Source organism: Topomyia yanbarensis, chromosome 3 (genome assembly GCF_030247195.1).
Source record: "Topomyia yanbarensis strain Yona2022 chromosome 3, ASM3024719v1, whole genome shotgun sequence".
NCBI lineage: Eukaryota > Metazoa > Arthropoda > Insecta > Diptera > Culicidae > Topomyia > Topomyia yanbarensis.
Window position 1 is genome coordinate 175521059 of NC_080672.1, and position 107423 is coordinate 175628481.

Consider the following 107423-nt stretch of genomic DNA (forward strand, 5'->3'; position numbering starts at 1 on the left):
GAAAATAGATTCCTGAAGTGAAATGACTCGAAAAAGCGTTCCTCGAAGGTTTTCTCCCCCGTAGTAGCATCGTCAGGAGGGAAGACAAGCGGACGAACGAATACACCTCTGGGCCCGCCGCTCCGCTTTTCTGTACGAACGCTGTTGCTGCGGACGAGAGTGTGAGAAGAACGAAGCTATTGCAAAAGTGAGACGGACGAAGCCATTGAAAACAGCGTATACACACTACACGGAGAGCTTTGCTTGGTCATCGATGGTATGTTTTTCTGACGGTTTGCCCTGTATACAAAATGGGTAATCGGAAAATCAATAGAGCTAGCACCTACCCAAATCCTGGAATCAAGTTATTTGCAGGTATGAATATAAATACATGCAAACATCTTTTTTCTGTAAACCACTGCCGCACAGTGGCAGATGGGATAGGTTTTACACACACATAATGGTGAAATCTTTCTATATGAGATGCAAAAAGTAAGTAATATGATGGTACAAGCATATGAGAAATTCCTATGTGACAATACTAACCAACCTGTATCTCCGGAACTCAAAGTCAGATCGGGGTGAATTCTAATATCATCCAACTGAAGCATTGCATCAATCAGTTCAAATTTGAAAGATGGAAGAAATCGATTAAGAATCTTCTGAGGAATAGATGTGAAATTAACTCTGAACCTTGGCAAGTGCTGCGGGACATCTAGACCATCCTAGGTGGCCAATGTGATCAAAGCGGCTACGGGCTCGCAAATCTAAGTAAATTAACACTCTTTCTAATAAGTTTTGCATCATCTAGATATCATGGGGTACTAGTTTATATGAGGATTTACTGTATGAGCATTGAACACACTTCTCAACCAGTAACTTCGGAACCGGATGTCGGATCAGAGTTGAATTCAATGGCAACCTGTGCCTTTCATTTGAGACTAAATCTGAGAAAATCGCGACAGACATTTCAAAGAAGCAGAATTCAATTCGGGAACTTTGCCACTTTCCCCAAGCTTCCGCTTCTGCCAAAGCTGTCCAAAATGATTAGTATTGGTTTGATTGGAGTGAGCTGAAACCATAAATCCAAGCAATTTAGAACATATTTTATGAAGTTTAGCATCTCTTAGATAACATGCTGATTCCAATTTATACGGGAATGTCACGCCCGACCACTCTCTTCAACCTGTAACTCCAGAACCGGAAGTCGAAATTAAATGAAATTCAATAGCAGCCTATGCGAACGTTGTACCTTTCATTTGAGGCTAAGTTTGATAAAATCGGTTCAGCCATCTCCGAGTAACAGATGCGTATTTGTTGGTCACATACATACACACACATACGCATAGGGGCAACAGGGACTGGAGGACAGTTCAGGGGCCTAACGACCCCCTCCTCCGACCTACTGTGAGATGGGGAGTCTTGCTAGGATATGGTGAGGCAAGGCAATGTTGACTCTGCTAAACCTCTAGAAATAGCCATATAAATCCGAAAGCAGCTCGGATGAAGCGAGTAGGTGCCGCTTTCGCACAGGTTTTATCCAAGACTTTAGCATAAAGTTCCCTCACCCAACTGGAGTGTCGACCAGCCCATTAGGATCGATACCAGTAAGATCCTAATTACGGCATTCTGGTGGCAGAACACGGATGTGAATAAGGATTTCATCGAAATTTAACCAAGGACCGACAGCCACGTCATTCCACTACTCTAGTAAGGACTGGTGACACTTCCCCGAAACAGCGAGTGGGTTGATGGTACTGCATACCCACGTCGGAATTCCGATGTCGAATATCTGACGTCGGAACTCCGATGCTGGAAATCCGACTTCGGAATTCCGATGCTGGAATTCCGACGTCAGATATTCGACATCGGAATCCCGCCGTCGGATTTCCAGCATCGGAGTTTCGACGTCGGATTCCGACATCGGAATTCCGACGTTCCGACGGATTTCCAGCATCGGAATTCCGAAGCCGGATTTCCGATATCGGAATACCGACGTCGGATTTCTGACATCGGTATTCCGACGTCGGATTTCCAGCATCCCACGTCGGAGTTCTGATGTCGGAAATCTGATGCTGGAAATCCGACGTCGGAGTTCCGACTTCGGAATTCCTACGTCAGATTTCCAACATCGATATTCCGACGTCGGATTTCCAGCAACGGAATTCAAACGTCTGATTTCCAGCATAAGAATTCCGACGTTGGATTTCCAGCATCGGAGTTTCGACGTCGGATATCCGACATCGGAATTCCGACGTTCTGACGGATTTCCGACATCGGAATTCCGACGTCGGATTTCCGACATCGGAATTCCAACGATATCGGAAATTCGACGTGGGATTTTCAACTCGCAATTCCGACATCGGGTGTTACGTCGGATGTCCGACATCGGGTTTTCGATGTCAGGTTTTCGAGATCGGAATTCCGAGCTAGTAATTACTTTTTAGTATTAAGTTTAGAGTAAAAATTTAAATATGTTGCTCGGAGAGAATACATTTGAACACTTGCTACAAATAGATTTCGCAATGAAAACGTTCGTTAAATATACGAATTTTTCGTACATATGATGAATCATTCGTAGTTCCAGGAAAGGGTTGTTATTTTTATTCACGGTGTCTGTCGAACAACTTTATTCATAAAAAAATCGACATCTGTAAAACTTCGGGATATGAAAGAATGGACTTTTCCCTTTTATTTGAACGTCAAATTAAAATATTCTGTCGGGAGGTCTAGAACAACTTTTTATTTTACAGTTTTTTGATTGGAAACTTAAGTATTTAAATGAAATTAATTCGCATTTTTGCTACTAATTGGTACTAGAGACATTAAAAAAAATACTAAAAGTTAGAATCTGATGAACAATCTCATTGTCTACAACTTCGTAGAATGCTATAAATCGATGTAAAATCACCCGAGAAGGTTATGGAAATTTTATCAGTTTTTAAGGGCCTACACACTAACCCAGCCCAAACTTGTTCAGTAATTTCTTTTGACGGCTTGCTCAGTAAAGTGTTATTTTTAAGGAGCGGTCAGCAAATTGTTTAAAAATTCGCGGAATAGTTTTCATTTATTAGCGATTTTCAGTAAGTTTTCGAATAATTTACTGACTCCCGCAATATTTTTCACTGAATTTACCAGCTCTTCTGTTTTTTCGGTACATAAACATTATCCAGTAAAATACTGACTGATTGTTCGGCAAAATTGTACCAACGTTACAGAACCTCGTCAAAAACTTACAAAACAGGTACAGCAAATCATCTGACAAGTCACCATTTTCCGAGGAAACTGCTGACTAACCCAGTGTTTTTTACGTTTGGATAGAACGGATTGCGGAGAGTTCGGTACCAAATTGTTTTACTGAATTGATTACCGAACGGTTTGCTGTTCAAAACCCCAGCAAAATTTTACTGTACCCAGTAATTTGAATTAAGTGTGATTCTTCCAAGAGTCACCCTTTAGCTCTTAAAAATAAATATATGTCTAATTTTTATCCAGATTTTTACGTGCCATAATGTCGGTCTAAATTGTTCATTTTGTAATACGTTTAATGGCCCTTTTTGGCAATAATCGTTTACGTCGACCGCCCAGTGAGATTAAGTCATCCTACGTTAGTCCAATGCGTTGGATGTTTATTCAATGAACGCACGACATTTTCAAGCTGGCGTAAACGATTGTTGTCAAAAAGGGCAATGAAACGTATTACGTACTGACAAATTTAGACCGCCATCATGGCACGTAAAAAGCTGGATAGGAAATTTGTCAAGGAAATAAAGTCTAGAAGACCGCGAAACGATCTGATGCTTGTGGGAAAAGTTATCAAGTAAAAACCGATTGATGTCCTGAAGATTGATGAAAATTTCGCTTATCATTTTATGGTCGAATTATATACAAAATTGTTAACTTTCTCTTATTATGTACAAAAAAGCCTCAATTTATCTCTCAAAACTGTGGCCAAACAGTATAGTTAAATGATTTAGACACATTAAGAGAAAATTAAAACAAACTGCGTATAATCGGACAACCAAAAGAAGTGGTGCTGGAAAAAATGAATATTTTATCAATCGTCAGAACATCAATCTGTTTCTTCTTAATAACTTTTTTCTCAAGCGTCAGATCGTTTCGTGGTTTTCGAGACTTTGTTTCTTTGTTAAATTTTCATATAAAAGCCACAGAACGATATATTTTTAGTAAGTAATGGGCGACTCCTGGAGGAATTATTTTATGAAAGTAATTTTTCCATACAAAATCGCATGTAAACTTTAAACAGTGGGCGCAAAAATATAGTTTCATGGATGGAACTAAGAATTTGCACAGTTATTCTAGGACCCATATGGAACCTAAAAAGTTACTCGGAGCTGAAATCTATTTTTTGTCCCACCCTAGTGGACACGTCCATAAAAATCTTTGAAAAAGGAAAAAAACAAAGACTCACGTCCAAACAAGGAATATACGTTTGTACCGTGTAAGTCCCCGACACTTGCTTACGGATCATCTCTATATCAGGGAAATACAACGCGAACGATAACAATTAAAACAAACTATATTTATCGAACACATTAAAAACACGGTACAACTTTATACAGGACGTAAACAAACTGAAACTGACAACCACAAAAACATTTCATTGATGCGCTTATCAGGCATCATACATTGACAGCTATGCTGCCGAGTTAGAGCCTAGCGGTGCTGCCGTGCCAGAAGATTGATTTGGTAGATTCCAGGCACCCAACAGGATGCCGAGCAGTAACGAATGCTGACGAGAGGTGGCTTGATTGGCAGGTTGCTTTGGTATCGAGTCAACAGCTAGGCGACTCCGGAGTTGGTTGATATTGGAACGCAGCATTCGGCGATCATCGACCCATACGTTATACATCACGTTTCCTATTTTTTCGATGATTGTTCCAGGAGCCCACTTCCAACCGTTACGGCCATAAAGCTTAGCGTAAACGGAATCGTTCCGGCTGAAGAACCTCGGTTTTGTGTGGTCGTCTGACGGTGCAACTGGAGTTCGTACCGTTGGGGGACGTAGAAGCTCGAGACAGGTGCGTATTTTGCGACCAAACATGACCTCGGACGGCGATTTTTGGTCTGGTAGTGCCCGATTGGGTGTAGTTCGGTACGTTAACAGGAATATGTCTAACGCTTCCCGTATCGATCCTCTCCCCTCTCGAATTTTTGTAACAGCCCTTTTGAACGTGTCAAAAAATCGTTCAGCTTGGCCATTTGATTGTGGATGAAACAGGATGAAACGGAGCAGTTGTGAGGTGTTCGATGCCGTTTGAGGCGCAGAAATCTGCGAATTCAGCGTTCGTGAATTGGGTTCCGTTGTCGCTGACTAGTGTAGCAGGCATACCCAACCGAGCAAACAACCCACAGAAAATGCTGATAGTTGCCGCTAAGGTTATACGGGACGTTTGGATGATTTCTGGCCACTTGGAAATGGAGTCGACGGCGATCAGGTAATATTCGCCTTCGATTGGACCGGCATAATCCTCGTGAACGCGCTGCCACGGAGCGGTCTGCTTGGGCCACGGCACCGGTGAAGAGTGAGGAGGTGACCTGGCTACGGCCGCACAGTGTTGGCATGCCTTGACGAAGTTGACAATGTCAGCATCCAAACTGGACCAATACACGTAGCTTCGGGCGAGGGTCTTCATACGCTTCATATCAGGATGGCCACAATGGAGCTGCTCGAGGAATCGCTTGCGATGGAGCGACGGGATGACGAGCCGTTCGGCAAACATGATTCACCCATCTACCACGGAGTGATTCCTGTCTGGCTTGGAATCGCGGGATGTCGGATTCTGAATGTTCAGATTGCGGCCAACCGTGCTGAATGTGATGGTAGACTTTTCGGAGCAGTGGGTCTGCTTGGGTGCATTGCGCGACGGCTCTGAAATTGAGAGGCAAAACTTTAACTGTATGAAATACTACCGACCTAAGGTCTTCTTCCAGGTTGATGCTGGCGATGATATAGTCCTCATCGGGTTTGACGTGCTGGTTGATCAACCTCGAGAGTAAGTCTGCGTCGCCGAACTTGTGGGTGGGCACGTACTCGATGTCAAAACCTTCGAGCAGTAGATTGAGCGCAAATCGTTGGAGGCGTTTGGCTGTGTAGAACGGTATTCCCTTTTTAGAACCACAGAAAGTGCCGTCCGAAGAGCATTTTGTGAAACTTCGTGACGGCGAAAACGATAGCTAAACCTTCACGATCCGGTTGGCTGTAGCCTTGTTCAGCTTTTGTGAGTGGTCTGGAAGCATGTTGGACGACTTTGATTGTGCCGTCGGGGAACTTGTGGCTAATCGTTGCCCCGAGCCCAACGGAAGAAGTGTCGGCAGAGACAATGATCTCCCGCTTCGGATCATAATGTGTGAGAAGTAGATCCGAGGAGAGTATTTGTTTGAAGTGCTCGAACGCTCTCTGGATCTCATCAGTCCACTGGAACTTCGCATCGTCCTTGAGAAGGTTGTCCAGCGGATATCGCAACTTGAGCATATTGGGAACAAACTTGCCGTACTAGTTGATAGCCCCCAAAAATGATCGCACACCGGATACATCGGTTGGATGCAGCAGCTTGGATATCACTTCGATTTTGGCCGGATCTGAACGTAATCCGCGACTGTCGACAATATGACCCACGTACTGCACTTGCTGCTTGCGGAAGGTGCATTTATCGACTCGAATGGTGAACCCGAAAACCTGAATTCGTTTTAGAAAAACCCGTAAATTGCGATCGCGGTCTTCTTCAGTTTTTCCGCCAACGATGACGTCATCGAGGTAGCCACACTTGCACTGCAGACCGGCTAACATTGTATCGATGAGCTGCTGGAAGGCACCAGGTGCGATCTTCACACCGGGCGGGAGGCGGTTGTAGGAGTAGAGACAACGACGCGTATTGATAGTTAGCAACTTGCGGTACTGTTCGTCGACTTCCACCTGCAAGAAAGCGTCGGACAAATCAATCTGGCTGAACACCTTACAGTTAATCAACTTGGCGAAGATATCGTCCGATATCGTGCGATTGGTGGGGCGGAATGTTTGTAGGGGAAGTGGATACTGATTTGGTTGGAGCGCAGCGTTAAGCCCCGTGGAATAGTCTCCACAAATTCTCCACAATTATTTGCATGAGCATATCATTACTGACCTGGGATTGCGATTGGTGGGGCGGAATGTTTGTAAACAGCTGCTGCTGAGCTGCAGAAACGGGAATGAACACGGTCACAACGGGAGCGAAAAATTGTTGCTGCTGGTGGGCCGCTGGTGCGGGCTTAATCTGCAGATTCAACTGCTGCCGTTGATTTAACAGTCCTAGGGGGTCAACACCATTTTGTCCGTTCAACTCACTACCGTCATCAGCCATCGCACTCGTGACTCGCACGCGCGGTGACGAAATGTTCGGTTAGTTTTGTTTTTCGGCGAATAAAAACTACCCACACTCGCGAATTCTCGTCAAACTGAAACGGACAACTACAAAAACATTTCATTGATGCGCTTATCAGGCATCACACACTGACAACTATGCTGCCGAGTTAGAGCCTAGCGCTGAACGGAGTACTAATTAATACACCGCGATAGGGTTGTCCTCAACAATATGTTTCGTAGGTTTTTTCCCGTAAAAATACATTGCGTTTAACGCAATGTAAATAGGGTAATTCATCCTGTTTCTATGATTACCCTACTTATTTGTAGCCAGTGAGAGCAGGACGAAAATTGGAGCACTCGATTTGAGTAAGTACTTTCGTTTGCTTTTTGATCGTCCCATTTCACTAGGCATTGTGGTCTTACTGTTCCACTTAGATTGAACTGCCATTTTGTTTTGCGGACGTCCCGTTCCGCCGGACCATACCGGATTTCATACGACAATATCTATATTTCGTTGAATACGAAATTGTGTGTAATTTCCGCATAAGATAGTACACTGAAACGAAGACCATAGTATAAATTACCATATTAGAGGTTTAAATTAAAAATGCTGTACCAGTAAATTTTGATAAAGAATACACCATAGTTGATTTGAGTATGATTCCTGTCATCTGTACCATGTCCATTCTGGTATCAAGACATGGTATTTCTTACTATTGCATAGTGGTATAAGAGTAAATTTTACCATGTCTCTATTTTCATCCAATGTTCAGAATTACCATAAACATGGTTTTTTTGAAAATTGTAGACTAGTTAAAATAACTTTAGGTGTTTACTATGTTGTAGTATACATGGTAGTTCTTTCATTTAATTTAATTTTAATCATTTTTTCGCTATTTCGTTTATTTATTTTTTTCGAGAGTTGTCCTACTGGAGCTGTAGAGCTAGGTTCTCGGAAGGGCTCCCCGTCAGAATCACATGCTACAATTTGCCGACGAGACAGGCAATGTCGCCCACGAAAACACTGCTTTAGGCCAATTGTAGCGGGCCGTGATTCTGAATGTGATATTCATTGTACGGTTCAGGTATGTGCGGGCGTAGGGACTCGCGATCGCGTGTATCATCGCGAAAGGCTCGAACATTTGTACGTTAACGTGCTCGATCGCGTGTGCGTTTATATGTCGCGTGTGCTAACCTGTATAAATTCTATTTTATAACCGTGTGCCTTTCGCATATTCGCGTGTCAGAACGCGCGCGGACCGTGAATCTGATACTTAATTTTTCGTGTACGGTTCAGATTCCAGAAGAAAGTGGATTCTTCCATATCATTAGAGTTCCCAGTCATGTCGCCGTAGAACGTGTGGTCTAGTGGATAAGAGCTTTTTTTTTATTGGTCCAACTGAATGTATGGACCTAAATTTCTAGAATGAAGGCTAAAGATTTCCGGACGTGACCGATTCATGATCGCGCGCGTTTGCGGGTTCGCGTTTGAGACCGCATTTGTAACTTCGCAAGTACTAAAGCGTTCACCGGAATGTTATCAAGTTTGCGCGATTAAGGGCATAGGTGTGCGTAGATGATCGCGAAGGGCTTAAGCGTTCGTATGTTGACGTGTTTGTCGCGTGTGCTCGCGTGCATGTGACTTCGCGTGTATAAATTCGATTTTGAAACCCTGCGGTCATTCAAATATTCGCGGACCGTCATTCATTTAGTTTTCGGTGTACGGATCACATTCTGACAGGGAGTGAGTTACCACATATCACTAGAGTTCCCGGTTTTGTCGCCATGGAACGTTTTGTCTAGTGCATATGGGAGTTATTTTTTTTCTTAATTTTTCAATTTCAGTTTATTTTAATTAATTAACATGGACCTAGACCGTTGGTACCGAGGATATAGACTTCCCGACGATCCCGATTCATGATGGCGCGAGCGGGAGTTTATAGATTGACGCTTGAAATCGCGTTGGTAAGTTTATGAGCACTGAGACGTCCACCTTATTACCGGGGTATAATCACATTTGCGAGTTCGTGGGCGTAGGTTGCTTGGAAAATCGCGAGGGGCTCTAACGTTTGTACGCTGACGTGATTTTACAATATATTTGCGTGTTCTTGAATGGTCGCGCGAACCGTGAATCTGATATTAAATTTTCGGTGTGCCTTTAGAATTCTGGCAGAGTCGCCATGAGAAGTGTTGTCTAATAGGTATGAGCGTATTTTCTTAATTGGTCCAGCTGAAGGCATGGACCTAGGCTTCTAGGATCAAGGATAGACTTCCGGACGTGACCGATTCGTAATCGCGTGCGCGAGGGCATTTTTGTAGTTTCCCGCTTGAGACCGCGTTTGAGAATGTGTGAGTGATTCGCGTGTGTTCTAGAATGATCGCGCGCGGACCGTGAATTCGATACTTAATTTTTCGTGTACGGTTCAGATTCTAGAAGAAAGTGGGTTCTTCCATATCACTAGAGTTCCCAGTCATGTCGCCGTAAAACGTGTGGTCTAGTGGACATGAGCTTTATTTGTTGATTGGTCCAACTGAATGTATGGACCTAAGTGACTAGAATGGAGGGTAAAGATTTCCGGACGCGACCGATTCATGCTCGCGCGCGTTTGTAACTTCGTAAGTACCAAAACGTTCACATTGTTACCGGAGTGTTATCAAGTTTTCGCGATCGCGAACGTAGGTGTGCGTAGATGATCGCGAAGAGTTTAAGGCATCGTATGTTGGCGTGTTTGTTGCGTGTGCTTGCGTGTATGTGACTTCGCGTGAATAAATTCGATTTTGTAACCCTGTGGCCATTCACATATTCGCGTGTGTTCTTGGATGGCCACGCGGACCGTCATTCTGAGTAGTAGTTAAGTGTAGTGGGTAGTGGACGCGATGCCGCGCATCTTCCGAAAAGTCGGTTTTTTAGCGAAAGCGCCGTCGATTAAATCTGTGGGGTGTTATTTAGCTATCTGTTGGTTTATTATTATCCCGTATTGTGAGGTCAAAAATCAAAAATCGGGTTTCAATGCAGTTTCCCAGCCTGCCATGGCTGTGTTATCATGACTGTTTATGCTGAATAGCATGATGTTGTGTGTGTGAATCATCACACAGTGGTAGTGTCTAGTGTGTCTGTTTTCGCAGTCGGTTTCTGCGATCAAACTTAATTCCTATATAGTTCCGCATTTCTCTTTGTATGCGGTATTATATCGTGATGGTTACAGTATCACGTTGATAAGTTGTCCAGAGCAGTTGGTTTTAACCAATCTCTGGCCTTCCTTTTTATGAGCAGCAATGGCTCGTAATCAGGTTTGTAAAATCTGAGTCCGCTGGTAAGTTTTTCAGACAATCAGTGTATCGCATGTAGCCACATGAGCATTTGGATTACTTATTGTTTACGCAGCGATTGGCCGTCTATTGCTTGGCCATAATCACAGTTATTTTAAATTTGTAGGTATCCTTCGAGAGTGTTATACTGTGTACTGTTGAGCGAATATTGTCTCAAGTATAGGTGCGGCCAAGAGTGAGGCTTATTTTGTTTCTGGACCCTCAGATACGCAGCACTGTCTTTGGAGCAGTATGGTGAGGTGTGCTCAAAAATAAAAGCAGTAAATGTTTTTACTGGGGGATTCCTTCGCTGTGTTGTTTTTGCGACGGTGTTGTGCTCTGGAGGGTTACGAAAACAAGCACAGATTGAGAATAAATCTCATCAACAGTGGTGCGCTGCCGTTCAGATGTTTTGGAACAGGTATGAAATAGTTGGGTTGACTCTGGTTCCCGGTCATCTTCGGAGACACTCGATGGTAGTTAATTGTTAGTTGAGAAGTCATCACTTGGTGACACTTTCAGTCACTCAAATGTTTAATGTCCGTCGTGCTCTCTCCGTATATACTTCCGTGTTCCCTTGTTCATGCAGCTTTTACAGGGCTATTTCGGAAATTTTGAGCGACAGTGTACTACAAATTTCAGATCTAGATACTTTCTATATGTGCTTGGTGGACTGAAATCGTAGGCACACTAATCTATTGTGGTTAGTGTTTGTTCTAGATCTTCCTAGCTGCCAGTGTACTTCTACTAGACGTAGCATATTCTTGCGCTTCTAATGTGTTGCATTTCAGTTTTGAATAAGTGGTAGTGCAAAACTGAATTTTATTGTGTGGAACTTTCCACAGTGCAAATTCCCACTCTTATGGATCCAACCGTTGCTGCGTGCAGCTCACCTCCACTTTTTTCGGCTTTTCGCTAAATTTTTGGTATCATGGAATCGAAACTTGAGTCTCTTCCTGCAACATCAGGTGTGAACACTGATAGTAGTGAGAAGGATCTTTCTAATCCCATAAACAGGGGTAAAAACTTTGATAAAAATCAAAGAAAAAAGCGCAACCGCAGTGGTGCTTCTCCGAACAATGCTTCGGCTCATGGTATAGAGCCTTTGTGTCTCAATAACCATCGAGTACAAGCAAGGTTGGAGAAAGGTCACTTTACGGTTGCACTGAAGGACGATCTGTTAAAAGATCTTCATGGGTGTCTCTTTTCAATCCCACCTGACTCCTTCATCCCCAGCTTCAGTGGATTTGGCTTAAGGTATGGCATTGTTTGGTTCTCTCCAGATAACGAACAAGGCTGTATCTGGCTGAAACAGAAATTGGAGATGATAAGTGGGAAGGCAGGAGACTTCCGTTTTATTGTCGAACCATATAGCCTTCATCAGAATAAGATATTCCTTTACATTCCTTGGAATTCCAAGGAATCTTAGCGGAGTTCTGACGTTTTGATGAGGCTAGATTTTCATAATACTGGTTCGCGGGCAGTTTGCTGGGAAATTCTGAGAACCAAGTCAAAAGAGAAAATACAGCAGTATGTTTGCAGTATCGACGATCAATCTCTGGACTTTCTAGCAAGGCATGGTTATAAACTGAACTATGGCTTCCAAAAAGTCACGGCAAAGGTTTATAAACCTAAATCGATTTAAGTCGAATTTGAATGACAATATCCCTTCGGGGGTGTTGTCGTTCTGTTGCCTCAATATTCCTTCGGGGGTGTTGATGCAACCGCTCCAGCTTGCTTGGAATTTCTGAAAGGCCAAGTCGATTACAGCGAAAATACAGCGGTATTTTTGCAGTATCGACGACCGATCTTTGATATTTCTGGCGAAAATTGTTTAAAACTGAATTATGGCTTCTAAAAACTCACGGCGAAAGTTTATGAACCTAAATCGGTTTAAGCCGAATTTGAATGACAGCTTCTCTTCGGGGGCGCTGTCGTTCCGTTATCTCAATATCCCCTCGGGGGTGTTGATATATCCGTTCATCGAGAAGTGTTTTTAGTCCCTTGGGAGTAAAGAATACATCCGTATTGTCTATGTTCTGTGTGTCGTTTATTTCCTTATCCCTAACCTTACCACTTCCCAAATTCTTCCCATCAGGAAATGATGAAAAGACAAATCATGGCAAAGCAGAAATCTCCGTTCAACATGGGGAACGTGCCACTTGAGCCAGTCGCTACTGATTCCTGATATTCGTGTGTGTTCTTAGATGGCCACGCGGACCGTCATTCTGATATTTATTTTTCTGTGTACGGATCACATTCTGACAGGGATTGAGTTACTCCGTATCACTAGAGTTCCCGGTCATGTCGCCATGGAACGTGTTGTCCAGTGGATATTTAGACTTTTGGAATCGATGATAGAGACTTCCGGACGTGATCAATTCATGATCGCGTGAGTGCGGGAGATGTCTGCGAGAACGCGGGTGTTGGTTGCGTGGATGATCGCGAACGGCTCAAGCATTTGTATGTTTGATTGTCGCGTGTATGTGACTTTGCGTATAAATTCGAATTTTAATTATTTTTATAAGCATGTGGCCATTCGCATGTTCGCATGTTATTCAATAATCGCGCGTGGACGTCTTGTTCAGTTTTTGTTTCTATTGATCCAACTGAAGGCATGAGTTTGGGCTGCTAGGATCAAGGGTAGAGACTTGCGGACGTGACCGATTCATGATTACGCGAGCGTTGGGTTGATGGTTGCGACCGCGTTGATAAATTTTTAGGTACAAATGTTGACTTAATTACCGGGGTGTTTGAATGTTGGCGAAATCGCGCGCGTTCGCAGTTTTGACCAAGTTTGTGTTATCTTGAATGCCACGTTTGTACGTTTGGAATAAGAGATTGTGGGTGTATATGAGATAATAAGCAATTTGTGTTAGTGAGTGTTATGGATCTAAACCTAAACCCACATTGTGTATTATTTGACCATGGCAGTGGATAATAAAGGTCGCCAAGTTAAGTACTAATATTGATCACAATGTAACTTAACTAAAAAGAAAATAATCGTATCCTAAGTTTATGTGATATAATCACTGTAATACTGCTTTGGTGGAAAAGCCCCCGAACCACGTCAAGGGACAGTATCATGCCGAGGGCATTTTTTCGCTATTTCGTTTATTGATACAATATTTACGTGAAAAAATGTATGCATCAATTTTAGCACTTTGTTGTACTCGGTGAAAGCAGGAATCGTATATGCGCGTCCATTTGGCAACCGAAATTGTATTGTTGAGCGCTTCATCCAGTAGTTCCTGGCGCAATAAAGTGACATAAACCAAAAATCGAAATTAATAATTTAGCAAAAGATCTTACCGAAAGAATCGCCTACGCCAATGATTCCGCAGCACCCATAACTCAACAACTAGTTCATAAAGCACTGGTTTATTGTCAGTTTTTAGCGGATGAAAACTGAAATCATGAATTTGTTAGTGTTATATTGTATTATAATACATACCACTGTAGGACTGAAATCTCATAATCCACTATTATATCCACTTCATGTGGCTTTGCTGGTAATAAACCGCACCTTGTGAAAATAAACTTAAAATGATATGCGTTGCTTATATGCACGCGGATAGAATTGTTTCACAACATGGCCAACAGCTTGGCCATAAAAAAAATGACTATGTTCATAGTAATTTCAAAAATAATCCGTGTTCAGTTGAAAAACACTGGTAAATCCTCTCATTAAGACAATGCACGTGGTAAGAGATAGAAGTCGAACCCAGAAGCACAATAAAATTAAACATTTTCGATGTTATTTCAACCATACAGTAAATATTAAGACAAACATGTAAAATAGTAGAGATTACCATGAATGTTTCTCTGACTCGCATAGTAATTTGTATCATTTTCCGCGGTAGTTTAAAAATTATTCAAGGAAGATTTGACTATTTAGTGAAAATGGTATTTTCTACTATGATTATGTAGTTAGAAGTACCACGGCGTTCCCTAATAAAAAATATTATACACGAACTTTAACCCATATAGTGCAACGATTCCACATATTGTTTGGATGATACCCTGAACAGGTCGTTAGGCTCTTGAATCATAAGATGTTTATTAGGGTTCTTTTTAGTGTAAGCATGAAACTTGCACGCCAGTGTACCGAGTGTACCACTGCAGTGAAATGCCATCACTGATTATGATACGTCATATAAATTTTGTCATCAATACACACTTAAAGCACATGTGCGTTCAATTTTTTCACATTTTTAGCAAGAACTTTCAACACAGCCAACCAATTTTCGTAATATTTGACGGATCAATACAGAATAGATAGAAAGCTTCTCTGAATTCGTTCTACTATTTATGTTTCAAGATATGCGCTTACCATAATATAGCACAACAATGATGATATATATTTAAAACATCGTCTTTGGTTCAAAGTTAGAATCGAACTTGATTTTAAAGTGCAAGTCATATCAGATTCTGTTTCTTGCACGACGGAATTTTTCGCGAATTCAAGAATAATCAAAACATAACCTGAAAGTTTTTAGAAACTTCTCTTCCTCCGCAGGTAGACCAACCAGAAATTCCTTTAATAATCCATCAAGCACATGGAATAATGTAATACGTAAAAAAAACTTTATTATATGAGCTTTACGATTGACTTGTTGGTTTTTAAGATTTTGGCTATTTAAGCATAAAGCCTGTATATATTTCGCTTTTTGAGATTCAGTCAAAGTTCCCTGTCTTTTGATTTCCAGCGTTTCGTGGGATAAATAAAATAATCACAAATTACGGTATTAGTATAGCTTTTATTACATTGTCATTACTAAATCTGTGTATTCAACATGAATGATTTGCATTAATAAATATATATATTTAAATCTGGGTTTCTTTTGTTTCCATAATACCAGAAGTTGCAAGCCATTCCGAAATTTAAGAATTTCAATACACACAGGAGTTGCAATTCCAAGTTGGTTCGATTTGTCAAAAACGAATTATTATAAACAGATTGCAATCCTCTATGTAATTGCAACTTCTCAGAATCATAATAAGCGGTCACTCATTGTAATTATTCGGCTGATTCGTCATGTAATTAATATGTTACATTTGTAGTTGAAAGTAGACTGTTATATTTTAGTGCAAATACACATTTTCGATCTGCTGATAAGTTTAATGGAGATGGGACTATGCAATCAATCGTGACCTAAGGCCAATTCGAAAACGTGAAATCTTGCATTTATGTTAAGAAGCAAAAACGAGTGAAAATAACGGAAGAATTTTTAACATATTAATAAAACTTGTTTAGTTTATATTTGATAACATGGGCAACAATAGTATCGTGAATTTCCGTTATGTACGTATACCTATTTTTTAATCAAAACGCCGTTGCGAGCTGTTTGTTCGGTCGTCATTCCAAACCTTTTCTTCGATCGATATGCATGGAACAGCTGACTCACATTGGCGTACATATGTAGAATAAGTAGTGAGAGATTCGAATAATACTAAAACGTCTGTATTTACGCAAAACTTACTAGCTTGTCGTAGTTGTAACTGTAAAATTAACTCTATTCGAAATGGTATGCTTTTGCGTCAGTCTGAAGTAATTAAATTTGAACAATAACTGCAGCCGGAGTAGCTCACGGGTACTCGGGTTTAGCCAGGAACATAACTGCATTCTAACGATTTGTTTTTCAGTATCGTTTTATAATAATATATAACGGATCGTGCCTCTCGGAGTCTAAGCATAGATTTTCCTATTTAAGCTTAGATTAGACAAGAATATTAGCTTGAATTACCTTGGACTGTGTTCGTTTGTTCATGATAAAATTCTAAAGGACTTGATTACTGTTTTAATGTGTTTCTGTATTTTTCAGCGTTGCTAAATGAAAACAAAGGTAATAAATTGTTATAAAATTCCTTTACATACTAAACACGCACAAACAAATCAAAAGCTTTTATTTTGAGTTTTTTTCTGTATCTAAGGCCATTATTCGAAGCATTAACAGCCAATTTTTAATAGTCCTCGTTTAGTAAAAGGATACTTTTGACGCATACCAAAGGCTTTCTATGCTAAAAGAACAAATTTGGAATAGCCTTACTAACAAGAGTTTCTTTGTCGAAAATAGCCTATTGTTCGTATTCTAATACTTATACAAAGTGTAAAACAGAAAAGTGTAAAACAGAAAAGGGTGTTGTGATTCTAACCAGTTAACAATGTCCAATGAGTAATTGGCTAAACAAGTTCACACTTGTGAAACTATAATCATATATTCGCCTGTATCCTGTAGTACTTTGTGTGCCTTATCGCTACTTTCCCAGTTATTGTTCTAAGAAACGAAGAACCGGATTGAACTCTGTTCGTGTTTCCGCCTTACTTTTGCTGCTTTAGTTGCTCCAACTTCTGTGCTAACAGTTCTCTTCGATGCAGTGGAATATTGCTCACAATGCTTGTATTACCTCCACTACCACCACCACCGCCAGCAGTGGGACCTAAACCAGAACCCAAACCTCCACCTACTTCCTTTCGCAGCAAATTGACCTTGGGTTGCAGTTGATTTAGATTAAGATTTTCGTCGGTGATTTTGTTGTCCGAATACTGGCTATTGCCCGTACTGTTTTGTTGATTTGATGTGTGATTAGTTTTTGTCTGCAAATGCATAATAATTGTGATAATTCATTCCAGGATTATGGCAATTGTACAATTGTGAACGACATTTTTTATTAGACTTATAGCTTATACACAACGATTCAAATAATTTTTAGTGGTAAGTCGATGACAATACAGTGAAGACCCGTTTTTATCAGTCCCTTGGTGAATTTTAGGCTGATAAAACGGGGACATTGACAAAATCGGGACATATATTATTCTTTCTTTTTAATAAAACGAAGCTCATAAAATAGAAATAGTCCCTAGATATATCCTCATAAACCTTTCTGATTATGTGGTTTAAATTTCCTTAAGGGGGTCTAACAGTGAAAATTTAAAAAAAAATAAAAAAAAAGAATTATTTTTGCATATTCGGATCTCTACGATAACAACAATATGCTCAAAAAAGGATATACTCGAAATCAAATTGGTTCGTCTGCTAGATTCCATCAAACTACGAACTATCCATTTTTATATAAGGCTGACAAAATGGGGTAAAAAACTGATAAAATCGGGAACTGATAAAATTGGGTCTTCACTGTATTTAAAAAAACTCATTCATTTTTTAATGTGCTGTAGTTTTAAGCTCTGTGCTGTATGTTATTGAACGCTTTATTTCGGTATTGCTTTATGCTCGTTCTCAAGGCCACATTCCTCAGTCTTACAATAGTTTTAAGATAAGTGGTTTTAATCTTTCCGTATACTTTTATTGCTTTATTCCCATCTGCGTGGGTGCTAACCCCGTGCGTTTTGGCCCGGACGGCCAAATAGAGGTCTAAACAACTCCCAAGGTTCCCCTCGAAATATATTATATCCAGAACTTTCAAACGGTCTATTTTTAATGACTTGACAGAGCGGTTCTCGGCAGTGACTGAAATATCAAATATCCGCCCAGATGAGATCAGGGTCGTTTTATCTAACTCAAAGCAAGCAAACGATATTGCTTGCTACGAGCACTTTACGCCCGACTATAATGTGTATATTCCATTTACATGTGAGGATGTGCTGTAGTATTGGGATAGATGTTTTGGAGACTGCTCACTTCAGCATGTGAAAATACTTGACTGCTAGCGTTTGCACTAAGTAGTAGACGCGAGAGGTGCTTCGAAAGCATACCCCCAATCAAAATACTGTAGGGTGACCTTCGCTTAACCGAACTACATATTCTTATACAAGGTCCGTCTATCTATCCGTCTATTTGTACCGCGTACGTCTATTTGTAGCAATAATGCCCGCAATTATCTACCTGATTGGTGGAGTAAGAATGCTGAGGTGTTTTTACTGTGCAGAAATTTTGCATGATATATCGGTATATTCCGTGTATATTCCGTATATACTACGCGGGGATAAACTAAACGTTCCCTTGCGAGACGTTTCAACGTTTCGCAGAAATTCTAAAGAAAGCTCCGCCACAATCCTCATCAAACCTCTATACCAGATTATAAGCTTATTTCCGCTGTTTTTTGTCAAAAAACGGATTTTTATATAGAACGCAAAAATAATTGACTCAAAGTATACATTTTTCCCATCTCTCGGATAATTTGTGTAGACCATGCCAAATGAATTTTTGACCTATCAAGATAAACCACTCGTCAAGCCATTTTCGGACGTCTTCGTACGAATCGAAGTGCTTTCTCCGAGCGATCCCATCGATGAAAACAGATGATAATCGGAAGGGGTCAAGTATGGTGAATTAGTGGGATGAGGTGGCACCCCCAGTTGAGTGTCTCCAAATAGCTTTAGACCATTTTTGACTTGTGCGATGGGGGCTTCTCATGTCTTTGTTCATAACCTGGCCTTTTTCAAGCAAAGCACAGCGCAATTTGATTAGTTGATGGTGCTAGCGGTGAATATTGATAGTTTCATTTTCTTTTTATTTTTCGATTTATTTTTTATTTTCTTTATTTTTTTTCATTTTTTTTTTATTTTTTTTATTTTTTTTTATTTTCCAATAACGCACTGTTACTATAGGCCTTCACAAGCATTCGATGCGATTAGGCAGACGATTTCTTCAAATTAATAAGACCTTCCCGCATATGCTCTTTTTGTGACACAAACTTAGACCTGATTAAGTAAGGGAAAATGTGTTGTTATATGAAATCACTGATGATGTGCAATGATTGATGTAAACAGGCGTCGAACTCACACAAAAAAGTATGACGTTTCTATGGTAGCTAAATATGCTCAGTAACACCATCTATGAGCAAACAGCTGATTTAAGCTTATACATCTAGTATTCTTCAGCATCCTAACTAAGGTGAAGCTGATGGCCCACAAAAGGGAACATCTACTAGGATACCTAAAAGTTATAGGAAGAGGAGGAACATTTTCACTTCTTAACTTCCCTGTAAAGACCTGAAAGTGACGGGGCTCCGAAAGTGATATCTCTTGGATTTGCAGCAACTAAACCGAAGCAAGTAGATCCTGATCTCGGACGATTAAGAGTAGAGAAAAAGTTTCCAACACTGCCCATAAACGCATAAGAGTCCCATGTGGATTTTTGTCGAAAATGAGTTATCCGTTGGATTGTATTCTGTATCACCACTGAATCACACTGCACAAATAAGATTACCGGGTTTGTTCAGAAAATATAACAAAATACCAAAACATGGTTGTCCCATCCATTTGGGTCAATGGATGGGACAATCTTGAACAGCGTTTTTCTCGGCTTGCTGTTTTTCAACATGGGACTCTTATGCTGTTATGGGCAGAACAGTTCTCGGAACATCAAAAGCCCCAAGTGTCCCTTGGTTTCAGTCCGAGACCGATCACAGATTTAGAATTATCAATTTCTCGGATACAGTGAACTGGATAATAAAAACTTTCAATATTACTGTACCTATTAAAAGTCTGTTTTTAAGTTTTCTGCCAACAGTAAGAACATTTTTGAAGCGGTTGGCTGTCTCTTTTCAGCGATAGTATCCTTCGATGGCTAACTCATTGAACGATGTCACGGATTTGATCACTGTTCTACAGTGGAAGTATAATCTCAAAAATAGACTCCTTCAAAATTTTAATACATAGTTTGAGTTGTGATGCATTTGCATTATGTGAAACATGCTAATCTTCCGAAATAGATCTCAACATCTACGACTTTAATATTATTCGCCTAAATCGAGAAACTCCCCACCGAGAAGTGTTTTTGGGGATCAAAAAGATCTATTCATTCTACAGAATTAACCTTACCTCGATAACAGACATTCAAGTTATCGCCTGTCAATTAAAAATGAAAGACAAAACCCGAGCAAAGTCGAACATCTAAATTACAACAAGTAGAATTCATATTTTGATAAGAGCATCAAATTGAAATCATATTGTGCTATAAGTTTTAGATTTTTTAAATGCAACATCAAATTTTGATTTCAATTCGCCATCCTTGTTTCTTAGAAGAATTTTCTATGTTTATATTTCTTTGGTAAAACATCTAAGTGAATACATATTTTGCTATCAAAAATGAATTCAACATCTCAATGAGCTTTCAATTTACTCTCACTGATAGCAGAATTAGTTTTCTGTTTGATGTCATAGGACAATTTTGCTGCTCTCCATTTTGATCTTTTAACCGTTAAAACGACCAAAACAACAACAACCTGAGCAATCATTTGCCGAACATCACAACATCAAGTTAAGTTTTCAATTTGTTGTCAGACTCTGCTCGGGAAACCATGCAAAGCTTCAATACATCCCTCTAACACCGCGGTTGTGCACCGGCGGCTAGACAGCATCATAGAATCCCTGCGTGCACCGCGACTAGCTTTAGGAGCGCCCACGGTACGACATGGAGTCATGAGTCATGATATGATAAGCGATCTTCCTTAATTCATGATCTTTGCGATAATTTCAATTTGACAATTTTAAACACGAGTGAACTGACACCCTGCTCTACCAGCGTGCCAGAGCGCCCTAGACTTGTCCCTCTGCTCAACATCGCTGCGGTTAGATTGCACGTGGAAAGTAATTTCTGATCCCCACGGTAGCTACCATCTGCCGATAGTAGCCTCAATCACTAACGGCTTAATGCCACCGAATCAATCAACATTTCGTATGACCTCACACACGAAATATTGATTGGAAGAGTTGGAGCTGCCGCAATATCTGACAAAATCTAACCCCCATTGCGGCTAGCTTGATTCTCGACACCGCGAACCAAGATCAGACTAAACCAGTAACCAGAGCGAACATCCAAAACAGTTCGTCCAATCCGTGGTGGGACAAAGTCGTCAAACTTATACGCGGAGAAGGCCGTGGCATAAAAGTCCTTCCGGGACGATGAGTTACCTGGTAACGAGCGACAGTACGTGACGTTAGAAACGCGGATGAAGGATCTGATGAAAGCTCACAAAACTGGTTACTGCCACTGGTTCGTTGTCGGACTAACGAGAGAAATATCGATGAGTACTCTTTGGGACAAGGCCCGGCTAAACCGAAGTAGTACTAAGGAAAGCGTGCAATATTCAAAGCGTAGAATATTCGACTTCCCCAAGAAGGTTTGTCCGGATTCCGCCCCGGCACAGAAGAGTCACCGCGCCTCCTCGCAATTCCGCGAACGAAACGCCGTTTTCGATAGTGGAGTTCTCACTTGCTTTCTTATAATACAATAATAAATCCTCAGGGCCTGACAGAATCAAATTCAACATGATGAAGATCCTGCCAAAAGACAATTGCGCTAAGTTTATTTAATAAGTTTCTTAAGGGCAACATTGTCCCACACGATTGGAAACAAGTGAGTGTCATCGACATTCAAAAATCAGAAAAACCAGCTTCCGATCACAACTCATATCGACCGATTGTAATGTATCCTGATGCGGTTCGAGTAAATAATCTCTCAATGGAAATTCAAATTGTCTATGCTAGCTAAGAGCAGATACCATCAGGTTTCTGGATACTAAAGGGGCTTTTGAATCATTTTTATCAACGTTCTTTCAGAGAAGCTGCACCAACGTGGTCTTTCGCCGATTTTAAACAACTTTTTGCTGAACTTGTTATCAGAAAAGAACATGTACTTTTCGCATGGTGATCTATCTAGATCACGCTACATGGATCTTCCCCAGGGTCATGCCTAAACCTTCTATACATTTTTTATGTCAACGACATTGATGAACGTCTTCACAATTCCTACACGGAACATGAATTCATTAAGGCAACTGGCAGACGACGGTGTGGTTTCTATTGCGGTACCCAAAGCTGTCGACCTACAAGGACCTTTACCGGGCCGGGCGCACTAACGCTACAAAATCGGTTTTAGAAACTTTCGTATCCATTGCTCATTCGATACCATATCTTGAACCCATTGATGATTGAAAACTTCGAGAGGCTTGTAGAGCTCAATTGTCAGAACTGCTTTTTATTTTGATTATAGAGGTTTTAACATTAGGGTCATTCGCCTCTTTGTCGGGGTATATTCTTGCACTTTGACTACATGGCGCAGAATATAAACCTTTCTTCAAACAATCTCAACCGTGCTCATTTTATTGATATTTTGGAATCTACTGTTTTCTTCACCACATCCATGAAAGATGAGATTCGTGAAATACCAGACAAAATACGCCAGCAATTGGTCCCTACCATGTATTATAATAAATTCCGAAAAGTCGACTGCTGTAAGATGTTTTATACTGACGGACCAAACCTCGAAGGGTCCACTGGCTTCGGTATCTGCAATCAAAAGTTCGCCACTTTCTACAAACTCAGTGATCCTGCTTCAGTTTGCGCCGCAGAACTAGCTGCTGTTCAGTATACCATTGGAGACATTGACACATTACCCACAGATCATTACTTCATCTTTTCGGATAGCCTCAGTTCTATAGAGGCTATTCGCTCGACGAAACATGGGAAGCAATGCTCTTATTTTTTGAGGAAAATACGGAATCTACTGTCTTATCTGACAAATCAATCCAAATTAACTTGGTTTGGGTCTTTTCTTATTGCTTCATTACAGCAACGCAGAGGCCGACACTATAGTTAAGTTAGGGTGCTTTAGAAGCTGACATTTATGAAAGACCAATTTGCTTCAACGAATTTTTCAGTATTACTCATCAGAGAACGGTCGAAAGTTGGCAGTCTCAGGCTGTCGTAACCTTCGACGATTTCCAACAAACTGCAAGCTTGATATTCTCTTCTTAGTCATCGATACCCACCATCTCTCCCCTGTTTCTGATATTGCTGTTAATCCGATTCTGAAATCAACCACCCTTCCCCTGAAGGGTCTTTCTCAAGCAAATAGGCCTTTGTCATAAAAAAGGAAAAAGGAAACCCTTTCCCCTTTTTTTAAAATACAACCTTTCAAAAACACAAGCTAAATCGTATTTATACTCAATTACCCACCCTAATAGTTGATTCCTATGTACACTGAACAGTGTTCTTAGTTTAAGGCAATCTAAAATCCCTTATTTTAATGGGGTTTCATTGAAAAATCCCGGGGTGGTGGATTGCACTGGTGTTTCTAGCAGAAGAACAGACCACAAGGCGTTTTTCATTCCCACTTCTGCTAGAAAGTGCAAAACTAGTGTAATCTACTGCCCCGGCGTTTTTCAATGAAAAACGACATAAGGTAGTCTATATTTGGCTCCTCAGTTTTTAATCATAATTTGAAAAATCTCATATTGTACGCCCCTAGTTTTAAAATTTCAAGTTGTACCATTTGTGACATTTCAAATAAACAGACTGAATAAAAATAGACTTTATAACAGTTGATTTGTAAATACATATGAAAATTTCAAGAATTTCGATCTTCATCTTTTCTTGAGGCCAACCGCTTCTAAAACCTTTCCAGGAATCGATATGACACTTACCATGAGTGAGTTTAATCGTTCCATCCAGTAATCTGAATTCGCGGTTGACTGTGGCACACGATTTCCAATCAATACTGCAAAACAAAATAGGTGTAATCAAGCGCTTCAATTGTTTATGGCTTTACCTTTCTTATCAGTATCAGCAGCTCCCTGCTTATTCGTGTCCAGTTCTGCTAGTCCATCGATAATGTACTTTTGGAAACTGACACTCGCTCCTTTCAAGAATGGAAGTATATCCACGTCGGGGTTTTTTGACTGTTGAAAATTAAGTAAAATCAGTTTTCTATTCATTTTTACCAGTTCTATTGTTTGGCATAGAAGCGACATTGTCAAATACATTAAAATAAAAATGCATCCACTAGTCTATTTGGCAAATACGGCAAATTTGTATAAACTAGGAAAAGTCAATTTGAGAAAAGTGGAGTTAACCTGCCCACTAGACTGCCCAGAAAATTAAAGAATTTTTGAAAACTCAATCGGTTCACCCCCGAGTCGAATTCTATCCCACCAGGAATACTTGCACCAAATTTGAAGCAAATCGAACAAGTCTAGCTTCCGGACCAACGTGCCTGAAGATTGTATGGGATTTTTCGACAATTTACATGGAGAAAACCCACTAGCTCGCATTTTCGCCGCCAGGTGGCACTGTGCATCGTATTATCACTGTAAGTGAAAATAAGATAATTCAATTGTCTACAACTTTGTCGAAGACTGCTAGTTAATCCGACTTTATTAAAAGAAGTTATTAAACTTTTAACGAAGTGATGTCTGAGTTAGTTTTGTATGGGGCCTAGCAGTGGATGGTTGTGTACCAGTACTCGATTTCCACGAACTATAGATTTTTGTGAAATAATCGTTAGGTTTAGCTAAATAGTATGTTCAGAAGAATTATTGTACATAATAAAAGTTATGTTTTGGTTAGAAAATTTTAGTTCAACCTGTGACCGCATAGAGGGCGCTAACGCTAAGTTTTCATAGAAGAGAGATAGAATATCGAGATGTTTGGATGAATTATTGCAAAATGCCTGTTCTACAACTTTGTGGAAGACACCTAATTTCTATCTCTTTCCGTTGCAAAGTTAGTGTTGGCGCACTCTATGCGGTCACGGTTGGAACCAAAACATAACTCGTATTATTTACTATAATTCTTCAGAACATACTATTGAGATAAACCTAACGATTATTTCACAAAAATGATTAGTTCGTGCTAAGTACTGATACTGATACACAACCATGTGCTGTTATGCCCCATGCAAAACTGACTCAGACATCACTTCGTTAAAAGTTTAATAACTTCTTTTAACAAAGCCGGATTGACTAGCAGCCTTCGACAAAGTTGTAGACAATTCAATTATCTCTCTTATTTTCACTTAATGCGAGCTAGTGGGTTTTTCCATGTAAATTGTCGAAAAATTCCACACAAATTTCAGGAACGTTGGTCCGGTAGCTAGACTTGTCCGATTTACTTCAAATTTGGTGCAAGTACTCCTGATGGGACTAGAAATCGACTCAGGGATGGGCTGATAGGGGTCATTTTTCCTGTCACTCTACTGCCCACCCTCAATGTTGAATCACTCCTACCTCTCTTTCAAGCAGAAATACTTCATAGATATTCAGTATACACAATTAAACGTACCTTGAAGTCGTATAGTTTCGACAAGCCCTCTTGGCTGGTATCAGTGTTGGAGATAAGCTTAAAGATGTTAGATACTTCCTCGTGCGTTTCGTGCACCGGTCGGTTACCAGATCGGTGCTGAGTATTGTTGTTTTCACTGTTCGAATTCGCAATTGCCGACGCGTGCTGATTTGCCGCATTTGAAGAGGACTCTTTGCTAAGATTTTTCAATATTCGAAGAATGTAGGTGTTGAGTTCCGAATGGTTGGGAATCTTGTTCAGGTGCTGCAGAATAGAGTTGCCTTTTATTTTAGTCATATTGTGAATGATTGTTTTAATAGTCCGCAGGGGAGTATCCGACGGACGTTGCTGCCACCATACGCTCGGCAAAGCGAGCATGAACTCATGAACTTCCATCAACACAGCATCGTACTCAAGATCCGGAAGTCTATCGGGGATAACCTATAGGCGATTTGACATGATGAATTTGACCGTACAATTCCTCAAAGTGTAGTTTAACTTACTTTAACATTTCTCCAGATACATTTCATCAACAGATCGGTGAACTTAGGCAAGCAGCTCGTTTGGCAAGACTCTTTCAGCAGGCGAATTAGAGCACTGATCGAAAATCAAATGTATGGTTTCACCACAAAACGTTCCTTTAATGTATAATCACTTACCAGTTCAAATTGGTGAAATTTGATCGGTCGAGAATTTTCAAACAAATGCCGTTCACGACTTTGGTAAACTGTGCATCATCCGTACTACCACCTAGTTTGTTGTCCGCCATCAGTCCCAACAATACTGCTATAATACTTTTAATGGTGTTGACCGAAAGATTTTTACCGAGCGTTTTAGAAGCAAAGAAAGAGTATATACTGTGCAACAATGGTTGATACATAGCCAACGAATCGGCTAAGGGTTTTTGTTGCAAGTACTGTAAGAAGGAAGTATTATTGCCACATTTCCATTACCTACTTATCAAGCATTAAAAATTACCTTGAACTGCTGCAATATACTTTGTATGTAGATCTCCTCGTAATCCCTTAGAACAGCTTGTTTTTCTTGTGATTCCAGTATATCCGATAGCTCGTTAATGGCGGCATGTGCAGTGTAAACGTCGGCACTACCAATACCTCGAATGATGCGCAGCAAATTCGGGTCCAGCTTGGGCAATGCATCGGCTAAACTGTAAATAGAACAAAACAGCCATGCATTGCAACAAGTAAGTGAATACAGCTTCTATCGACGTGCAAATGAAATCTACAATTCATCTTAACAACATACTTTGCAGTTGGTTTTGGCTTAACCGCTCCGCCGTAGGCCGGCGAACGCAGATGCGATGGTGGACTCATCGCATATTCGCGTGAATGGGCACTAATTGGCCGATGCAATGTTCGTGCCAGCAGTTGTTGGAACTTGTCCTCTGGATATGCCACACCTCGAACTGGAATTACCTTGATCGAGTCGTATATGAACGTGACATCAATCATCGGCAGATCCAGTTTGCGATGTTGTTCGGCCTTAACCCAGTTGCATTCAATCTCGGCAATCACATTTTCGTCCAGCTTAAACGGACCGCTGACTTTGGGTGGACACACTTCCGGTGGTCTGGAGAGGCGATCGGACATACATCATTCAAAGGACAAAAGAGCAGCAGAAAAGAGAAAAAGAAGGAAACGTATTACTATCATCGTCAGCAGCCGGTTTCAATCGAAAATAGGTGGATGCAAAATTAGCGTGTTAGAAAAATTACGTTTGTATTGCTTGCAACATGAGATTTGTGTCAAGGGAATTAGAAGCTTATTAATGGGATTGAAAACAAAACAACAAAGAAAAATATACACCTGGCCTGGAAAAAATTGAAGTAAATTTCAAACAAACAGAAAAGCCTCAACCAACTGCAAATACCAATGTATACAAATAATAATGGAAACAACTTAACAAAACTAGTAAATACAAATGATGAAACAAGAGTGTACGAGGCACGCTAGTTTTATAACATGATATATGATTGTGGGCTAAATGAATATTGATAATATGAGCCACTCACTCAATGGATCACCTCGCCATAAACTATGATACGATGAACCAACATTATACAGTAAGTTTATCAAAAAAAACATAATGTTTCCGAATTTCTTTTAATGCCTTTGTAATCGATTTCAATCATTATTGTTAAGCCAGAGGAAGGTGTAAAAGTAGCATTAAAAGTAGGATTATCGCTGCTGCTGCTGGCAGGATAGCTGTTACATCTCTCATTTGACATGAGCCACGAAAGGAGAGCGTTTGTCTGTGTGTACTGGAAGGATTTTGTTGTTCGCAGTTCCCAATGATGAAGGCACAATAGAAGCAAGGCGGTGAATTGTTGTTTTATATCGTGTATATTGGCCGTTATGGCAAGGTCCAAATAGTTTCTTAGGATTTTAGACCTGAATCACAATACACTTATAACCAAACCGTCCTCATTAGGACGAATACATAATGGAAAAAGAATTGAACTAGAGAGTTCCTTATATTAACTTGACGTTATTTTGTGCTTGTTAATGATCAATTCTGTATCTTTACCAGTAAACAATAACATTAAAAGTAGATTATTATTTTCAAAAACTTTCATGAAAACCAGTAAATGTGGCAACCCCGTCACAATGCGAAAGTTATGCCAAAAAGAATGTTCTCGTTTATTATACAAAAGGTGGGTCATTTTACATGAGCTGCCAAAGAGGGACGTTCATCTGTGTATCTCATTATCTGTTCATCGGCAACAATCCAGCGATGATGGTACAACAGAACGTAGATGACAAATTGCTGTTTTATACCATGTGCATGAGCCTTGTTGGAAAGGTTCGAGTCGTTTCATAGCATTCTCATCCTTAATCACAAGACCCATTTTTTTAAGTCAATTTATTTTTTTCAATTCTTTTCTCAATTTCCTTCGTGTCACACTTCCGGCAGCCTAAAGCTTGTAAAGCAGTAAGCTTTATTACATTAAAACACTAAATAACTGACTTATCAAAGAGCTCGTCATACCAAAATCATGAGGCTTTTAAACACAGGACATTTTCAAAAGCCTCACTTTTTCTCGTTGTTTTCACAGTAGGGAAGTTTGACTGAATTAGTCGAGATTGGCGGGACTTTGCGCTGCTAGAAACTAGTCAAGGCGAAGGAAAGAGCATAAGGGAAAACATGCACAAACGTAACATTTTCCAACCAGATTCAATAAATTCATCCCATTAACAAGATATGTACTAACTTTGGCAATTCCGGAGCAACCTGCTCCTCCCGAAGTTTTTTATGTGCGTTTTCAGATTCGTCATTATTTACCGCTAGCTCTCCGTTAGATGCATCAGTAGCGATTTGATTGATTTTGATGCTATTGTTAAACACAATTGATCTACGTTTACTTAAAAAAGTAAAAAAAAACCATAAACATAAGTGATGGGTAAACTCTGCGTGTAATGAAAAAAAAACAAAACTCGCTAATAAAACCAACTTACCGTGCTTGTGTCGCTTCCGCAGGCTGTTCTAATGGAATCACCTCTTCTTCCTCCTCCACAGGTTCGCTTTCGATATTCATTTCAGTTGCAGATGGCACCTTCACTATATCGATAGAACTGCTCGGTTTCTTGACAAAAGTTTTCTTCGACCGCTTAATTCGCTCATCCAGCATCGACAGATCCTTCTCCGATAGCTGTCCAATCAGTTTGTACACCTTCTCTCCTGCAAGGAAATAAGCCTGCACAACTGCATTAAGTGCAGCATTGCGCACCGAATTATCTCTGTCCGAAATATGCTTAGCGATTTCCTTTAAAGCGGCCTGCAATTAAAATCCAAAAAATCGTATAGTAGCAATTGACTCATATCATGCTGCATTTACCTGTTGCGTTGGTTGACAAACTGTTAAACCATATGTTTCAATAAGGTAGCCCAGCTCGTCCAAACACTCCGCACGCTGTCGAGCATTTTTAGACTTTAGTGCATCCATAACAAAAACAAACACCTTCGCAAACGGATAAACTAAACAAATCTGCCGTAGGAGTGTACGAACACCATTGCGCACAACGTCTTTGGGATCGCCTATCTTCGTAAGCAGATGGGGAACAAACGAGCTTCCTTCATTTTCTGCCAGTACATACTGTTTCTCGATAAGCATCTGGAATACCAGATTCAAGTAATCCAATCCCTTGAGCAATACAGAAGGATTAGTGTCGTAAAATCTAAGAGAGAGCCACTTCATTATCAGATCCAAGTTGCAAATCAGTCCTTTGTCGTTTTTGGGCAAATCCTCTACCAAGGCCTCAATCACCTTCAAGTGATACCGGAAATCTTCGTGAAACATATTCGCAATCAGTCCTTTGTTAACATTAGCTGATATCATTTGTTCTTTCAGAAGATCTGTAAACTCTTCTCTTGGAGTGGTGAACGTCCATTTGAGAACTTTCAATTTCTGTTCGTCCAACAAACGCTGACTTTTCATATTGTTAATGGCCAGTAATGGAGATGTATCAACCTCTTCATCCTTCTTGCGGGAAATGGTCGTAGCGTTCGCTTTCGCACCCAATCCCAATGTTTTTGGTAGCAGCTTTGCTGTGCCAGGTCGCACAGCCTTAGGCTCTTCGATAATTGGCGCTTGCTGCTTGTTTTTCGGTAATGGTTTCACTGGTAAATTTGGCCGTGCCTTGTCCAGGGCAGCTTGAATATCCTTTTTCGACGTTGGCTTCTGTTTATCCAGTGCCTTCATCATCGCGTCGTAACCCAAATGAATCATGATACCCAAGACGGCTTCGTTAGCGTTCTTTCGAACGTCTGCATTTCTATCACAGATGTTGGCATACAGGTGTGGCAGGATGGCAATCAGTTCATCCTTTTGGATGCTCTTGGACTGCAAACACGAGAGTAACCATATATTATATTACATATTTTAACAAATATAAAACACAAAACTTGACAAAAAAAAATAAAAAAAAATTTCTGCCGATAAAAGTAAAGGAATGCTGACAAATTCAATTATTGTCCTACGTCAACACCCAGGTAATGGCTTGGAGTTTTTTGAAAAATAACAAATTTCCGTTTTCGCATCGATGTGCACGAATAAACGTGAACAATGACCAATTAATCAGAAGTAAGAAAAAACCTATAATATTTTGAATCAGAAAAGCGACCCTTACAGAAAAATGATTTTACCGTTTCTAAATGTGTAACAGCTGAAATTTCTGAGTTGTTTTACAACGTCAATTATTGCCGCTGTACGGAACAGAATAAACAGATTTTTGCGCGATCTGTTAGAGAATATTCTAAACAAGTGAACCTGTATAATATACATATTCCGTAGATTACCATAAATTAAGGTAAAAAATAATTTTATAAAAGCAGCCGTCAGCTGTGACTTGATAGGTGGTCTACTTGTTGGCACCGCCCATTTGACGATGAACCACATCTGAGACAAGTTCAGGTAAAACAAATTGTCTACGAGAAAAAAATCCCAGTTTGCGTTTCATAGTCGTAGAAGCCACAAGCATTTAGCCACTGGTGACCCGCTTCGTTAGTACCTAGAAAAAAACACTCCCCGCTTACAGTATCCAACGAAAACCGTTCTCAAAATTGCCTCTGCCACGAGATGTAATTGACCTATGTATTTAGGGAATCCCATGGAAAATGGGACAATTATGCTTATAACGGCAATACTGTCTATAGCGAAAAATCTCCAGTCAACGCAATGTGTATGTTTGAACGCCGTAGAAGGAAAAGACGAGCTGTAAAAATATCCACAACAAACGATCCATACTAGAATCACAAAACCATTCTCGAATTTGAATTGAAACTGTTATTTCGTATTCTGGAAAATCTTCCCTTTCTTTGGGTTCATTGCTTTGTATTACAATTTCCAAAAAAAAGTGCTATAAAACAAACATACGTTTTGGAATGGACGTGCATGCATGAGTAAAGATGAACTATTACCAGCCAACGACCAGCGCAGTCGTCCCGGCCCTGCGTTCGGAGGTTGTGAGAGAGTCTTACGAACTCCCTTCTCAGGCGAGTATTTTGCTTTCAATTATTCTTTATTAGTCTTCAGTTCAGTTTCAGTTTACCAGCGTGCCATCGGGTACATCACGTCCTTGCAATGAGTCGGGACGCTTGGCACGTGGCGCCGACGGTTTGCGGTTGTAGTACCAAAGCGTCAGAGGGCTAAGGACGAAAACCGAGGACTTGTACTTGGCTGCTCTTGACGGCGACTATGATATTTACGTTCTGACGGAAACTTGACTTGATGATCGTATTACATCGATGCAGCTCTTCGGGAATTCTTATGCGATTTATCATGCGGATCAAGGTGCTCGTAACAGTATCCATGATAGCGGCGGGGGAGTTTTAATCGCTGTATCTTCCGCACCTACCTTACCTGTGGATAGTACATCAAGCTATTTGGTCGAAGATTACTACGCAGGCGAAGAACTACTTCATTGGAGCTGTTTACATTCCACCAGAAAAACGACTTGATTGCTCTCTTACCCAGCTCCATCTAGACTCCATAGAGCGCGCTTCTTCTCAGGCAGATGCAAACGATATGATGATAGTTCTTGGCGATTTTAACCAACCAGGACCCATATGGGTTTCTTCTGGACGTGGGTACGCTTACCCTAACCCGTTATCCTCGACAACAAATCCTGCCAGCCGCTTACTTTTGGACGGGATGTCTTTTCACGGACTAAATCAAGTAAGCACGATTTCCAACCATCAATCTCGTTTTCTTAACCTTGTCTTCATCAATAAGAGTGCTTTGCCTGAGTGTTCTGTGAGTGAAGCTTCCAGTGTGATCGTTCCTTTGGATAACTATCAGCCGCTTTAGAAATATCCATTTCTATCATTAGTTAACCATATGAAGAAGCTTTAACTGGGAATCGTCGTAATTTTCGCAAAACTGATCTAGTAGCTCTACGCCGCTCACTATTGCTGATCGACTGGCGTGTACTGCTGCTCTACGCATAGTTGTCCCATGTATATAGGGAATCCCATAGATCATGGGACAGTAATGCTTATAGCGGCAGTGTACTACTTCATCAAGTGGATGTAAATGCTGCTGTTGATCTCTATAATCGATTGCTCCATGACTGTGTTAAAAAATCCGTTTCAAACTATCAACCTCTCAGGAAGCCTCCCTGATCGAACGCAATGCTTCGGAATCTGAAACGTATCCGTTCCAAAGCTCTACGAGCGTACACAAATCGACGATGCCCTATTCTCAAGCGCTTTTTCGCAATAGCCAGTAATGAGTACCGATGTTACAATAAATTGCTGTACAAAGGATATGTGAACCAACGCATCCAACAAAACTTACGACGAAATCCGAAGGGCTTCTGAACTTTTTTTTTAATGCGACGAGAAAAGAAACGGGTTTTCCGTCTAGGTTGGTCTACAATGGCGAAGTAGCGACTACCACAGCGACAATGTGCTCCCTATTTGCCAGCTACTTCTCGAGTGTCTTTACGACTGATGCGCCATCTGCCATCGACCTCGGCCCGTTATGTTCCCGTTGGCGCGGTGGATATGGATGTATTCACCATTTCATAACAATCGGCTCTCTCTGCAATACAAAAAACGAAATCGTCGCATGCTCCAGGATTGAGTGCTATGCCTTCAGCTGTTCTGAAAAAATGTTTCGATATTTTAGCGATCCCACTGACGGACCTTTTCAATGTGTCACTTCGGCAGCAAAAAATTCCCGAAATGTTCAGTCATGTTTCCGGTACATAAGAAAGGTGACAAAAGCAACATCGAGAACTACCGGAGAATCACTTCGCTGAAAGTCGAGTCAAAAATTTTCGAATCGCTTATCAACGAGGTGCTGATTTCTGCTAGCAAACATTACATAAGCACTTGTCGCACAGATTCTTTCCTGGTCGATCGATTGAGACGAATCTAGTTAGCTTCACATCGTTTTGCATAGAAAAAATATCCAAGAAACTCCAGGTGGACATGTTCTACACTGATCTTAAGGTTGATAAACTAGGATGTACCACGAGATTCTGCCACTGGCTGCGATCGTGCCTTATAAACTGCGAGGTCATCGTGCAAATTGGTGACAGCGTGTCTGAATTCTTTTCTAATAATTCCGGAGTTCCTCAAGGTAGTACACTAGGTCCGTAGCTATTTTCATTATTCGTGAATGATGCGGTTTTCGTCCTAATGCGTGGAGGAAAACTGTTTTTCGCTGATGACTTTCTTATCATAAGGAATCATGCCGATTGCCGTGAGTTACAGTGTTTCATCGATACATTTTACAACTGGTGTCAAAGAAATATGTTGATTCTTAGTGTTGCGAAATATTTTGTCATCAGTTTTCATCATACAAGAGACATGCTTCATTTCAACTACAATATTGCTGGAACTCAGCTGCAACTCGTTGACCACATAAAGGACCTAGGCGTTACTCTTGATGAAAGACTTATCAGTGTCAAAGCGAATCGATTGCTGGGTTTTATGCTTAAAATTTCCAGCGAATTCCGAGACCCTTTGTGTTTCATGGCTTTTCATTGCTCACTGGTGCGCTCGCAGTTGGAATTTGCAAACATTGTCTGGTGCCCTTATCATGCAACGTGGAGGGAATGGATTGAAACTGTCCAGCGCAAATTTATAGGATATACTTTACGTCAATTGCGTTGAAATGACCAGTTAAACCTGCCACCATATGAGATCCGTTGCAGGCTATCAGGACTACATACTTTGCAAGAACGTAGACACGCTTCGCAGGTTATTTTCATATCAAAGCTTATGTTGGCTAGTATGGTGTATCCGATCTTCTTAGACAAATAAACCTCTACGCTCCAACGCGAGTTCTTCGCCCTCGGACATTGCTACACATCGAATTGCGTAACACTAACTATGCTGCCAATAGCCCGATTATAGCGATAGTTCGTCGCTTCAACGAGTTTACCGAGCACTTCGATTTCGAAATCAATTCATAACAATTTCGTCATCGTTTGCTGTCAAGTTATGTTTAGTTTAGTTCATTAAGACTTATTGAAAGTTGAACACAAATTTATAAATGCAAATACAAATATCATCGTTGTCAATTTTTAAAATTACCTGAGCATTTCACTGCCCATAAACACATAAGAGTCCCATGTGAATTTTTGTCGAAAATGAGTTATCCGTTGGATTGTATTCTGTATCACCACTGAATCACACTGCACAAATAAGATTACCGGGTTTGTTCAGAAAATATCAAAAAAATACCAAAACATGGTTGTCCCATCCATTTGGCTCAATGGATGGGACAATCTTGAGCAGCGTTTTTCTCGGCTTGCTGTTTTCAACCTGGGACTCTTATGCTGTTATGGGCAGTTCAGGTAAAATTTAATTCCCCTATAATTCCCGTTTTCCATGATTTCCCGCTTTTTCCAGTGAGAAAACACCGCGCAGACGTCGAACGATCAACAGTCGTTGCTATTGTTCACGAGAAACAATAATAAATGTACGGATGCGAATTCTATCTTTCGAATCGTTCATTCGATTTGCCGACATTTTTAATCTTAAAATGCAATTAAAGAATGAAAATATTTCTTACCGGAAGCGGTGGTAATTTTTCCGCCAACCAGCCCCACACCTCTGTCTTCAAAGCCGGACTGCCTATTTTCAGTGCATCTGCAATCATTTCACTTTCAAAAAACTCCTTATACCCTGCTTGATCGCCCCACGTGTTGATGCACGAAATTGATGCACTCCTAATGAATGCTTTTCCATCGCCCAATCCTTTCAAAAACCCTGGGAAGAATACGCGCACATACTGCTTACAAGGAGGCCCCATTGCAACGGCAATCTGATCGCAAATTTCCACCGAAGTCTGAGCAATCTTTGCATTGCTATCGACTAATCTCTGTGCCAACACTTGCGGCAAATCTCCCAGATTTGATTTGATCAATTTAGCCTCACTGATAATGGCTCTCAATTTTTCCAACCCCTCATTTCTGGTCTTCCAGTTTTTGTCTGATATTTCTGCGAGAAGAGATTCAGTTATCTGTGAGGAAATATCCACTCGAGGAAGCAAATCGGTTATGTTGACCACTGGATGATCCTCAGTTTCGCCGTTTCTGCAAAAACGAAAAAATAGTTTATAAAAGATTTGTTATCGCTTACTATCATGTCAGTAGTAAATACTTACTCATCCTGATTATCATCCATTGATGCTTTACTAGGACACTTAGACAATCCCCTCGTGGGAGCGGGAGGTTTCTGTCCCGCACATTTATCAAACTCAGCCTGAATTTGTTGCTTTAAAGCTGGCTTTTCGTTTTCAAAAAACATAACCAATGTATTCCCCATGAATAGGTACATGGTTCCAAGCAAGGCAATTCCGGCTGCTCGGACTGCTGGATTAATACTCTGAACAGCCTTTTTAGAATCATCAAGCAATAATTTGGGATTTACCTGAAAGCCAAACTCTCTGATCGCATTGTTAACCCATGTGAGAGCTTCCTGTTGGACTTTTGGAGATTTTTGCTCAAAAGCAAATTCCATAACTTTGGAAATAACATATTCCAACTTGATTGACTCTGCAATAGCGGTTAACGCCTGTCCAGAAGGTCCGTTATTTTTCACATCGCCTAGTTTCTCAGTAATATCATTTATTATGTAATCAGCAGTTGTAACCGTAATACCAAGTCGTTCAATCGTCTCCCGCACACTTTCTAACTTTATTTTCAACACTTGGAAATTGGTATCTTTCAGACCCGGTTTTTTAGCGAGAAACCGCAGGATCACCTGCGAGTGACCACATTTAGGATCTAGATCAGATAGCACACCCGATAAGGATTCGATCGCCGCTAATCGCGTTTTCCAGTTGGAATCACTCAGTCCTTGAACAACATCCGGAGGTAAGATATCCGTAACTTTTTCGTCTATTTCTTCTTGTGACATATCACGCTCTGTCGGAAGAACCTTTGCCGCACTTGCCGATTTGGAAATGCCTGTTCCTCCACCAGCACTTGGTAATTTTTTTATCCCTGGTTTTTTGATACCAGCCGTTGCAGGTCTGGCCACTGGTTTTGGTTCTGACGATCCACCTTTTTTAACGGCTCCGGTAATCGCTGTTGGTGCGGCACAACTTTTTGCAGGAGCTGTTGCAGGTCGTTCTTTTTTTGGACCCGGAATTTTAATAGTAATAACTGCTTTCTCACAGCACTCTTTTATTTTGGCAAGTTTCAAAGCATCCACTTCGGTAAGGAATGGACCAATGGCTTTTTCGCCAACTAACTTCATGGCAGTACCAAGTGCTTCCGCTGACGCATCGCGAACTGCCGGATCGGATTCATTCAACGTTTTGAGGAGAGCAGTAACGACGACTTTGAGAAGTTTTTTGTTGAGCATTGTTGGTAATGTCTTTGTGAACGCTCGAGCTACAAAAATAATGTTTGAAGATTAAAACTTGGCTGTTTGTACAATTAGTTTACCCAAAAATGAAGCTGTTTCCATTTTTACGTTTGGATTTTTATTTGCCAATGCTTCCAAAATATCCTCCTGAATTGCATCCATTGTCGTGGAAGGGTAAATTGCATCGATAGCATCTCTTAGAGCTGTAACGACGTTAGTTTTCTTTTCTTTGAATTTCTCCAAAATAGCTGGAATACATGCCTGTAACAAGAATAAAATTGATAAATGTTTCCTACCAAAATCTACGAACAAAAATTACCCCAGCATATGGATTGAATTTTTTAGCCAAACCTTTGGCAAGCATTGCCAAACATTTTCCACCGAGCGCTACTAAAACTACATTTGTGTCCTTAGTGATAACTTTCTTAAGAGCTCGGACCACATCACCGTAATCACCAGGTTGTAGTTTCGGATTCTGCAGCAATGTTTCTAACGCTTCCAGTGACTCCTTCCTTTCTTGCCACTTTTTGGCTTCCAATTTATCGTAGAAGTCTTTTGGAAGCTTAGATAAAATGTCAACCGGATCTATCAGATCCAATGGATCGACCTCTTCCGCCTCATCGGCCTCTTCATCAATTGCTCCGTCTTCCACATCACCACTACTTGCAACTGTTGCCAGCATTTGTTTCTCCTGCTGCGAACGTAAAAATCTCGTTGGAACTGCCTTACTATTACTCACTTTCTCAAATTCGGCCTCCAACTCAGTCAATAACACAGCCGGAAGAGAGGCAATTTGTGATTTGAACGCTGCTCCAATCCAACGGTAGATTTCAATAGTCAGCGATTTAGACTCATCCCGTACCGATTTATCACGATCACTCAAAATAGCTGGAAGTTTCTTAACAATGGGTTTTATGCTAATGACCTTACTACCGAACTCTCTTAGAGCCTGCGTAATCGTAACAACACAAGATGCAACGATTTTAGGATTCTTCTGTTCCGTCCCCTTCAGCAATTCTTCCAGTACAATCTCTTGCTTCTCGATCTCGATGTACATCAATGTGATCTGCACAGCTAAATCCTTGGTTTTGGCCTTGGGCGCACCAATGCATTTTGTGATGATTCCTCCCATAACTTCTCCGACCGTTTTACCAGCGTTACCACTGTTCTCAATAAACACAAGGGCCGCCTCCAGCCCCTTCTCTTGCGCCACTGCATTACTGTCGATGACAAACTTTTTTATGAGACCCAGATATTTGTTCCATTCCGGAGATTTTTCGTCATCGATTGTGCGAAATAATTTCGCTGCCTCCTCGTAACCGTCTACGCGAGCCTTCCACAGTTTATGCACGCACCGTTCGTCGACAGGGAGCTTCTTGTACTCGGTGTCTTCCTCCATGGCGGCGAGTGGCAGCGCAAAGGGACAAACAAACGTTTACTGAAACCAAAAGAGAAGAGCGAGAGAAAAATTAAGTTTTGACTGCATATGGTTTTATTCAACAATGCCAATAATACTGTTTTAAGTAACGCTGTGCTAAGCGCGAATCGAGCAAGCATTTATTTCCGTCGTACACTGGTTATATCGGTAAGATGAATGTATTGAGTAATGCAACATTTCTTGTCTTTTCCTAAATTGGACATTGTTGCGAATATGTTCATACTGATGCAAATAAGAAAATGTTCATTATTGATAAAGAAGACAGCATAACCCGTACAAAAAGAAAGGAGATCACATTTTTATGGTTCCATCTTCACCCTTTAAAAACATGTTTGTAATTTGTAATTTATTTATCAGCAGAACGAAAACTTGTCAGTTACATAAAATTTTGTATCAAGCCAAGGAAAACATTGAAAAGGATTCACGCGATCGCATTTTCCGTCATATAAATAATAATGATGAAACAAGAAAATGATGGAAAATCCATAAAATTAAAAAAAAGTGAAATACTGTATAATACTAAAATAGTAAGTAATAGTGAGTTGTGTTTAAACATGTCTTTATTGGCAGTCATTGGAAACCCGACTGAAATTCGAATACAATAATAATTATTGAATTTTTTCTTTTGTTTTTTTATGATGCCGGAGGGGGTCGTCACGGTCTGTCTTCAGTGTGGAGACTTTCCCACACCTTACAACAGCACCATTGATATTGTTGCCCACCCGAATATAAAGGCAGTAGATTGTCCATTTATTCCGTGCCACATTTTAACCCTTAAAGACATACTTTTGCCATTTCGTCGCTGTTGTGCTATCTTATGACAAGCGCCATTTAGCACATTTCGAGAAAAACGATTTTTAAAGTTTGAGATTGAATATCTTGAAACTTATAAATTGTATAAACAATCCAAAGAAGACAATTGGTGCTTCTATCTGTTCTGCATTAATCTCACAAATATTACGAAGATCGGTTGACTATGTTGCGGGTTTTTACTATGAATGTAAACAAAAGTCGCACTCACACGTGTCATAGGCGTGTATTGATGACAAAATTTGTATGACGTCATAATCGTGCATGGAAAATTTTCCATAGAAAAAAATCATCACTTTTTAACTTTTATTCATATCTTTGGGTTCATATGGTCTATAAACATTCGGTGAAATGCATTTTAAAGGAAATGAGTCAGGGAATCTAGAAAAAATGGTTATTCTTGATTACAGTGTTGCCAAATATATTTTATTTCCAGTTCAAAACCAAAACTGTGTTTTTCTCACAACTCGTATAATTTTCATTCGAAAATGTTTATGCCATTGTGTTCCTCAGACATTTTCACACATAAAACCGTCTAAAACTTCAATATAACTTGAGCCAATCCCTAGATACAGTGATTTGAAGCAAAAAACTCACAATTTCTTATCATGTTTCTAGCTATATCTAAGTAACCAAGTAGAATTTCAAAATTCTGAAAACGCCACTTTGTAGAGATTTTTCAAACAAGTAATGTGGCATATCTAACTCAGTTTACCCCAAAATGGCGTTTGTCATAAGATAGCACAACAGCGACGATTTGGCAACACACCGAATTATGTAATATAAAGCCTCAACAGGATATCGTAAATATCGCATGCATACCGAAGAATGAGTACCATAGAAAAATGAGTTTCATGCATTTAAGGTAAAGTGACCAGACGTCCCGCTTTAGGCGGGTTTGTCCCGGATTTTATCTACCTGTCCGGCATCATCAGGCGTCCCGGAAAGTGTCCCGCATTGCTTCAGATGGCAAGATCATTTTTCCGTATTGATATTCTAACTTTATGTTCACATAAATGGTTCATTGCGATTTTTAAAACACCCTGTATATGCATTCCTGAAGGGCTGAGGAGAAATAACAGTTCGCATTTGAAATAAACTCAGTAAAAAAATAAAACGTTGGTAGAGCAGTAAGTGTTCTACATTTCGAACAAAAAACGCTGTGGAAAAAATCCATTGGGTGTTTTCTATTGAAAATTTGGTTAGAAGTAGTTTAGAGTGTGTTGTTTACACTGTATTTTCATCGCTTTGAGTTTTTCGAAAATTAGAAAAAATGGAGTCACCCGAAAAGCAACGCCGCGAATTGATTTTGGACAAGCACCAAGAAAATCCTCAACTCTCTCATCGCGACATCGGAAAAGAAGTCGAAATCGTGCAATCAACGGCGAGTCGTGTGATAAACGTTAATAACAAACTCTGAGTATCGAACGGAAGGTGATATGTGGTCAGAATGGATGATCTATTAGTGATGTATAATCCCAATGCTTTGGTTGAATCTGTCTGAGTCTTTCGTTCAGATAGCTAAGAACCGGGAGGGACTGCATACGTACAAAGTGCAGAAGGCTCCAAATCGTGACGAATGGTAAAATACGGTTCAGATTGCTAAGAACCGGGAGGGACTGCATACGTACAAAGTGCAGAAGGCTCCAAATCGTGACGAATGGTAAAATACGGTAAGAAAGTCACGGGCCCGAAAACTGTACACCCAGATGCTGACGAAGCCTCATGGATTATGAGACTTACGTCAAGGCGGAGCTTTTCTGGTAGCTTCCGGAGCTTCTCCGCCTAGCATAAGGTTGATGTTCCGGAGGAATTAAGGGATCAGAAACTCAAAATTTGCCGATAAATACATGATTTGGCAAGCGATCTGCTCAAGTGGTAAACGGAGTGCACCGTTCGAGATTACCGGGACTGCAAATGGGTAGATCTACCACAAGGAGTGTCTACAGAAGCGTTCTCTTCCTCTGTTGAAGCAACACAAGGGCCCTACGATTTTTTGGTCGGATCTAGTTTCTTGCCTCTATTCAAATGTTGCCCTAGAGTAGTACGAAGCCAACGTATCCCCCCCCCCCCCAACAAACGGCACCACAATTAAAGATCATCTAAAATACTGGGAAATTATGAAGTAGGCGCTACGGAAGCAACCAAGTAGGTCAAATCTGAGGAAGATATGAAGAAAAAGTAAGTTTCTGTACAGAATAAACTGCAGCCAGATGTTGTATAGAACCTTATGAGTGGAGCTAAGCATAAGGTACGAGTGTACCACGATTATGGCCTTGAAGTTGAATGGAACAAATATGCCAAAAGCTAATAGGTTATATTTTATTGTCTGAAAGTTTGAAAAGGATCAGGACACTAGATAATTTTCTGCAGTGTTTTTACCGTGATTCTATTTGATGTTGGACACACAGCCTTTATTTTGGACCCACGCAGTCTGGCAAACGCAAACGATTTTTCTATAACCTTCCGAAATGAACAGGACCTAGCATCACGCAGGACTAGGGGTTTGCTAAAACACAAATCGTGTTTTCGTTTTTTTCGGAGCTAGCGTCTATTTGGCGCTAGCTTAGTCCTGCAACTAAGTTAGTGTCGGATTCTGATGAGACGAAGTCGAAACGCAAATTCCATAACTAATTTAGTTATAGGTTTTGTGCTCTTAACGCGCAAAGGTGGTTTAAACAATTTTCTCTTTAGCGGAGAAAAAGTTGTTTTATTTGAAGGTTTCTGCAAACGAGGAATTATTAAAAAAAAAGTACACTCAGCAGAGAAATATGATTATTTATAAAAAATGATCAATTTGTATCGTATTTTGCGCCGCAATCATAACGAAAAAAATTGATCTTTTTTCTATCAGATGGCTTTGTTAAGCTTAAGAGTGTCCCGCATTCATTCTGAAAACATCTGGTCACATTAATTTAAGGGTTAAATCAGGATTCATACAAAATGCAGTTAACAGTGTTATGTACTACACGTAGTCAGAGGGGGAGGCTAGGGGGTTTACCCCCCCCCCTCCCCCCCGCACCGAAATTTTTCAAAAACTAAGTTAAGAAAAAATATGTTTTTCGGTGATTCTTAACAAATTTATATATTGCTTGGTTTAATGAGAGAATGCTGAGGAAAATTTCTGTTATTCGAACCACCAAAGATACCTTCCTCCTCACTGCCCATAATCGCAAGTCAGTCCCATGTTCTATGGTATTCCCTATCTACATGGGACTGACTTGCGATTATAGGCAGTGTAGTAAACTGTCGAGATGAGTGAATCGCAGAAGCAAGAAGTGGTGCTCAAGCCAAACACGGAGGTTGGTAAGCAATAAGAAGAGTTGCTAGACTCCTAACAAATAGATTTCATAAGACTAGAACACTTATTACTTCATATTCCTGCATTACGAACAAAACGAAAAGGTTGCAATATAGTTGCCACTGCCTTATTAACGGTTAAGAAATGCCCAACAGTACTACTAGAGACTAATTGAGACGGCGGACTGACTGACAGGAGGTACTGCCCGAGCAAAGTCCAACATCAAAATTACAACAAATAAACAACATATTTTGATATCAAGCATCAAATTGAAATCTTATTTTTATATCAGTTTAAACTTTTTCAGATGACATCAAATTTTGATATCATTTTGATGTGCTTACATTCTTAGAAAAAAATGTTTGTTTCTATTTCTTTGACAAACATCAAATTGCTTACTCATTTTGTTATCAATGAAATATTTCACCATCTCAATGAGTTTTCAATTTGCTTTCACTGATAGCATAAATAGTTTTCTGTTTGATGTCATAGTGCAATTTTTCTGCTTTCGATTTTGATCTTTTAACCGTTAAAACGACCAAAATGATAACAACCCTACTACATCACAACATCAAGTTTAGTTTGTTATCAGACTCTGCTCGGGTGGCTCATATTGTACTAGAGGGTCCCGCGAAATGTCAAACAGAAAACGGATTTATAATCGAAGGTGCTTTACTTTTCTTTGAAGAGTGCTGTATATTCCTTGACATCGGTTGTGAGGGATTGTTTATTTATATTTTATTTTGAAACATTTTTTTTTCAAAATTTGCAGATTGCGGATGCCATTACGTATTCATTAGCATGGCACGCAACATCCGGAACATTAAGACGCACAAACTGTGTGTAATAAGATCAGAAATTGAGTGTGAGCCATAAAATCCGAAAAATTGAAATTTCAACCCAAATTTGTTTCCGACTTTTTTAACCCTCAAAAAGGCAAGCGGGTCTCAGAGGCCAGGCACGTTACAATTTTTTAGTTACAAAAAAATGTGTATGCAGTATAAGCTTGGGCATGGAAATTTTGATAAGTAGCTTTGAAATCTATAACAAAAATAAAGAATTGTGAAATTTTCATCTATGGAGTGATGCGCAGCTATGTTTGAATTTTTTACATGCACAAAAAGGCAAGCCGGGCCTGGCAGGCCCGGTGTGCATGCAATATTTACTAGGAATACCATGAGTTTTATACATTATTATTTATCTGAAAAAACATTTTGATGAGTTCATCTTCATATTAGCAGGAAATTTTTTCATGTTTTGATTTATTTTATCTTTTTACCTTTTCTTATAAGAAAAAAATCTTGAAAGTTTGAGCGAATTCTATACATTTCTTTTATAAGAAATGTAAAAATAGCATACGATAATGACGTGTGTCATATTTTTGGGTAAATACTTTTATTTCACCCACTGTGGTCTACTTGACAATTATTTGGATACAACATAACCTAACTCTGTCGTTATTGTCTATTTTTGTTGTCTATTCTTTGTGTTATAGTTGTCGTAATTATTCAAATTGTAGGATCTAAAAGAAACAAAAAATTGAAATGGCTATAAGACGATATGCCCATGTTTTCAATCGTCTCAAAGAATCTGAAATAATAGAAGAAATTCGAGCAAATTCAACAGCAGACGATTCCGAAACTGGTTTGCAAAGCGAGGAAGAAGATGTGAATGATATTGCTTCCGACGATGAATCTGATGCAGACTCGGAAGAAAAATCTGAATATGTAATCAAGTTTGTAAAAATCGGTAGCGAATTCGTTGGGGAATGGGTGTGATATTAGCTTAGGAACTTGGCGGGTTCCCCGGGGGCGTCATGAACCGTCATAGGTGGCCAATGTGGTCAAAGTTGCTTTGATTGATCATTAGTGATCCAGACCCGCAAACTAGAGTAATGTTACATCAATTTTAATATGTTTTACATCATTTGAACATCATGGTGGTACCAGTTTATATGGGAATTTGCTGTGTAACCGCACTCTTCAACCCGTAACTCCGGAACCGGAAGTCGTATCAACTAAAAATTCAATAGCAGCTTATGGGAGCGTTATACTTTTCAGATGAAACTAAGTTTGCGAAATCGGTTCATCCATCTCTGAGAAAATTGTGAGTTTAAATGACACACATACATACACACACAGACATTTGCCGATATCGACGAACTGAATCGAATGGTGTATGACACTCGGCCCTCCGGGCCTCGGTTGAAAAGTCGATTTTTACAGTGATTGCATAGCCTTTCTTTATATGAGAAAGGCAAAACATAAACATTTCCTAAAATTTAGTCATAAATATTACTGGAACCTTTGAAGTTTTATAGATTGTGAATGTATTTGTCTGCCTTCTTATAAATATGCATTCTTCTTTGGAATTTTGTGTAGAATGTTGCTTTAATCTATATGAAGATTCTCTGAAAATACTCTTGGACTTTCATTGATTTTTATTCTCACTAATATTTGTTTACACTAACAGTGCATTGAAAATGCCTTCAGTTATTTTAAATTTCACTTCGTATTAAAAATTTCTATGTGAATTAGCCTTCTTTGGAACAATAGCAAATCAATGGAAATAATTTTAGAATTTCATTGATTCAAATACAATAAACACAATGAAATGTATTTGCCTTCTTTAAAATTTTCGTAGCATATTTTTGAAATGCTATTAATTTTAAATTAAATTACGACCTTCTTTGATATCGCCTTCTTTTTAGCATAAGCTATTTTCTGGACCTTCAATTGATTGATAAGGATTTCAATTAAAATTACATATGCATGAGAATTAGTATTCCGGGAAATGGTACAATTCGGGAAACTATATTCCGGGAAATGAGACGTTCCGGGAAATAGTACATTCCGGGAAAAAGGTTTTCCGGGAAATGGTATTCCGGGAAATGGTTTTCAGGGAAATGGTATTCCGGGAAACGACATACAATCTTCTTAATTACTATGGTGAATAGTTGCACTGGATTTAAAAGAAGTCTTGCAGAAAAAATTGGTATGTTCCATTGACACTTCTGCTAGAAAGTGCAAAACCAGTGCACTACACACCGGTGTCAATCAATCGAAAATCACAATAGAATGAAATGAATCTTGCGTCGTTTTTGCATGGTGCCTATGAACAGTTGCAGAGATTTTGAAATTAAATTATTTTGATAAATACTGGTATAATGAGTGCTGGTTTTCGGTATTCGTTAGCTATATTGTAATCACATGTTGCGCTGCAAATAACTCAGTTTGTTTACATTTGACTATAAGTCAAGGTGACAATACGAATTATTTTAGTGTTGTATATGCATGAAAAAGGCACTGAAAGTAAAAATTTCAATAATTTATTTATAAACCTAAAAAAAAATAAGTTGTAATGCGATTTGGCCGCATAACTGCGCTCAAGGATCCGAAGCGGCGTAAAGCTGCAGGGTATTCGGCGGGCGCGATGGTTGCACACCAGTTGCCAGAAATGAAAATAAACTTGTGAGATACTCGTTTTCTCAGTTTACTCAAATATAGGGACTGTAGCATAAGTCCAAATGAGTGGTATCAAAAAAATTAGAATAATTTATTTTTGTTAATAAATATTGTCCTAGGTAAATAAACGTCATTCCAGATTGTATGTCGTTTTCCGGAATACCATTTCCCGGAAAACCATTTCCCGGTATGCCATTTCTCGGAAAATCATTTTCCGGAATGTACTATTTCCCGGAATATAATTTCCCGGAATGTCCCATTTCCCGGAATGTACCACTTCCCGGAATACCATTTCCCGGAATGTACCATTTCCCGGAACGTACTTTTTCTCGGCAATTGGTTATACTATTGAAATCTGAAGTACTTTGAGAACATTTGCATTTAGTACTATGTTGCTACCTAAATATTTGTTTGGTTCCCTTCACAGCTTATCTTTGCTCGCTGATCATGTTAATGAATTTAAAAAATTGTCATGCATATGTAATTTTATTTGAAATCATTATCAATCAATCGAAGGTCCAGAAAAAAGCTTATGCGGTGATATCAAAGAAGGTCGTAATTTAATTTAAAATTAATAGCATTTCAAAAATATGCTACGAAAATTTTAAAGAAGACAAATCCATTTCATTGTATTTATTGTATTTAGATCAATGAAATTCTAAAATTATTTCCATTGATTTGTTATTGTTCCAAAGAAGGCTAATTCACATAGAAATTTTTAATGCGTAGTTAAATTTAAAATAACTGAAGGCGTTTTCAATGCACTGTTACTGTAAACAAATATTAGTGAGAATAAAAATTAATGAAAGTCCAAGATTATTTTCAGAGAAATTATAGATTAAAATAACATTCTACACAAAATTCCAAAGAAGAATGCATATTTAAAAGAAGGCAGCATCTCAGACAAATACATTTAAAATCTATAAAATTTCAAAGGTTCCAGGAATATTGCTGACTAAATTTTAGGAAATGTTTATATCTTTTCATTACCTTTTACCTATTTTTTTTATAAAAATCAATCAACGCGTTCATGGCATTTTTAGAGTACTGTGATTGGTTATCACAAAAATGTTGCCAACGTTGTGGAAAACACTGCCTTTTCAATTCCAAAGATGGCCGCATTTTAAGGCGTTCTAAATTGATCGTTACGAATTTACACTATCTCCTGTAATGTTTGACATAGTGTCAAAAACTAAAGTTTTTTTCGATTCTTTAGAAAGATAGCAAATGACTTATGCAGGCTTTCTTTCGCTATTTCAATTTTACGCGAAACGCTGAAAATATCATTAAAATCAGCGCCTTATCATTTATAGAATATCTATTCGTCTTTCAATTTCATTGCTTTCGTTCCTATTAATCTTAAATTTGCTGAAAAGGCCAAAAAAATCGATACAGGCATCATTTAACTAAAATCCTTCGTACGTTGCTGGAGAAAATAATTTAGAATATGCTGTGAATATTTCAAAGCTCGTGGTTTGAAGTGGATTTGAAAAAAAAAAAACGCATTAGAAGTTTTTAGTACGCTTGGAGTTTACCTAAAAACGATAGGACAGAATTAATAATATATACAATAAGGTATTCTGTTCGCCTTCCATTTTCTGTTACATCATTTTATTTCAATAACAAAATTTCCAAATCTTAAAAATTCTAGTGATTGTGCTTTTCACCGAAGATTACCACGCGAAGGAATCGATTTAAAATAGTAAAAGAATCTAAAATATACCATTTTAACTGAGTCCGCAAAATTTGGAACAAATATGAGGCAAAATATAGGGCCTGTTAGTCATGAATTAGACGGTCATGAATTTAGTCTATTCTAGTCTAGTCTACACATACACAGCCAATACATGTAGGGATCCTGGAAAATTGCAGACGTTCGTCCACAATTTTTCTTGTCATTAATAATGTTTGTGGCACATATTGAATATGACACAAGCATTAAAGCGGCCAGGCCAACTGTGCAGCGTACAAAATAAAGAAGATTCAAATTATACGGCAATCAAATTATTCATTCAATGAATAATTTAATCAACGAATTATTTTGAACCGTGAATAAGGAAGAAACGTGGACAACCGTACACAACCGTTTCAATTTGATGGGGGTTTGATAAATCGTTGGGAGTGACTTTGCTAAGAGGGTTAATGTCACTCCTTTGGTCGTAGGTTCCTGGGATGGGACAGAGAATTAGACGGTCATGAATTTATGGAATTTATTCACCCCTTCACTACCTGCGGTGGGAAAATTGGAAAGTATTTGTTTCTATTTTGATACCCATTTAATTCATTGATATCCCATTCATTTGGGTGCTTTTTATTCCCCACTCGATTTTCTTAAATCCTCCCAAATTTCTTTTTGGTTCAAAACCAAAAGTCGTTCGTAAGCTGTTCATATAATGATCAATTTAAATAAATTTTCCCAACATCGCGGAATCGAAAAGATTAAATTCCATATCAACATTTGAATAGGGCTAATAAGATTTGTAAACAAACTTTTGTTTTGCTGATTTCTCCTAATTTGTTATCATTTCAACACAGAAAACATTTGAAATTGATTCTACCAAGGATAAAGATGTTGATTCATGTGTATTTTTCATGAAATTCAACTCGGTAGCGGAATAATGAGCGAAATAAGTTTGTTTACAAAAGTCTCATTAGCCCTTTTGAAGAATTACTATTGAATTTTTAAAATTACTGTTTTGCAATCTTGTCGCTTTTTTACCACAATAACCACTCAAGATAAAAAAATTGAAAATATTTTCAAACAACATTTCCATATCAACATTAGAATAGGGCTAATAAGATTTGTAAACAAACTTTTGTTTTGCTGATTTCTCTTAATTTGTTATATTTTCAACCCAGAAGACATTTGAAAATGATTCTACTAAGGGTAAAGATGTAGATTCATGTGTATCTTTCATGAAATTCGACTCGACAGCCCTTTTGAAGAATTGATATTGATTTTATGTTCTAAAGTAGGTAAAATCTCCTAGAACACAATTAGCTGCATAACAGGTCTTCTAAAAATAAGTTTGGTCGGTGAGGTACGAGTTTTATTTTCCGGGAAATTGTATTCCGTGAAATGGTTTTTCCGGGAAATGATACATTCCGGGAAATGGTACATTCCGGGAAACGATATTCCAAGATATGGTACATTCCGGGAAATAGTTTTCCGGGAAGTGATATTCCGGGGAATGGTATTCCGGGAAATGACGTACAACCGTCATTGCATATTTCCACTAACCACCGTACTGACACAGTTACAACCGAATCTCTCAATATACTATCTATCGCTTGAAATTCGTGTTTATAATGAAATCGATTTCTCCTTTCATGTCAAATATATGCTATGAGCGAGACAGACGATCAACAAATACATGAGTTTTAACAAAAAAAAACACTTTGGATGCGGGAAAATCAATAATTAAAGTAAACATCCGAACGGAAATAGGTTTGTTCCAGTAGACCGAAGATATTCCAGAGCAAAAAAACTCGTTTAACTCCGTTTTGCTATATCAACAGAAGAAAAGAGAAGAAAATACAGGACGGATGTTTCCCGGTTTGCTACAGAGTACTTCCAGTTTCTTCTGGTACTGGAACAAGCCTAATGAAAGCAAAACGCGAAATAGGATTATGTGCCACCGTAAGTACTTTTTTCATGGACTGCTTTCTTCCACAACAGCTTGTCTATTCAATTTTGTTTCCCACGTCTGCAGGATCATCCACATTTTGCACTAAATGCTCTTTTCTACTCACGACACGCAACAATATTTTCCAAAAACCAAATCAATTCATAGACGTTTTATTAATGGTTAAAGATATGTTCTAGGTACAAATTACTGAAATCCATAATCTGGACCAGGAATAACCGACTAACTACGCGTGAAGTCATTTTTGAACCCAGCAAACGCTTGAATGCAAAATGCATCGCTACAGGAAATAAGTTTTTCCAAAAATCACCCAACGTTGATCAGCTTGCGTAGGTATTCTCTAAACAGGCCTGTTGTTTCCAGTTTCCTGGTTGACACACATTCCGGCCCTCATTAAATCGAAATTCACGTCGATATCTGATCTGATTTCTTGTTCCTTACGAACGAAAAGAGAATCATTTTGCAATACGCTACATAGCAGCCATCACAGTAGACATCTTTTCTTCACGGTTTTCCATTCTCTGCTGGTGACTGTGTTGAAAACGTTTTTTTTGCCGTTTTTCTTCGGTACTTACACTTTTAGCTTGCAACCTCACATAAACGCTACATTAAGCGAGAGTTTATGCACAGTTTTGGACAGAATCGATATATTTTTTGATAACAATCACGAAAGACAATAATTTTCACCACCTTTCTTCGCATAAATGTGAACAAAAACACAAGACAAGTCTGTTCGTTGCACACTCACTCGCTATAAAGTATAGCGCTATAAAGTACGATTCACACGATACGTCAAGCTTCCATCACCGCGGTACCAGGGTTACCAGAGAGACTACACGCCACCGAAAAACTACCTAAAATTCAGTACTTTTGACTCAATCTCGTGGTATCGTGTAGGAAGGTAAAATTAGGCACTGAGAAATTAGGTAAACCGTGTTGAAGGTAGTTTCCATTTAACTACGGCAAAAATAATATTGTCTATCTCGAGATAATCTAGCATTTCGTCGAGTTCTTGCTATATGGGATACATACGAGTGCGATCGAAACAAAAACAAACGTCAAAACGTTTTCTCACTCGCACTGATGCAAATTTGATGGGCGCGTAACTCAACGCACGGCCCGGTGGCGCATGGCTGAAAAGTCGCAACGTGGATTTAAGAAAAGATTCGCAATAACTCAACCTTGAGTTTAATTTACTTAAATTCAAGTTGAATTTACCTAATTTTGAGTATGCCCCAAACAACTTAAAAATACATTACTGCACGGAAGAGCTCGACTGAGTCGAATCTCTCGTTTTGTTTTTGACCACACTAACAAGTGCGAAAGCGACGCACAGTTCAAAAGTACCTAAATTTAAGTTAAAAGAACTTATTCTGTACACTGCAAATAATCCACATATTGAACTCAAGTGTTTAACACTTAATTTTGCCGCAACTGTTTTAACACTTAGATCTTATGTGTTAGACACTTAATAACATACTTCCTTGAAACACGTTAATTCCAATAGATGCAACACATAAATTTCAAATGCATGGCACAATCAAATCAAATGTTTGACAAATGATTATTAAAGGCAATCCATATGGTAATCAACTGCATTAACTTGATTATTATACCATTTCTAATGAAAGACATGTATATAAATGGTAATTTCTATATGGGGAGAACAATTTCTCGTATGAATACAGATTTAGAAACATTAGATATTTTAGTTTCATCAAATCTTTTGCTTTATTTGAATAAAAAATGCTTATAAACTTATAAACTACTTACAAATAGCAGACATCTTGAAACAATTTATTTCTCCACTGCAGAAGGTAACTCCATAATTTCGTCCATTTGAAAAGCTGAACGGCTGTATCCGAGTTTCCGCTAACACGATTATTCTTTGAAAAAGAAAAAAAAAAGTAATTAATTTATAATCATATCAGTGTTTCAAATAAACCACACATTTCACACCAAGGAGCCTGTTTCCAAAGGAGCGGTGGAAACCAATCATTGTTATGCACGTTACTGGGAGTGAGTAAAAAAATCAAAGCAATCCAAGTGGGTTTTGACTCTTGGGTTTTCACTCCTGGTTTTGGCTCCTCCTGTCCACTCCGGTTTTGATTCTTGTTCTGTCGCCGCTTATAGACCTAATTTAATTTCAAACTTTGCTAACAGGTCTTTAAAATTTGTATGTATAATTTCTCAGTTATCCCAGCAGAAGGTACAGGGTGCGCCAGCTGGATGTATTCTTTTTGCACATTGAACAACTCCGCCATTTTTCAGCCTTTTTTAAAAAAAACAAGCGGTTTAGTACATTTTTTTGCAATTTGTTATAAACCCGGTTTAGAACACAACGTCGATTAAATGACCAAATGACCATTAAATGAGCATTAAATGACCAGTTATCGTACCACCATTTTATGCACAAAAAGCAGCTCTTTTGCGGGCATTTTGCATGACATTGGACAGCAAGTCGGGCTTAATCGCAGCAATTTCAGTTCGTATATCAACTTTGAGTTCGCCAAGGTACTTAGGTTTGCTACAATACACTTTACTTTTCAAGTAATTCCACAGAAAAACCTGTTTTAATCCACCTAGCGGTGCAATTGTGCCTTTCTCAAACATGAACACGAGAATTTTTGCGTTGTTTATATTCATTATAAGCTTCCAAATGTATGTATTACATTTTTATTATACACGACATGACAACTATATACAAGAATAGAAATCATTATTCGAGTTCTAAAACTTTGTAAAAGAAAAAAATAGCCACATTAATATTGAATTGAAAAAAGGTGCGAAATCGGCAAAGTCCCAAAAAGTTTTATAAATTTTTTTTCGAGATAACATAAAATCTCGACGTTTCATGCATTTTAAAGATGTTTGGCATCGAAAATACGAATTCGATTTCTGAAATTTCATGAAGTCCCCCCTTTGAAAAAAAAATTAGAGTTCCGGCTTATATGGGAATTTCATATGTGACCGGACGATTTAGTCTATATTTCCGGACCCATATAAGCGATCCGTACGAAATTTTATAGACATCTATGGGGATATTAAAGCTATCATTTGGGACTAAGTTTGTGAAAATCGGCCCAACCATTTCCGGGAAACTGATGTGAGTTCGTAAATTTTGGATGATGGCCGCTGTTCCCGGGCACTTCCGGAACCGTATATGGTGGTCAATGTAGTCAACGAAAGTTTGGTTGGCCGTCGGTGACCTAGAACAGCAAATTTAAGTTGTTTGAGAGACATATTAGCGAAATTTTTACCTTTTTTGCTTTCATCGGAGTATCGGTTTGAATCACAATTTGCTATGTGATCGCATGCCACAACCTATAACTCCGGAACCGGAAGTCGGATCGGGATGAAATTAAATAGCCATTTACGGGGACGCAATACCTTTCATTTGAGGCCAAGTTTAGTCGAATCGGTCTAGTCATCTCCGAGCAACCGATGTGACTATTATTCTGAATTTGGATACTTCCGCCGGGGCTTCCGGAACCGATGATGGTGGCTAATGTGGCCAAATAGACTTTGAATGGATGTTAGTGACCTAATACTACAAATCGAAGCAGTTGTGGTCATATTTTGGAAAAATTGTCACCTTTATACATTCATTGCAGAATTTATTAAAATTGACATTTTCTGCGTGTTCGTACTCATCACCCTATAATTCCGGAACCGGAGATCGGATTCATTAGAAATTCAATAGCAGCCTATGGGAACGTTGCACCTTTCATTTGAGACTATGTATGTCAAAATCGGTTCAGCCATCTCTGAGAAAAATGAGTGACATTTTTGGTCACATACACACACATACGCACATACACACACATACATACATACACACATACATACACACACAGACATTTGCCGAACTCGACGAACTGAATCGAATGGTATATGTCACTCGGCCCTCCGGGCCTCCGTTAAAAAGTCGGTTTTCAGAGCAATTGCAATACATTTCTATTGAGAAAGGCAAAAAGTCTTGCACCGTTAAATCCGGCGTACGAGGAGGCCATTCCAAATCACTATTTATTGACACAACGCGTCCTGGGAATTTGCTCTGCAAGAACTTGATTGCGGTGTGGCAAAATAGAAGTTTTTCAGACCTTTTTTCTGCATTTGTGGACAGACAAAGTGCGCCAAAATCCAACGGTGGCTTGCGTTGTTGATGGTCTCTCGCTCTATGAAAAAATAAGAACCGATGATTGTTTTGGAGCACACTCCGGCCCAAACAGTTACTTTCTGGTCGTGAAGTGGTGTTTGATGTATAACGTGTGGGTTATGTGTCCCCCAAATTCGACAATTTTGTTTATTTATTCCGCCGGAAAGGGTGAAGTGAGCCTTCCATATTTTTACGATAAGCACGCACAGTTTTCACTATTGAACGATCGTTTTCAATGTAAAGCGCTACGATTTCAGTGCGTTCTTTTGGTGTAAAACGACTTATAGCTAAAATGGCACTAAATGATGTTTCAGACATGTGTTTATCTGTCAAAATCGGTTGGAAAATGGCGGAGTTGTTCAATGTTGAAATAGTATATATCCAAATGGCGCACCCTGTATATATTGAAACAAGTCATTTCGTCGCTGTTGTGCTATCTTATGACAAACGCCATTTTGGGGTAAACTGAGTTAGATATGCCATATTACTCGTCTAACGAATCTCTACAAGATAGCGCTCCAGAATTTCGAAATTTTGCTTGTTTACTGAAATATAGCGAGAAAAGTGATTAGAAATTGTGAATGTTTTGCTTCAAATCATTATATCTTGGGATTGACTCAAGTTATAATAAAGTTTTAGTTGCTTTTATGTGTAAAAATGTCGTAGAAACACAATGGCATAATAATTTTCAAAAGAAAAATACATGTATTGGGAGAAAAACGCAGTTTTAGCTTTAAACTGGAAATATTGCCTATTTGGCAACACTGTAACTAAAAATAACTACTTTTTCTAAATTCCCTAACTCATTTCCTTCGAAATGCATCTAACCGATTGTTTATAGACCAAATGAAGCCAAAGATATGAATAAAAGTTCATAATTGGTGATTTTTTTCTATGGAAAATTTTCCATGCACGATTATGACACGTCATACAAATTTTTTCATCAATACACACCTACGACACGTGTGAGTGCGACTTTTGTTTACATTTTTAGCGAAAACTCGCAATATAGTCAACCGATGTTCGCAATATTTGAGAGGTTAGTACAGAATAGGTAGAAGCATCAATTGTCTTCTCTGAATTGTTTCTACCATTTATAAGTTTCATGATATTCAATCTCAAACTTTAAAAATCGTTTTTCTCGAAATGTGCAAAATGGCGCTTGTCATAAGATAGCACAACAGCAACAATTTTCTTTAACAAATATATTATTACAACAATAATAACGGGCAAACATATCTCAAATCCGGTGCAAAAATGTTTCTGCTGAAGTGATGAAATCACGTTCATATGCATAGTGGAATGTGCAGGTGTACTATTTATTACTGCAATGGCTTGAGCCTAGCCTAGTACGCTAACAATTGAATGCAATTGACAATTTACCTTCGAGGTATATCGAAAAGAAGATTTCGCCATGAACTGTACCAAGTGAAAATTGAAAATTTAAATTGAGCTCGGGCTTTTAAACTGTATGCTGCAATTATAATCTAGCAACCTGTTTTCACTCCTTGGCGGTTTTCACTCCTCAGGAGCCAAAAAACCATGAGTGATGAAATCATGGATTTTAATGATTTATCAAACTATGGTTTTTTCAACGCATGCTGATTGGAGTGAGTTTTGAAACACTGAATCATATATTACATATCACTTACCATCCAAAATATGCGGTAGAAACACTGAATCACAGAGAACAGACATCCATGATCGAACAAAAATATTCAAAAAACGTGTGTAAACATTTGAATTAATATACTTAAAACATTAGCGCCGCTACACCAACCTATCCCAACTATCCGTCAAATCGATTTCGGAACCGGTTCGAAATCCTGGATGGATTCTGCATGGAATCTAGCTCAAAGAAAACAACCGATTCCGACTCTATCGGTTGAGGCATTTGAGCTGGAATTCATGCTGGAAGTCCGAATCAGTTCCGGACTAGTTTGACTGGGTAGAGGAATAACCACTGTCAATTCTGTCGCACTCAGCCACAAAAAACATGACGACAGTAGCGCACCTGGTTTAGATATCTGTAGTGAATACGACGACTATGAATAATAAAAAGTAACAGGAACTTTGACAGTTATGCTTTTGAACGTCATTATGGAGATGTAAGTCGACATAAGATGACGTTTATGTATTATCTTTACAACGCTCAGACACCCATGGAGCAAACGCATTGAAACGGTACACTGTTATCAGAGTTTGATCACATCGAGTTGAAAATAAAATATTGTGAAATAATCTAGGTACGATATATTAAAATATATATTTAAAACAAAGACTTCGTGAAAAGATAATATGCATAACAAGTAATATCAATCTTTAGAAATAAAATAATTGATATTAACTTTTATAGCGTAATTAGTATTGATAATGTTGATTAATTGATTGTCTAGAAAAAAATCGGAGTGTGTAATCAAGGAATTGAAACGCAAACTAATAAAAAAGAAGAAAACAAAACGCAATTTGAAGCAGGATTGCAGACCGGACGTTGGAGGTGTTTTAGCGGATGCGAAAAAAGAGAATGCGTTCAGGCCCATTCTGTGATCTACTACCGTAGAAGATAGTCGCATTTTCTGTGGACGAAAAATTTTGAATACGACATGACAAACTACCTTCGAAACCGTTAGAGATTTTACACAAGTTGAATGCTGAAGATGGACGTCTGTTCTCTGTGACTGAATTATTAGTAATAGTTCTGCCTGGTTTCGCAAAGCCATGTGCTTCCAATTGATGTGGATGAGTGAACTTTTATTTAAGTGTTTCGACACTTAATGCTCCGCAGTTTGCAAAAACATGAATTTCATGGGCAAAACATTTTTGATTTAATATGCTGACACTTAATATTGAAATCACAAATATGTCGACCACGCCATAGAGTGGAACATTTATTTTTCAAGTGTAATTTGATTGAAGGGCAAATTGAAAGCTATTGAATTTTCAATGTAACTTGGAACTTTAATATTATATGTCGAATCTCTTCGAAAAAAAGTGTATACATCATTCAAAGTGATGGGCAAAACATTTATGATTCAATACACTACCTTCCAAAATTTAATTGCGATGGCACTTAATGTTGCCGCAATTGTCAAAAACATGGATTCCATGGGCAAATCATTTATGATTTAACACTTGAAATTTAAACGTGATGACATTCGATCATTTCAACGGGTGTTATATTTAATTTTCAAGTGTAATTTTATTAAAGGGCAAATGGAGAGTTCTTGAATTCTCAATGTGGCATGAATCTTAAAACTTATGTGTCAAATCTCGTCGAAAAAAGTGTAGGTTATTTTATGGTTGCGTGTAGAGTTCTATCAAATATGATAAAGTACACTGATAAAATAAAGTACCCATTAATGCGTAGAAAACTACGCATTTTCAAAAAATTCCCGGTCAGCGCCCGGATAGAATTTTACAATAGCATTTACCCTACAAACAATCATAAAACAATAAATATTATAGTTATTACTGTTTCAACATTGTTTGTTGCCAAGTTCTCACAGTAGATTTTCAATAAAATTTCATGTAACAATAAATTTCACTGTTCAGCAAAAAACTAATACAGTGCATTCACATTAAATTTTACTGTGTTCGAGAAAAAAATGTATGGAGAAAATTGATTTTTTTAATGTTAAGATACATAACCACCCCCCTTTTTCATTGTAAAAGTCTATTTTACATTGAAATTTACTGTAAAAACGTTAAAGTTTATTGTTTTTGTATTGTAGCATAACACTAAAACTTACTGTAAATTGTTGTAAAATGCCAGGATCTTTGCACAGTTTATGTCCTAGTTATGCCAGGGTTTTGCTCGGTTCCTGTCAAAATTTGCCAGAAAACGCGAGCGAAACCGAGTTCGCCCTAGCTCAACTAACCCGACAGGATACGCGCAGAAATCTGACAGGGCTACCAAACCAAGACTTACAGAAATCTAGCAGAGCGGTCTCTGCCAGAAAATTTGCTCACTGGGTAACTGGATGTAACCAGGGATGCCATTATGCCAGATTTATCTGGCACAGCCAGAGTTTTTGGCAGCTTCCATACAAAAATACAAACCTCTTATTCTGCCAGATTTTTAAGTTTTAGAAGCTGCTACACACACACACATTTTGGAAATTTGGGTAATAATTTTACAAAAATCCATTGATGCAGGTTCTATGAAAACTAAAATGTATGCCAAATTTCAATGACTTTGAGGTCGCTGTCAAGTGCCAGATTTTGTCAGACATTTTTAGTTAAACTGCCAGATTTTCTTTGAAAAATACCCTCTAAGAACGGTTGGTTTCAAAATCGTCCAATGAAGGACGTTCGTTGGACCAATTTGGACAACGTCCAAATAACCGTTCAACGAACGTCCATCGTTGGACCCGTGTTGAACGATTTTGAAACAATTTTTTGGACGTCTCAGTGGGTAGTGGCAACCCTGCATGTAACTAATAAAACTATCCCAGATAAGCTCAGCCGGAAATGAACTGGAATTCTGGCTGGCTTCAGTTCGCATTCCGGCTCCAGTGACACAACCAATTCTAGTTAGAATCGGTTGTGTCACTGGAGCCGGAATACGAACTGGAACCAGCCAGAATTCCAGTTCATTTCCGGCTGAGCTTATCTGGGATAGTTTTATTAGTTACATGCAGGGTTGCCACTACCCACTGAGACGTCCAAAAAATTGTTTCAAAATCGTTCAACACGGGTCCAACGATGGACGTTCGTTGAACGGTTATTTGGACGTTGTCCAAATTGGTCCAACGAACGTCCTTCATTGGACGATTTTGAAACCAACCGTTCTTAGAGGGTATTTTTCAAAGAAAATCTGGCAGTTTAACTAAAAATGTCTGACAAAATCTGGCACTTGACAGCGACCTCAAAGTCATTGAAATTTGGCATACATTTTAGTTTTCATAGAACCTGCATCAATGGATTTTTGTAAAATTATTACCCAAATTTCCAAAATGTGTGTGTGTGTAGCAGCTTCTAAAACTTAAAAATCTGGCAGAATAAGAGGTTTGTATTTTTGTATGGAAGCTGCCAAAAACTCTGGCTGTGCCAGATAAATCTGGCATAATGGCATCCCTGGTTACATCCAGTTACCCAGTGAGCAAATTTTCTGGCAGAGACCGCTCTGCTAGATTTCTGTAAGTCTTGGTTTGGTAGCCCTGTCAGATTTCTGCGCGTATCCTGTCGGGTTAGTTGAGCTAGGGCGAACTCGGTTTCGCTCGCGTTTTCTGGCAAATTTTGACAGGAACCGAGCAAAACCCTGGCATAACTAGGACATAAACTGTGCAAAGATCCTGGCATTTTACAACAATTTACAGTAAGTTTTAGTGTTATGCTACAATACAAAAACAATAAACTTTAACGTTTTTACAGTAAATTTCAATGTAAAATAGACTTTTACAATGAAAAAGGGGGGTGGTTATGTATCTTAACATTAAAAAAAATCAATTTTTCTCCATACATTTTTTTCTCGAACACAGTAAAATTTAATGTGAATGCACTGTATTAGTTTTTTGCTGAACAGTGAAATTTATTGTTACATGAAATTTTATTGAAAATCTACTGTGAGAACTTGGCAACAAACAATGTTGAAACAGTAATAACTATAATATTTATTGTTTTATGATTGTTTGTAGGGTAAATGCTATTGTAAAATTCTATCCGGGCGCTGACCGGGAATTTTTTGAAAATGCGTAGTTTTCTACGCATTAATGGGTACTTTATTTTATCAGTGTACTTTATCATATTCCCAGTTAAGCTCAGCCGGAAATGAACTGGAATTCCGGCTGGTTCCAGTTCGCTTTCTGGCTCCAGTGACACAACCGATTCTAGTTAGAATCGGTTGTGTCACTGGAGCCGGAATACGAACTGGAACCAGCCAGAATTCCAGTTCAGTTCCGGCTGAACTTTACTGGGTTTGATAGAACTCTACACGCAACCATAAAATAACCTACACTTTTTTCGACGAGATTTGACACATAAGTTTTAAGATTCATGCACGCTCGTAAAAAGTTACTCAGATTCTGAGTACTTTCAACTCAGTTTTGAATGATGTTCGTAAACGTCAAAAATTGAGTTGTCATGTATAACATCTCTGAGTAACTCTGACTCTATTTTTGGGTATTACACAAGAAACCGTTTTGGAGTTACCAAACGGAAAAGCCGTTTCTCGCCAAGTTAAAAATTCCAAGCGTCATCCGCCATTTTCCATTAGTAGGTACACGCTCGTTTAGTTATCGCTCATCACTTTTTCACAAATAAAAATTTGTTCAAATATTTATAATAGTTGAAGCTAGAGTTGTAGTGTGTAAAATACATTTTAATTGAAAGAGTGGATTTGAACAACCAGCATGCAGAAGATTTCGGAAGAGGTGGATGCTGAAACTGCAATGAAGTTGCGAGGTAATATTCACGTTATATTATATATATATATATATATATATATATATATATATATATATATATATATATATATATATATATATATATATATATATATATATATATATATATATATATATATATATATATATATATATATATATATATATATATATATATATATACTGGAAAAAAAGTGTAAGGTTTCAGGTTTCTCATGCCATGTGCCAAATTGTGGGAAGATGATTCCTGGACACGTGGATGAATTGAAGGAACACTTCCGGTTGGTACACAATTTGAACACCAGCAAAGCAGCCGCTCAACCTTTCCTTTGTTCAGAATATGGTTCACTGTACCAGAGGTTTAAGAGCTTGAAACGGCACATAGAGAGTGTTCATCCACTAATTACAGAAAATTCTACAAATATTTCATACGACCATGACGCTGTTGAACAAATTCAAAATAATCATCCGGAAAATATGCTCGTAGATGATGATTATCTGTTGAGAATAACGAATACCATATTCTTTAAAACGGCGCCGTCGTTGGATGAAATTACTAAGAAAATTAGTAAATTCGCCACAGATTTGCGAAAAGATGTATCTCTTCCCGAGACAAAAATCAAAAAGTTCTTACATGTTACCTCGAATCTTATAGAAGATTACGAGTGTTACATGTTGAATCTATTCAGAGAATTTTTGAAATCGAAGTCGATCCCATTAAACGATACCGACGCTTTGAAATTTATAAACGACGCATCTTTGGATGGAATTTTTGCAGACGTAGCTTCTCCAAAAGACAACCTAGCATATTTGTCTGGAGTTGCGGGTTGTGCTGTGCCAAACCCTAGGGAAGAAGTCTTGGGAAGAACTAGAATCACTAAAACTGTCCCTGCGATTACCAAACTAGGCAAAAGAAAAAGTGTACAAATAGTGAAAGACGTTGCTCACTATATTCCACTAACCAGCATTTTAGCACTGGTTATGAAGAATCCCGGAGCTCGCAAGATGATAGCAGAAGAAGCAGTGAATGACGATATCTTGTGCGGTTTCAAAGATGGTCAACGTTTCAAAACACACCCGTTCCTGACACGGTTTCCCGATGCATTACGACTCTCGCTTCATCTGGACGATGTCGAATATCTGAACCCTTTGGGATCACGCAAATCAAAAAAAAAACTTACCAATTTCAGTGTTAAAATTGAGAATCTCCACCCCGCAATTCATTCATCCTCCAACAGGATATATCTAACGCTTACAGTTCGCTCAAGAGATGTAAAAAAATATGGCTACAATAACGTTATGAAACCGCTGATTCAAGATTTGCGTGAGCTTGAATCAGATGATGGTGTTGTAGTACAATATGGGAGTGAAAAGTTTACGATGAGGGCAGTTCTAGTGCATGTTTTGGGGGACACGCTGGCAATTCATGAAATTTTCGAGTTAATGGGGCCCCAATCAAGTCTATTCTGTAGAATGTGCTATGCGACGCGTACTGCACTTCATTGTGGAAACATTGGTGATACCTTCCCTCATCGCACTGAAGAAAGCATACAAGGTGATTTAAATGCTCTTCAAAGCGGAACTAAAACACCTTCACAATGCGGAATCATTCGAAAATCAGCACTGAATGAAGTTAAATATTTCAACATAGCGGAAAATAACACGTTTGATCCAATGCATGATCTTTTGGAAGGCGTCGTCATGGTCGTAATCAAATGTGTTTTGAACGAAGCTGTAAATATCCATAAAGTGATAACGATTAGTCAAGTCAACCAAATTATACAGCATTACGAATACGGTATAACTGAATCGGCTGATAAACCTACCGCTAATTTTACTTGCGAGAAGTTAAAAGCACGTGGACATGCTATTCCTCAGTCAGCTTCGCAATGTTGGCTTCTCCTTCGAGCATTCCCTTTTATGTTCAACCAGATTCTCGGATTTAATTCAAATTTATCATCATTGCTTAGAGCTCTCATGAAAATAACTTATTATAGTTTCTCCAATAAGCTAACATTGAATCAGATTAACGATCTGGAAAACGAAATCGAATGTTTTTACAAGTTGTTCAAATCATGCTTCCCTGCCATCAACCCTACCAATAAATTCCATCACATCTCTCATTATCCCTACATAATTCGTCAGGATGGGCCAGTTGTTAATCATAGTTGCTTACGCTTCGAAGCGAAATTCAAGGAGTCGAAATCCCAAGCGAAGACATGCAACAATTTCATCAATTTAACAAACAGCTTTGCTAAGCGCCTGAATCTAGCACAGATAACCACTATTCTTGACCATTCATACGAAATTGGTACGGTAGATATCGTTTCGTCAAAGCACATACACAAAAAATCTCTAAGTAATTTACTCCTGATCCGGGATCTACCTGATTCAATCAAATATATAAACCATATGAAAATAAATAACACAAGCTTTCGGCCGGGACTGATAGCGAAATACCAAGTATGCAACGAAATGTCCTATGGTTTGATAATAGATATATTGCAATCGGATAATCAAATTGTTTGCCTAATACAGCATCTCGAATGCGAATATTGTTTACAATACAACAGTTACAAACTCAAAACTGACAGTCAAGTTATTCGCATATCACACAAGAACTTGCAAACGAAAAAAACATACAACTTATGGAGTATATACGGAGATTCAGAAGAAAACTACTATATAAGTTTGAAATATGTAGATAGTTAGTAGGGAAATAAACTTGGAAATAAATTTATAATAAAATAAACAACAATCAAGAAGGTAGTGCAAACAACTTGAGATGTCACTTTAAACCTTTATATATACTTATTCGCTCTTTTCAGCCCAAAAAATAAACGATCAGAACCTAGTTCTGCTCAACGATGCCGACCTAGTTGAAATGGGGATAATCGAAAAAGGATCCCGTCTAACAATTCTTAACATAATAAAAAACTATAGTTCTGAAGCTAATCCGACCAAAGATAAAATTGATGAGACTTCCACTAATGTTCAAAATTTGGTAAACTTTCTACTATAATTACTGTAAGCGCTTGTCGTACTATACATATTTAACGTTTTCAGATTAACCGTTCGACATTCGAAGATGACGCAAAATTCCGAATGAAAATTTTGTATCCAATTTTGGATCAAGGGATCGTACCAGATAAGGACGGTTTAAATCATCTTACACGAGTCGCATGCAAGCAAATGGAGACTCAAATAATGGACGGTCAAAGGCAAGTAGAAAGTTTTATTTGTTACTCTACTAGTGCATCAAACTATGAACACTCCTTAAAGTGTGATAGAATGAATTGTTTACATTGAACCGCACGAGTCTCTCCGCTAGAGCAACCTTGCGGCGAAATGCGCAATGCCTATACATATTTATAGGGCTTACGGCCAATTTCTTTATCCTCGCTTAAATTTTAAACCGGGTTCACCAGTACGTTTAAACCTGGTTGACGTTAAGCGAGAATGAAGAAATCGGCCCTTAGTAGTCCTTCGAGCAAATATGCAGGTGATCTAACACTGTCTATGAGCAGAGAAAAGCAATGCCTTTCGTTGTGAAGCTTCTATTTCAAAAAACATCGTAGTCAATCAGTATCATGCATTATTACTTCATTGAGCCTATGAAACTATGAAGTATGCATAGTAATGAAGCACGGCCAAACAACTTCACTTCTGATTATAAATGTAAAGAAATGTATGAAACACAGTACAAACTGCTAGAGGAAACCACATAGTTATCAGTTCTTCGCATCCTGATTTCAATATTGACCATTCTTTTCACATCTTCAATCTGGTTCGATTTATAAACTTCGGCATAAGAACGTACATGCGTCTTTGACGGTGGTACTTAGAAAGCGTAATTCGTCAGGTTCCGGCACAAAATTATAAAGACGACCGACGACGACGAATTATAATAACTTAAACATTTAAACCAACAGAATTTAAAGGTATACAATTTCTGTTTATAGCGAGCGTGTTTATTTGTTTACATATACAGTTCAATCGTAAATCGACCAAAGGGTCTAACTAAGCCGCAATGTCGTTGAATCGAGCAACAGCGATGCCAGATTTACAGACTGTGGACAGATTTGCTGCACTGAGAAACAAAAATATGCAGAATTAGCATGCTTTCATTCCCGTCTCTTTTGCTGTAATTCTCGACGAACATATGATTACGGCCTAAAAGCCAACCGTCAAAATCCACTTTGAATGGAAATTCCAGACAAACCGTTACTAGTCGAACACAGCTCACAACAGTTTATGAAAGAGAAAACTTTTCTCTTTCGTTTACTACCAACATCTGTGATTGGCGTGTAACGGTTTGTCCGGAATTTCCATTCAAAGTGGATTTTGACAGTTGGCTTTTAGGCCGTAATCATATGTTTGTCGAGAATTTTCATGCATTTTCTAGCATATACTTCTAGTAAATATTCAATGAGTGGATAGACCGAATACGTCCAATGCACAAAATTTGCAGCAGAAGAAACGAGAGGCAGATCAAAAAGTATGATATCGGTGATTAAAAAAAAGTTCTGCGTATGCCTGGTCCAGACATTTACAGACTTTTAAAACAGTAATAAACTGACCGATTTTCTTCAGAAAATAATAGATGTGTCCCAGCATGCAAAGAATTACGAATCAAATACCGTTCATACTTTTACCATTTAGATTTTTTTTAAGAAATTTAGAACTTAATCTTTCACGGAATCTTTTTGGTCTTTTTCGGAGTAACGAACCAATGATCTCTAAATGCGCAGGTATCCTTCTGTTGATCAACAGCATGCGGCAGCTGTTCAAATCGTAAAATTATTTCCACAACTTAGTAATACGCGAGTTACACCAACTGCTCCTGATGAGGTTTGTTATTCTATGCTTATTTAATTTCTCTAATATAATTATAATTATTTTCATGCTAGTCATTTTTCTTTTGGCGCAACGGAGGCAAGGAAAAGGGTGCTCATACTGGCATGATATTTCATCGCATCCGGAATGTCATCAAACAGCTACCTGCAGAAAAACATAAATATAATCGAGGAACTATGCCTGTAGAAGAGTCCGTTTCAACTGAACTTGTAGAGCGGGCTCAATTGCTCCGAGTAATGCTTGCATCGGCATCAGTAGCAGAACATATTTGTGATGAAATGGACCGATGCTTTCCAGTCCTCAAACTGTTATTAAAAGAAAAGAAACCCGTTAATGATATCTTGGATATGTTTCCACACCTGTGTTCATATGAAGGATTGGTGGTAACATGTTTATTTTTTATTATTTACTATTTCACTTTATGGTATTCACGGAACATATGAATATTTATATCATATCACTTTTTCTAGATTCGTCAAATGTTTGAGAGATTGTATCCTAACAGAACAGAAGGTCTCAAAATCGAGGATGTCTTCTCTCAGTGTCTATCTTATTCACCGTCCAGATTCTCTAGAGTAGAAGATGGTGAGATATAATTTTTTTTAATTTAGCCCAAAGGTCTGTCATAAAATTTTAAATTTGTAAAACTATTCACAGATCACATTCGAGGATGCTTGAGAATAATTTCTCATATGCCAATTCGCGGACAAAAAAGAACGCTGGTAGGCTGTCCAACTGTAGGCGAAGAACATTCGGCTTCAATTTTAATTCGTTGGATTGGGGTAAATGCAATATAATATACATAAGGTTAGATGTAATGATTTTATATCATCATTAGGAGTGCTTAGATACATACGTGGCATCCCCCGCAACTGATTCCAAACTACACATGGTGTGCGTAGCAAGCCCGATGAAAAGAGGAATTTATGCCGTCATTTGTGAGAAAAAAGTTATATTCGAGACTAACAATTCTATTCATGCAGTGGAAATTTTATTCAAATGCCACGCAGTTCTCGGAGTGGAGGTGCCACCTAATTTTAGAATGTTTTGGGACTTTCTGGCATGTGCCATATATAATATAATTCCGCACAGTCAGAGGACAACTGTGAATAGACTCGTCCAAACTTTTATTGAAGTTTCCCGCGCACGTATTGACAACAAATAAAAGGACAACTTTTTTATACAATACTTACTAAAAACCATAAAATTTAATAAACAGAAGTTTCTTTAATTATTATTGTAAAAATATTCCATAAGAAAAGAAAGACTGCATTGTGTTGTATCCAAAACAAAATTTTGACGGCCAATTTCTTCACTGGATGTAAACCGGTTTAGTTCCAGTTCAAATGCAACAATCGATCATGAACCAATTTAAATAGGAATCGGTTGTTGCATTTCTTCTTACAGAAACCATTCAGAATTGCAAGTCATAATCCGGATGTTTCTCAGTAAAGTTCAGTCAGAAATGAGCCGGAATTCCGGCTGGCTCCAGTCAGTATTCCGGCTCCAGTGACACAACCTATTCTAACTAGAATCGGTTGTGTCACTGGAGCCGGAATACTGACTGGAAACAGCTGGAATTCCGGCTCATTTCCGGCTGAACTTTACTGGGTTTTAATGAAATATTGCACTCATAAATTGGGTAATATTCTACCCAAAAACTGAGGAATTACAACTGGCTTTGTTGTCTATTCAAAAATTGGGTAAGCTTCTGCTCATAATATGAGTAAAAATCGATCAATTTTTGGTTTTGTTGAAGTTCTACTGAACCCAAAATTTGAGTAATGTTCAACTCAAAGTCTGCGTAATAATTACTTAATTTTTGGTTTTGTTAAATTTGTACTGAACTCAAAATTTGAGCAATGTTGAACTCAAAATCTGAGTACTAGTGAAGCACTTTTGGGTTTAGTGTAGATAATATTGTACTCAAAAACCGAGTAATAATTACTCAGTTTTTGGTTCAGGCTGGCTTACTCAAATTTGAGTAACTCCGGAATTACTCAATTTAAGGGTTGTTCCACTTTATCTGGAAATGGGTGGGATTAAACTCATTTTTGAGTAACTTTTTACGAGCGTGTGCCACATTGAGAATTCAAGAACTCTCCATTTGCCCTTTAATAAAATTACACTTGAAAATTAAATATAACACCCGTTGAAATGATCGAATGTCATCACGTTTAAATTTCAAGTGTTAAATCATAAATGATTTGCCCATGGAATCCATGTTTTTGACAATTGCGGCAACATTAAGTGCCATCGCAATTAAATTTTGGAAGGTAGTGTATTGAATCATAAATGTTTTGCCCATCACTTTGAATGATGTATACACTTTTTTTCGAAGAGATTCGACATATAATATTAAAGTTCCAAGATACATTGAAAATTCAATAGCTTTCAATTTGCCCTTCAATCAAATTACACTTGAAAAATAAATGTTCCACTCTATGGCGTGGTCGACATATTTGTGATTTCAATATTAAGTGTCAGCATATTAAATCAAAAATGTTTTGCCCATGAAATTCATGTTTTTGCAAACTGCGGAGCATTAAGTGTCGAAACACTTAAATAAAAGTTCACTCATCCACATCAATTGGTGTTGAAAAAGAATATTTCGCAGTGATATACGTACGAAATATTCTTTGTATATAAACAATTTGCCATTCACGGGACGGCAGTTGACAGTAAGAACTGTCATACGGAACGTGCTATAAAAAGCTCTGAGATGTCATCTGACAGAACGTCATGTGACAAAAGCTTCAAGTGGGTAACTTGAGCTTTTGCATATGGACGCCGCGCATGGATGTGTTGTTTACTATAGGCAGAGGGTATGACAGGGTATGGCAGTCAATAAGGGACTGTGATAAACAGTGCATGAAATATCAATCGATATCGAACTATGTTAGCATTATATAACTTGACGAACAAGAATCAAATAAAGTTATCTCAAACCTACCTACAGAAATACTTCGTGTTTTCTTACGGTATTATCAACAGGTTATGGGCCCAGTAGTTAACTGGAACTAGCCACCTGGACTATTGTAAAATAGTTGTTTTGGAAGATACACGTTTCGGGTAGAAACGGCCGGCGAGAACCATCGTTCCGGTAGCAGCGGCATCCAGCGACGACCAGCGTTTCGGGCAGAAACGGCATCCGGCGAGGACCAGCGTTTCGGGTAGAAACGGCCAGCGAGAACCATCGTTTCGGACAGAAGCGACATCCGGCGAGGACCAGCGTTTCGGGAAGAAACGGCATCCAGCGAGCACCAGCGTTTCGAGAGCAAGCAGAGGATGGCGACCCAGCAGCAAGCTGGAGGATCTGCCGAGAGGATGGCAACCCAGCAGCAAGCTGGAGGATCTGCCGAGAGGGTTACTCTCGAGGACAGAAGAGGTGGTGGCTACGAGAGGGGAACTCTCGAGCGCACCGTGCCGACGACGGCATACTTCGGTAGCGTCAACCGCGAATCGATATTCGACGGTTCGGAGTTGCGGTTCCCAGCCTGGAAATGGCGAATGGAACATCATCTTATAAAGATGAAACTCCAGCACACGTTGCTACGAACGCCCGAAGAAGAGGACTTCTACGAACCAGTAGTAGGTGCCTCGGAAGAGCTAGAAACAGCCAGGAAGGCTAAGCTCAGAAAACGGCTTGATGACGACGTCGAAGCATTGGACGAGATTGTCATGATGGTCAACAATGATGTTTTGAATAAACTCATTGGGCTCAACTATGCGAAAGAAGCCATGGATACTCTGGTCAGAACGTACCAAAAGGGCGGTACAGCCGCTATGGTTAATATGCGGGACCGGTTGTATACCATCAAACAAAGACATCACGACAAATTGTCCATGATTTTTGATGAGTACGATCTGATTATTCGCGAGCTAGATCGTATGGGTTCAAAAATGACAGCATCGGAAAAAGTTCATGCTCTACTGATCTCCATGCCAGACAAGTACCGACACGTCAAAGGCGCTCTGATGGTACTGACGAATGAAGAACTGTGTGCCAAGCCGATCATGGAGATCAAACGAATGTTTATTGATGCTGAAGCTGGGAAAGAGAAGCAGACAGAAACGAAAAACGTTGCGCTGTCTTCAAAGTACAAGCCAAGGAGAGAGGTAACCCGATGCTTCGGTTGCAACGAAACTGGGCATTTTAAAAATAAATGCCCACTAATGAAAAAGTTTAACGCGAAGGAGAAAGATAAGTTCAAGAAGCAGCAAAAGATGGAGCCTAAAAAGAGCTTTGCAATGATGACCAAAGCGGATCGTGGTAGGAGAGTCAGATTCGTAATTGACTCAGGAGCAAGCGACCATATGGTTAATGACGAGAAGCTGCTGGAAGATGTCCAAGAATTAGAGAAGCCAATCACCATTTCGACGGCGAAAGCGGGCCAGAATTTACGGGCAACAAAAGTTGGAAAAATGCGATTAAAGAGTGTTGTGGGTAACAATACAATAAAAGAATTGAAATTGTACAACGTTCTTTTTACTCCGGGTCTTGAAGAAAATCTCCTTTCGGTTAGAAGGGTTAGCAAAAATGGTAAAAGGGTTACTTTTACGGATGAAGAGGTTATCTTTGAATTTGAAGATGAAGTAATTGCTTCAGGAATCTTCGTTGATGGTTTATTCCACCTTGATCTATTTCGGGAAGAAAAGTCGGCGGAAGATGGAACAAACTTAGCATTGTTCGGAAAGAAGGTGAGTTTGGAAACATGGCATAAAAGACTTGGCCATATCAGTGATACGAGTTTGGAGAAACTAATTAAGAAGGGAATGGTTGAGGGTATCAATCTAACTTCTGGAAATATTAGTGAAACAAATGTATGTGATGGTTGTATGGCGGGGAAGCAGGCTGCATCCAAATTTAAACACTTGCAGCTGCCAAGATCAAAACGACCACTGGAACTCATACATTCGGATGTTTGTGGAAGCATGGAGCAGGAAACCTATGATGGCTATCGTTACTTTGTAACCTTTATAGATGATTATACGCACTTTCTCGTGGTTTACCTCATGAAACAGAAATCGGAGGTTTTCGAGAAATTTAAAGAATTCGAAGCAATGGCGACAGCATTCTTCGAAAGACGTATTTCAATGCTAAGGTGTGATAATGGAGGGGAATATACAAGTAACGAATTTCAAGCTCATTGCAAAAGAAATGGTGTTAGAATGACGTTCACTGTTCCATACACACCGCAGCAAAATGGTGTAAGTGAACGTATGAACAGATCTTTAATGGAAAAGGTCAGAACTTTGCTTTACGAAAGTGGATTAGCGAAAGATATGTGGGGAGAAGCATTATATGCAGCAACATATCTAATCAATAGATCTCCAACAAGTGGGATAGAAGAGGACAAAACTCCGTATGAAAAATGGTTCAAAAAGCGACCAAACTTGAATCATTTAAGAGTTTTTGGGTGTAAAGCATTTAAACAAATACCTAAAGAGAGGCGTCAGAAATTAGATTTCAAAACAAAACCTTTGATATTTGTGGGGTACGCAAATAATGGTTTTAAATTATGGAACAAGGATACGCGTTCAATAGAAATTGGCAGAAATGTAGTATTCAATGAATCTACCAGAGCCAATCAAGATATTGACCACACAAACATGGATTTCGTAGAATCATCTGGTCAAGATTTAATTAGATGTACACGCTTAAACCAAGGAGAACAGAACGAAGACGAGGATGATGCTATCCTTCCTTCTGATGAAGAACAGCATGAAGAATGCACACTCATCGAAACAGAGCAAGATAATCTAGATTCACTTGAAGAATCAGTTGGCGAAACTGACTATGAAAGTACAAATGAAAATCCAACAGACGAAAGAGAGGACGTCGATGATGGTCAATCATTGCGTCGAAGCAAGAGGGAGAGAAAGATACCGGGTTGGTATTCCGATTATACAGCAAAAACAGCAATGATTTTCAACGAAGAGATTCCGCAAACTATTGAGGAATTGAGGAAAGTCTCTGATTGGCAAGAATGGAAGCATGCTATTCAAGAAGAGTTTGATGCATTACATCAAAATGGCACTTGGACAGTGGTTAACTGTTTGCCAAAAGGAGTTAAACCAATTAACTCAAAATGGGTTTTCTCAATGAAAGAAGATGGAAGATATAAAGCACGATTAGTGGCAAAAGGGTGTTCACAGCGTCCTGGATTCGATTACTGTGAAACATTTGCACCAGTCGCCAAACTAGAGAGTGTTCGGTTAGCACTAGCCCTTGCTAACGAGCGTAAATTGTTAGTACATCAAATGGATGTCAAAACTGCATTTCTACATGGGAAGTTAGAAGAAGAAATATACATGAAACTTCCACCAAACGTAAATGGGCAAAGACAAACTGTTCGTCTACACAAATGTTTGTATGGATTGAAACAGGCAAGCAGATCTTGGAATAAACATTTTGATGATGCAATGAAAACACTAGGTTTTGTCCCTCTCAAAAATGACAACTGCATCTATAGGTCAAAATCTAGAGGCATCATAGTAATACCACCGACAAACTGACATGACACTGTATTTTCAAATTTGGCAAGATATTATTAGAGAGTCGACGCAAAATTTTGTAACTCGTACTGTCAAACGGACGTTCGTTTGACAGTACGAGTTACGAAATTTTCAGTCAACTCTCTAATAATCATCGAAGTTACTCTATGTAACTAGAGTTCCTCCAGTAGAAGTTTGGACAAGAGAAAATAGACAACCATAGTTTCAAGGCACTTGGCTCAAAGAAATTGGGCTATACTTGAAATAGTTAAAGGAAACTATAACCTTAGAAATATATGTTCTAGTTTTGTTGAACATTTGATAAACAGCTGAATAAATTTTGTAAACATATATATATATATATATATATATATATATATATATATATATATATATATATATATATATATATATATATATATATATATATATATATATATATATATATATATATATATATATATATATATATATATATATATATATATATATATATATATATATATATATATATATATATATATATATATATGTATATATATATATATATATATATATATATATATATATATATATATATATATATATATATATATATATATATATATATATATATATATATATATATATATATATATATATATATATATATATATATATATATATATATATATAAACAATATTTGACAAAATATGAGGTAAATCAGGGCAAATGGCATACACTGCATTTTCGGCGAAAGATCGACAGTTCGATCGTAAATGGTTTCATTCTCGGAAATGAAATAGTTTATTAATCAATGTGATAATAAATCCCGGAGTTGTTGTAACGGCATTTAATTAGCAAGACACTGGAAGATGAAGTATATTTTTCAATATTATGAGTACTCAAGGGAGAGCAAGGATGTGAGGGAAGAAAGTTTAGAAAAGCGTGGAATAGGGTCATTTGAGCAAGCTTAGTTTCCCGGCGACTTAACCTTTTGCATGCTACCGCAGGAGTTAGGATCTTTTGGCATTAGAATACAAATCACCTGAGTCTGCGGCATGTCCGGACGAGCGTAAAGTAACTTGTTACTTCATGCTGTCGGAACCGACTTGAAGTTGATTCAATTTTTTCGATTCACTTTTCATGAAGTCAACCAGAGAACAAAGCCAGTCAATACCGCAATATTGCCCGTGCTTTTCCAAAGGAGACACGACGATTATTTTTCGTCGCAGCAAGATTCGCAGCGCTATTCGGCGCAAGATTCGTCGCAATGTATTTCTTATGGGAGGACACTTTAATAAAAGATGGTGCAATTTTGTGTAAAAACATACGAAAACCTGAAACTTTAGAAGCACGATGCTCGATGCTCCGCTCATTTGAATTCGAAAAACTTCTGCTCGTTTGAATATGTCGTGTCCAGACTTTTACTAGAGGACATTAGTGTTCTTTTACGAAAGACACGTTAAGTAATGATGTGTAACTCATTATACAGATGGAGCTACTGTTCCGAGTCTAAATTATTTGCCAAAAATTTTCACTGAAATCATTCTAGTTGTCATGTCAGTTTGTCGGTGGTAATACTATATGTAGACGACATTTTACTACTTGCCAAAAACATCGAAGCAATTACGTGGATTAAAAAGAAACTTGGAAGGTTATTCCAAATGAAAGACATGTTAGAGATTAAGCACTTCCTGGGAATGGAGATAAATCGTGATTTGGAAAGCCAGACTATTGAAATTTCTCAAACAATATACGTGGAGAAACTTCTTAGTAGATTTGGGATGGCTGATTGTAAACCAGTGGGGACACCATTGGATATCAACACGGAATGGTCAAAATCTGAGGCAAAAATCACTGAAGAGCCATACAGAGAACTGCAGGGATGCCTACAATATCTTTCACTAACTTCTAGACCTGATATTTGCTCTGCGGTAAACACCGTAAGCAAATATGCTAACTGCGCCACCGATTGGCACTGGTCAGGATTAAAACGAATATTGCGATATTTGAGGGGAACGAGCAACACAAAAATAATTTATTCATCAAATAGCGAATATCCAGCTTTAGTAGGATTTGCCGATGCAGATTTTGCAAATGATCCTGATGATAGGAAATCAATTTCAGGATACGCATTTCTACTATACGGTAATCTTATTTCGTGGTCAACGAAACGACAACCGACTGTAAGCTTATCAACAAGTGACGCAGAACTGATAGCACTTTGCGCTGCTACGAAAGAAGGAGTGTGGTTAACACAACTTCTCAATGAATTGGATGTAAACATAACACCATTCATCATAATGGAAGATAGCATCCCATGTATCAACATAGCACAGGAGCCAAGATCACATCAACGGATGAAACACTTGGATATCAAATACCTTTTCATCCGGGATATCATCAAAAATGGTAGAGTAAAACTACAGTTCATCCCAAGCGTCGATCAACCTGCAGATGCCTTCACTAAGGGGTTACCTAAAAATATACACAGAAAGTTATTCGGTGTATTGAATGTGCAAATTGTGGGGAAGTGTTGAAAAAGAATATTTCGCAGTGATATACGTACGAAATATTCTTTGTATATAAACAATTTGCCATTCACGGGACGGCAGTTGACAGTAAGAACTGTCATACGGAACGTGCTATAAAAAGCTCTGAGATGTCATCTGACAGAACGTCATGTGACAAAAGCTTCAAGTGGGTAACTTGAGCTTTTGCATATGGACGCCGCGCATGGATGTGTTGTTTACTATAGGCAGAGGGTATGACAGGGTATGGCAGTCAATAAGGGACTGTGATAAACAGTGCATGAAATATCAATCGATATCGAACTATGTTAGCATTATATAACTTGACGAACAAGAATCAAATAAAGTTATCTCAAACCTACCTACAGAAATACTTCGTGTTTTCTTACGGTATTATCAACAATTGGAAGCACATGGCTTTGCGAAACCAGGCAGAACTATTACTAATAATTCAGTCACAGAGAACAGACGTCCATCTTCAGCATTCAACTTGTGTAAAATCTCTAACGGTTTCGAAGGTAGTTTGTCATGTCGTATTCAAAAATTTTCGTCCACAGAAAATGCGACTATCTTCTACGGTAATAGATCACAGAATGGGCCTGAACGCATTCTCTTTTTTCGCATCCGCTAAAACACCTCCAACGTCCGGTCTGCAATCCTGCTTCAAATTGCGTTTTGTTTTCTTCTTTTTTTATTAGTTTGCGTTTCAATTCCTTGATTACACACTCCGATTTTTTTCTAGACAATCAATTAATCAACATTATCAATACTAATTACGCTATAAAAGTTAATATCAATTATTTTATTTCTAAAGATTGATATTACTTGTTATGCATATTATCTTTTCACGAAGTCTTTGTTTTAAATATATATTTTAATATATCGTACCTAGATTATTTCACAATATTTTATTTTCAACTCGATGTGATCAAACTCTGATAACAGTGTACCGTTTCAATGCGTTTGCTCCATGGGTGTCTGAGCGTTGTAAAGATAATACATAAACGTCATCTTATGTCGACTTACATCTCCATAATGACGTTCAAAAGCATAACTGTCAAAGTTCCTGTTACTTTTTATTATTCATAGTCGTCGTATTCACTACAGATATCTAAACCAGGTGCGCTACTGTCGTCATGTTTTTTGTGGCTGAGTGCGACAGAATTGACAGCGGTTATTCCTCTACCCAGTCAAACTAGTCCGGAACTGATTCGGACTTCCAGCATGAATTCCAGCTCAAATGCCTCAACCGATAGAGTCGGAATCGGTTGTTTTCTTTGAGCTAGATTCCATGCAGAATCCATCCAGGATTTCGAACCGGTTCCGAAATCGATTTGACGGATAGTTGGGATAGGTTGGTGTAGCGGCGCTAATGTTTTAAGTATATTAATTCAAATGTTTACACACGTTTTTTGAATATTTTTGTTCGATCATGGATGTCTGTTCTCTGTGATTCAGTGTTTCTACCGCATATTTTGGATGGTAAGTGATATGTAATATATGATTCAGTGTTTCAAAAATCACTCCAATCAGCATGCGTTGAAAAAACCATAGTTTGATAAATCATTAAAATCCATGATTTCATCACTCATGGTTTTTTGGCTCCTGAGGAGTGAAAACCGCCAAGGAGTGAAAACAGGTTGCTAGATTATAATTGCAGCATACAGTTTAAAAGCCCGAGCTCAATTTAAATTTTCAATTTTCACTTGGTACAGTTCATGGCGAAATCTTCTTTTCGATATACCTCGAAGGTAAATTGTCAATTGCATTCAATTGTTAGCGTACTAGGCTAGGCTCAAGCCATTGCAGTAATAAATAGTACACCTGCACATTCCACTATGCATATGAACGTGATTTCATCACTTCAGCAGAAACATTTTTGCACCGGATTTGAGATATGTTTGCCCGTTATTATTGTTGTAATAATATATTTGTTAAAGAAAATTGTTGCTGTTGTGCTATCTTATGACAAGCGCCATTTTGCACATTTCGAGAAAAACGATTTTTAAAGTTTGAGATTGAATATCATGAAACTTATAAATGGTAGAAACAATTCAGAGAAGACAATTGATGCTTCTACCTATTCTGTACTAACCTCTCAAATATTGCGAACATCGGTTGACTATATTGCGAGTTTTCGCTAAAAATGTAAACAAAAGTCGCACTCACACGTGTCGTAGGTGTGTATTGATGAAAAAATTTGTATGACGTGTCATAATCGTGCATGGAAAATTTTCCATAGAAAAAAATCACCAATTATGAACTTTTATTCATATCTTTGGCTTCATTTGGTCTATAAACAATCGGTTAGATGCATTTCGAAGGAAATGAGTTAGGGAATTTAGAAAAAGTAGTTATTTTTAGTTACAGTGTTGCCAAATAGGCAATATTTCCAGTTTAAAGCTAAAACTGCGTTTTTCTCCCAATACATGTATTTTTCTTTTGAAAATTATTATGCCATTGTGTTTCTACGACATTTTTACACATAAAAGCAACTAAAACTTTATTATAACTTGAGTCAATCCCAAGATATAATGATTTGAAGCAAAACATTCACAATTTCTAATCACTTTTCTCGCTATATTTCAGTAAACAAGCAAAATTTCGAAATTCTGGAGCGCTATCTTGTAGAGATTCGTTAGACGAGTAATATGGCATATCTAACTCAGTTTACCCCAAAATGGCGTTTGTCATAAGATAGCACAACAGCGACGAAATGACTTGTTTCAATATATACAGGGTGCGCCATTTGGATATATACTATTTCAACATTGAACAACTCCGCCATTTTCCAACCGATTTTGACAGATAAACACATGTCTGAAACATCATTTAGTGCCATTTTAGCTATAAGTCGTTTTACACCAAAAGAACGCACTGAAATCGTAGCGCTTTACATTGAAAACGATCGTTCAATAGTGAAAACTGTGCGTGCTTATCGTAAAAATATGGAAGGCTCACTTCACCCTTTCCGGCGGAATAAATAAACAAAATTGTCGAATTTGGGGGACACATAACCCACACGTTATACATCAAACACCACTTCACGACCAGAAAGTAACTGTTTGGGCCGGAGTGTGCTCCAAAACAATCATCGGTTCTTATTTTTTCATAGAGCGAGAGACCATCAACAACGCAAGCCACCGTTGGATTTTGGCGCACTTTGTCTGTCCAAAAATGCAGAAAAAAGGTCTGAAAAACTTCTATTTTGCCACACCGCAATCAAGTTCTTGCAGAGCAAATTCCCAGGACGCGTTGTGTCAATAAATAGTGATTTGGAATGGCCTCCTCGTACGCCGGATTTAACGGTGCAAGACTTTTTGCCTTTCTCAATAAATGAAATGAAATGAACTGGAATTCTGGCTGGCTTCAGTTCGCATTCCGGCTCCAGTGACACAACCAATTCTAGTTAGAATCGGTTGTGTCACTGGAGCCGGAATACGAACTGGAACCAGCCAGAATTCCAGTTCATTTCCGGCAGAACTTTACTGGGATATCTTGACATTCCGTGCCTGTGACGCAAGCCTGATGTATCGTGTGAATCGTACTTTATTTTGAAAATTACTTTCATAGTATCAAAGTTTAACCAAAAGTGTCTTAGGCCAAAAGTTAAAAAAAATCGCCCAATGATCCACAGCCTTCTTCGATCCACTCATAAATCGGTTTGTACTATAAGACGTCTTTTTAATTACCATAAAATCATGGTTGAACCCTGTTCTGAAAATAGTTCGAATATTCAGCAGTATCGTGAGATATCGGTAACAAATGACAAACGTAACAAGTTTGACCTTCCACAGCGGTATGAAGGCAGTACAAAAAGTGTTTGGTGAGTACGTGTAAAATTTAAATCAAATGCAATAATTTATATGTACGTTAACTATTCTGTAGGGTTGAATACATTCAGCTCGCTTCGCAATTCAAGCCGTTAAATCTTGGCCAAGGATTTCCTGATTACCATGCCCCTAAATACACAACGGACGCATTGGCCGCTGTTGCTAATAGTGTTGATCCGCTGGCTAATCAATATACCAGGGGATTCGGACATCCTCGGTTGGTGCAGGCCCTAAGTACCCTTTACTCACAACTCGTAAATCGTACCATCAATCCGATGACGGAAATTCTGGTAACAGTTGGGGCGTACGAAGCACTTTTTGCAACAATTCAGGGACATGTGGACGTTGGCGATGAGGTGATAATAATTGAACCATTCTTCGACTGTTATGTACCTATGGTGAAGGCGGCATGTGGGGTTCCGAGATTTATTCCTCTGAAACCGGTGAGTTGTGCGGCTTTGGATATAAGTATTAATACACGTTTGCACTCATATTTCAACAAAAATTGCGGCTTCTTGCGATCGGTAATTGAATCAGAAAACATTCACTTCCATATACAAACTGTTCAGCTTGTGACGTTCCTCAGTTATTTTTTGCACAAATCAAACCATACCAAACCATGTAAATTGTGCAGTTTTGCAGCTATTTCATGTGTAGGTAATTTGGCTTTGAATAAAGCCCTACCACTCTACCGTCACACAATATCAAACTTTTTTTCTTCTCATTTAATACTACAACATTTCAGAATAATGCTTGGAACAGCACTCCTAAAGATCATGTAACCGATTGTACGTGATTTTAAAATCGTAGAGTATCTATATGAAAAGAATTGTGAACTGTCTGGTCACTATTAACAAACGATATCCTGTTTTATTCTAATTTAATCAGAAAACAACTCAGGGCGTTACTTCATCTGCCGACTGGGTCCTGGATGACGGAGAGCTGCAAGCATTGTTCAACGAAAAGACGAAAATGATAATTATCAATACACCACACAATCCCTTGGGAAAAGTTATGAATCGTGAGGAGTTGGATGTTATTGCTAATCTCTGTCAAAAATGGAATGTATTGTGTGTTTCGGACGAAGTTTATGAGCACATGGTGTTTGAGCCATATGAACACATCCGAATCTGTACGCTGCCTGGCATGTGGGAACGCACCATTACGATCGGTTCTGCCGGTAAATTCACTGCAAACATACGTTGATACCTAAACACTATTTTTTTAAATTTTCTATAGGCAAAACATTTTCTCTGACTGGCTGGAAAATTGGATGGGCATATGGACCAGAAGCTTTACTAAAAAACCTTCAAATGGTACACCAGAATTGCGTGTATACATGCTCTACCCCGATTCAGGAAGCGATTGCTGTCAGTTTTGAAACTGAGCTGAAGCAACTCAAAAGTCCGGATTGTTATTTTAATAGTATATCTGGAGAGTTGAAGGCAAAGCGTGACTACATGGCGCAATTCTTAGAGGAAATTGGCATGAATCCAACCGTGCCGCAAGGAGGCTACTTTATGGTGGCTGATTGGTCATCATTGGCCTCAAAAGTGGATCTGTCGCAGGAAACTGATTCTCAAAAAGATTATCGCTTCACCAAATGGATGACAAAAACAATTGGACTTCAAGGAATACCACCATCGGCCTTTTATAGTGAACCGAACAAATGCTTGGGAGAGGATTTCGTTCGTTACTGTTTCTTTAAAAAAGACGAAAATTTGCAAAAAGCAGCCAAAATTTTACAGGATTGGAAAAAAAGTTTGTAACGTTGGTCCAATGAAATCCTCAAATGAATGAGTTTTACAATATTAATGCATTTTTTCAGATAGGTAGTTGATAGAAATGAATGCTTGTGATAAAAATTTAGATAAAATCATAGATATTTGTAATATAAAGATTATTAAAAACAGAAACTCAGCGAGTTTCGTATTATCATTGTTCTTTAAGTTACAAAGATGACATGACTTTCCTAAAATTGTTTATCTTTGAACACGAAAACACCAATCGGTCCTAATTCAGAAAATTCTTCATGGATTTGAATCAGTAAAATTTCAAGACTGATCGTTGACTGGTTGAAATTAATAATTATTGTTAGTTATATGCACAACTAATCTAAACTTAAGACGCACGAAATGATCCGAAAACTGAACATTGAGACTTTCTTTTAATACAATTTTATTATACTTTTTTTATTAAGCCAGACTATTCGTGACAAAATGATTACATAATCACCATCATACATTTTGCTTAGCGTAGGTTCGAATGAATTGTTTCTTTCAATCAACTAATGCATGTGGCGACACTCACTTGGCTATCAATCGGAATGGCCGTTTAATGAATGTCATATACATGCTTGAGGGCAAGTTCAGGTTGATCGTAACCCAGTTCTTCCGGAGTTTCAATACCCAGCTCGGTCAACGTAGGGCGGATCTCCTGCAGCAAATATGGATAGATTTCATTGACCTTGTTGCCACATTTGTCCTTGCAACCCTCTAGGAACCGGATGGCCAGTGCGTAATCGTTCAATCTACGACAAGCCTTCAAGCCAGCGATAATAATTTTTGGTTCCGGAATCAAATCCATGCCGAGAAGGTCGTTCATGGCCTTGCGTGCCTCCCAGTGGTCAATGTCCGGCCGGTTCAAGTAGGCTTCGTAGCGTACATCGAATTCTTCGGCGCTCTCACTGCTGTGCGAGTGTCGAATCAATCCAGCTGCCCCCAAACGGGATGTGGTCAAACCCACTGTTCCTCGAAGAACACCGAGCAACTGAGTGGCTGATGAACGAAGCATTTTCTTTTCCTATGTGTAAATCAGAAACCTTGTGAAACATCAAATTTCGGAGCAAAGAAAATTTATTAAGTAACAATACCTTTCGCCCTTGCAAAACACGATGGAAAAAATATTACAAAACGGAGCACCAAAGTTATCCGTCCTTTCGGTCCTTTCAGATTAAATTTTGACAGCGATTTTGGAATTGCGCTGGCTACAAAATTTCCTTTTATGTTGGCCAGTGCAAAAAAGTTGAAAGTCATTATCATTTAAGGGCGAAATAATTCACATACACTGAGAAAAAAAACCATGGTATCTGTGACTCGACTTTTGTTGTCATTTTAACTATTTGCCAAAATAGTAGGAATGACCATGAAATCGGTAATATTAAACTTCGTAATCGTAAAAAATACTAGAAAAATCGATTACTGCTTAACTATGCTGTTGGTATTTACGACAATTTGACCATGCTCTCCAACAATATTTTTCATCTTAAAACTGACAATGGAATAGTCTTCATCACTATTGAAATAGCCAGAATGAAAATATGAACATGGTAAACATCTTAAAAATAACCAGTGTCATTGTTATAACTACTTTTCGATCATTCGATACCAAACTTTGTACCGAGAAACAAGTGCTTTTTGTTCTCTCCGGTGTGGTTTAGTTTTTTCGGTGGTACGAAGGTGCTTGCTGTGGCAGAGGCTGCAGTAAAGCCAACGACACTGTTTAACGTTGGTTAAACAGTGCGGTCGAACGTGTTGCTCCCGCAACAAAATGGAACAAACAGAAGGATCACCCTCCGAATACGAATCTTATGGGGAAGAGGAACGTATATCTGATTCGGAGACAGATAATGTTATGGTCGATCCACTTTCCCCCAATGTCTCACAGCCCCCCCGAGTCAAGGTATACCAGGATGGATCCGCTGGTCCTTGGGTGGTATACTTTCGGCACAAAAATAAACCGTTAAACAGCATAACTGTTGCACGGGAGCTGACAAAACGTTACTCGGCCGTAACCGAGATTAAAAGGGTTCAGTCAGATAAACTGCGCGTAGTCGTTACTGACTTGAAACAGGCCAATGATATCGTTAGCAATAGCCTCTTTACGCTGGAGTATCGCGTCTACATCCCTTCTCGTGATGTGGAGATCGACGGTGTGGTAAGTGATGGGGGTCTAACTGTCGATGATCTGATGAATGATGGGGCTGGCCGCTTTAAGGACCCTAACCTTCAATCAGTTAAGATTTTGGAGTGCAAGCAATTGCACTCAAAGTCCATCGAAGATGGGAATTACTATCCATCAGACTCGTTTCGCGTAACTTTCGCCGGATCTGCACTTCCGAACTACGTTGAAGTGGGAGGAGCTCGTCTACCTGTACGCCTGTTTGTACCGCGGGTCATGAATTGTTCCAATTGCAAGCAGCTAGGTCACACGGCCACCTACTGTAGCAACAAGCAACGGTGCGGTAAATGTGGGGAACGCCATGCGGATGATACTTGCAGTAGGCCCGCTGAGAAGTGTGTTTACTGTGGGGAGAATCCACATGCACTTTTGACATGCCCAACGTACAAACTTCGCGCCGATAAACTGAAGCGATCCGCCAAAGATCGCTCCAGACGCTCTTACGCAGAAATGCTTAAAAGAGCTGTTCCACTTATCTCCGAAAACCCATTCGCTCTCTTGCCAACTGACGATAACGCCTCTAACGACCCTTGCGAGGGGCATTCTTTGGATCCGCTTGGAAACTCTAGGAAAAGACCTAATCAAATCTCACCTGAACTTTCTCGTGAGGGGCCTAGGTTGTCCCAAACAAGGGTACAAAATAAAAATAATTCATCAACTGGAAGTGCTGGTACAAATCCGAAGATAATACCTCCTGGTTTTGGGAAATTGAGATACAACCAGGAGTTCCCAGCACTCCCCGGGGCACCAAAAATCCCAAGTGCTCTAAATTTACAGTCAGAAACTCAACCTAAAACGGGATTCCTTAAATTTTCTGACATTGTGGACTGAATATTCACAGCTTTCAACATTACCGATCCTCTGAGAAGCTTGCTGGTTGCTATTCTACCAACAGTAAGAACATTTTTAAAACAGTTGACTGAGCAATGGCCCCTTCTTACATCGATTGTATCCTTCGATGGCTAACTTATTAGACGGAATCAAGGATCTGATCACTGTTTTACAGTGGAACTGCAGAAGTATTATCCCCAAAATTGATTCATTAAAACACTTGCTAAATTACAGGGGGTTATTCTGACGGTCACTTTCGGTGAGGTGACACAAATCTCACGTGACTAAGGTGATCGGAAATTTTCGAGTCACCTCACTTAAAGTGAGAAATGTCACCAAGGTGACAATTTTTGTCACATTAGGTGACTAAGGGAATATGGAAAGTGACTACTGGGGGTGACTTTTGGAATAAGAAAAAACGATGCAACTGAGGTGAGGCGGTTGATTATTTGAATTTTGATTGTCGATTTATTTTTTACATTTTAGCAACTCTGTAAATCTGTTGGAAATTTGTAATGAAGTATGAGTTTCTATACTTTTATTAACGATTGAAATTAATTTAACCAGTTTTTTGTGACTCTGGTATATAAAATATTTTTGAGATTGGAGCGACTAATGGAACTATCTGCTGCACAGCGATTTTTTGATTAACATTTGCATCAGAGGGAATGTGTTGAAGGTTTGGAGTTATCCTCCTCCGCTATATTATTCTGAGCTACGATAACGACCATAAAAGCACTGATGAAATAAAAGATGACAACATAGCTGTTGGTTTTTTAGAAGTAATAATTGTCGAACAAAAAGTCATTTTTATTAGGCACGACTTGTGTGACAAATTTGTTTTTGGATAACATTTTGGGATGTGGCGGATGGTACAAACAAGGGGAAATAAGGAAAGTGACAGTTTCAGAATACGCTTGAAACAGTTCGTTACAATTAAATGGTTGTTGGAGATAATAAGCTTTGTTTGCACTCTGGTTTGTCTGTGGATAATATTTTCCAGTTAAAAATGAAACTTATGATTTCAATTTTCACAATGTGATTGGATAAGACCAAATAAACATAGAAGCAGAGTTAAAAATAATCGAAGTTCTTTTTTGACGGCTGAAAATGAACCTGATGCGACTCGTGGTGAATAGAAATAATATTCATTCAAATATCCATCCTTATTCATTCCGTTGAATATCGTACAATATATTCATTTCACTAATTATCTAGGAAAATGTTTTCAAATGCCGGTAAAGCATATGAAACAACAATCATCATCGCTTACATTGTGCCAGGGCCTACTTTGATGCGTTTGATTCGTTACTGTACGGTCGCTTCGTGTAATAATCGGAGACGAATGAAAATGTGCATGGATGAATGGGCGGTTTGTTCGTTTGACGTTTTCAGCTGCGTCACTGAATATTGAAAATGAATGCGGCTGAATATGATCAATTTTCATTCAATGAATTTGAATATTTTTAACTCTGCATAGAAGCTTTTTCATTTTGCAACATATATTTTATATAGGCCATCAGTCAATGTAGATTGGGAATGCGCCTCTACTTGGTATTGAAAGTCAATTGAAGAGATGTTTTGATGGGATCTAAAAGCATGTTCCATTACGGCATAGATCATCTTTTAAGCTCCAGGGGAAAATAAACTCATCGTTACATGTAAGATGTTGGTTATTTGTGTTACTGTTTGTGGGTTCGCGGCTGCTCTCATCCCCCGGGGATAGTCGTTGCGATTCCGGAAGGGGCCTGCTTAATTCCCATCGCTTGGTATTGACGTTCTGGGGTGGGAATGGAAAGCCTCTTTTTGGTCTTCGGGTATCGGGCACGTAATTTGTTGTAAGAAGGTTTTCGGATCTGGTTTAAGGTTTAGGTTCGTACCTAAAGTTCTGGATTTATCCGCTTACTTCTGTTAATGAGTGGTTGTTTTCACGCGGTGTTGTGTAGTGGTAGAAGTAGATTGACGTTACGTATTCTGTTGCGGCGGGCAATCGAGGCGCGCGATTGTCTTTTATGTTTAGAGTGTTAAACTAAGATTGCCCGACACATGGCCTATGTAGCCCGCGACGACGGCCTGTTGTCTCTTTCAAGGTTCAGAACTAGGACTGATTAGGGCGAGCCAGGCAAATTCTAAGTTGCTCCTTATATAGTTCACCGGCAACTTAAGTCTATGCTAGATAGTATGTGAAATTATTGTGTTATATAACCATGCATGAAATATATTTTTCATATTCTACTATTGATTCAGAAGTTCAAAAAGTGAAGCATATCCCACCATATGTATTTCGGAAATTGTGTTCCTTTTGAAAATAATGAAAAAATAATAACTACTAACAAATTGAAAACATTATTATGACGGACATAGTATATCCATAATTGGTGTAATTACTCTATATGGTCGGTGGTAAGTCATACCGGACTAAGTCGCAAAATATCAAACAATGAGATAATAATGGCACTGGATAAAGAATATCTTCATCTACATTCGACTTTTGCCAGATTTGAAATATGTAACAATAAACAAGAATTATGGCAAAAATTGATTTCCTTCATAATGTAAAGGATGCTGCGATTCAATCTTTAAACTCGTTTTTCTCGAAATCAATATTTTGTTACTTAGTCCGACTTAGTCTGACTTTACACCGACCATATGGTCATTGCCGCATTTTTCAGAAGTATCACGAACATAAATTGTTGCGGGTGTCCTATGTAATTTTAGTCGAACCCTTTTGGAGAAAGTGTTTTTATGAAGATCTATTTTATGAATAGATACTTTATTTCAGACATTCTATGTTGACTGACTGAATATTTTACGCTTATGATTTAAATATTGAGTTTGGGAGGGACTATTTAAACGATTTGAACAGTTGTTAACATTTAGTAAATATATGGTGGGCTCTCCTCACCCATTGGGATTCCATTTTACTACCATTGCGATCAATTACAGTGGCCCAGTACGATAATTGAGGAAATTACGTTTCCCGTTAAATCTGGTGCTTCTAGGTTTATGTCGTTTTCGAATCATCTTTTCGCATAATTGCGTGCAGCGAACTCTGGCAGTGTGTTTGTTGAAAACAATTTCATGCACTCACTATATTTTTTGGCAAATAGGATTTTCTGGCAGGAATTTTTTTTAGAATGGTGGATAAATTGGTTTCTGAGATTTCGTGGTGGCTGCGTTAGAACTTTTCAACGCATGCACGCATTTTCAGAATACCTTTATAAAAAAATTGTTATCGTGATAAGAATGTGTAATCCCGATTGAGCATCATTGCATTGTAAATGTTATAATAAGGGGCAGATTAGTGCAAATGTATAATCGTGGGTGAATGGAGAACAGTGAGTCTAATGATGTAAGGTATGAAAACTATGCTCAATGGAACTATTCAAGTCAGCCTTGGATCACATACATTTGGAGCAACATCAGATGTTGCTTTAAGATGTTCTCAACCCCGATTTGGCAGCTTTCACGCCGCCACCCTTACGGCTTGGTAAGGCTAGACTGGTATCGAAAAGGGTCAATTGAGGCTGTCTGACGTATTCTTGAAGGTCACATCATTACCGTTTCTGCATTAAAATAGGTAGACGGCCTTTGTTGATTTTAAAATTAGGGAATATTTATGAATTGACATATAATGTCTTTTTTACTTCAGATAGTTGATATTTACGCCACCAGAGTTCCAAAGAAAATGGCGGATTCAATGACAGAGATATCGATTCTATGAGACGATCGACTGACGTTGTCAAAATAGCAGAAGAGATGAGCAGTGGTAAGCTGCAACTTAGTATGTTAATTTTAAAAGAGGAAGTGAGACACTACCCCTGACATGTAATCTGTAAGTAGCACTAACATACATTATTATTCCAACGCAAACAGTTCAAGGACTGTACGGGATGGCGCTAGGCCTGTGACCTTCGACTGGCATGGTCCATTCTCTTTGGTTCGAATGTCTTCACGGCTGGTTGGTAGACGTGTGCTTCTACTTACAAATGGATATATCTTTTCCCTTGGATGGAGGGATATGTGGATCCTGTTGGTTATCGACTTTGACCTTGGGCACGGGTTAGTTCGGGAAAGGAGTACAGGAGTGGTACCTAAAAAATAGTCAATTATTCAGGACTTTTTTATGATCATTTAGCATTTAGACCAAGCACAACGGCTCTTAGAAATAGTAAGCAACCCTTTCGGGTCGATGCGGTCTGTTTAAGTCGAACCAGATCGACATTCGTTTCGAGAAAAATTTATATGGAATCGTGGATAAATATTTCTCATGCCCTTTATGGGCAGAGATTCTTTTTGTGAAACCCTAAAAGAACTTTTCTCGTCTGGCTACTCAGCATAATGATGATAGAAAAAAAATGAGGATCGTAACAAATATGAATATTGACTGCAACAGGGATGATCAAATTCTGTATGCATGTGTGCCTATGTGTGGATGCGCATAGGAGCAATGTATCCCTGAACAACACGAAAGGACAAACTCTGAGCCGCCATAACGCTCATGGGAAGGCTGGTGCACAGTTCTAGATGCACAGAGCACTGCACACACTGACATGTGCAACGGTGAGCCGATAGGTGTACATTTAATGTACATAGGTTGCAAAAATAGGTTATTGAGAGTTGAGACAGCCCGATTGCACAATTACTTAGGTTCCTTGCTATATTCTGTGCTTGCCATAGAGATAGAAAGTACATGTAATTGCTTAGTGGGAACGTAAATCTCTGTACTGTAAGTATATCTCTGTTGACATATATCAGTGGTAACAACTTTTTCGTTTTGCATATTTTACTTAAGGTGAAGCGATGCCAAAATCACAACAAGGGTTCGGTTATGTTCGGGTATGTTCGGCTTACGTTACAACATCTGTGTGCAGCTAGAGCGTGCTATACCGGTAGGAGATGGGATGCACACAAGTGTATCGTTCAGAAATGAGCTGGCTGATTTTTCACCGCATGTTTCATTTGTTTTGAAAAACAAAAAAGTACAAATTTCCTAAACGAATCAAAATTCCGTGAAGAGAATCTATTCATCTGCTTATGCTAACATGCGTCCATACAGTGATAAAATCTCTAAGCAATCTGAGCTAAGACATTCAAGTTTCAAACGATTTTGTCTTGCGAGCGAATGCAATGTTTTGATTTTGACGATGAAATAAAAAGAAGCAGAGACGACGGCAGCCATTTTAGCTACCATCTTGTGACTTTGCTCAGGATGTCCTCAACAGCACATTTCGGTGTAGCCAATACAACAAAACAAACAATAGCGAGAATTTCGCATTAAATCCACTTACGTCTCTTCCTAATTTTCTTTTTGTTTCCTTGGTTCGAAGCGGATCAATCAACTATTTATGGATGCGGTAAAAATACTAGCAGTGTTAGTCCTTATTCGCGAATACTTTGTCCCACGACTGTGCTGTTTCATTGTAATCCAGAATTCGATTGTCCCTGTTCTAGTCAATAGAGGTGATTGTCAGGACATAGATCAGGCAAATACTTATTTTTTCGTATTATCATTATTCTGACTAACTGAACGGGTGAAGACATTTCATAGTTTCACAAAAAGAATCTCTGCCCATAAAGAATTTGGGTAATATTTATTCGCGATTCCCCATAAAATTTTCTCGAACCGAATGTCCATCTGGTTCGGCTCGAACAGATCACACTGACACCGACCGACACCGAGGCTACTCAGCATTTCTAGAAGCTGCTGTACTTGGTCGAGCTAAATAACCTTTCCTGATTTAGCTTCATACCAAAGGTCAAAAGAGTCGACAACTAGCAGAATTCACATGTCCCCCACCCAAGTGAATTGATCTATACGTTTGCACACATCTACCAAAACCAGCCAAGAAGACTTCCGAACTAATGAGAATAGACTATGCCAGTCGAACGCCCCAGGTCCAGCGCCATCCCGTACCGTTCCTGAAATTATATATGTATTAGTGCTACTTACAGATTTAATTTCAGTAGTAGTAAGTGTCTCAGTCCCTCTTGTAAAACTCGCTTACTGCTCCTTATCTCTTCCGGCATTTCATCGAGACCTCAATTTCCTTCGGAACTCGTACATGAGACTCTCAAGGAGCTTTACTGGCGCAAAAAAAGATATTATATATTACTTTATTCCCCACATTCCCTAATATTATAATAAGACTGTCTGTCAATTCTAATGCAGAAACGCTAATGATGTGACCATCAAGAATACATTAGACAACGAAGTGAAAACTGTTAAATAGGAGTTGAGGACAGCTTGAAGCAACATCTGATGTTCCTCCAAATGCATGTGATCCAAAACTGATTTGGATATCTCCATTGAGCCTAGCTTGCATAGCTTACATAACTAGTCTCACTTTTCTCCTTTCACCACAACATTATCAGCATAAATTATGATTTGGGAACACCTTATCTAATAAAAATCATTGCTGTTTCCACTAAATTTAAAATTTGTTTTCAATAGGGAAAAGTTAAACGATGCGCCAACGTACAATAAATGGCTAAAATAATAACCCCAGAATGTTGATCTAAATTTTAATGTATGATCAAATTCAAAACCAATTGCTTTAAATTAGCAATCGCTCACAATCATAGATCACGACTTAGATTAGAGTGGTTCTTTATTCACAATTGATGAAAATAGGACATTATTATACGGTTCTAACAAAACACATATTGTTTGGATGATACCCTGAACAGGTCCTAACTTAAACTAAGAACCTAACTTAAATCACACGATGTTTATTAGGGCGTGCACCCATTCAATGGCACCCCGTGTTCAATCACTCTACCAAATCGAATTTGGGCTGGATGAAATCAAACTATCGTCGAAGAAATCATCTGGGATGTCAGGCTAACGACCACATTAGTAACATCAAAGCAAAAAAGTACTGATTAGGTGTTGAATGATACCTTTTAATGTGTAGTTATTACATATCAACCTAGTGTACATGGAACTGCGAATGAAATAAGATTTAGAATATACGTAAGAAAAAGAACTTCATAGTAGAGTAGATTAGTCGTAACATTATTATTAAGCTTATTCTGCATTACGACTGATTACTTTTCGAACGAATTTGATTTGCATTCTCAATATAACGACACGAGTCGGATTCGATCGAACCGTATTCGTTTGAAAAATTAAACCGTCTTTATACACAATATGCTTGTTTGACTTTATTCTTCTTAACAATTCATGCCGTATTGTGATAATGCTTCCAGTGCTTTTTATAAATACAAACTTATTAGTGAGCGTTTCCGTATTAGTTTTTTTTTTAAATTAACAAAACTACTACAAATAGTTCTAATATGTTATGCAATTGCTTGAAAAAGCAACAAATACGACGAATACCAGACAATCATAATATAAACGGACAACGATTCGATTTAATGTTTTTTTTCACCGTCGTCATCTCTCATTTTTTTCTTCACTTTGCTGTCACCCGAAACGACTAACAGAATGCGGTGACACACCAGAATAGTGTGACAGAGAGTCACGTGAGTGACTCGTCTCACCTGAGAAAAAGTGTCACCTCACCTAAAGTGACTATTCGGAATAACCCCCACAATCATTGTGATGCATTTTTCCTATGTGAAACATATCCGCTTGGATCGAGAAGACTCATATGGAGGGGTACTCTAAGGGATCAAAAAGTGCTACTCCTTCAATCGAATCAACCTCCCTTCGACGTCAGGCATTGAAGTTGTCGCTTGTCAAACAACAATCAAAAGCAAAGATCTTTGCATTGCTTCTATTTACATTCCTCCTAGGGCCATGATGGGATATCGAAAATTCTCCAACGTGATTGAACACCTTCCCTCGCCCCACCTGCTTCTTGGAGACTTTAACTCTCACGGTACGGGGTGGGGCTGTCTATACGACGAAAATCGATCTTCGACAATTCAAGACCTTTGTGACAACTTCAATATGACAATTCTGAACACAGGGGAAATGACACGGATTCCTAGACCACCTGCGCAAGCAAGTGCACTGGACATATCTTTATGCTCGACATCACTACGGTTAGATTGCAAGTGGAAGGTAATATCTGATCCCTACGGTAGTGACCACCTGCCGATTGCAATTGCAAGCACCACTCGTTCAAGACCTTCGGACCCAATCAATGTTCCCTATGACCTCACACGCTACGCTGCTGAGATATCCAAAACTATCGATTCAACACAGGTACTTCCCCCGGAGGAAGAGTATAAGTATTTGGTACTAGCACAGATAACAGACGTTTAGGCTAGAACAAAATTTCTTCAAAAACCTGTGTAAACTTTCAAATTGATAAACGTTAGATATCCGTGTTTCACTATTGCCATCTGCGCAACTGTTTGCTACACGTGTTTGACAGCTGCACTCTAACTGCATTGTATCGATCACTGCGCCATCTGCAAACGTTTGCCAAACGTGTTTCAGTAGCGGGTATTTACACACGATTCAAATCGAGCTTAAACGTCTGTTATCTGTGGTACTAGTTAATAAAAGAAACTTTCTAATTAAATTCTTTTTCCATTTTGCACTCGTCCTAATAAGAACGGTTTGTAGATAACTATGTTGATACAAGACGAGAATCTTATGAAACAATTCAAACCTTGCCGACGATTGTTTTTACTGCGTACATACATCTTTCCCCTTTCGCAGCTCACTCCGAATGAGCACGCTTCGCATCAAGGCGTTCCTATTTATTGACTTTACAATGCAGATGGAAGGCCATCCTTTTGTTCGATAAATGAAAATATTTTCATCATTCGTTTTGGTGTAGCTTTCGCTTAGTGGCAGAGTTGCCACATTCACTGATTTTCTGGAAGGATTTGCAAAAACCTTCAGGTTTGTAGATTAGAAAAATATTTTCTTATGATTCACTGGTAAAAGTACAGAATTAACAAGCGCAAACTTAGTACTAGTTAATAAAAGAAACTTTCTAATTAAATTCTTTTTCCATTTTGCATTCGTCCTAATAAGGCTGGTTTATAGATGACTATGTTGATACAAGACGAGAATCTTTTGAAACAATTCAAACCTTGCCGACGATTGTTTTTACTGCGTACATACATCTTTCCCCTTTCGCAGCTCACACCGAATGAGTACGCTTTGCAGCCTTCGATATTTTGGTGGCAATTTTAGTGGAAGTTACTACCGCCTTTTCAGTGACTGCGTTTCTTAGCCTTTGGCTTTTTGGCCTTCTCACCGCCACCAACGTTTTTCTTCTCTCCGGTGGTAGCCGATTTGATTGGTAGTCCGATGCAGCTTCTCACGACCACGCACGTCAGTTATGCACTGCGTCTTACACACGTCTGGCTTTGAGAAAAGCTGCGACACCCCTATTTATAGGTTTTATCATTAATGTTGATTCTCATTTAAAGTAGTTTTTGAACTATTTAAACAAATTTTATATAGCAAACAACGTATCGGTAGCAAGCGTTGAACGTTTTCCTTCCGATTTATGAAACAAGATTGGCAATCCGTTTAGTAGAAGAAAAGTTATTAAGGTTCAAAATGAACGTAACGCTTTTGTTAATATGCACTACTATCGCTTTCTCGCTCGTTCTCGTGGCGTGCATGAGCCTTTCCGTCCGGCTTCTAATTAATTCTAATTAACCAAAACTAATATGCCGGCTTTCCCCCACCAACTGCTCTCGTCAAGCAACCCAATACGAATAATCATAGCAACAAACATGTAGTGGACCTATATATAAACTTTTCATTATTTTATTGTTAATTTGCTGCACCATTTTGACGGCTCTGTGCGGGATGGGCTGAAAATTTTCACTTTTCCGAGTCGTTTTCGAAAGATTTTTCAAAACACTATTTTTCCGTTGATAATGAATGTCCTACATATTCCAAAATTTAATACAACATTGGTACAAATATTTTCGACAAAACGTCGAAGAAATTGATTAAATCCATTCAGTACAACAAAAGATATAAGTGTTCAAAATCTTACATCATTTTTCTTCCGAAATTTTGAAAAGGGGCCCCTATATTGAAAGGTAAGTCGTTAGTCACGACAAAACATTGGGCCCATATTATTGGCTCGAATCAAAACTTGTCGAAATGTCAATTGACGATAGGTTCACCGGGAGTGTTCATTTGTGTTTACATTTTTCTAGCGTTGCCAATTTTATTTTGTGTCCACCACCCAATGTGGCTACGCCACATCGCTTTTGCGCGGGCTGTCCGACTTCGCTACCGCTCAGTCGGACTTAAACTAGAGATAGACCCTATGCTTGAGTAAGCCGGGCAAACGAGTGGATCACAGGTTCGCTTGCTTCCGACGGCGGGTCGGTGGCAACCTCGCCCGGCTGATCCTCAGCGGCTTTGCGCCGCTTCGGTTCTTAGGCCTCGGTTATGCGGCTAAGCCGCATCGAAATGGTACCCCTTAAACATTCTAACTAGAATCGGTTGTGTCACCGGAGCCGGGATATGAATTAGAACCAGCCAGCATTCCGGCTGAGCTTAACTGGGAAGTTTAGTAAAATTTAATCTGGAAATTAAAATTTTCTGGCAACGCTCCAGAACCCCGAACGATTTCACCACCTGGGCGCCAGGTTGACGATATGAAATCAAGAGTGCTGATTCAAATGGTCCTTAGTGACAAATGTAAACAAACTGAGTTATTTGCAGCACAGCATGTGAATACAACATAGCTAACGAATACCGAAAACCAGGATTCATTATACCCAGTATTTATCAAAATAATAAGCATTATATAAAAAGTCGCAAAGTTTTCATGATCATATTTTGAAATTTTGCACTTGAGACTTTTTAAAATGAAAGGACCTATGCGCGAAATATTTCAAAACCTGTGCAACTGTTCATAGGCGCCATGCAAAAACGACGCATGATTCATTTCATTCTATGTTTTTCCCACTGCACATAGGTACCTAGTAAAAACGTCCTAAGCATCAAAATAAAAGAAATTATTTTGTTCTGTTCATGCGACTTTTTTTCGAAGTTAAATTTAGAAAGTATAATCAATTAAATGATAATTAGAAAGCTTAGTTATTCTAAAGTAACATGCCATTCGTTGGTTTTAACCACTTCCAGCCAATGATTTGTTAATATAAACTAAAGTTTCCCGCAATTTTTTTCTGGAAGACTTCTGTTAAATCCAGTGCAACTATTTATCATAGTAATGAAGAACATTCGTATTCCGGTGCTCATTTTGTCGAAAATTTTGAAGAAATTCAATATTCGTCGCAAGAGCTACCTTTGCTGAAAAAAGCCGTATGTGCAGCGTCGTATGATTCTTGGGCCCGAAAAAAAGACCTATGTGTAAGGTCCTATAATTTTCAAAAGGACGCATCATTCTAAAGCGCTTAAAAACTACATTAGCACTAAACATTTCATGTTTTTAGTATTATTTACCTAAAGAGCATAGTCCTTAGACTATATTGGCATAATTGTTCCATCAAAACGCATATTTGTTCTCTAATAGGGATTTGTTTTAGGTCCATGAAACTTCAGCCTCGTTTTTCTCAGTTCGAGCTCAATGTCACTTAGGACCTTTTGAATAAGTACTCTTGAAATGAACTTTGTTTACTTTTGACAAGTTTTGATTCGAGCCAACAACATCCAGCCAAAACATTTATATAATTTAATTTTCACGACCACACCTTCCATTGAACTACCTCGATCCCTATCTTTTTGCTAACCCATGTACACTCAAAAAATAAATCATGTTACTTCAACGTGAATTCATATGTGATTCTCATCCACTGCATTGTTCACGTAAATTCCTGGATGATACGGTATATTAGAATCAGTTTCAATATCTGATTCATCATGTAAAAGTTAAGTGATTTTTACCTAATTTGCAATAAAAAATCACGTAGAATTAACATAAAGCCAACGACACGACTAGACACTGGCATTCCAAAACTGTATCGAACATCCGACTATCCCTCAGTGACTCAGGTAACTGGTAATGTCAAATGTGACATTTGGATAGAAAATGCATGAAACTAGCAACACTGAATAGTCCGTTGTTATTTTTTCAAACAATCTGTGGCAACCCCTGGTTACGCAGGAAAAAAACAAAATATAATAAAAATAAATAAATAAATGAAAAATAGGAAATCTTCCCGGAAATGATCTGACTAATCCGTTAGTGTTTTATTTCCAGCAATCTGGTTACAACCTTAAACTTGTGGACCTGGCTTGTAGAAACGCACGGACGGGCACGGATATAAACAACTTTAACGGAATCTGGTTTTATGATAAAGGTAACGAGAAAACGAAGGTGGTGCGCATTCTGAAATGCAGGGATACCGGCGAGTCTCGAATGCATTTGAACAATTTATCCAAACCGCAGGTACAGTTCAGAAATTTATGACATTATGACTAATAGACCTTTCTCGTCCGACCTAACCCCCTTTTTTCTTATTTTTATTCAAAAGACTACACATTTTTAAGAATATTTCCGCTGAAATGAGACTTTTTAGAGCTATCGTGATTTTTTAATGATTTTTTTAAATTTGAAAAATGCAAGAATGTTGAGTATTTTTTTCACCTTTGCAAGAATGGTGGGACTCAAAATATGTGTTTGGGCAGCACTGTTTTGTATATTTTTGCTTGGCTTCCTGGTAAAGCTTAGTATGCACCTCTTGCGAAATGAGGTCGCGAAATATTTTTCCTTCTTCCGTGCGGAATTTTGACATTTGCTCGCGAAAACTAGTCTGTGTGTTTGCTGTTAGATGTCGCTTTTGATAACTGGAAAACGACATCAGCTGTTGTTTGTTTATTTCTTTTTTATATTTCTGTTGTCATTTAAATGTTTTAAATAATGTATTTTATTAATTCATCACGGATGTGTATGAAATCGGTAACAATTGTAAACCTATTTGCCATTCATGAAGCTCTCAGGGAAGTGACGTACTCAGCGTGAATCATATTTCGAGCATGATTAATCATAATGCTTATTTGTGACGGTTCCGGATGTCTCGGGGAAGTTCAGTCTGACCAATTTAGACAGCACAATTCCTGCAATCGGAAATTTAAATCATTGGCTGGCCATTTTCTATCTAAATTGGCTGCTTCTACCGGTTCCAGAAGACCCAGGGAAATGATCGAAATTCGCTCAAACCAAATCTATTGTAATTGTCCGAATCGTAACTCTTAATCGGCGTTTGACCATTAAGAAGCAAATCTGATTGCCTTGGCCGCCTTTACCGCTTTCACAAGTCTCGGGGAAACTACCTTTCGAAACACGCTTCGGAATCCGGAAATATAACGCAAATATAACAACCGACTCCGACTCAATCGGTTTCAGATCGAACCAAACCCTAGGCTTTAAACTTTGGCTGACTTTAAAAATCGATTATGATAACAATGGCTACTACTAAATGTTCTGGAAGTCTCAGGGAATGCTACCAATAATCAGTACGGATACAAACCTATTTTTGGTATAACAATTGTGAGAATCGTAGTTCAAATTTATTGCCATAAGTAATTCGTGGTAATTCTTATTGCATGAAACACTAGAGAGGTTTAAGGAATTGCGCATATTGCTACTACTTGCATTACTGCCACAAGAAGCATAATTGTCCCATGTGTATAGGGATTCCCATAGCACATGGGACAGTTTTGCTTCTAGCGGCAGAATACCTCACACAAAAAATGCTGTTCAAGTCTGATATTACACCGAAAGTTAGACGAATTAACTGAATTCTAATTTGATGGTCAGATTGACCCTGTATGTAAATTATGGAAAAGATGTTATAAGCCTTTTACAATCAGTCATAATACAATAATACGTTATAATCCATTTAAAACGAGTGTATTGCTAGTTAGGCACTTTCCAATCAGTTAGGTCCTTTCATAATCAGTTCGGTCATAAAAATCAATTAGGCCCTTTTATTAATTGTTGTAAAATCGCTATCAAAATTCTTCATGATCAAATGTTGCGTTATGTACGTGCTCGGGAAGATATTTGTTAATGGAAAACATGAAATTTCAATTTGTTACATTTTGCAGTTAGGCCCTTTTCAAATGTTTGGATAGAACTGGGTAGAGATAAATTGTAATTTTAATTGTAAATTTATTACCCTGTTGGTTACATATGTCAGGTCAAGGAAGAAAAAAAATTAATAAAATTATAAATTCGGAATCATAACAAGTATGACCCAAAAAAGCTCCTATGCCTTTCACCAGTAGCTGGTCGAAAACACTTTACGGTGCGATCTTTTCAATTTCGTCCGAGTTCTCCGCGTCTAGCAACTGAATCTTTTTCCGGAAGTGTTTTTCGATTGATCTGCAAATCATCATGCTTCGATCACTGCCCACTAGGTTGATGGTGATTCCGTTCTGTTAAAGAAGTGGGAAGAAATACAATCTATAGGATGACAAGAATGAGTCACTTACCGAATCTACCGGTGCGTCTAATTCGATGTAGATACGTTTCGCAATCGGCTCGTCCCTGCTAATCCATCGGCAGGCCGAAGTTGATGACAATGGTCACCTGTTCAATATCGATACCTAAGGCGGAAGAATCTCTCCGTAACCTGGTGCTGCAGCCAGAATCAAGTGGTGGAACTTACCCCTAGATAAAACGGTAATTGTTTACTTTAGCTACTTTTCCCCCTGTAAGTGGAAAACATGTTTTTCTTTCGTGAATATGCTAGTTTAGTGTTGTAGATTTATGAAAAGAGGCGAAAAGCGAAAATTTTTAATAATTTATTAATGAGACTAAAAATAAGTTCTGCCTACTAACCTTGCACATAGGGTTATTGTGCTCCCGAAAGTAAGGTTTTTGTCGAAGCTAGTTTAATGCGGCTACGCCACATAGCCGAGTCCAAGGATCCGAAGCGGCGCAAAGCCGCTGAGGATCCGCTGGACGAGCCTTCCTTGTACTTGTTATCAGAAACGCAAGCGAACCTGTGATCCACTCGTTTGCGCGGTATACTCAAACATAGGGGCTATCCCTAGTTTAAGTCCGACTGAGCGGCAGCGAAGTCGGACAGCACCTTGAAACGATGTGGCGTAGCCACATTAGGCAGTGATAATAATTTAATTTTTGCCGATAAATACAATCCTATTGTTACTAATTAAAACATTGTTAATGCCTAATGTGGCTACGCCACATCGATTTTTCTCTCATGCTGTCCGACTTCGCTACCGCTCAGTCGGACTTAAACTAGAGGTAGCCCGTATGTTTGAGTATACCGGGCAAACGAGTGGATCACAGGTTCGCTTACGTTTCCGATGACGAGTACGAGGACTACGGCTATGCGGCATAGCCACTTCGCCAAAAACCTTACTTTCGGGAGCACAATAACCCTATGAACAAAGTTATAAGGTACAACTTACTTTAAAGCTAATTAATGAATTATTAAAAAATTTCGCTTTCCGCCTCATTTTTATGAATCTACAACACTAAACTAGCATATTCACGAAAGAAAAACATGGTTTCCACGTACAGGGGGAAAAGTAGCTAAAGTTACAATTACCGATAAAACGTTCGTTGCAATCAATACCTTCTCTAGTCCGGCTCAGGATCGATCCAGAACGGCCAACCGTTGCTCCGCCGTTAGATCACCGGACAGTACCGCTACTGAGTGATTATCCTGGTCCAACCGGCCGTTTTGCGTGCCTGTTTCGATCGATTAACAATGCCGAAAATAAGTTTACTTGGAGTTTACAACTGTCCTATACATCATATGACAGAAAATGATCGCTTGTCCGACGGTAATCACACCGTACATGTTTGAAATTGCTTGATATTACTCGTCCTGGTTGCGATTGCATTTGACGTAGTAGTGTTTGGTGTTATCGAGTGATTCTTGCTCCCGCACCAGAAGAATCATGATCGGATTGGTTACGATATACTGGGCGAATCCCATCACCTCCCGCTCGTACGTGGCTAAAAAGAACAGCGATCATAACGCCCGTCTCGTCCGGTACAAAAATTGCAATCTTCTTAAGGTCGAACGCCCGGCTGTTCCGATGATGATATGATTAGTCAGCTTCGCCCCTTTGACGATCTTCTCACCGCGAACGGTTTAACCAAGTTCGATTTCCGCACAAAACTTTGCCGTTTTGCAGCTACTTTCCCCTTCTGAATTGCCAGTTCATACGTGGGGAAAGGCAAATCACCTGCGGATAGTTTTTCAACGGATCAACTCGATTGAGCATTGCCAGCACGAAGGCAGTGGTTTTTCTTGTTCCCGACCAACTCTGGGCGATTATGTTCTGTGGCGGATCGGCCAACAGAGTAGGTTGAGCCGTCTTCTGAATCTTGGAAGGAGCGTTGAAACCAATAGCATAGACTTCCTGAAGCAGTTCCGAATTCATGTGCAAAGCTTCGAAAGTTTTAACCAAGTATAGCGGCGAAGAAGGATCCTTCACCCCCAGATCCAGCTTTGATTCTACTAAACTTTTGCGAATAAGTTTAATTGGCAAACTTGCATCCGCCGGGCTAAAAGATGCTAAAAAGATGAATCATGGATAATTTTAAAGCTGATATGAAATATTTCTGGAGAAAAATTTGAATAGGACGTAAGTAACAATGAGATTCTTTTTGGTGTGTTTCTCTTCTGTTAATTACTCGGTCAATTCAATATTTAGTACTCAACTCTTTGCCTAATATTCTAGTAAAAACTATCGGCTTTCGATATTTACTGGAAAATTAGTGTAAAGTGTTATAAAGACGTAATAATCGAAACAGAAAGTAAACAGAGAGAGGCTCTCAATGTTACTTATGTCCTAATCAAAATTTTCTCCAGATTTCGACTTACTTGAATGCCTCTGCATCTTCCGTGGAGGAAGCTGTTTCTCCATTTTCGCTAGCAGCTTTTTTTTTCTTCAGGAGCTGCTAAAGTCTTAATTTCTGTAGCTACCGAAAACAAAACTGCAGGTGCAGCCGTTTCTACGGGAGTAATTTGATCGCTGGTTCTACTGGCGGTGAACTAGAAGGTTTTTCCGCATTCTCTTTCTTTGGGCTGTCAGCCGCCGGCTCTGGTTCCTTATCCTTAGGGATACTCAGATCGATAACCTATTTGTATTGAAAAGAAAAATTCAAAACCTATGGAAAAATTATCGCTCCAAAAATAGGTTAGTTGGTTATGACAAAAAAAACACTTACCGAGTGCAGAAATTTCCTGATCCTCCCTCCGCCTTTTTGACACAGTTATCGGCAGCACTTGCCATCGTTTCGACCGGGTATTAAAATTCAAAAGCTACAATATATGGAAAAAGGTCCCAAACAGCACGGATACTGTCACTCCGGTGGTTTATTCCTAGCAATTGGCTGAACTTTTGCCCAGAGCGACCTTGCGGAAAAAACGCCTTCTTTTGTCTACTCACTTCGCTGCCATAAAACCGATGATGAGCGCTTTTTTCCAAACGAGTCACACGGTTGGCCCGATTGAATATGTCGCGCGTGTAGAGTATGCTTCCATTATGTTTGTTCTGTAAATTGACAAGGACATCTAAATATGCAAAGGAATGCTTGGAGGAGAGAAGCTACTGTTAAACACATACCGAAAGAGAAAGTCCTTTCCGAGGATCTTGATGTTGTATTTACTGTTGGCCCATTATCACCGTGTTCTGCTGCTAGGTGGTTACCATGGCATTATGTTGCTGGTGTTCGGTGATGTGTATCCGCTATGGTTGCTGTTCGATCTGAAAAAAAATATGATGAAAAATATCCGTGAATGAGTGAACGCGAGCTTTTGAAATAATATGGTATTACATTACAATGTACTGAACACGGTACTGATCCTTCGAAACTAAAAAAGGTAGTAAAAATGACTCACCTTGCTGCACCAACTGAATAAAAAAAGTCCTCCTGCACGCGGCGTGGTACAGTACAGTATGCTGCTGCTACTGTGTTTGAAGGTGCTGTTGATGTCTTTTTTTTGCGGTTGACCAATGGTCTTCTACATTTGGCCCTGATTGGCTTGGATCGATTGCACTAGTTGCGGTTGCTGGCCAGGTTCTACCGTCAGTTGAACGTTGTTGCTACCGATCTGTCGGATGATGGTCATGGTCTGGGGGAAATCTTAATTTTCTGATGTTGCTGGCGATAAGCACTGGAATTGTGGTTGCTAGCTGCTGCTGGGATGGAATCACGAGCGCTGTGGAGGCAGCGATATTTTCATGCAAGCAACTGGTAGGAGCCAAGGCAGTAATATGACGTTTGTGTTTGACTCTGATTTCTCTACATCAGGAAGGTAACCGCTGGTAAGAATAGTGGCAGGCAAGTTTTACGACAGAATGTGCCGATAAAGTGTGTCCGTTGGGTCCATTATTCGTAAAAAAGCTCTTGTTACTTTGTTGGTTCTGAGCTGTAATTGCTGTGGTTCTTTTTTGAGAGATTGTTGGTAGCTGCTGGATTTGGAGTTGTTGGTACTGCTACGGTTGTATCGATTTAATGTTGGTTGGCTGATTGCCAGATCCAGGATGTTGAGTCAAGTTGAGCTGATTTGTAGCATCTGGTTGTTGTTGATGAAAACTTATCAAGTAGATAGATGGCTGCTGCTTCTGCTGCTGACGAAAAATGCTGCTCTTGTGGCTGCTTTGTTCGGGTGTGCCTGTAAATAATAATAATTACTAGAAACAATCACAATTCCAATAATATTTTAAAACTTACCATTCAAATTCAAAATATTGATTCTCAAAACTACAAAATTTTGACAGGTCGCGATGAAAAAAAATACAAAAAATTACTAATCTTGTGTTTTTTTATATGTTTTCATTGCAACCTGTCAAAATTTCGCGAGCCTCCGTGCGAAATAATACCATTGACCATTATTTCGCAAGGAAAAAGTTTGCCTTGGTGACAGCGCATAGAAAGCAGCGCTATCTCGCGGAAGTATTATGAAACTTATCGTTTGTCGAACCGTGTCTCGGCTAACTGCATTTTTCGTTATCGTTTTCGCGAGAGCTGCGTACCGCTTACGAAATGGAAACGAAATTTTTTTTCGCGAGCATTTCGCGACGTTTTTTATGCATAGGTTTTGTATAGGAAATTTCATTTCGCAAGAGGTGCATACTTAGCTTAACGCGGCAAATGAAGTGGTGAGTCGCGGTACAAAGTTCATTGATTATGTAAACAAACTAAAGTGAACCTCTCGGTGGAGAACGTTGCATGGTAATGTTTAACCTCACTTTTTTGACAGTTCAAAGAGATTGTTTACATGATCTTGGAATTTTTGTTGATTCGATCATAGTATGAGAAACTTGGTTTGGTTCGTTGCCAAATGTTAACACTTTCCCAACAAGGTCGCTCAGCTGTATTTTTTAATTGATGTCGGCATCATACATTGTTCCGTTAAATTTAACATTTTTACTTTTCTTGTACATGATTCATTGAAGAAGCAAGGAATTTCTAGCCAAACATTTGAAAAAGGCCTACTGCCAAATGCAAACAAATCGAATTTTGATGTTCTCTATTAAAATCCTGGGACAGAACCTGTGGATACATGTTTTCTTTTTCTTTTTTCTGTTCATTTTATCTCTTGTCTTGCATAGCCACTCTTTCTTCCTCACGTATTTTAAATGGACTGGCTACATTTGACAGTCCCCCTGACTGCATTTGACGGTTCCCTTTGGCTGCATTTGACAGCTCCCCAGGCTACAATTAACATTAGGTTTTTTCGTATCCACACGTTCCGTCCCAGTTAAAAACTATCTATCTGGCCATGTATATAAACATAACGCAACAATGGATTATGAAGAATTTTGATAATGATTTTATAACAAATTATAAAAGAGCCCGGCTGATATAAAAGTCCTAACTACCAATACACTTATTATAAAATGATTATAAAGGATTATTGTAACTGATTCCAAAAGGATTATAAAGGCAGTGAAATACGTATTCAATGATTTAAGGGGTGTGTCTGATGTAAACAATATGCGCAATCAAACTAAATAAAACAGTATTCAATTTTTAAATAGAATTATGATGAATTCGACCAAAACTCCTTTTGCCTTTTTCTCATTTTCAAATGCTTGGGTAGAATTTAGATTATTTTATCGTTGTTGCGATCAATTTCATTTGGTTTGTTTTGTTCACAATGTTAGTCGCAGAGCATTTTGGTGATCTATGGCAATTGATGACCTTTACACCCCATACTAGGTCCGCTCCTGTTGCAGCTGTTTCGCCCTGTCCGGCACCGAGTCAACCGATGGTCCAACCTGCACCGCACTCGTCTGTCGCTATGTCCTGCCATCGACTTGGATTAAAGGCCAAAATTTCAGCTACGGTTGGTGGTGTTGCTGCAATCGGTTTGCCTTCGGCCACGTTGGACATTCGGCTAACGGGAATATTCAGCGATTCCGATTCGAAGGAAGCAGCACCAGTAGCAGACTGCTTCGGTTCAGCAATACGCTCCGGTATCGGAAGAAGCTAACACTCCGACAGGACGAAGGTTTCAACGAGGGGCTCAGGCATAAGTAGCAGAGTCCTTGCACTTCCTGCTTGTCGAGTGAACAATTCCGACGAAACCACTGCCGCTCTCGCCAAGTTTGATCACCGTAATAAGTGCGACGTCAGCGGTATAGTGCCAGGATTAGTCGAGAACAGTGCCAGGACTGACTTGCCAACAGCTACAAGATTAAATAGCAATGCGTTTTTAAAGTGACCATAGTATAACGTAGAGGCTTTAGCCAGATGATTTATTCAGCAGAATAAGATAGCAAAATTACCCAAAACATAAGACCTGGCTGCCGAAGTGAATACACACACATCATCACCTACAGAGGCAAGCAATATTGGAACGCAGCGAAATTCCTCACAATGAATTGATCTCGTTAGGTGAAATTCCAGGAAGTACAATTTTCATAGCACAATTTAGTCGACCGAAATTGTAGTCCTCAGTCGAGAGAAAGACTGATAGAGTAGCAGCAGCTAGGAATTTTCTTTCGAAAGCTAGCAGCGGTTTCGCGTATCCTGCGCTAAGTAGAGAGCGTTAAGACAGATCTCCGAAACATGTCAAGTGCTATCAGATGAGAAAAAAACGTCGCATCTATGACCAGTACGACAAGGACGGTTTGCTGACCAACGGTTCCGTCCGGTACCACCATAACACACGGCACCGGCGACACATATATATTCACAACATACTAATTACTTATCCTTCCGAAAAAGTAAATAAATTAACTATGCAATAGACCTTTCTCGTCCGATCTAACCCCCTTTTTTCTTATTTTTATTCAAAAGACTACACATTTTTAAGAATATTTCCGCTGAAATGAGACTTTTTAGAGCTATCGTGATTTTTTAATGATTTTTTTAAATTTGAAAAATGCAAGAATGTTGAGTATTTTTTTCACCTTTGCAAGAATGGTGGGACTCAAAATATGTGTTTGGGCAGCACTGTTTTGTATATTTTTGCTTGGCTTCCTGGCAACGCTGCAAATGAAGTGGTGAGTCGCGGTACAAAGTTCATTGGTTATGTAAACAAACTAAAGTGAACCTCTCGGTGGAGAACGTTGCATGGTAATGTTTAACCTCACTTCTTTGACAGTTCAAAGAGATTGTTTACATGATCTTGGAATTTTTGTTGATTCGATCATAGTATGAGAAACTTGGTTTGGTTCGCTGCCAAATGTTAACACTTTCCCAACAAGGTCGCTCAGCTGTATGTTTTAATTGATGTCGGCATCATACATTGTTCCGTTAAATTTAACATTTTTACTTTTCTTGTACATGATTCATTGAAGAAGAAAGGAATTTCTAGCCAAACATTTGAAAAAGGCCTACTGCCAAATGCAAACAAATCGAATTTTGATGTTCTCTATTAAAATCCTGGGACAGAACCTGTGGATAGATGTTTTCTTTTTCTTTTTTCTGTTCATTTTATCTCTTGTCTTGCATAGCCACTCTTTCTTCCTCACATATTTTAAATGGACTGGCTACATTTGATAGTCCCCCCTGACTGCATTTGACGGTTCCCTTTGGCTGCATTTGACAGCTCCCCCTGGCTACAATTGACATTAGGTTTTTTCGTATCCACACGTTCCGTCCCAGTTAAAAACTATCTATCTGGCCATGTACATAAACATAACGCAACAATGGATTATGAAGAATTTTGGTAATGATTTTATAACAAATTATAAAAGAGCCCGGCTGATATAAAAGTCCTAACTAGCAATACACTTATTATAAAATGATTATAAAGGATTATTGTAACTGACTCCAAAAGGATTATAAAGGCAGTGAAATACGTACTCAATGAATTAAGGGGTGTGTCTGATGTAAACAATATGCGCAATCAAACTAAATAAAACAGTATTCAATTTTTAAATAGAATTATAATGAATTCGACCAAAACTTCTTTTGCCTTTTTCTCATTTTCAAATGTTTGGGTAGAGTTTAGATTATTTTATCGTTGTTGCGATCAATTTCGTTTGGTTTGTTTTGTTCACAATGTTAGTCGCAGAGCATTTTGGTGATCTATGGCAATTGATGACCTTTACACCCCATACTAGGTCCGCTCCTGTTGCAGCTGTTTCGCCCTGTCCGGCACCGAGTCAACCGATGGTCCAACCTGCGCCGCACTCGTCTGTCGCTATGTCAATGGCAGGCACTTGGATTAAAGGCCAAAATTTCAGCTACGGTTGGTGGTGTTACTGCAATCGGTTTGCCTTCGGCCACGTTGGACATTCGGCTAACGGGAATATTCAGCGACTCCGATTCGAAGGAAGCAGCGCCAGTAGCAGACTGCTTCGGTTCAGCAATACGCTCCGGTATCGGACGAAGCTAACACTCCGCCAGGACGAAGGTTTCAACGAGGGGCTCAGGCATAAGTAGCAGAGTCCTTGCACTTCCTGCTTGTCGAGTGAACAATTCCGACGAAACCACTGCCGCTCTCGCCAAGTTTGATCACCGTAATAAGTGCGACGTCAGCGGTATAGTGCCAGGATTAGTCGAGAACAGTGCCAGGACTGACTTGCCAACAGCTACAAGATTAAATAGCATTGCGTTTTTAAAGTGACCATAGTATAACGTAGAGGCTTTAGCCAGATGATTTATTCAGCAGAATAAGATAGCAAAATTACCCAAAACATAAGACCTGGCTGCCGAAGTGAATACACACACATCATCACCTACAGAGGCAAGCAATACTGGAACGCAGCGAAATTTCTCACAATGAATTGATCTCGTTAGGTGAAATTCCAGGGGGCCGTACACAAATGACGTAGCTTTTTTTCGGTGATTTTTTACCCCTCCCTCCCCCCTCGTAGCATTTGGTCACAAAATTCTAACCTCCCCCTCGTAAATAACGTAGCATTTACCTACCCCCTCCCCCTCGTCCCATGCAAAGCGCCCGGGTGATGAAAAAAAATTACATGTTTTTCAATTATTTTATATACATGTCCTTTCAAAATGTTTGACGACTTTTATCAACATTTTCATTATAACAGCAAATTGCGTGCAAAATAAGCCCATTTCATCACAAATATAGTGTTGATAGTTTTGTTTTCAATTTTATATGTCAAGGGGAGCATGAAGAGAAGTTCTTTCAGTTCACAATCCTGCAGCTGCCAATAGTTCTAAGAAGCATACGTTCATCTAAATTACTAAATTTTGTTTGGTTGAATCCGAAGTGAAAATTTAATTCAGCTTCCAAACGAAGTCTACTGGTTAGCAACATTAGCTAACTAATGTAGCAAGTTAAATCTGCATACAAAATCTTTTCGTATTTTTGCGAACTTGTAATTCCGCGAATCGTAAAATTTACCTTATGAAAAACCGCATCCAAAGTAACTTGTTTGAATTTAAATTCATTTCTCTTGGGAATGGAAGATCATTAAATTGTTTTCTCTAAACAATGGGTTTTAAACTTAATGCTACGTCGCACAACTTCTAACCCTACCCTCCCCCTCGTCACACTTCGTCACAAATTTGGTATATCCTCCCTACCCCCCAAAATGCTACGTCATTTATGCATGGCCCCAAATACAATTTTCATAGCACAATTTAGTCGACCGAAATTGTAGTCCTCAGTCGAGAGAAAGACTGATAGAGTAGCAGCAGCTAGGAATTTTCTTTCGAAAGCTAGCAGCGGTTTCGCGTATCCTGCGCTAAGTAGAGAGCGTTAAGACAGATCTCCGAAACATGTCAAGTGCTATCAGATGAGAAAAAACGTCGCATCTATGACCAGTACGACAAGGACGGTTTGCTGACCAACGGTTCCGTCCGGTACCACCATAACACACGGCACCGGTGACACATATATATTCACAACATACTAATTACTTATCCTTCCGAAAAAGTAAATAAATTGACTATGCAATTTATCAATCGCTGCCTAGTTATTTCCTGCCAATTTGAACAAGACAGCAGTTGCAGAAAGCTTTATTGCGGTGCAAAAATGATGGCAACTCGGGATATAATATAAATTTACATATAATTTCTCCGCCCTGATATTCTTCCAGAATGTATAATGCTCTGCATTCTTATCACTCCTATCAAATCCTTCTTACTCCTTATCGTCAGTGCCGAGCACTGTTTTGCATTTGCCGGCTAAATCAATGACAATGCGATAATCGTCAATCGACGAAACTTTTGCTGTAATGGAACTTGAACACGAATAATAAATAATTGTTCCATTAGAAAGCGATAACCTTGTTGTCCTCATGTTTGCAGCTATCATACGCTGGTAGGCATTCTGACCAATGGAAACGTTTTTCGGTATGGGCATTGAACGATCATTTCAACAACTTATCATCGACCGAATTCGTTACCTATAAAGTTCAGGT

At 38.8% G+C, this 107423-nt stretch overlaps 6 protein-coding genes and 1 long non-coding RNA gene across 11 annotated transcripts; 2 read left to right on the plus strand and 5 right to left on the minus strand.

The window, feature by feature from the left end:
- Positions 1 to 5189: 5189 nt before the first annotated feature.
- On the minus strand, positions 5190 to 5645 carry LOC131687399 (uncharacterized protein K02A2.6-like). The gene has a single exon (XM_058971480.1). It carries the CDS (start codon positions 5643 to 5645, stop codon positions 5190 to 5192), a length of 456 nt encoding a protein of 151 aa, XP_058827463.1.
- An 851-nt stretch (positions 5646 to 6496) lies between these two features.
- Positions 6497 to 7340, minus strand: LOC131687401 (uncharacterized protein K02A2.6-like). The gene is made up of 2 exons (XM_058971481.1): positions 7125 to 7340; positions 6497 to 7036 (listed from the first exon to the last, which is right to left on the minus strand). The coding sequence occupies exons 1-2, from the start codon at positions 7338 to 7340 to the stop codon at positions 6497 to 6499; spliced, it is 756 nt and encodes a 251-aa protein (XP_058827464.1).
- A 9244-nt stretch (positions 7341 to 16584) lies between these two features.
- Positions 16585 to 50422, minus strand: LOC131689870 (protein mini spindles). 3 transcript variants are annotated; one of them, XM_058975219.1, is made up of 16 exons: positions 50258 to 50422; positions 37342 to 38460; positions 37103 to 37283; positions 35815 to 37048; positions 35221 to 35743; positions 29533 to 30537; positions 29153 to 29472; positions 28909 to 29058; positions 26943 to 27266; positions 26655 to 26844; positions 26336 to 26592; positions 26180 to 26273; positions 25677 to 26117; positions 24166 to 24295; positions 24041 to 24114; positions 16585 to 17249 (listed from the first exon to the last, which is right to left on the minus strand). In XM_058975219.1, the coding sequence occupies exons 2-16, from the start codon at positions 38419 to 38421 to the stop codon at positions 16974 to 16976; spliced, it is 6279 nt and encodes a 2092-aa protein (XP_058831202.1). In that variant the 5' UTR covers positions 38422 to 38460; positions 50258 to 50422; the 3' UTR covers positions 16585 to 16973. The 3 variants fall into 3 exon arrangements, with proteins under 3 accessions (XP_058831202.1, XP_058831203.1, XP_058831204.1); XM_058975220.1 differs by lacking the exon at positions 28909 to 29058 and having other exon boundaries at positions 50258 to 50421; XM_058975221.1 differs by lacking the exons at positions 26943 to 27266; positions 28909 to 29058 and having other exon boundaries at positions 50258 to 50421.
- Positions 50423 to 64473: 14051 nt separating this feature from the next.
- On the plus strand, positions 64474 to 65878 carry LOC131687402 (uncharacterized). The gene is made up of 4 exons (XM_058971482.1): positions 64474 to 65075; positions 65135 to 65464; positions 65552 to 65666; positions 65739 to 65878. The coding sequence occupies exons 1-4, from the start codon at positions 64968 to 64970 to the stop codon at positions 65876 to 65878; spliced, it is 693 nt and encodes a 230-aa protein (XP_058827465.1). The 5' UTR covers positions 64474 to 64967.
- An 11758-nt stretch (positions 65879 to 77636) lies between these two features.
- LOC131689872 (kynurenine aminotransferase) lies at positions 77637 to 79827 on the plus strand. The gene is made up of 4 exons (XM_058975223.1): positions 77637 to 77919; positions 77982 to 78369; positions 78815 to 79106; positions 79166 to 79827. The coding sequence occupies exons 1-4, from the start codon at positions 77720 to 77722 to the stop codon at positions 79693 to 79695; spliced, it is 1410 nt and encodes a 469-aa protein (XP_058831206.1). The 5' UTR covers positions 77637 to 77719; the 3' UTR covers positions 79696 to 79827.
- Positions 79828 to 80087: 260 nt separating this feature from the next.
- LOC131689874 (cytochrome c oxidase subunit 5A, mitochondrial) lies at positions 80088 to 80926 on the minus strand. 2 transcript variants are annotated; one of them, XM_058975227.1, is made up of 2 exons: positions 80799 to 80926; positions 80088 to 80728 (listed from the first exon to the last, which is right to left on the minus strand). In XM_058975227.1, exon 2 carries the CDS (start codon positions 80717 to 80719, stop codon positions 80261 to 80263), a length of 459 nt encoding a protein of 152 aa, XP_058831210.1. In that variant the 5' UTR covers positions 80720 to 80728; positions 80799 to 80926; the 3' UTR covers positions 80088 to 80260. The 2 variants fall into 2 exon arrangements, with proteins under 2 accessions (XP_058831210.1, XP_058831211.1); XM_058975228.1 differs by having other exon boundaries at positions 80088 to 80747; positions 80799 to 80886.
- An 18411-nt stretch (positions 80927 to 99337) lies between these two features.
- LOC131692800 (uncharacterized) lies at positions 99338 to 101695 on the minus strand. 2 transcript variants are annotated; one of them, XR_009306061.1, is made up of 6 exons: positions 101417 to 101695; positions 101305 to 101334; positions 100469 to 101245; positions 100194 to 100334; positions 99796 to 100121; positions 99338 to 99705 (listed from the first exon to the last, which is right to left on the minus strand). It is a non-coding gene; the product is annotated as an uncharacterized LOC131692800 (long non-coding RNA). The 2 variants fall into 2 exon arrangements; XR_009306062.1 differs by lacking the exon at positions 101417 to 101695 and having other exon boundaries at positions 101305 to 101397.
- Between the last annotated feature and the right edge of the window lie 5728 nt (positions 101696 to 107423).

What these genes read in the sequence shown, in the direction of transcription:
- LOC131689870 (XM_058975219.1), bottom strand. Translation starts at nt 38,421, where the DNA reads ATGGAGGAAGACACCGAGTACAAGAAGCTCCCTGTCGACGAACGGTGC. An exon ending in GTTGCTCCGGAATTGCCAAA is followed by an intron (nt 27,267 to 28,908) that starts GTTAGTACATAT and finishes TCGCCTCTCCAG; the next exon opens with ACCACCGGAAGTGTGTCCAC. An exon ending in AATTTCACCAATTTGAACTG is followed by an intron (nt 26,274 to 26,335) that starts GTAAGTGATTAT and finishes ATTTTCGATCAG; the next exon opens with TGCTCTAATTCGCCTGCTGA.
- LOC131687402 (XM_058971482.1), top strand. Translation starts at nt 64,968, where the DNA reads ATGCGCAGGTATCCTTCTGTTGATCAACAGCATGCGGCAGCTGTTCAA. An exon ending in CACCAACTGCTCCTGATGAG is followed by an intron (nt 65,076 to 65,134) that starts GTTTGTTATTCT and finishes TTTTCATGCTAG; the next exon opens with TCATTTTTCTTTTGGCGCAA. An exon ending in GTTCATATGAAGGATTGGTG is followed by an intron (nt 65,465 to 65,551) that starts GTAACATGTTTA and finishes CACTTTTTCTAG; the next exon opens with ATTCGTCAAATGTTTGAGAG.
- LOC131687401 (XM_058971481.1), bottom strand. Translation starts at nt 7,340, where the DNA reads ATGGCTGATGACGGTAGTGAGTTGAACGGACAAAATGGTGTTGACCCC. An exon ending in CCCACCAATCGCAATCCCAG is followed by an intron (nt 7,037 to 7,124) that starts GTCAGTAATGAT and finishes CAACCAAATCAG; the next exon opens with TATCCACTTCCCCTACAAAC.
- LOC131689874 (XM_058975227.1), bottom strand. Translation starts at nt 80,719, where the DNA reads ATGCTTCGTTCATCAGCCACTCAGTTGCTCGGTGTTCTTCGAGGAACA.
- LOC131687399 (XM_058971480.1), bottom strand. Translation starts at nt 5,645, where the DNA reads ATGAAGCGTATGAAGACCCTCGCCCGAAGCTACGTGTATTGGTCCAGT.
- LOC131689872 (XM_058975223.1), top strand. Translation starts at nt 77,720, where the DNA reads ATGATCCACAGCCTTCTTCGATCCACTCATAAATCGGTTTGTACTATA. An exon ending in GATTTATTCCTCTGAAACCG is followed by an intron (nt 78,370 to 78,814) that starts GTGAGTTGTGCG and finishes TAATTTAATCAG; the next exon opens with AAAACAACTCAGGGCGTTAC. An exon ending in CATTACGATCGGTTCTGCCG is followed by an intron (nt 79,107 to 79,165) that starts GTAAATTCACTG and finishes AATTTTCTATAG; the next exon opens with GCAAAACATTTTCTCTGACT.